Raw genomic sequence first — 144179 nt, 5'->3', positions numbered from 1 at the left:
TTATTGATTTTTTTCTTTGTTAATTAATCAGCAACATCAGCAATAACAAACCATAATGCCTCAGCCAATAGTATCTTTTTATCTATATTTCAGCATCTCATCTATATCGCCAACCTCACATTTAAAAGTATTTACTATGATTGGCTGGTTCCATGCGTGTGAAAAAACTTGTTCCTTGCGTTACTTTCTCCTTTTTCGTTTTCTTGTAACACAAGTCCAATATGCATCGCTAATTGTTTGAGCGGTTTTGTTGGTTTGGTTGCAGACGAGGACGAGCTCGCCGGTTCAGGTATCGCGTCATGCAGACACCTACGAGAGCACGTCACTTGGAAGGTTGTACCCGATTGGTGAAGGCGCAGGGTATGCCGGGGGGATCGTCAGCGCTGCCGTCGATGGTATGTACTGTGGGTTTGCAGTGGCCAAAACGCTTGGCTTGTATCGGGGCGACATAGAATCAGTGCTGGGTAGAGCTCAACAGAACACAGGGTTTGTCAAGTACTGAGTTCTTTTTTTTTGGTGTTGTGTGTGAAGCGGAATGTAAAATTACGATTTGCACTCGTAGGTCGGAGAGTCTCACCTTAGGTGACCGAGTTCTGGAGGCTTTGCCACTGGGCTTACTGGATATCAATGATGAGTTTATTCTGACTGGCACAAAGTTGGTTGAGCCCAGCCGCCTTATTCTCACTTTGGCTCGGATGTGACGATGTCTACGATTGCTCGGATGTGACGATGTCTACGATGGCTCGGATGTGACCTAACAAAAGGACATGAAGAGTCTAAAAATCTTCACCTTCGAGCCGCTACTAATCCGTCTAAACGAGATCGATCTAGGGTTTCCGAGCCACAGATTAAGCCGGACCGAACTAGCGACGAACAGACCCTAAAGCATTTCTGATAGGGATAATAATGGCGACATGATGTGTCATGACGTCGGCCTCACCTGGACGCCACTCTGTCCGAGGAGGAGGGCAATAATGCTGACTCGACATGCGCTAATGTCATTCGCTCTCAGACAACGACTTTATCATTATCTGACCCCGCGCGCTTGACCGAGGCAGAGAAGGACGACTACCGAAGCTCGTCCATACCCTGCGGCAGTTCGGTTCTCCACGCAACGTTAATGGCAATGTCAGACGCCATCAAAGGTACGATCCTACCTCCCGCAGGCAGGCACATCAGGTAACACTAAACTGCCCTATAAACATCCCCCGCATGGAGACCATCGTGACGAACTCCCCGCCACGACCTCCGAACGATACTAGCGAGTATTCAATGACCCGGGCTTGTTGTCGCCCGATGGCGCCCCAGCCGACTCAATGCCCGTGTCACCCGAGGCCTTTTAGGATCTCGCCCGTCTAGTCCGAGCTCTGATGGAAATGGTGTAAACCATTATCCCGCTCGTTTCTCATCCGGCGCACCCGCCCGCGATCGAACCACTACGATAACGCGAGGCGCCCATTCGGGCCCACGTGCCACTACCGGAGCCCCCCACTTCGCCTTGGGTCCGATCGGCCCCACTCGGGGATCCAGCGATGGCAAACCCGAGCGGTCGCCCAGAACCCGAGGCACTCCCTTCGGACTCTCTGCGGGCCCAGTTGCGCTTCGTTAGCCAATGACTCGACGAGGTCTAGAAAGAGGTTCGCAGGTCCAAGGGAGAGCTTTGGGAGGACCCACACCAAGGGTCTCCCTTCTCACCCGAGATACAGGATCTGACAGTCCCCCCGGACTTCCAGCTCCCCTCTCTAGATATGCTTACGATGGCTCCACCGACCCGACAGACCATGTAGCTGCCTTTCGCGCTCAGATGGCGCTATATGGGACTTCTGATGCCCTGATGTGCAGAGCGTTCCCTACCACTCTGAGAGGGCCAGCCCACGCGTGGTACGATGCCTTAAAGACCGGAATGGTCGCTTCCTTCAACCAGCTCGTCGAGGACTTTGAGCTCCACTTCGTGGCCTATGCACGGCCGAAGCCTTCCGCGGCACTGCTCCTCAGACTCAAACAAAGGGAGGATGAGCCCCTCTCCCATTTTGTGGAACGTTTTGCCACGCAAATCCGGGACCTGCCGGACACTCACCCCTCTCTGTTAGTGCAGACGTTTCTGATAGGCCTGTGACCTTCCAGATTCCTCTGGTCCCTCGTGGAGCAACCTCCCACCACGGTGCTAGAGATGCTCTAGCGCGCTAACCGATACATCGCCGTAGAGGCTTGGACGACCGTGAGGAGAAGGGACGGCCCCCGACCGCGGACTCCATAACAGAGGTGAAGCACCGGCGGTGACTACCCTATGTAGTCCTCATTAAAAGAAATCCGAGCCCTGCCTCAGCCTCTTTCGAGCCAAGGTTCAGTATCTACCTGACTACCTCCCGGCTCATGGTTAGCCCTGGCTTAAACCCTTCTGAATCTGCACAACTCGGCCGTAGACTGCCGAGTCCCCCACCTCAGAGCGGCCTGCCTGCCTGAGCGGGGTCCCTCGGCCGCAGCCTGCCTGCGCCGAGCTTCTCGGCCATACACCGCCGAGTTCACCTCAGAGCGGCCTACCCGCCTGAGAGGGGTCCCTTGGCCGTAGCCTGCCTGCGCCGAGCTTCTTGGCCATACACCGTCGAGTCCACCTCAGCGCGGCCTGCCCGCCTGAGCCGAGCTCCTCGGCCGCAGCTTGCCTGCGCTGAGCTCCTCGGCCATACACTGCCGAGTCCATCTCAGGGCGGCTTGCCCACCTGGGTCACGTCCCTTGACCGCAGCCTGCCTGCGTCGAGCACCTCAGCCGTACGTTGCCGAGTCCACCTGCGCGGCCAGCCCGCCTGCGTCGTGTTCCTCGGCTCCATGCTCCCTGAGACACACCTGCGCGTCCAGCTCGTCTGTGTCGTGCTCCTTGGCTCCATGTTCCCGAGACACACCTGTGCGGCCAGTCTGCCTGCGTCGTGCTTCTCGACCATCGCGACCACGCTTGCACGGTCTGTCCGCCTGCGTCGTGCTACTCGACCGCATGACCATCGCGACCACGCCTGCACGGTCTGTCCGCCTGCGTCGTGATCCTCGGCCGCATAATGCCCTGAGACCACACCTGCGCGGCCAGCCCACCTGCGTCGTGCTCCTTGGCCCCGTGTTCCCGAGACACACCTGCGCGGTCAGCCCGCCTGCGTCGTGCTCCTTGGCCCCATGTTCCTGAGACACACCTGCATGGCCAGCCCGCCTGCGTCGTGCTCCTTGGCTCCATGTTCCCGAGACACACCTGCACGGTCAGCCCGCCTGCGTCGTGCTTCTCGACCATCGCGACCACGCCTGCGCGGTCTGTCCGCCTGCGTCATGCTACTCGGCCGCATGACCATCGCGACCACTCCTGCGCGGTCTGTCCGCCTGTGTCGTGATCCTCGGCCGCATAATGCCCGAGACCACACCTGCGCGGCCAGCCCGCCTGCGTCGTGCTCCTTGGCCCCATGTTCCCGAGACACACCTGCGCGGCCAGCCCGCCTGCGTCATGCTCCTCGGCTCCATGTCCCCCGAGACCACCTCCCTTGCCGCAACTTGCCCGTCCAAAACGAGCTCGACCTCATGTCGCTTGAGACTACTACGGCACCAAAGGACAAAGCCATGCCTCGGACTCCCTCCAATGGCAATAACCGACGCATAGCTTCTTCCGGGGGGGGGAATATGATAGGGATAATAATGGAGACATAACGTGTCACGACGTCGGCCTCACCTGGGCGCCACTCTGTCCGAGGAGAAGGGCAATAATGCTGACTCGACATGCGCTGATGTAATCCGCTCTTAGACAACGACTTTATCGTTGTCTGACCCCGTGCGCTTGACCGAGGCAGAGAAAGACAACGACCGAAGCTCGCTCATACCCTACGGCAGTTCGGTTCTCCACGCAATGTAAATGGCAATGTCAGACGCCATCAGAGGCACGATCCTACCTCCCACAGGCAGGCACATCAAGTAACACTAAACTGCCCTATAAATACCCCCGAGTTCTAAACGGAGGGGGGGGACACTTCTTGACTAAGAAAAACTCCTTCCACATCATCTAACTTGATCGTCGGAGGGGTCGGGCCGAGCTTCCGACTCGACCTGTGTGCAGGAACAAGGGCGAGGTTGCACCTTCCCAGCGTCGCGGCGAGGCTTCACTCCCCCACGCTACATCCCACCCGGACCATCGGGACCAGCCACCACAACTGGCCCGAGGAACGTCGCGCAAGATCCCCGCGCATTCGGACCCGAACCAAGCCATGTCGGCCCCGAGGCCACGGCATACAGTTGTTTCCCGCAACAATTTCCATCCACTACAAGAACCAAAACGAAGCATCCACGAATCAAGAACTCGTCGTCGCCGTACAAAGAAGCGACCCCAAGAAGAAAAGAACCCTAAAGACGGATCGAATCGAAACCTGGAGGGGGAGGCGAGACGAGAAACGAAACCGGTCGGTTTCGCTCCCTCCCTCCCTCCCTCCGACAGGCGGCAACCCGACCGATCCACCGATGCTTCCGCGGTTCGCACGGCGCTTCGAAGACGAGGGTTAGCATGAGCGGCCGGTCTATTTATAGACGCGCGAACCAGATCCGGGTTTCGCACCCGCAATCGTTGGTTCGGATCGGGTTTGCATTACAAGGCATTCTGGATCCTTAAAGTAGAAGTGCGTCCGATCCAATAACATAAATGTCTACGTCAAAGTATCTTAATTTAAAATTTATAAAAAAATAAAAAAATTATTCACATTGATGAATTTAATGTAAATTTTAATGAGATAGATAGGGTTACAAAATAGAGTTGAAAGGAGGATTTTAGTGGTTAATAAGCAAAATGGGTCATTATTATTGACTTAAGCTTAAATATTTTAGATCAATTTATCAAGTTAGTGGAATAATATTCAGTCTTTGATGTAATTCAAGTTTTGTATACACGTCGATTCCATTGTCATTTTAATCTTTGCTCAAAAGACAACATTGAAATTTTCTCATTTTATTTATTCATGTTTTAATCTTAAATTAGTGTATTCATTTGAGATGGAACAAAGGATTAGTCTTATATTATCAATTAATTAATTTTTTTAATAAATTATCTTAGTGACGATCGATAATATAAAAACTAAGGATTAGTCTTATATTATCAATTAATAAAATAATAATAATAAAATATCTTAGAGATGATCGATAATATAAACCGATTAAGCTTTTGGATTATATTAATGATGAACTATGAGAGTGTTTTAACTATGTTATCGATTTTGATGACGGTTTAGTCTCAAGTGAGCTAAGACTACATAAAGCAAAGAAACGGAGCTAAATAGGGATAAATGAGCACAACAGTCCCAATCTTATATTTTTTGAAATAGGGATAGATAAAATACTCCATCTAAAAGCTTAAACCATTAGATGCAATATGATTTAATATCCTAAATAGTTAAGGATAATATCATAAGGGTAATTTGAAGAAAAAATTAGATGCATGTTAGGAATTTTCATGTGTTACTAAGGATTAGTTAAATATGTATAATAATTATAATTAGATTATGATACTCTGTCAAGTATGCATATACAATAATAATAAAATCATAATATCCCAATTATTTGGAATCTCTTGCAAACATCGAACAAGATTAATTCTTCCATGTGGGAAATAAAATCTCATATGATAGAGTGGTTGGTAGATCGAACAACTGAGCTATCCTTCTATGCAATAAAGTCCTGCATCTACCAGAGAGAGAGAGAGAGTGGAGCGGGTTTCATGGGTCCAACCCACAGGCTGGGACAATTTGGGTCAGGGCAGCAAATTAGAGAGAGGTGCGAGCGTGCACCGTAAACGCAGTGAACGTGTGCGGCGACGTAAGAGAAAACAACATTGAGAGAAAAGTAAGGTTTTTAAGATATCCGTTTGACGATCGATGGTCAAACGTTGTCAGTTTTGATCCAAATTTTATGTGAAGAATCCTTGCAGTAAGCTCTATAATCCTAATGATATTGATCTACATTTTACCCTTCATGAGATACTTTTTTGCTATACCCACTTTGTGATACCTAGAATTCTCTTTTGATGAGATCCATCTTTACGATGAAGATATACTATTCTTGAGCCAAGATCTATGATCTTGATGTTATTATGATCCTTTAGTTATTTTATAGAAGATTTATTGTAAATCTGTTATCATTACTATTGATAGTAGAAGTATGAGATGGACTACGGTCTCGTGGTTTTTTTCACATTGGGTTTTCCACGTTAAAAGATTTGGTCTTACTGTGTGATTGATTTTTTGCTCTATTGTTTATGCTGTGTTGGTTGATATTCTATTTAGACATCAAGTTGGTATTTTGATGAGGAACTCATTTTGATATACAAAGAGGGAAAAGAATATTCCGTTTTAACCGGTTTTTTTTCCCAACAAGTGGTATTAGAGCAACATATTGTTTGGTGATAGTTTTTCTTGTGTGATTGAAATGGAGCAGTCAGATGATATGATTAAATTGAACTCATCAAATTATTCCACTTGAAGACGTCTAATGGAAGATTTACTCTATTGCAAAGATTTGTATAAACCTCTCAATGTTAAAGATAAACCTTCTACTATGGACAATGAAGAATGAGAAGTTCAACATAGAAAAGCTATTGCCTATATTAAAAGATAGATGGATATAAACTTGCATGAGCATATTTCAGATGAAACCAGAGCTGATGTTGTTCGACAAATATTAGAAAATCTCTTTGCGAAAAAGACAGTAGGAAATAAAATTTCTCTCCTCAAAAGACTTATAAATTTGTAAGTATAAAGATGATGGTAATATTGTTGAGCACATAAGCCTATTTTAGAGTCTTGTAAACAAGTTGGTTGCTATGAAAATGAATATAGATGATGAGATGCAAGGATTATTACTTCTCAGCTCTTTACCAGAAAGTTGGGAAACGTATGTGGTGACTATTTGCAACTCCACGCCAGAGGGAACTCTAACTATAGATATGGTTAAAGACAGTTTACTAAATGAAGATGCCATAAGGAAAGAACAGGGTGAATCTTTTTCTAATACATTTGTTACTGAAAAATAAGAAAGACGTGAAAGAAGTCATAGCAGATATCCACATGGTTATAGAGGAAGATCCAAGTCTAGAAAAGATATCAAATGTTTTCACTGTAATAGGCCAGGTCACATGAAGAAAGAGTGTAGGTTTTGGAAACGATAACAGAATGAAATGAAGAAAAATGAGAAAGAGACCAATATAGTTACTGTTGAAAGTAATATCACTATTGTTTGTGATGACAGGTGTGTCAGTCTTATAGCTCAGGACGAGTAATTGACTCTGGTGCTTCATTTCATGTTACTTCTCATGGTGATTTTTTTAGATCTTACACTGTTGGTGATTTTGGTAATGTCAGAATGGGAAATAGTAGTATATCTAAGATTGTAGGTATTAGAGATATTTGCTTGGAGACCAATATTGGGAGCAAATTGATACTCAAAGATGTAAGGCATATTCCAGATATTCATCTTAACTTGATATCTACAGGTAAACTTGATGATGAGATCTTTGCACACTATTTTGGTGAAAGAAAATGGAAACTCACTAAAGGTTCTATGATTATAACAAGAGGAAAGAAACTTAACTCTTTTTATGTCATGGAAGTTAAGCTACACAAACGAGAGATTAATGCAATTCAAAAAGGTGAAAGTATAGATCTTTGGCATAAGAGGCTTGGACATATCAGCGAGAAGGGACTTCAAACTCTTGCTAAAAAGCAGTTCTTACTAGAGTTGCAAGATATATCTCTTAAATCTTGTGATCATTGTTTAGTTGGAAAAACACATAGAGTTACATTTCATACATATCCATCATTTAGAAGATCAGATGTTATTGATTTAGTTCATACTGATGTTTGCACTATGCAAACTAGAACTCTTAGAGGTGCTCTTTATTTTGTTACTTTTATTGATGACTATTCTAGAAAAGTGTGGGCTTTTGCTTTGAAATCTAAAGACCAAGTACTCGATGTTTTCAAGAAGTTTCATGTCAGTTTTGAAAGAGAAACTGGTAGAAAACTAAAGTGTATTCGATCAGATAATGGTGACGAGTACAGGGGTCCTTTTGAGAATTATTGTAGGTTTCATGGTATCATGCTTGAGAAAACAGTTCCTAAAACTCCTCAATAGAACAGTGTGGCAGAAAGGATGAACAGAACCATTGAAGAAAGGATTAGGTGTATACTTTTCCATGCTAAGTTACCAAAGTCATTTTGGGAGGAGGCTATGAGAACTACAATTGATCTGATAAATCTTTCTCCATCAGTTCCTTTGAAAGGTGATGTTCTAGAGAGAGTATGGAGAGGAAAAGATATATCTTATAATCACTTAAGAGTCTTTAGGTTTAAAGCATTTGTTCATATTCCCAAAGATGAGAGGTCCATGATAGTAAAGCAAAAGCATGTATCTTCTTGGGATATGGTTATGAAGAGTTTGGGTACAGATTATGGGATCTAGTGAACAAGAAGATTAATAGAAGCAGAGATGTTGTGTTTCTTGAAGACCAATTGTTTAATGATGGTGATAATATTGAGTAGCCAGAAACCTCTGTTTATATTCCTTGGAGTTTGAGTCCAGTTCCTTCACTTGTAGTTCATGATAATCATGGAGGAGATGAACAAGAAAATCATGGTGAGAATGTAAGTGATGATACTCCTATAGTTGATGATGCTGAACCAACTGAACAAGCACCTCCACCACGAGTTGAGATTCCATTGAGAAGATTCACTAGAGAGCGACAATCATCTACCAGATATTCTCCACATGAGTATGTTATACTTACTGACGGGGGAGAGCCAGAAACTTACCAAGAAGCTATTCTACATGAGAATAAAAATGAGTGAGTTAAAGCCATGTAAGAAGAGATGAGATCCCTGTTTGAGAACCACACCTATGACTTGGTAAAATTGCCTAAAGAGAAGAAAGCTCTCAAGAATAAGTGGGTTTATAAATTGAAAACTAAAAATAATAGCTCACAACAAAGATACAAGACACGACTAGTTATGAAAGGATTCAGCCAGAAGAAAGATATTGACTTTGAAGAAATATTTTCTCCAGTTATAAAAATGTCCTCTATCTGAGTTGTTCTTGGTTTGACTGCTCGCTTGAATTTAGAAGTTGAGCAACTTGATGTGAAAACAACATTTCTTCATGGTGACTTAGAAGAAAAAATTTACATGGAGCAATCAGAAGGTTTCAAAGTCCAAGGGAAAAGAAAATATGGTGTGTAAGCTTAGAAAAAGCTTATATGGACTCAAACAAGCACATAGACAGTGGTATAAGAAGTTTGATTCCTTTATGATGAGCCAAGGGTATAATAGAACCACATCTGAGCATTGTGTGTTTATGAAGAAATTTTCAGAAGATGATTTTATTATTTTATTGCTATATGTTGATGATATGCTGATTGTTGGTCATGATGTTGGAAAAATTGGAAAGCTTAAAAGAGAGCTAAGTAAGTCTTTTGCCATGAAAGACTTGGGATCGGTGAAACAAATACTTGGCATGAAGATTCTTCGTGATAGGAAGAAAAGGAGGATTTGACTATCTCAAGAGACTTACATTAAAAATGTTCTTGAAAGATTCAACATGAGTAAAGCCAAAGTAGTTTGTTCTCTACTTATAGGTCATTTCAAGCTTAGTTCGAAACAATGTCCGACAAGCGAGAAAAAAAAAGAAGAAATGTCCAGAGTGTCTTACTCATCTGCAGTAGGCAGTTTGATGTATGCTATGGTTTGTATTAGGCCAGATATAGCTCATGCAGTTGGAGTTGTCAGTCGATTTCTCTCTAATCCTGGAAAGGAACATTGGACAGTAGTGAAATAGATATTAAGATATCTAAGAGGTACTTCCAAGTTATGTTTATATTTTGGTAATGATGAACCTGTGTTAGAAGGGTACACAAATGCAGACATGGCAGGTGATACTGATTCCAAGAAGTCCACTTCGGGATTCTTGATGACATTTGCAGGAGGAGCAGTCTCTTGGTGGTCTAAGTTATAGAAGTGTATTGCTCTATCAACCACAGAAGCAGAATACATAGCAATTACTGAATCTTGCAATGAAGCTTTATGGATAAAAAAGTTTCTACAGGAATTAGGCTTGAAACAGGAAGGATATACTGTTTATTGTGACAGTCAATGTGTCATTCACCTCTCCAAAAATTCAATATATCATTCTAGATCCAAGCATAATAATGTGAGATATCACTGGATTCGTGATGTGCTTGAGATGAAAGAATTACAATTGAAAATATTGCATACTAATGAGAATGGATCATATATGTTGACAAAGTCTTTGCCTAAGGAGAAGCTTGAAGCATGTAGACAAAGAGCAGGCTTAGTATAACCCACCATATGAGCTGGAGGGGGAGAATTATTGGGTCCAGCCCATATGTGGGCTTTGATAATTTGGGCCATAAGCCCAAATCAATAATTAAGAGAGAAAGGGCAAAAGGTGAGGGCAGCAAATTAGAGAGAGGTGCGAGCGTGCACAGTAAACATGTCATCAAGAATCCTTGCAGTAAACGTGTGTGGCGACGTCGAGAGAGAGAAATTAAGGTTTTTGAGATTTCTGTTTGACGATCGGTGGTCAAACGTTGTCAGTTTTGATCCAAATTTTATGTGAAGAATCCTTGCAGTAAGCTCTATAATCTTAACGATGTTGATCTACATTTTACCCTTTCTGAGGTACTTTCCTACTATACCCATTTTGGGAAACCTAGAAGTCTCTTTTGATGAGATCCATCTATATGATGAAGATATACTATTCTTGAGCCAAAATCTATGATCTTGATGTTATTGTGATCCTCTAGTTATTCTAGAGAAGACTTATTGTAAACATGTTATCATTACTATTGATAGTGGAAGTTTGAGATGGACTATAGTCCCGTGGTTTTTCTCACATTGGGTTTTTCACTCTCATTATGTGATTGATTTTTTGCTTTATTATTTGTGTTGTGTTGGTTGATATTTTCATTTGGATATCAAGTTGGTATTTTAACGAGGAACCCATTTTAATACACAGAAAAGAATATTCGTTTTAACATATTTTTTTCCTAACATTTCATTGAGAGGTGGGAAGGATGCTGGTCTTTCAAAGCTTGAAGTTGACCCACCAAAGTCAACGTGACCAAAGTCTTCTACTTGTGAAGTTTCAGCATTGATGAAATGGATGATTAAAGAAAGCATCGTCTATTGATCATGAATAAAAAAACAATATATTGAGAGCTTTTTACAAGATCATGAAGAATCTTGACTTAGCAAGGAGAGAGAGAGAGAGAGAGAGAGAGAGAGAGAGAGAGGGTTCACCACAGTTGCAGGTAGGCGGAGTTAGAAGCGTGAGGAGTTGAGACACCATAGTCAAAATGACTGATAATGGCCTTCTACAGGTGCTGATTAGTTAGAAGGTTAGCATCCATTGCTTGTCATCATCAAAGAAATAAACCTTAATTTTCGGGTGGAAGGACAGATACAAAATTTCAAGTCAATTCCAGAAGAGTACGATGAAGTTTCCAGTGATTCAAGTCAAAGAATTGTTTCCTTGTCAATGAAGACATGTCCAAGTCAATGGTTTGACTGTTTCCACTGCTTTGTGGAAGGAAGAAAATGTAGGATAAAGATTCTCATGGCATCCAACTAGAATTTGCTGGGAAGACGCAAATAAAAAAAGATTGATCTCACATTCAGTGTTACATGTTGGATAATATGATATGGGAGTTGCTATCCACCAAACCTGGCGGCCTCATATTAATTATATGTAGTAAATGATACATGACATGTGAACTTTCCTTGCAACCCAAACCTTGACCTACTTGTTCTTGTCCTTGTCTTGTAGAATACCTACTGCTCAAAATGTTGACTGCTACTTGACTTGTGCTGTAGAATAACCATTCACCTAATGTCTTCAAAACCTCCATGCAATTGCCATGGAACAACCACAAGGAAGCAATCAACCACAACATCGCCCTATAAAACCCCTCCATCCTTTCCCCTCCCTTCTCACCTCGACCCTCTCTCTCTCTCTCTCTCTCTTCCATTACAGCGGCTGGTGTAGAGTGAGTGCATTGCTTTCCTTGGTTCTGATATGGTTGCGAAGGAGATGACACGCAAACGGGTGGTGGACGAGGTCTCCGGGTGGCTGCGGGTCTTTGACGATGGCACCGTCGACCGGACCTGGACCGGGCCGCCGGAGGCACTCTTCCTCATGAACCCGGTGCAGCCCTTCGACACCCCTCGCGACGGCGTCACCCTCCACGACATCCCCGGCTACCCCTCCCTCCGCCTTTACCTGCCGGAGTCCAGCAGTAAGCCCCTATCCATCCTCCTCCACTTCCACGGGGGCGGCTTCTGCATCAGCCACTTCTCGTGGTTCATGTACCACCAGTTCTACTCTCGCCTCGCCGCCGCCGTCCCCGCGGCCGTCGTCTCCGTGGACCTTCCCCTCGCCCCCGAGCACCGCATGCCCTCCGCAGCCGACGCTGGCTTTGCGGCCCTCCTCCGCCTGCGCAGGCTCGCCCGCGGCCGGGATGGCAGTGATCCTGCTGAGAGGCTGCTCCGCGCTGCTGCCGACTTCTCGCGCGTGTTCCTCATCGGCGACAGCTCCGGGGGGAACCTGGTGCACCTGGTGGCGGCGTGGGCCGGGGAGGAGGACTCGGAGTTCTGGTCGCCGCTCAGGGTGGCGGGCGGCATCCCGCTCCAACCGGGCTTCGTCCGCTCGACTCGAAGCCGCTCCGAGCTGGAGCTCCAGGCCGACTCGGTGTTCTTCACGCTCGACATGCTCGACAAGTTCCTGGCGTTGGGGCTGCCGCAGGGAGCCACCAAGGACCACCCATTCACGTGCCCGATGGGGGACGCGGCGCCGCCGCTGGAGCAGGTGAGGCTGCCGCCCCTCCTGGTGGCGGTGGCGGAGCGCGACCTGATACACGACACCAACCTGGAGTACTGCGAGGCGATGAAGGAGGCCGGGCAGGAGGTGGAGGTGCTGGTGAGCGGCGGCGTCAGCCACTCCTTCTACCTCAACAAGTTCGCGGTCGACAACGACCCCACCACCGCGACGAGGACGGAGGAGCTCATCGTGGCCATCAAGGACTTCGTCGGCCGCCACTGATCGACCACCGTCGCCGCGTCTGTGTGTGTACGTACACATGTCAAGTTGACGGGAAGCAAAATATTATTATGTCGTCGATATATCTCGTGTTTAAATTCGTGTAATAACTACGTGATTTAATAAAATTAAAAATTACATTAAAACAATTTTAGGTTGTTCTCATGTCACATTTCTTCATTCAATAGCATGTGTGGACTCATAATTGCCTGTTTATCCCGGCTTGGCCTGATGCATGAATTTTATATCTAAGCATTGGGTGGAGTGAACATGCCTTCGTTAAGACTCCTCTTATCTGACTTGGTGAAAATATTTAATGCGTGCGACTTATCAACATCTAAAGACTATTGAGATAACATCTTCGATCGAGCTTCCTTATTTCTTTGGGTCAGGTAGAGCATGATCCCCTTGTCATTTGTTCGGAAGGGAAGGCTGACTTCTGGGTCAGGTAGAGCATGATCCCCTTGTCATTTGTTCGGAAGGGAAGGCTGACTTCTGGGTCAGGTAGAGCATGATCCCCTTGTCATTTGTTCGGAAGGGAAGGCTGATGAAGTCAGATCATGCCGCCTATCATTAATGTGAAGCTAGATTTATTTTATCAATTGAGGGATCGACGAGGAGTGCTTCCTATAGACTTACTCCGAGAAGCTCGCCTTCTTCCTATAGACTTACTTCGAGAAGTCAGGATAGATGATATGAGCTTTTGTCGATGGTCGTAGGGAGTAAATGGCTTTAGGCCTTCGTTTAGATATTGATTATGTGACAGGAGAAGCTGAGGGGTGCTAGAATTCATAACTATCAACTACCATATCTTAATTATGACAGTGGGGCCAAAGAAGTCTCAGCAGCTACTTAGAGATTTGAGGATGCAAAGCATTCATATGCGATACCGAACGAAAGCCACATTCAATGATTGCTTGGATTTATTTATTGTTTAGAAAACTAAAAGCTACCAACCACTAATTGCTATTAACAATAGGAATTCCAGTCAGAAAGTAGTTAAATATTTAAAATGTCTTTAAAGTTTTCATAAACATAATAAAATTTTAAATTATACTATTATTCTTTAGAGTTTCAACTAACAGTCAAATGATAGTTAGCCGAATAAAAAAGATTTACTATTATTTAGTTTAAATTAAAAAAATACTTAAATATTTTTTATTCTTACAAAAAAAATGAGTTTTTTGAAGGGCACTAATATAATATATGATATGGTTATAGCTATCAGTGGAATGATAACTAACTGATTATATATATATATATATATATATATATATATATATATATACATATATATATGGTTTTGTTATTAATGAGGAAGAGAGATACCAATGATAATAAATTGTAGAGGAAATGAATGGCTAGATTTATAACTCATCCAGTCTAGTGTGTACACATTCATTTTGCATTTACAGAAATAAATTCCAATAGTGGTAGCATAAAAGATCACCAAATCCAAGAGGATAACATACAGCAATTTTTTATATTAACAGTTAAAACAGTAGTTATAATAACTTCCATGAGGTAGATATCTAACCTTTTCTCTTCTGATTTGGATTTCCCTTGTTACCTTCTGATTGCACCCGAAAAAGAAGATTAAATCCGAAAATAGGTCATGTGTGGTGGAACAGGACCACAGCATTCTAGACCAGATCACTGACAAGTACCTGCTTAGCTCACTGAGAAGCTACTCAGAATCATCAAAGAACAGAGCTGCAACCTCAAGAACAAACTCAAGGATGCTCTCATCCTGCGGTCGGGGAAATTCCCTTTCCATCAGCAGAAACAGATTTGGAGAAACATGGCAAAATACAAGACTCAGTAGAAAGAACAAAGAAAATCAATACCAACAAGAAATGGTCTCCATACCTGATGTTAAAGTCGATATATATCTTTTGCAAGTTTCCCAACTTCATGCTATCTCCTCTTGTCCAGACCTTGCAGGGAGTAATCTACTTGATGCTAGGCAGAAGTTAACAACAAGAACAACATGAAAGGAATTGCAATGGAATTCAAATGTTAGGGTGAGTTTGGTGAGGCCAGCATGTGGTCAACTCTGGTTCCATATTTGCCGGTCCCTTGCACATCTACAATTAAAGTAGAAAACAAAATAAGCTTAGAAAATGTGCCATCCGCGACTATCAAATTAGTCCTTCAAAGATTATATTAATCTTTAAGCACAGTTGCTGGACCAGTTTCTTTTAAATTAGATTGAAGTATCAGATCACGTTGTCCCTTGGCGACCACAACAACAGCTTCACATTCCCCTGCAAAGTTCTTGGCATCCAAGTACTGCTTCCCCTTCAGGTACTTCAATGTTGGCTTACCAATCTCTTCATGATACTGCATGACATTAATACCCGAGTTTGAGTTGAAGAGAAGGCTTTCTGCAGTGTAGTCTGCTTCATCAAGAGAGTTCAGGCCTCCAGCTAAGATATGAGGTCCATCACTTGAACACAGTATTGAGTTTATCTGTTTCAGCCTCCAGTTCTATCATCAAGGTGATCAAGATGTGTACAATGGAGGTTCAATTCTCCTGCTTTTGGGACATCGATCGTGGTTTTATGATACCGGCGTGATGTAGAATGGGGTAAAGTAGAATAAAACTCGAAAGAAAATAGTACAATTTTTTCGGATTGAAAATGTACGAACTCAATAAAATCGAAAAACAGCTCATCACTCAGTTTAAAATCACAAAGGGATACAAAAAAGTTCACTCAAGAAGGATACAGAACTGAAAATAAGGATACAGAACTGAAAATAAAAGACTCATCACTCAAGAAAGCAACCAAGAGATATAGAGTTTAAGCGAGAACTCCAAGAGAGCTTCTGTAAAATATCATCAGTTTCTAAAGTTCTTTCTAAGTCCTAAACACCAAAATAAATACTAGTGCATGAAACAACCCTTCGTGCATAGGAAATTTCGAAATTAAGTGTTTACAACTGCTAACCAACTCCTTTAATGTATTCCTTGGTAATGAAAAAATGTTCACAGTTACTAACCAGCTTCTTTAATACATTCCTTTGTCATGAAGAAAAGCGCCTAGAAACAGTTTTAACTTTGTGCAGGGAATATGTTGATAAGATGTCATATTTGAGTGGGCTGAGTTGAAGATTATGAGACATTATTGTTGACTGAAAAAAATATCGTATCATAATCAAGGTTCATATGATTAGATTGTAGTAAATTAGACACTCCCATGTCAATCTCCCCCGCTTGAAAAAGGCATCCTCAAGTCCTTGTTTGATTCATCAACATGATTATAAAAATGACTTAAATCAGCCACATTAAATGTTAGGGATATTCCGTAATCTTTAGGTAGCTCAATCTCATAATCATTTTTGTCAATTCTCTTAAGTACTTTGAATGGATCATCAGTCTTTGGTTTTAGTTTTTCAAATTTGCCCGATGGAAACCTCTCCTTCCTTAGATTAATCCAGACCAAATCACTTGCATTAAACTCCACATGTTTTTTATGTTTGTTGGCAGCATGCATGTATCTCTCATTTTGCTTCTCAATGGTTGCTTTCACACCCTCATGCAGCTTCTTTATCTGCTCAGCTTTTGCATCAGTATCTCCACTAAATTGCTTTGTTGTAGAATGAGGGATTAAGTCCAAAGGACTAGTAGGATTAGCACCATAAACAACCTCAAAAGGACTCTTACTGATACTATGATGGATAGAATGATTGTAGGAAAACTCAATTTGTGGAAGAATGAGATCCCACTGCTTAATATTCTTGCCAACATAGCTTCTAAGCAAATTTCCCAAGCTTTTGTTCGTTACCTCAGTTTGCCTATCGGTTTGTGGATGATGCGAGCTACTAAAATTCAAAGAAGTATCCAGCTTCTTCCAAAGAGTTCTCAAAAAATGACTAACAAATTTTGAATCTCAATCAGACACCATAGTTCTTGGAATACCATGCAATTTAACAATCTCCTTAAAATACAAATCAGCAATATGAGATGCATCATTCGATTTATTGCAAGAAACAAAGTGAGACATTTTTGAAAATCTGTCAACAACAACCATGATAGAATCCTTGTTCCTTTGAGTTTTTAGCAGTCCCAAAACGAAATCAAGACTCACTTCCTCCCATAGAGCATTTGGCACAAGCAATGGAGTGTATAATCCAAAATTTTGACTTCTTATTTTTGCCAAATGATAAACTCGACATTGTTTTACATGTCTTTCCACATCTCTAAATATCTTAGGTCAATAGAAGTTTGATTGAATAAGAGCTAAAGTATTATCTCTACCGAAATGTCCACTCAAAATACCACCATGAGCTTCAACTAGAATTACTTGTCTTAAAGAACAAGATGGAACACATAAAGCATTAGCTCGAAAAAAAAAACCATTAAGGATAGAAAATTATTGAAAGGAACCTGATTTGCAATTCTGCCATATTGAGCCGAAATCCACGTCATTCTAATAGAGATCTTTGAACGTCTCAAATCCAACAACTTTGACTTCCATTACTGATAATAAAGAATGTTTTCTACTCAATGCGTCAGTAACCACATTTTGAATACTAGATTTGTGCTTAATTGTAAAGTTATAAGATTGTAAAAACTCCATCCAAGCTGCATGCCTCTTGTTTAGCTTGTGTTGGTGATTTATGAACTTTAATGCTTCATGATCTGAATATAGCACAAATGGCTTGGCAAGAAGGTACTGACTCCAATGAGATAAAGCTCGTTATATGGCATAGAACTCCTTATTATAGGTAGAATATTTTCTTCTTGTATCATTCAGCTTCTCACTAAAAAATGCAATCGGCTATCTGTCTTGACTCAAAACAGCACCAATTCCCACATTAGATGCATCACATTCAATCTCAAACACATTGTCAAAATTTGGTAGAACTAAGATAGGAGCTTCGGTCACCTTTCTTTTTAAAAGCTCAAAAGCATCATTAGCCTTATTAGTCCATTTGAATTTATCACATTTCAGACATTCGATGATTGGAGCGACAATAGAGCTGAAACTCTTAATGAATCTTTTGTAAAAAGAAGTTAAGATGAATCTTTTGTAAAAAGAAGTTAAGCTATGGAAACTTCTCACATCTGTTAGAGCTAGCCCCAGGAAATTTACCAAAAGGTAATTTTGGCAACCCAACAAAGATAATAAAGTGGAAGAATAAAAGCGACAAGAACACCAGATTTACGTGGTTCGGTCAATTGACTTTGACCTACATCCACGGACGAAAGAGGAGCAAATCATTACTATAAAAGAGGGACTATTACAAATGCCTTAGGAAGATGTTCATAAGCCATAAAACACCCGAAAATACTAAACAAGAAAAACCTCAACTATAAGCCCAAACTATTTAACTGAGTATGGACTTAAACCCAAAGCAAACACTTAGGTTTTTCTTGTGGTGCCACTTGTGGTGCATCTGACTTCAAAGCCCATACCCTTATTTATAGTTCCAATAGGAGATAAAAAGTCTGATTTTTCCGATGTGGGACTATGGGACTTGCCAAACTAATAAATCTCCACCTTGGCATGTCCCAACAAAACTTGCTCCACCTTCTTCATAAAAGCCCCAATGGGAAATCACCAACAATGAACACCAACTAAGTCCAAGCATTGCTTGAACTTGTAAACCGGAAGAGGCTTTGTAAGCATATCAGTTGGATTGTCCTTCGTATGAATTTTCTGAACAAGGACCTTTCCCTTAGCAATGGTATCCCATTTGCATCCAACAATTTTCTTACCCGAATGCGACTTCACAAAATCCCAAGTTATATTCTGATGGAGAGATTCAATTTCTTTATTCATCGCAATCAACCACTTAGCGGAATTATCACAAGAAACTGCATCTGAGTAGGAAGTAGGCTCACCAACTTCACTTGTTTCTTCTGCAATAGACAAAGCATATGCAACCAAATGTGCATATCTTTGTGGTGATCGAATATCTCTCTGTGGTCTATCCTTAGCTATGAAATATTGCTCTTCTTCTGGATCATCTGCGTTAGTAGACTCGGGACCATCTACTAGCATTCTTTGAGTAGAAGAGTTCGATTGAAAAGAATCAGACCTACCAATCTCAAGCTCCACCTGCTTCTGCGCACTATTATTTATACAACTAGTAGATTCTTCTTTAGAAGATAACATAGACAATTCATCAAAAGTAACATCTCTACTGATTACAAACTTTGGGGATTTGGGATCAGGACACCATAATCTGTATCCTTTCACCCCAAAAGCATACCCAAGGAAAATGTACTTTTTAGCTCGAGGCTCTAATTTTCCTTCATTTACATGCATGTATGTTGGACACCCAAAAATTTTTAAATCAGAGTAATCAGCAGGAGTATCTGACCAAACTTCCTCCAGAGTTTTAAAGTTAAGTGCTGCAAAAGGAGCGCGGTTGACAACGTAACAGGCCATATTAATTGCCTCTGCTCAAAAGTCCTTTGTCAACCCTGCATTTGAGATTATACATCTTGCTCTCTCCAAGAGTGTTCTATTTATACGTTCGACCACACCATTTTGTTGAGGCGTCATCCTAACAGTGCGATGCCAAACGATTCCTTCATTTTTGTAAAATTCATTAAAGTCGCTTTCACAAAATTCCATATCATTATCTGTTCGAAGCCGCTTAATCTGTTTACCTGTTTGTTTCTCAATCAAAACCTTCCATTGTTTAAAGGTTAGAAAAACATCATTTTTATGCTTCAGAAAATAAACCTAAACTTTCCTGGAATAATCGTCAATGAAAGTCAACATATACCTAGTACCACTCTTAGACTGAACATGAGTTGGACCCCAAAGGTCTGAATGAATATAGTCAAGAGTACCTTTCGTTTTGTGAACTACCAGAGAATTGAAGCTGACTCTTTTCTGCTTTCCAAAAATTCATTGTTCACAAAAATCCAGTGGCCCAGTACTCTGTCCGCAAAGTAGACCTCTTTTGCTCAATATGCTCAAACATTTTTCACTCATATGACCCAAACGCATATGCCATAATTTGGTGATGTCATAATCAGACAATGATGATGACGAGACTGCAACTGAGCCTGTGACAATAGTTCCCTGTAAAATATACAAGCTACCAGACCTACAAGCTTTCATAACAACAAGAGCACTTCTAGAAACTTTCATAACTCCATATTCAGCTGTGTATTTACACCCAAGGGCCTCTAGGGTGCCTAAAGAGATGAGATTCATTTTTAAATCAGGAACATGTCTAACATTAGTGAGTATCCTCACAATACCATCATGCATTTTAATTCGGATTGTGCCTCTACCAACAACATCACATGCGGCATTATTGCCCATCAAAACAATTCCACCATTACAAGATTCATATGTGGAAAACAAATCCCTATTGGGACACATGTGATAAGAACAACCCAAATCTAAAATCCATTCATTTTTAGACATCGTCCTGTCATCAGTAGCAAAGAAAATATTTCCAATATTCTCATCAGTTGCTACACTAGCTTCAGCGGATTCAGTAGTTTTCTCAACAGATTTTTCCTTTTCCTTTAATTTATTTTTCAATTTAAAGCAATCAGCCTTAATGTACCTCATTTTATGACAGTATCTACATTCCAAATTTCTATGTCTGGATTTAGATCTAGATTTAGATCTACTACTATCAAATTCCCTTTTATCCATTCTATCCCTGATAACCAGACCTTCAGCCTGATTCTCTCTACTTTCCCTAGTGATATCCCTATCTATCTGCTCTTTAGATTTTAGTACAGATTTAATTTCTTGATATGAAATTGTTTCTTTTCCATAAATCATAGTATCACGGAAATGCTTAAAAGATTAGGGAAGAGAACACAAAAGTAACAGGGACTTATCCTCATAATCAATTTTTGCATCTATATTCTCCAAATCCATAACCAAGGAATCAAATTTATCAAGATGTGAGAGTATAGATGTACCTTCAATCATCCGAAGCATATACAAACTATGCTTTAAGTAGAGACGATTCTCTACTGTCATCTTCATATACAAGGCTTTAAGCTTATCCCACATGCTCTTAGCCGTAGTCTTCGTAGCTACCTCCCGTAAAACCTTGTCAGAGAGATTTAGAATCTTCTTATCCATACCCGCAAAATCTTCCTTTTATGTACCATCCCCCTTGTAGTGCCAAATCAACTCCGTCTTGAATCAGAATGGCCTCCATCTTAAGTTGTCACATGCTGAAGTTAACATTTCTGACGAAATTCTCGACAACAATCTTTGTTATTGTCATCGTTGCCAAAAGATCCCGAAACCAAGCTTTGATACCAGTTTGTTAGAGCTAGCCCTAGGAAATTTACCAAAGGGTAATTTTGGCAACCCAATAAAGACAATAAAGTGGAAGAATAAAAGCGACAAGAATACCATATTTACGTGGTTCGGTCAATTGACTTTGACCTACATCCACGGACGAAAGAGGAGCAAATCATTACTATAAAAGAGGGACTATTACAAATGTCTTAGGAAGATGTTCCTAGGCCATAAAACACCCGAAAATACTAAACAAGAAAAACCTCAACTATAAGCCCAAACTATTTAACTGAGTATGGACTTAAACCCAAAGCAAACACTTAGGTTTTTCTTGTGGTGTCACTTGTGATACATCTGACTTCAAAGCCTAGACCCTTATTTATAGTTCCAATAGGAGATAAAAAGCCTGATTTTCCCGATGTGGGACTATGGGACTTGCCAAACTAACAACATCATGCAATGAAGTAGGTGTTGGCCAATTGAGAATAACTTCTACCTTACTTTGATCCATCATGATTCCATCTTTTGAGATAACATACCCAAAAAACACAACACTAGAAGTAAAGAAATCATACTTATTTAGATTAGCATAAAGCTTTTGTTGCCTCAAAATAAGAAAGATCTCTTTCAGATGATTCATATGCTCTTCTTCGCTCTTACTATACACCAATATATCATCAAAGTAAACTACAACAAATATTCCAATGCATGGCTTAAGTATGTGATTCATAAATCTCATGAAAGTGCTAGGAGCATTAGATAGCCCAAATGACATAACCGACCATTCATATAAGCCTTCTCTAGTTTTAAATATTGTTTTTCACTCATCTCCAGGCCTCCTTATTATTTGGTGATAACTACTCCTCAAATTAATTTTAGAGAAAATAGAAGCACCACATAATTGATCAAGTAAATCATCTAACCTTGGAATGGGAAAATGATAATCCATTGTGATTTTGTTGATAGTATGACTATCCATACACATTATCCAAGAACCAACCTTCTTAGGCACCAACAAGGTTGGAACCGCATAAGGACTCATGCTCTCCTGAATTAACCCCTTTTTCACTAATTCATCAACTTGCCTTTGAAGTTCTTCATACTCATTGGGACGCATTCTGTACGTTACCTTATTAGGTAGAACTACCCCCAGAATAAAATCAATGTGATGTTGGATGTCTCTTAAAGTTGGAATGCCATGTGGAATCTCTTCCGATATAACATCTTGAAATTCCTCTAGGATTGGTTTCATTATTGTCGGTGTCTCCTTATGTTGTTCATTCTCCTCTACTACCATTAAGGCCAAAATATGACTACCCTTGTCTAATTCACATTTGCATTCACTATAAGACATAAAAGCACTAACTTCCTTTTTTGGTGCACTGATTTCGAAATGTTATAATGGAGCTAAGACAATCTTCTTTTCATTCACTTTAAAAGAATAAGTATGTTTATAGCCGTCATACAACACCCTTCTATCATAATGCTATGGTCTTCCCAACAGCAAATGACAAGCATGTTGGGAAATCTTGGGGGCGACATCACATGCGCAGCGGAAGAACAAGAAAACAAAATCCCCGATTCCCAAAGAGATGTTCATCGTCGTGCGAAGATTGGTGCGCAAAAATCCGCGAAACTTAAAACTGCGTATAAAGTAGATTGTGTTACCTAGGGAGATCGTATATCCCTATTTCCTTGCAGATCCTTAGGAGAGGGTGAAGGAGGTCAAGCGTCCTCCTCTTTAGCGGTGATCCACACAGTAGGGCTGCGACGACGCTCCTCAAAACTCCAGGCCTGCTCTGAGGTGGAGGAGAATAGAAGAGGCAAGCAAAGGCTCTAGCCTATGAGGGTCTGAATCCCTCCTATTTATAGAGGTCCCCTGTCAAACCCTAATGGGTCCTCCCCTAGTGGGTATTGGATCTGCATCCAATAAGACAAGGGCTCCGTCGGATATCCAATATTCGAACCTCTACTCATCGCAATGCCTACCATATGTATGTGACCCTCTATGCCCAATATCGAGCTGGTCGTGAGTCATACTTGTCAGAACTCATTCTAACTTAGTGAATTATTATCTCTGTAATAATTCACTTGACTCATCGACTACGGACGTACTAGGCCACTATGCCGTAGTCCCCAGACGATACAGGGGAATACAATCCATTAGACCTGTCTATCCTCAGTTACCGTGTATCTATAGTCCCTCATCCATCTAATATCCTAAAGACCGTATATCGAGCATGGTGCTGTCAGACCTATACGGTTTCTACTCGAGTCTCGCTCTAATCGGATTCTCCCAGAGAAACCTTTCTCTCTTAACCCGAATGACCCTGGCCAGGGATTTGTCTGAGCAAGAACACATGGGATATTCCTCTCATGACGCCGAGAGTGGACGATCCTCTATCGATACTCAATAGCCCTCGTAAGGTCGACTACCACTCCCAATGACCAGCTGTACTAGATCTGGGATAGCCAAACCTATAAGTCTGGTATCATAGAGTGGAGCACTCATACAGGACATCCTTGGTGTCTCAAGTCTAAGGACCAGATACACCACTATGACTACAGAATCGCTGTTTGACAATAAGACATCATCAACCATCCAGCATTCCGTAAGCGGATCAATCAGTGAACTCATTCTCCAATGAGCACCTGTACTATATCCCTAGTGTCCCTACACGAGCAGCTATGAGACCAGCTGCATCCATCATATAGACGGGTATACAGCACACCAGTCTGTCCGGTTATCACGATGTCCCTCTCGAGTAACCTATGATCGGGATTATTTAGGATATGTGTTTAAAGGTGAATCAATCTCATTATCGTGATCTCATCATGATCCGATTCCCATTGCACAAATCCAAGGACATCACAATATATATATGCATATATGCAATAGTTATAAAGTGATATATGCTAAAATATAATAAGCAAAAAGATTCTGTATTAAGTCACATGTGCCATCACTCACGTGATTGGCTTGCTGGGCACCTATGACTAGCAATCTCTCACTTGACCTAAAGACAATCACCTATGTGTCTGATCCCTATCAGACCCCTGTGACACTCAAAGACAATCTGAGACAATGACTTTGTCAGTGGATCTGCAATGTTATATTCGAATGGAACTCTTTCCACTACTACATCTCCTCGGGTTACGATCTCTTTGATAAGATGAAACCTCCTCAGAACACTTCTGATGAGACCTGGGTTCCCTTATTTGAGTAATCGCCCCATAGTTGTCGCAATATAAGGAAGTCGGCTCCTCGCTACTCGGCACGACTCCCAAATCTGTGATGAACTTCTTCACCCAGACTCCCTCCTTTGCTGCATTTGATGCAACAATGTACTTCGCCTCTGTGGTCGAGTCAGTAGTGGTATCTTGCTTGGAACTCTTCCAGCACACTGCTCCTCCATTCAAGGTGTACACATACCCTGAATTCGACTTGCTATCATCGACATCAGACTGAAAACTTGAGTCCGTGTAGCCTTCAACCTTAAGGCTATTACCTCCATATACTAGTAAAAGATCCTTAGTCCTTCTCAAGTACTTAAGGATACACTTTACTGCTTTCCAGTGCTCCAAGCCTGGATCCGCCTGATACCTGCTCGTGACACTCAGAGCATGCGCTATATCAGGCCTAGTACATAGCATGACATACATGATAGACCCTATTGCTGAGGCATAAGGTATCATATCCATGTTCGCCCTTTCTTTTGGAGTTTTTGGGGACATACTCGTAGAAAGCGATATCCCATGTCTCATCGGTATGAGATCTCTCTTGGAATTTTTCGTGCCAAACCTTTTGACAATGGTTTCTATGTACCTAGACTGGGACATGCCAAGCATCCTCTTGGATCTATCTCTATAGATTCCAATCCCTAAGATATAGGATGCTTCCCCTAAGTCCTTAATGGAGAAGTGTCTAGATAACCAAGCCTTTACTGTGGATAGCATTTCTATGTCATTCCCAATGATCAGGATGTCATCCACATATAACACCAAAAAGGTGATAGCGCTCCCACTTACCTTCCTTTACACACAAGGCTCGTCTTCATTCTTAACGAAGTCATAAGATCTGATTGCCTCATCAAATCTTATGTTCCAACTTTGGGAAACTTGCTTTAGTCCATAAATGGATCTAAGCAACCTACACACCTTATCTGGCCAATTCTTGGACACGAATCCCTCAGGTTGCATCATATACACCTCCTCCTCGAGGTTCCCATTGAGGAATGCGGTTTTCACATCCATCTGCCAGATCTCATAATCATAGTGTGTTGCAATAGCCAATAGAATTCTGATGGATTTTAGCATTGCTATGGGTGAGAAGGTTTCGTCGTAGTCAAGACCTTGCCTTTGACGATACCCCTTAGCCACTAGCCTTGCTTTATAGGTCTCTACCTTTCCATCTACTCCGATCTTTTTCTTAAAGATCCACTTGCAACCGATGGGTACAATACCTTCGGGCGCATCAACTAGGTTCCAAACCTTGTTGGAGTACATATAATCCATCTTAGAATTCATGGCTTCTTGCCACTTCCCGGAGTCTATACTCATAATAGCCTCCTCGTAGGTTTGAGGATCAATATCCTCAACATCCTCTCCTCTAATATGTCCCACATATCTCTCAGGAGAATGAGATACTCTATCAGACCTGCGTAAAGTTGAAACTTGTGTATTAGGTACCTGAACAGACTCGGGCTGTAGAGTGGTGCTTGAGCTTGGTTCTCCAACCTCGCTCAACTATATCATTCTCCCACTATCTCCGCCAAGAATATGTTCCTTCTCAAGGAACACTGCTCTCTTAGCTACAAAGATCTTTTGGTCCTCGAGATGATAAAAATAATACCCACAAGTTTCCTTGGGGTATCCCACAAATTTGCATCGCTCTGTCCTTGATTCTAACCTATCGGGGATGTGTCTTTTAACGTGGGCAGGGCAGCCCCAAATCTTAACAACCTTAAGATCAGGCTTCTTCCCTTTCCATATCTCATATGGTGTAGACACTACTGACTTAGTTGGAACTCTGTTCAGAAGGTAAGCTACAGTTTCTAGGGCATATCCCCAGAATGAGATGGGTAGGTCAGCGAAACTCATCATGGACCGTACCATGTCTAATAACGTACGATTTCTCCTTTCAGAGACACCATTGAGCTGAGGTGTATAAGGAGGTGTCCATTGGGATAATATCCCATGGTCCTTGAGGAACTGAGTAAACTCTGTACTTAAGTACTCACCTCCTCGATCTGATCGAAGAGTTTTGATACTCTTTCCAGTCTGGTTCTCCACCTCATTCTTATACTCTCTAAATTTCTCAAAGGCCTCGGACTTGTACTTCATTAAGTACACATATCCATACCTTGAGAAATCATCAGTAAATGTAATGAAGTAGGAGTAACCACCAATGGCATGAGTTGACATGGGTCCACATACATCACTATGTATGAGTTCCAACACCTTAGTGGCTCTCTCTCCAGTTCCACTAAATGGAGAGTTGGTTAGTTTTCTACGGATGCAAGGCTCACAAGTTGCATATGACACATAGTCGAATGGATCTAGATATCCATCATTTAGCAACTTTTGAATCATTCTTTCATAGATATGACCTAGCCTACAATGCCATAGGTATGCACTGTTCATCTCATCTCGTTTCCTTTTGGACACATTTACATTCATAATATGTGGAGTAGTGTCTAACATAAATAAACCATTATGCAATGTTCTTTTCGTGATGATCTTATCATATAATAATATCGAACAACCATTGTTCTCAAAAACTAATTTATATCTACTAACTGTTAAACATGAAATGGAGATAATGTTTTTGATAATAGAAGGAACAAAATAACATGCATCTAATGCAATAAAAGCTCCACTAGGCAGATGTAGGGCGACCTCGCCAATAGTTACTACAGCAACTTTTGCTCCATTACCCATCTTGAGGTCCATCTCGCCTCTCTCTAGTCTCCTAGGCCTTGCCAGAACCTGCAACGAATTACATATATGATAAGCACTACCAGTATTCAATACCCATGTGTTATCATAAGAGTGTGACAAATGGAGACTGATCATGAATGTACCTGAAGCTTCATCAAGCTTTTGTTTCGCCCTTTCTGCAAGGTACTATTTGCAGTTCCTCTTCCAATGCCCATCTTTGCCATAGTGGAAGCACTGACCTTTGTCCTTTGTTGGGTCTTTCTTAGCAACCTTTGCTTTACCTGGTCTGCCCTTGCCCTTTCCCTTCTTAAGGGACATTTCTGCTTTCCTTTTCTTTCTGGTCTCACCAGTATAGAGAACTGGCTTCTCTTTCTTAATAGTACTCTCTGCCTCCCTCAACAAATTGAGGAGCTCTGAGAGAGTCATCTCAAGCTTGTTCATATTAAAATTCATTATGAACTGTGAAAAGGAATCTGGTAGGGACTGAAGCACAATATCCACACACAAGTTATCCTCTATGACCATTCCTAGACCTGTGAGTTTCTCTATCCACTCAATCATCTTTAGGACATGGTTCTGAACCGGTGTCCCCTTAGTTATCCTAGCGCGGAAGAGGCTCTTGGATATCTCATATCGCTGAGTCCTTCCCTGTTCCTCAGACAATTTGCGGACATGTAGGAGAATGGATCTGGCATCCATCTTTTCATGTTGTCTCTGTAACTCAGGAGTCATAGAGCCCAACATATAGTACTGAGCAAGAGTGGAGTAATCAATGTACTTCACGTAGCGAGCGATCTCATCCTCGCTTGCCCCTTCTTCGGGCGTAGGCATCACTATATCAAGGACGTACATAATTTTCTCCGCTGTGAGAACAATTCTCAAGTTACGGAGCCAATCCATATAATTTGGACCAGTGAGGCGATTGACATCAAGTATGCCACGTAAGGGATTTGAAAGCGACATTTTCTAAAAATAAAGATGCAGTAGAAATGAATAACATGCATATTTTGCAAGAAATAAACTATCAAGATATGTACTTCTATTTTAATATGCTCCCACTATTTTACTAACGAGTCACGCGACACCCTCAGCACATGAAACGGAAGTCTCCGGCAGACTTCTAGTGGGGATCAGGATCCAATCAGCGTCTTAGTGTAACCTCGAGGGACTCGACCGATCACACTAAGCCTAAAAGGTAGGCAACTCTTACCAATCACAACTCCTTGTGATTCCTGTCCTGTTCGGCCTCCGAATCACCATGGTCTCGAGGGACTCGACCAACCATGATGCTCGGTTAAGTCAACACCTTCGTTACAAGATGAGTCTGATTTGATGATAAACCCTCGAGGGACTCGACCAAGCATACCATGCCCTCAGGTCACCGGTGACATCTCTATGTCGTAAGCAAGATAGTGAATCGCGATATAGGTGAGTCTCGAGGGACTCGACCAACTCAACCTACAACGGGAATCGGTTCCTACTTATAACGATGGAAGGCCACGTGGGTCAATCTAATTGCCTCACGTTTACCGACTTAATATTATCGAGAGAGATGTTTCTATGATTTGGTCTCATAATATGACATGTCACATATATACATATTTAATATATATCTACATCGCATGCAAATATATATACATATCTAGTATGTGTATAAGCAATCACACTAGATGATCATGGACCACAACCTAATGTGATTAGGCCCGAGCCAGTAGGCCTAATCACTCACATCAAGATCTATGTGTGCAACGGTGCATCTCCATGCCTTGTGATCGTCCATCTCATCCTTGCCGGTTCCGTCGACATCTTGATGCATCTTCATACATCACGATCGTCCGTCTCGTGGGTCCCGCTATCGTATCCACGCTCTCGCTGCGCCTCCTCATGTGATTACAACTTAATCATAGGCACGTAGGCCCGACAATAAACGAGAAATATAATGGAGACTCGCAGACCTCAATAATAATAATCACAAGTACACACATCACACGGTCCATGATAATCCGTCCACACATCATACATCACATGTATAAATAATCATCATCATGTAGGACTACTAGATAATGATAAAAAAATAATAATCAACTAAACCTTTTAATTAATTAATATTTTATGAAATTGGGGACATATAGGGAATTTCTGAATTCATAGGGGTATTTTCGTAATTTGGATAAAAGACAGAAACTGGAATTTCTCAAATTTTGAGGGGGCAAAACTATCTTTTGCCCAGAAAACCCTAATGCCCTACTCCCCTTTGCTGCAGCCGCCGCCGCCACCCTACTGGCGGCGACCTGTGCGGCGGGGCGAGGGCGCTGCCCTCGCCTTCAAGCGGCATGCCCGCTCGCGGCGCTACCGCTGCAGGTGGGGGCCCCCGCGGGCGGTTCTGCCTGGGGGGCAATGCCCGTAGGCGATGCTGCCCCTGCAGGTTGGCGCCCCTGGGGCGCCGCCTGTTGGGAAATCATTGGGGGCGACATCACATGCGCAGCGGAAGAACAAGAAAACAAAATCCCCGATTCCCAAAAAGATGTTCGTCGTCGTGCGAAGATTGGTGCGCAAAAATCCGCAAAACACAAAACTGCGTATAGAGATTGTGTTACCTAGGGAGATCGTATATCCCAGTTTCCTTGCAGATCCTTAGGAGAGGGTGAAGGAGGTCAAGCGTCCTCCTCTCTAGCGGTGATCCACACAGCAGAGTTGCGACGACGCTCCTCAAAACTCCAGGCCTACTCTGAGGTGGAGAGGGAGAGGAGAATAGGAAAGGCAAGCAAAGACTCTAGCCTATGAGGCTGTGAATCCCTCCTATTTATAGAGATCCCGTGTCAAACCCTAATGGGTCCTTCCCTAGTGGGTATTGGATCTGCATCCAATAAGACAAGGGCTCCGTCGGATATCTCATATCCGAACCTCAACTCATCGCAATGCCTACCATATGTGTGTGACCCTCTATGCCCAATATCGAGCTGGCCGTGAGTCATACCTGTCAGAACTCCTTCTAACTCAGTGAATTATTATCTCTGTAATAATTCACTCGACTCATCGACTACGGACGTACTAGGCCACTACGCCGTAGTCCCCAGACGATACAGGGGAATCCAATCCATTGGACCTGTCTGTCCTCAGTTACCATGTACCTATAGTCCCTCATCCATCTAATATCCCAAAGACCGTATATCGAGCATGGTGTTGTCAGACCCATACAGTTTCTACTCGAGTCTCGCTCTAATCGGATTCTCCCGGAGAACTCTTTCTCTCTCAACCCGAATGACCCTGGCCAGGGATTTGTCTGAGCAAGAACACATAGGATATTCCTCTCATGACGCCGAGAGCGGATGATCCTCTATTGACACTCAATAGCCCTCGTAAGGTCGACTACCACTCCCAATGACCAGCTGTACTAGATCTGGGAACAGCCAAACCTATAAGTCTGGTATCAAAGAGTGGAGCACTCATACAGGACATCCTTGGTATCTCAAGTCTAAGGACCAGATACACCACTAGGACTACGGAATCACTGTCTGACAATAAGGCATCATCAACCATCCAGCATTCCGTAAGCGGATCAATCAGTGAACTCATTCTCCAATGAGCACCTGTACTGTATCCCTAGTGTCCCTACACGAGCAGCTAAGAGACCAGTTGCATCCATCATATGGACGGGTATACAGCACACCAGTCTATCCGGTTATCTCGATGTCCTTCTCGAGTAACCTATGACCGGGATTATTTAGGATATGTGTTTAAAGGTGAATCGATCTCATTATCGTGATCTCATCACGATCCGATTCCCATTGCACAAATCCAAGGACATCACAATATATATATGCATTTATGCAATAGTTATAAAGTGATATACGCCAAAATATAATAAGCAAAAAGATTCTGTATCAAGTCACACGTGCCATCACTCACATGATTGGCTTGCTGGGCACCTATGACTAGCACCGCCGCCTCCGTGGGCGGTTCTGCCCGCGGGGCAACGCCCACAGGCGGTGCTGTCCCGCCGGGCGGCCGCCCCTGTGGGGGGGTTTCGCCCGCGGGAGCAGCGGCGGCAAGCGCCATAGGCGCCTCTGCCCGCGGGCTGCCAGCCCCGCCGGACGCAAGCCTGCTGCTGCAAACGCAGCCCCTGTCCTTCCCGCCTTCGGCTGCGCTGCATGCACGTAGATCGAGGGCAGCAACTATTGCTGCCCTTGTTTTTGCGTCAACGATTTTGACGTCAAATTTCTTCCTAAACACAACACACGTAGTTCAAAACCAATCATTCGCACGAACAACCTGGCTCTGATACCACTGTTGGGAAATCTTGAGGGCGACATCACATGAGCAGCGGAAGAACAAGAAAACAAAATCCCCGATTCCCAAAGAGATGTTCGTCGTTGTGCGAAGATTGGTGCGCCAAAATCCGCAAAACTTAAAACTACGTATAAAGTAGATTGTGTTACCTAGGGAGATCGTATATCCCTGTTTCCTTGTAGATCCTTAGGAGAGGGTGAGGAGGTCAAGCGTCCTCCTCTCTAGCGGTGATCCACACAATAGGGCTGCGACGACGCTCCTCAAAACTCCAAGCCTGCTCTGAGGTGGAGGAGAATAGGAGAGGCAAGCAAATGCTCTAACCTATGAGGCTCTGAATCCCTCCTATTTATAGAGGTCCCCTGTTAAACCCTAATGGGTCCTCCCCTTGTGGGTATTTGATCTGCATCCAATAAGACAAGGGCTCCGTCGGATATCTCATATTCGAACCTCTACTCATCGCAATGCCTACCATATGTGTGTAACCCTCTAGGCCCAATATCGAGCTAGCCGTGAGTCATGCCTGTCAAAACTCCTTCTAACTTAGTGAATTATTATCTCTGTAATAATTCACTTGACTCATCGACTACGGACGTACTAGGCCACTATGCCGTAGTCCCTAGACGATACAGGGGAATCCAATCCATTGGACCTGTCTATCCTCAGTTATCGTGTACCTATAGTCCCTCATCCATCTAATATCCTAGAGACCGTATATCGAGCATGGTGCTGTCAGACCATACGGTTTCTACTCGAGTCTCGCTCTAATCGGATTCTCCCGGAGAAACCTTTCTCTCTTAACCCGAATGACCCTGGCCAGGGATTTGTCTGAGCAAGAACACATAGGATATTCCTCTCATGACGCCGAGAGTGGACGATCCTCTATCGACACTCAATAGCCCTCGTAAGGTCGACTACCACTCCCAATGACCAGTTGTACTAGATATGGGACAGCCAAACCTATAAGTCTGGTATCAAAGAGTGGAGCACTCATACAGGACATCCTTAGTATCTCAAGTCTAAGGACCAGATACACCACTATGACTACGGAATCGCTGTCTGACAATAAGGCATCATCAACCATCCAGCATTCCGTAAGCGGATCAATCAGTGAACTCATTCTCCAATGAGCACCTGTACTATATCCCTAGTGTCCCTACATGAGCAGCTATGAGACCAGCTGCATCCATCATATGGACGAGTATACAGCACACCAGTCTGTCCAGTTATCACGATGTCCCTCTCGAGTAACCTATGACCGGGATTATTTAGGATATGTGTTTAAAGGTGAATCGATCTAATTATCGTGATCTCATCACGATCCAATTCCCATTGCACAAATCCAAGGACATCACAATATATATATGCATATATGCAATGGTTATAAAGTGATATACGCCAAAATATAATAAGAAAAAGATTATGTATTAAGTCACATGTGCCATCACTTATGTGATTGGCTTGCTGGGCACCTATGACTAGCAAAGCATCCATAGGAGCAATATCGCACCATACTTCGTCTTTATAATATTTGCCAATAGAAAACGAAACTAAACATCTTTTAGTTACATTGATGTCATTTCCTTTTTGCAACCAATATAATTGATATGGATGTGGATGAGGGATTGTATCCAACTTTAGCTTCTGCACAATCTCCAAAGATACCACATTCTCAAAACTACCACTGTCGATGATCACCAAGCACACCTTGCCAAGATAAATGCATTTAGTGTGAAACACGTTTTTTCTCACCCAGCTTTCATCCTTGGCTACATAAGACACTTGTAAGCTACGTTGCAATTCAATAGATAAACCATGATATACATAAGTAATCTCTTCCTCATCATCATCGTATTTCGGTTTGTCGTCAGCTTCATCTTCTCCTCCATCACTATGATCTTCAACCGAAGTTACAATCATCCTATTTGGACAATCTGAAGTAATATGCCCAAAACCATGATATTTGAAGTATTTTTGGCTAGTTGGGGTAGAAGAATTAGATGTTTTTTTGCTGTTAGCAGATTCTTCACCCTTTTCTTGCACCTTCGATATCACCTTGCTTTGGATAGTAGGCTTGGAACTTCCTCTTTTTGTATAGCCTTCTTTTGAGTCGTACCGAGAACTTTTTTCAAACTTCTATTGCTTTTCAACTTTTAATGCCAGCTTGCTCACATCATTTAAAGACCAATATGGCTGCAGTTGAACAACTTGAGCAATCTCATACTTCAAACCTCCTAAGAATCTTGCAATAGTTTGCTCTTCTGGTTCCACAAGCTCTCCTTTTAACATTAGGTTATCAAATTCTGCAATATACTCTTCCACACTAAGATCTTTTTGTTTAAAATCATGGATTTTGAGAAAGATCTCTTATCGATAATTGTCAGGTAAATATTTTCTCTTCAGCTTCCTTTTCATTTTTTCCCATGTCACGATCTTACTCTTCCCCTTACGTTCTCTTTGTTTCTTCAGATTTCCCTACCAAAAAGATGCATTTCGTCTAAGTTTTAGTGCTACAAGTTTGACTTTCTTTTGTTCTGGTGCTTCATGAAAATCGAAAATTCTTTCTACTGTATTAAGCCAATCGATAAAGTCATCAACATTTATTTTACCTTTAAACTTTGGAATCTCCAATCTGGGGTTATATTTATTATGTCACTCGTCTTGGACTATTCTCGAATCCCTTGGGAGAGAAGGTGTATCTTCATCGGAAGTATATTCATGGATATCATTTTTATGTTGGTTTTGTCTACTTTGAAGTTTTCGATTATTTCATTCTTTTCTTGTAGACTATGTAGCAATCTTCGTAGCTGCAGCCTCAACAACTCGGCATCATCTTCATGGTCGCTACCTTCACCAACTATATCTTTTCCATTCTGCCTTGCCATAATCTCTAGCCTTTAGCTCTGATACCAAATTGATATCGGCGTGATGCAGAATGGGGGTAAAGTAGAATAGAACTCGAAAGAAAATCGATAATACAGTTTTTTCGAATGGAAAATGTACGAACTCAATAAAATCGAAAAATAGCTCACCACCCAGTTCAAAATCACAAAGGGATGCAGAAAGTTCACCACCCTAAGGAAATTAAACAAGGATACAAAACTGAAAATAAAAGACTCACTACTCAAGGAAGCATCCAAGAGATATAGAGTTTAAGTGAAAACTCCAAGAGAGCTTCTGCAAAATATCATCAGTTTCTAAAATTCTTTCTAAGTCCTAAACACCAAAATAAATACTAGTGCATGAAACAACCCTTCATGGGGAATTTCAAAATTAAGTATTTACAACTGCTAACCAACTCCTTTAATGCATTCCTTGGTCATAAAGAAATATTCATAGTTGCTAACCAACTTCTTTAATGTATTCCTTTGTCATAAAGAAAAGCACCTAGAAATAGCTTTAACTTTGTGTAGGGAATATGCTGATAAGCTGTCATATTTGAGTGGACTGAGTTGAAGATTATGAGACATCATTGTTGACTAAAAAAAATACCATATCATAATTGATAGGGCGTATTTTGGCCCTATGTGAACCACCGACAAACGCTGCAGACCGACGCAACACCATACGCCTCCAGAACTGCGGGGTGCATGTCACGTTAAGCTCCAACGGTGCGACTGTGTGGCCTGACCACCCCAAGAGCTGGGGGCGGTGCTGTCTGCTGCTAGGGCAGTGCCGTCTGACGCCCCTCGAGCACCCCCGAAGACACCATCTCGTCAGAGAGGTTGATCCGCCCCTAGAGTCAATGACCATGCCGGACCAATTCCTGCACACAGGTATAAATACCCCCGACCTGATCCAGGAAAGGGGAGAAAAAAAAGGAGAAAAGGGGGAGAGATTTAGAACGAATCTAACTTGCTCGTCAGATGGGCCAAAGTCGGGACTTACCCGACGAGGGCCTTTTTGCAGGGAGGCAATCGTCGCCGAGCCGCAAATGTCTTCTTCACACAGACGGTGCCCGGTACGCAGAGGAGAGTGGCCCAATGAGTCGGACTTGACAAGTGTCAGCCCGCATCTCCCATCTCCAAGAGGCTTCCACACCACAAGGAGGATCCCCAACCATCCGAGGGGATGAGAGGACGCATCTTCCCACAAACAACGCTCATATTGGCCAGCTCCGGAATGTCGGCTCGTAGCAAGGCTCGGGCCGACCTTGCCACCTCAACCGATGCTCGACGCCTTTGAGGGGCGCAACCACTCCATCAATTCAATAATTCCGCCAGAGGTTCCTGACATCGGTAGGTGGGCCTAGCCATGCTGACACATCAGTCGCGGCACGTTTTATTCATTAACAATAATCAAGATTTATATGATCAAATTATAGTAAATTAGACACTCCGTGTCATTTTTAGCATATTCCTGCTCATGAGTTCATCAGTTAACGAATTCAAAGATCCACGGTTTTCTTACCTAGAACTGCATTGTTTTGCAGAATAATTGTGTGAAGAAAAAGATATAATGACACAACAGCTTAACTTTCTATTTCTGAATGAACTACTTCATGTGATTTCCATTTACTAAAATTTTTGTCACCAACATCCTCTTGGACAGCGATAACAACACGTGCTTCAACCGTTCGACACGAGTAATGCATTATAACAGCACAAGAAACATGCTAAATTCCATTTTGTGCATCGGTTTTCTTGTCAATCTTACACTAATGTTAACCGGACGCCCATCTTATGTCAACAAAGTGTCCCTAATCATCTCTAATTTTTCTTTTAAGTAGCTCGGGAGAAATATTTTATCACTCAATCATCAAGCTATTTGAATTCTGAACTAAACAGAAACAAAAACAACTCGGTAAAAACACCTGTTAGTTTGGCACGGCTCGAAGTTAGGGCCGACGAGTCGCAAGTCGGAGATCGAGCTGGAATGACTCGATTAGAGATTTGACGAGTCGCAAGTCAAAGATCATACTGGAGCAACTTAGTTAGAGATTTGACGAGTCGCAAGTCGAAGATCGAGCTAGAGCGACTTGGTTAGAGGTTTGACGAGTCGCAAGTCGAGGATCGAGCTAGGGCGACTCGGGCAATGGACTAGGCCGGCGAGGTGTGGCTCGAGTGTTGGGCTAGCCGAGATGCGAGCGGGAGGCGTGGCTCGGGCATTGTATTGGCCGAGATGCGACTGGCCGCGAGGCGTGGCTCGGGTGTTGGATCGGCCGAGATGCGACTCAGACATTAGACTGGGTACGAGGCATGGCTCGGGCATTGTATTGGTCGAGATGCAACTCGGGCATTAGACTGGGTGCGAGGCATGGCTCGAGCGTTGTATTGGCTGAGATGTGACTCGGGTGCAGGTTTTGGTGTCGGCGGGTCGCAAGTCGGGAGCGATCTGGAGTGACCCGGGTAGGAGCTGGAACTGTGAGCTGAGTGACTATATTCGGGCTCAAGTTTTGATACCGGTGGGTCACAAGTCGGGAGCGATCTGGAGCGACCCGGGCAAGAGCTGGACCATTAAGCTGAGTGACTATACTCGGGCTCAGGTTTTGGTGCCGGTGGGTCGCAAGTTGGGAGCGATCTAGAGCAACCCGAGCAGGAGCTGGACCTGTGAGCCGAGTGACTATACTCGGGCTCAAGTCTTGGTGCCGGCGGGTTGCAAGTCGGGAGCGATCTGGAGCGACCCGGGCAAGAGTTGGACCTGTGAGCCGAGTGACTATGCTCGGGCTCAGGTCTTGGTGCCGGCGGGTCACAAGTCGGGAGCGATCTAGAGCGACCCGAGCAGAGCTAGACCTGTGAGCCGAGTGACTATACTCGGGCTCAGGTCTTGGTGTCGGCGGGTTGTAAGCCAGGAGCGATTTGGAGCGACCCGGGCAGGAGCTGGGCCCGCGAGTCGCAAGTCAGGAACGGATCTGGAGCGACTCGGGCAAGAGCTGGGCCGGCGAGCCGCAAGTCAGGAACTGATTTAGAGTAGCTCAGGCAAGAGCTGGGCCGACGAGGCGCAAGTCGGAGGTCCAATATGGAGCGACTCGGACGAAGACTGGGCCGACATGGCGACCAATCCTCGAGGGGCAGCATCATGGCAAGATGATAATGGCCGGTCGCTGGTCAGGGGACCGAGCTATGCGACTCGAGAGGAGACTGGTCCCTTTGGTCGAGTAGCTGATCTCGGGCTTAGGTCTGTCGGCGGGAGACCCTTTGTCACGAGCAATGCCATCGCGCCACGTGGTGTGCTGATTAGGGCGATGCAGGTTCTGACTCGGGCCGATCGGTCCTCTTGCGAGCTTGCGATGGGGGCGCCGGAGCCACTCCTTGGACTTGCTCCATCCTCGGCCTCTTGTTAACCTCGCACCTCCCTGCCATTAGGGCTTCAGCGGTGATGCACTGATTGGCACGCTGGAGCATCTCGAGGATGGTCGCGGGTGGCTTCTCGATGAGTGACCAAAAGAACCTCGAGGGCCTCAAGCCCATCAGGAATGCCTACATGGTTGCAGAAGGGTGAGCGTCCGGGAATCCCCGGATTTCTGTGGCAAAGCACGCCACGAATTGGGAGAGCGATTCGCCCTCGTGTTGAGATAACGCCAGCAGGGTGGCGATGGAAGGCTTGGGTCGCACGCTGGCGAGGAAGTTTTGCTCGAACTCCCTTGCGAGCTAGTTGAAGGATGAGACTTGAGAACGGGCGTAGCCGGTTGAACCATGTTCGTACTGATCCTCTAAAGGTGGTCGGGAACGCCCGACACATCAGGGCATCAGAGGTGCCGTAGAGGACCATCTGAGCCCAAAATGTCGCGACATGCTCCACGGGGTCAGAGCCGCTGTCGTACGTCAACAATGTCGGCAGCCTGAAGTTAAGGGGTACAGGCTTGTCCTATATTTCTTGAGTAAAAGGGGAAACCGCCCGAGCCACTTTCGTTCGACTCGCTCCGCGACTTCTGGAACTCGCGTTGGAACTCGTCCAGGCGTTGGTTGACCCGGGACAGCTGGATCCTGAACAAGTCGTCCACCAAGTCGGACGATATGGTGTCAGGCTCGGAGCGGGGCGGTGTGATTCGGCAGGGCGTGGGTATGCTCTGCTCGGGTGGACCTCTCGGGTCTGTCGTTTGGTCTCGAGCTTCTCTCGTCCCGACCTACTCCCTGCTCGGTCTTTGTCGGGTCGGGCCAAGGGACCGAGCTGCTAGCCGCACGATCTGAGGAATGAGCAGGATGAGCATCTGCATCATCCCCGCCATCGCTTGTATTTGCTTGGTCAGGTTGAGGAACGCCTTGGGCAACATGGCCGAGGGTCCCGTGGTAAGTCCGGGGGGTGATAACCCCGGGTCGTTGAACGGGTGCCAGTAGCAATCTGGCGTCGAGGTCGAGATCCCCCCATCTCGAAGGACAGGGAAGGGCTGATCTTCGGGCCTGACAGAAGGGTGATCGGCCGGTGGTTCTCTCTCGGGGAGAGCTCCCGCAGGATGCTCCTACGACATGGCCCTTCCTCTAGCGCCAAAAATATTGGTGAACAAATGTATCATGGCTAATGAGTCAGCACGGCTTGGTCCACGGGTCGATGTCGGGAGTCTTCTGTTGGCTGAGCTAGATGCCGAGGTCGACTGGGCCCTCGCGACGGGGTGATGATTAGCGTCTCTCGGTTCGGGCGTCGTTTGCGTTGAGCAACGTCTCTCCGTTCCCGGGCTGGTTGGCTGCTCGCCTTCGTTTGCTGGATGGCAATTCCCAGGTCGAGGCGCTCGTGGCTCGGGGGTAGCTGCTTACCTGCAAAAACGACCTTCGTCGAGTGATTCCCGACTTTGGCTCCTCCAACGAGCAAGTCATTGTTTTGCCCCCCTTGGGCCGGATGCCAGCCATAGGTCTTTATACTACTGTACGAGGGTCGGTCGTATGTGGGTTAGCGTGGTGGACGTGCCAAATAGTGTCTTGGTATGGATTCTGACTTGGCATGTCTTGGGGGCGACGCCATCTCGGTATTCCTGAGACGTGCCGAGCAACGCGCCAAACAGTGCCTTGAGGGCCGGATGCCAGCCATAGGTCTTTATACTACTGTACGAGGGTCGGTCGTATGTGGGTTAGCGTGGTGGACGTGCCAAACAGTGTCTTGGTACGGATTCTGACTTTGCGTGTCTTGGGGGCGATGCCGTCTCGGGATTCCCGGGACGAGACGTGCCGAGCAGCGCGTTGATACGGTCTGAGTCATGTTTGTGGACCCAAAATATACCTTATCACCAAATACTCAAATGCAAGAAATTAAAGAAGGAGACATGACTAAGCATCATCAAGCTTGAAACTTTCAAGAATTTAACTGCAACAAATCACTGAATGAAACGAGTTCTTCGACTGTTCTGCAGAAAAAGAACCTGCCTGAAGTCAGTATCATCGAAGATTTTCTGAGATTTCCACTGCTTGATGAGCCACTTCTTCCACAGTATCGCATTCCCAAACACGAAATCCGTGCCCAGCCCCTCCGCCAAGTCCGACAGTGGCTTCATCCCCTTCTCCGCCTCGGCCTTCACATTCATTCTGCAGCCCAATTATATAAGCTCCCACCTCTCGAAGATTTCGTTATCAGGGAGGTTTACGGACACGCTTAGATTAGCCCTTCTTGCCACGCTCCGCTGCTTCAATATGCCCTTAGGTCTGCAATCGGCCGATCCGCACCGCACGCCCAGCGCCATCGAGAACATCGAGGCGTCGAAAGCCGCGACCCGAACCAACCGCGCCGGCCCAGTCGCGGACCGGCCGCGGGTGGCTGATTCGGCCGAGTCTGCGGATCACCACGGCGGGATTTGGATTGAGGGCGATCGCGGTGAGGGCAAGAGATAGTAAATGTTTGAACGTAAATGTATGAAGCCTCATCAATTCACGTTTATCTCTGCCCATCAAAGATAGGAATGTTTCATCCAACGTAAAAGGTCATTAGATGGTGCAACTTTCAGGTGATGAAGTTTCTTGCGGACCAAAGGTTGCAACAATTGTGAGTTCACCAGCACCAATACACCACATCAAAGAGACAAGTATACTGACCAAGTTCACAGCACATCAGGCCATATTTGTGGAACATTAATTTCCATGCTTTTTTATTTTCTCCAACAAGTGCTTCTTGAACTACAACAGAGGGGATAAAGGCAGTTCTCACCACTGCCATGCATCACTGCTTCCTAGATGACACCACAACACTACCTGGATACTGCTTTTAAGCTGCTTGCTCCCATCAGTAACTAGATTCTTGATATGGAAGCAATTAGTACTGAGCAATGCAGTACACATTCAGCATTTGGATTACATGTCCAGATGTTCAGGTTCCTTGTGCATATCTTGAACCCTGTCATACTGCCACCTGAGCTGCTGCAAGCCTTGCAATTGGGACCCTGCATGGAGAATCACAAGATGAACTGAACTGTACAGTGAGAACCGGATGCACCAGACATCCAACTAGAAAGCTATATCGGTTGAAAGAATCCGGATGATGCAAAAACCTATATTATGTGACTACAGGATCTTAAAGCACAAAATATTATGATGTATATGCTGTAGGTTTTTTGTTGAAACTAAGTTTAGACACTGTCAATTGTGAAACTAATAATGTTGCAGAACCTGAATGGAGAACATGAGACGTAGTCCAGTCCAGTCTGCGCAAAGAAAGCAACGGAAGATGGCTCTCCACCATGTTCACCACATATTCCTAACTGTTGACAGAATCAAACAGAACTTCCTTGTAAGAGTTCTCCCCCTCAGAAAAATTGCTACTGCAGCATTATCATACACCTTCATAGCTAGCAAACCATACGACAAGCACACTTGATGCTTCTCACCTTTAAATCAGGCCTAGCTCTACGGCCTCTCTCTACAGCAACCTTAATGAGCTGCCCTACCCCTTTCTGATCCAGAACCTGATTCCACACATGAAAATTTTAGCCTCCCATAAACAGAAATTTCCATGAATTTATAACAATCAAGATAAGTAACCAGCATATTCTTGAAAAAGAAAAAGTCATCTGATTGTCAAAAATATTTTGGAACCAAGACTATCAAAGAATTGGAGATATACAGTTGAAGTCAAGAAGTGCATTCACTAGGCGTATGAGAACATCGAGAATGCTTTGAAATTTCCTAGTTATCTTGCTAAGTGACGTTTTGGTTTTTTCACTATGGTAAAGAACTATCACATGGGAGGACTATTTAAAGATTTATCTTACCACTTGACTGCATTTCTTTTATCCTGCTCAAGGTTCAGAGTAAAAGTGGCACTTCTTTGCTTTAGCTTAAGGTATCAAAACATTTTACAATCTTGTGGAAAACAATAATATTTTTAGCTGTGTTTAGACAAAAACCTTGTATTGAGACTCTTGCAAAAAATTTTACCTCAAATGGATCACTTTGGAGGATGCCCTTGGATAAGTAGATTGGCAGAAACTTGCCAACATCATCCCTACTATAACCAAATGTCATTTGTGTAAGATCATTTGTTCCAAAAGAGAAGAACTCTGCCTGTTCAGCAATCTGCCAACATGAAATTTAATACAGTCAGACTAAGCAATCATAACTAGATTTGGAGGTGCTCATGTTATCTTTAGAGGTAACTTGAAAAAGCAACCCCTGAAAGCTAGGATTATGACAAACAGCTTGCTTATCAGTGTTCTCGTCTATCTGTTGCAGACTTAACTCTACTAACAAAATGTCTCACCAGGGGCATGACATATTCATTGGAAAACCTGTGAACTAATCATGGTAGTGTAGTTGCAAACTTATAAAAACTGATTAACCTCATCAGGAAGACAGCTTCGAGTGCACTTTTACCTCGTCTGCAATAAGGGCAGCCCTGGGAACCTCAATCATGGTTCCAACCTTGTAGGTTATGGAGGCTCCCATCTCGGAGAAGACTTGCTCAGCTATCTTCCGTATTAGACTCACTTGATGCTCTAATTCCTGACACTCAAAAGCCAATGGTCAGGAGATGCAGAATTTACTGTATTTTTTTTCTTTGCAAATCTCACCATAATAACAAAATTTTCGCATACTCTACAAATTTAAATATGGTGCAAAAATTGTATGACGTGGCCTTCTTTCACAAAAAGAAAGTTCTCTAGCAACTTTGTAAGATCAAAGACTTTTTCTACAGTGGGCATCATGATACAGAGAATAACTCAAAATTTATTCAGCAGTTTCTTAAGATCTTTAAACAATGGTGGCAAAAGAAAAAGAACAAACAGAAACTTTGAAAAGATTGAATAGCATTAATTTCTTAAGCACTCTTTGGCAAGTTGATATTAAGGTATATTCTTCAAAAAGTAATCAGTTATATAGCAAATTGAAAACAGAATTTATTCTCCTTATCTTTCTTCATTGTTTTCTACTGACAATTACCCATGGCAGCTTACAAATGAGTTTGACAATGACCAAATTGGACATGCAGAATGCTTTCTTCTTAGCTGGAATAATGAGAATGGCAATAATATATCGAAAGGTTCATACCTGAGGTGTCCCTATAAGAGGTACCATTACCTCTGGAAAAACACTGACACCCTGTTTGCTCATAGAAATAGCAGCTTCAAATATAGCACGAGTTTGCATCTCAGTCAACTCTGGATATGATATGCCAAGCCTAATGCAAATTTTTTGTTAGTTCACCATTAGAGTTATTTATATGAATAATCAACATCATTACTAAAAAAGTATCCTTCTCTTCATAACAAAAGATTTGTTTTAAAATTCTTTATCACTGAACATGAAAGAAAGCAAATTTTAGTTAAGCATTCTATCATTAAATAACACAGGTATTACCAACAAAATTCAACCAGAACTACATCACAAGCTTGCATTATTTCAATTCCACCATAATCAATGCAAGTACTGAATCCAACCTGCAACCACGGAAACCGAGCATCGGATTTACTTCAGAAAGCTTTTCCACCCTTGAAAAGATTTCTTCTTCTTTTGCACCGGTTTCCGAAGCCAGTTCACTAACAATATCCTCAAGATTACCCTCTGGCAGAAACTCATGGAGTGGAGGGTCCAGTAGCCGAATAGTCACTGGAAACCCTGAAAATCAATAGCAGCAATGAAAGATTACATAAAGGCTCCAACTAGATGTACTGTAACAGTAACTGGTAAGTCATCAAATGGTTGTAGAACCTACACCATGCAGAACAAATCAAACACCAAACCTTTCAAGAGGGCTTAAACAACTGTTAGTATTTCTAAAAGATGAGATCATTGCATATTCTAGTACTTCTCCTCACATTCAATGGCATCTTTTGATAAGACAACTCAAAACTAGGATTAAAAGTGAAAGTGATATACACTAAATCCAGGAAAAGCCATAATCTTACAATATGTTGTTCCAAGTCTCTCACAGAACTAAGTACGTAACTAAAGAGGGCAAGAAAAAAAAGAAGAAAACAAAAGAGGGCAAGACGGATGTTATATAGGATGTGCAATTAACATCTATTAGATATTATTTGGTCCTTCAATGTCAAAGAGGCTTGCTTGATAAGAAAATCCTACCATCCATGGCATGAAAGATTCCTTCAAAGTCTGATCTCTGATAGGGCAAGAGGAGGTTTAATGCTCGTTGTCTCTGTTCAAGATTTGCTGCCATTATCATTTGTCTGACAGCCTTTATCCTTTCATCTGAAGCAAAGAACTGACCAACATTTGGATGTCAAATACAAAAAAGAAGGAAAAACGTATACTCTTAAGTTTTACACTGTCAAGATTCAGTAATGCTTCCAACTTTATAGTTACTGTATTAATCACTCAAGTCTGTTCTTGGATTTATTCTGTTCACCTCCAAGTCAGAACAAGAATGATGTAATTTCAAGTGGAACATCAAACCACATAAATAACAGCCTAAAATATCCATGTGATCAATAAGGTAATTGCAGATCTCATTTAGCTTTAACATTTTCATCATGTCTGGGATGAATTGTCTATGACATCTCAAAAAAAAAAAAAGAAGAAGAAGTGGATTGAGTAAACTAACCATGTGCTCTGTCCTACAGAGTCCAATCCCTTGTGCACCATTATTTCTTGCTGTCAGAGCATCATCAGGCGTATCTGCATTTGCCATGACCTAGAATGGTCATTAGATAACATTATTAGACTCTCGAGTGAAATAATCATTTGCAATATAATGAAATCATGAAGCAGATGTTGCCACAATTTGACTCAATAATTATTTCTATTCTCATCATGGACGGAGCCTGTCAGTTTTGAACATGAACGCCATGTACAAGCAAGTTGACTCAAAAGGAATGATCAGGCAAAGTGAAAGGTCAATCTTGAAAGAAAAAGGCTTCTGACCAATAGAACAATCTTAAATTGTTTTTCAAACATTCAGTTGAGTGTCAATAATATTAGTTTGTCTTGACATTGAGTGATACCTTAAGTTGCCGTATCTCATCAACCCATGACATGAAGGTTCCCAAGTCACCACTCAGAGCCGGTGGAGAAAGTGGTTGCTTCCCTGTAATTACCTCTCCAGTTGATCCATTGAGGGATAGCCAGTCACCTTCATGTATCACTTTGTCTCCAATAACCACCACCTAGAAGTCATAAAATCGACAACAAAAAGCTATTTAACAATAATGATGATCCACATTTTCTTCTTTTCACAATATTAGATCTTATTATGAAAATGAGAAATTGTCCACTGTGGCTGGTAGTGAAGCTTAATCCTGGAAGCCACCAAGGAACTAATGATGGTTGATTTGAGTCAAATTGTTACTTGGTGGCTGCAAAAACTTCCAGGTTTTGGAACTTTAATCATGACCAAGAACTGTTTTGTGTATATGGCATACACCTTACATACCACTGTTGAGGACTAACTCACCTTATCTGCATCATTTACACGAATATCAGAGCAGCCAGAAACACAGGATTTTCCCCACCCACGTGCTACAACAGCTGCATGGGAAGTCATACCACCTCTAGCTGTCAGAATTCCTTCAGCGGCATGCATGCCACCAATATCCTCTGGGCTAGTCTCTGTCCTCACCTTCACTCACAGAAAAAGTAATGGCATGTCAAAGAAACTAGAGAATGACAAGGTTAAAATAATCTGCACTCTGTAGCCATCATCAATATCTAATGGAATAAGAATGAATGGATGATCATGTAAAAGTAGTAATTTATTGATCTTTCAAAAGAGTAGGCAATCTACTGATGAAAGGAAGGATATAGCAATAATGATATAGAGGTAAAGGTTCAAATGACTTGACATATGTGACAAAGATAATAAACTTACATGAATTGAGCATGATCTTTATAAATCAATAGATTAAAAACATTTGAACAATTGGTTTAGTAAAATGTGACATAATGTGCATATTACTCAATCAAGTACAAGCCTCCATTTACAAAATAACTTGAGCCTGGAACATGTTATTGCAATTTCATACATAGAAAGTGAGAGAGATTACAAAGCTCTAGTACCTGTATCACCATTAAAAGTGGCTAATAACGGTTAATGACTTTGCTAAGTAGATACTAGAAGAGAAACATGATTTTTCTGAGAAAGGCCGCAATCTGCTTAGGAAGCTAGATGTAGCAAATATAAACAAATAACTGTATCATCATTGATCATAACACTATTGAATAATGGCTTGGATTCATTGTCGTCTACAGGTCAGGACTGAAGACAATATGATCTTTAAAAGCATAAAACATATTTCATAAGCTAAAAGGCAAATGGTGGAGATCAAATAAGACACAAACATAGTTGAGATTGAATCTATGTAAAAGCCAAGAATTTCAGAAGGCGGTCCATGATCAACAACCTAGTAAGTAGTAACCATAAGGTGCCTCTGCTTAACAGTTCAATTGGATCATCCATAAACTCAAAGAAGCTTCAGTATGTCTTTCCTACAAATGTCAAGAAATAAAAGCTGTCTTAAGAAGATTATGCAACAAGAAAAAGAAGTTACCAGAATAACAGCCTTGCCCTGAGCATGCCATGCTTCAGCATCATCAGCAGTGAAGACAACTTGACCAACTGCGGCTCCTGGTGATGCAGGCAAGCCTGTCGCAATCACTTTGTCCTTGTATGCAGATGGATTTTCAAACTAGTCCAAACAAGAAATTAAAATAAAATTCAGCCGAAGAAATCTTGACTTCGATAGCACATATATAAAGTTAGAGGCCAGCAGGAAGAAGACATCCTTATATCCTTCCACATGTTTGACCACACAGAGTCACAGAGTACACATTTTTGGTTGGTTTCTAGTATCCTAATGAAAAGCCAGGTAAAAAGTGAAAATGATAAGGAAATATATCCATAAACGTTTATGCTTCAATAAAATCACTTTTGTAAAAACTCCACATTGCAACTAGTTAAAAAAATTAATCAAATCCATATTTCTTAAAATATTGATACACATGCATAAGTAAGAATTTACCTACAAGTTTTGGTGCTTATTTTACATGTTTTTGAATATCCAAATTACAACATGTCATACAGTTGCATATACCTATGTATACTATTATCTTTGTGAACATGCATATCTTTACACATGCAGCAGCACACAAATGTATATTACTAGAGTTTTTAAGCACTATATAGTCATACATGTGTTAGTTACCATGCACAACAACTTTTCCGTGCTCAGCAATGATACAATGATCTAGGTACCATCCTTATGTTGGTATTTTGGCATTGTAAAGGCTTGTCTGATGAACACCGAAATGAAGTTCTCAACCCTCTTGAGTATGTTAATTGTTTAACCAACCAGAATTAATCAGTTTTAACCTTGGAGCAATTGGTATACCTGTGGATGAAGAAGTTGGTCCACATGACCTGGCTCCACCATCTTAATAGCAGAATGAATATCAACAAGACCTTCTTTGACCATCTCAACTGCAATCTTCACTGCACCATTTCCAGTGCGCTTTCCTGCTCGGCACTGCAGCATCCAAAGCCTATTTTCCTGAACAGTAAACTCTATATCCTGCAACAGTGTAGTAAAAGCAACACAGATAATCAGCAGTACAACAAATTGATCGTGAGGAAGCATTCTTTCTCTAAGATAATTCATTTATCTCCTACCAGACCATGATCATGAGACTTGTGAAGCTTAAAAACATCTTAAAAGTGACATATATTGTCTACATTCTTATTTGAATGTCTATATCATGTTTAAGGGGAAACATCATGCTAATTTAAAAGTGACCGTGAACAAAGAATCTAACCATCATGTCTTTGTAATGCCGCTCTAGAATTTCACAATTCTCCACAAGCTCATCATAAGCGTCTGGCACACATTGCTTCATAGTGTCCAGATCCTGTGGAGTTCTGATTCCGGCAACAACATCCTCACCCTGAAAAGAAAATGGCATGAGCTGTCACTATTCTAAGTGATTTGTCAAGAAGTACGAAAAACTCAATTAACTGCAACATTTCCACACATATATCAATTAACTTTGCACACTATATAAATGCTTCAGGCAACACTCTGGCTCGTTTTCTCTATTAAGATGATATCAAGTTCAAGAATCGCCTCAGACCCCATGTTAGACTGATTAACGACTAACTTCACTACTTGCCATTATACTTGAAATTTCCAGAACTTCGCTTAAATTGTATAGCAGATGATACGGCATCGCTTTAAATTGTTCATGAATACTTGTCTATCCATGACTCGGATTTATTTAGTTAATTAAACTCACCAAATTTTTTGTTCTAATCCTTAAAAATCATATATGTGCTTTTGTAGTAGTAGGCCATGCACATGAAGAATAACAAGTGATACATGTAATAAACAACACAATGGTCAGCACCTGAGCATTGACGAGGAACTCCCCGTAGAGCTTCTTCTCGCCCGTGCTGGGGTTCCGCGTGAAGAGCACCCCAGTCCCCGAGGTGTTCCCCATGTTCCCAAACACCATGCACTGCACATTCACCGCCGTCCCCTTGAGCCCCGTGATCTGGTTGATGCTCCGGTACTTCTTCGCCCTCGAGCTGTCCCACGAATCGAAGACGGCGATCACCGCCAGGTACAACTGCCTCTTTGGATCTGCAAACGGCGCAATCTCTCAAGATGGCACGCACCAAGGTGTTCGAAACCGAGACCCGCGCGGCAAACCGAAGTATAAGAAGAAGATCGGAGGTGGGAGCTTGGTTCTACCTGTAGGGAACCGCTCGCCTTTCGCCTCGACGTACACGTTCTTGTACTGGGCCACCAGTTCCCGGAGGTCCGCGGCGCTGAGGTCGGTGTCCTGCTTCGCACCTTTTGCCTTCTTCAGGGCTTCCAGCTTTTCTTCAAACAGCGAGTGTGCTATCCCCATTACCTACAAAAACCAAATCATATATCGGTCTCAATTTGGGACGAGCTTGATCGAACCCAATCCTAAATTATTGCTTAGATTGCGCTCGAGTCAATCTTAATTGGCCGTTTGCGAAACGGATATGGACGAGCCACTTCCGTCTACATCCGTCCACATCGCAGTTACCGTTTCCGCTTCAAACACGGCACCAAACGCGTGCATGTCATGCGTGCAAAAAGGGTTCGGATCCAAATCATGTTTACATGAGTCCGATATATATCTTTAAATTATTCGATGATAGATACATAGAATGGTCCAATTCAGGATAAACGGGTTCGGGTCGAAACCGAGTGATGAGATCCGATAATGTGCGACATGGGGAGGATGGACCGTATCAACGTAAGGAGGAACGGTCGTGACGTGGTGTTTGACCTCAAGTGGATGATGACGACGTGTAGCTTCAAGTACACGTTGGCTTCGAGCGTCATCATTCTTATCCATATCTTTCTTCCTCACAAATCCAAACTGAGTGAATCATCAGATAAACATAACATTTTTACCATAATATTTACGTTTTGATGGACAACATAAGAAATATATTCTAAGCTTTCTAAACACTAAAAAAGCTAAGCAATAAACAGTGTGATCCATAGAGAGAGAGAGAGAGAGAGAGAGAGATACCACATTCCCAAACATGTCCAAGAAGCGGCGGTAAGAGTCGTAGGCGAACCGGTCGCCGCTCTTGATCGCTAGCCCCGCCACCACCTCGTCGTTGAGGCCCAGGTTGAGGACCGTGTCCATCATCCCAGGCATCGACACCTGCACCCAACGCATTGCCACCGTCAACCACCGCCACCCTCTACGCTACATACGACACCAGTTCATGCGATGGCTTCGTGATTACCGCGGCGCCGGAGCGAACGGAGACGAGGAGCGGCCGCGCTGGATCGCCGAGACGAGCCCCCATGTCCGCCTCCACTGCAGCCAGGGCGTCCAGTATCTCCTCCCAGAGGCCGGCCGGCAGCTTGTGGCCGCACTCCTGGTACTCCTGGCACGCCTCCGTCGACACCGTCAGCCCCGGTGGCACCGACAGCCCGATGCTCGCCATCTCGGCCAGGTTCGCTCCTTTCCCGCCCAACTGCACTACCCACCCATCATCGCATGCGTCACGCAGATACAAACCTAACACACAGATACTCACCAAAGCCTTCATGTTCTTGTTGCCTTCACTCTTCCCCTTGCCGAAGGTGAACACCCTCTGATTACGCAGATTAGCAGGAGCCATCGGTAGCAGCTCACCAGAGCTTAGGAACAGAACAAGATGAGTGTCTCCCCGGGGAGGGATCCCTGTTTATAGAGATGGTGAGTGGAGGAGATACGAACTCCCGGGGGAGGGAACCCTATTTATAGAGACAGTGAGTGGAGGGGATACGACCTCCCCGGGGAAATGGACTGTGTGAGAGTTAAGAGGAGACGGCATTCGTCGTCACCCCCCATGGCTCTCCGGCTCCCCGCCGTTCCAAATGAGTCCAAACCCTTTTGTCTCACCTCCTTACGTGTAGGGATAGACTCATACGACTCCCCCTCCATGCACGTAGACAAGTGCACGCCGGTCGAGGTTGCTTATCCACGTGCATCCGGACCTATCGCCGTCGGGTCCCGCAGTGGGACCCATGGGAAAAACTGCGGGCGAAGCTGGTAATCCGCCTGGCTAAGGCCACATTTAATCCCTCGTGTGGCCACGTAACCTGTCGCCATTGGACGACATGTGGATTCTGCACTTATCTACATTCAATGACGCCGACATGTCGGGCGTTTGTCTCGTGGCTTTTGTTTCGTGCACTTCGGAATTGGCCTATTTCGCAGTGTCACCTGTCACGGGTCATTGGTCACCATCGATGGATCCTGCATCCTCTCACATGCTTGATCATGGGAGCGCGATGGGGTACACCATAGATTTCGAGAGAGGACTAATTTGAGCCTCAATTTGAGACCTCATTGACTCTAACGAGAATAGAGGGTAAGAGATGACATACATGATTGATCAAGCGCATCCTCATAGTACGCTTGCTTGTACCTTAATTTATGTTTTGTCTCAGGAATAAGAGGTTTGGTCAGCACAGGAATCGATTCTCGGGAGATTCCTTTCACACACATGCATACTGCTCACTTGACATAGTACACATCACGCATTACTCAAAATATTAAATCGATATTATACATATCACTGTACAAGAAACATTCTTCCTTCCAAGTTTTCTGACATAAGCAAAAGCAGCTGCAGAAGTACTAAATCTAAATGTCGACATGCTTATACTAGCAAGTATTATTATTACCAGGAGAGCTTTATCAAATCAATTTATATAAGTAAATAGCTATTTGTTTTTTTTATATATTCCGAGAATATTATCAAATAATTGTGAAGAAGAAGAACGATGACTTAAACACCATCAGCCCCCTCTGGGGAAGTGAGTGTGGAAGATGAAAGAAGTGGGACGAAACCGCGCCCACCAAAAACAGGTCTCATATGCCTGTCATCAAACCTTCTCCATAAGTAGTGAATGGTCGAGGTGGGATGCATTATCAGCATGCCAAGGCTGCTCCTGGGATTTGCATGGCTGGTGTCATTGCCGCTGGTTCTGCAATTATCAGGAAATAGGATGTTAATATCTTCCAGGCTCGACAAGTGAGCGTCTTCGCCGTTTGTTGAAGTCCAGTTATGGCACAGCGCAGCTTTGATTAAAGGCTTTGTCACTGATCCAAAAACCTATTCAGATGGTCAGCTTCAAATTGATAGCAAAGTCGAAACAAAGTGCTATTAGGTTATCTCTACATATTATTGTCTAGTGTGACTATGAACTCATGAAGTCAAGAACAGAAAAGCATCAAACAATCAATATAGCACCTAGAAGATATAAGAAGTGGTTGGCAAGTAAAAAAAAGTCAAACATTTCTATATTGAAGAAGATGATTTTTTTTTTTGTTTAGATATTGAATATGATGCTTAGAGAAAATAATTTCTCAGAACTTTCAACTACCACATCTACGCATCTAGATCCACATATATGTATAAGAAAAACTTGTTCATACTTCTTACAAGCTGCTCCAGTGGCCACATTCGATCCAAGTACAAGCCGACGTCTATCTTTGTAAACAGATGTGCTTGAAACAATGCTTAATTATATATTCTACTATTAAGAGAAATTGATTCTTTCACAAAAAGTTGTTTGCTTATTAGCTGTTCAATTACATAGCTGCTCATACTAAGCATTTCGGAAGAAGAGCCACAGGAAATTTAAAAAGAAGATATGCCACTATGGAATACAAGGAGTTTAAGCGTGCATGTTGAACAAAAAATTTCATCAAAATATTGGACTGTAAGAGTTTATTCACATTAGAGCTTTATATGTTCAATTTTAATCCATTTGTGTTTCCATGTCAAGACATGAGATAATATGGATTTTTATTGGATATTGAAGAAGATTATACCTGCCAAAAATTAGGTTCGATAATATTTTTATAGCTATGAGAAGAATCACAGCAACAGAATTGTTCTCGATTGGACCTGCAGTACTTCCAAAGTCAAAGAAGACATCATGGACAAGGTTCTCCCTTGCTAACGAGAGAGAACACTCCGTATGTACTCTTCCCGATGTAGGTTTATTCATTTTCTCCTTGATTTGTTCTTCTGTTTGCACCTATTTTCTTCTTTTTATACTTTATTTATCTCCCCCTTAGAAAGCCACTTATGTAGTTCATGTTATTTTCCCAATGAAAAAGAATTAGCAGGCTTGTTCAATTTCTCTATTAAAAGAAAGTAACATAAGATTTATAATCAAATTTGTCAAGGAAACCTATCATATTTTCTCGTATATATACAAAATATAAAAATTAGCTTCAATTGGTAAATCTAGCATTAATCATTTGATCAACTGGTGTTTAGAGAATGATGTCATTTGTTGACTAAATAGACAAATCAGAGACTAATGGTTACACCTTATCATAGTTCATTGCCTCCACTATGTAAGAAAGAAGGAACAAAGAATCAATGGAGATGCAAGCAGTCTTTTGTTTCGAGTATGAATCTCTATTCAATTGACAGTGATCAGTAGTTCTATAGCCATTTTGATATGTCAAATCTCTTCAACACAAGGCCTAAATTGATTTCATCATCTGAACTCCGAAGAGTTAGTCAATGTTTCAGGAGTGAGAAGAACTATCATGTATTATTTCCTCTTCTTTGGTCCTTTATTTCCCAAAGTAGAACACCTTGCAGTCCTCCCACAACTGCTTTGATATTATTCAATATTCATGCTTAAATTTGTCCCATTTAGACAACAAAAGACGGGAAAAAATAATAATTTAGGTAACTTTACAATAACTATGACAGTATAAGCATGATAGACTAATCTAAGCAGAGGATTACTTCTTTTGTTGAACTAAGACCAAAATTAAAAATAGATAAAACTGATCAGACATCAAATTAGAAACTCTCATAAATGAATCATGGAAATTATATGGCAGGGTGATGTTGCAGGCATACCACAGTACTGAAGAGCACTACAACGATTGAATTAGTTATCATGAATGCTCCCTCTTTGGATGAACTTGTCGAAAACTACAACCAAAAAAGCAGGGTATGACTCAAGGAACCATCACCAAGTGAATGTAGAAAGTATAGTGATCAAGGCAAAACCTGGTTGTATGATAAAGCAATGGTGACAGAACCTCTCATTAAGCCAGCCCACCATATTACAAACTGAATGAAAGTTAACATTAGAAAGCATTTGAACAGTATCATATTCATGTTAAGTGATCAAATTAACGCATGGTAGATACCTGCTGCCGAAGGTCAATCTTAGCATCAGATGCATGTCTAAAAAAATTTGCAAAATTTGCTAATGAGAAGACAAATATAGCTCTTCCAACCATAACCAAAGCAAACAACGTTCCACTAGCAGCAACTGTTGTTCCTACACTGAGCAAATAAGTGTGACAAATATGAGATTTTCCCAGAACATTTATATGGACGTCACTGAATTTTATACGACATAATGCATAAATGGTCACGAAGATGTTCCAAAAACAGGCTATGCAGCCACATATGCCACCGCATTAGTGCATGTGGTCATAAGCCTCCATCTTGGTTCGGTGCTGATATTTGGTCAACCAGGACCAGGGAGAAAGGAGAGGAGAGGAGGGGAGGAGGAAGAGGCAGAGGAGTAAACTATTGGTAGCAGAAGGAAATGGTGACCTGGACGGGAGGAGATAGTAAACTACTGAGGCAAGGCGGTGGTGGCGGGATACGGTGGGGAGGAGTAGATGGTGGAAGAGGGAAGGGAAAGAGGGCACATGAAAGGAAGAGAAAAAGAAAGAGATGACATAGCTTCTTAATGTTTATATCCAAAAAATTTGAAACAAAATGTATTATTCAAACATTAGATATATTTTATTATGAGAAGCAGTATAAACTAGTACTATTGGAACACATTTCAGTAATTTCCCTACCTAGCATCACTTCTTTTCCACTTGTCAATGTCCAAAGCATCCATACCAACATAGAGAAATATGAAAGTTTCTGAAATGAATGACATTGCTGCAAATGCATGCCTGTGTCAGCATAACAAAAACAGAACTTAGGTTTCATGTATTTGCAGCACAAAAAAAGCTTATAAATGGATATGATGCAGAAATAATTATATTTCTAATGACCTTTTCATGGGAGATGCATGTGCAAAATAAATATGCAGAAGGCAAAGAAAATGCATTTCATTCTACAAGTATAAATAAAGATGGTACAAAGAGTTGCACGGTCTCAGGATAAACAGATTATTGATAAGTATGTTTGAAATATACAGGTTTAGTAAATTAGTTTAACCTTAGTGTTTTATGCATTAAATAAGAACTTTATGTTAAATACAAGGTTCGCAATACCGTACCGTACCGGTATTTCGACCTGGGCTCGGTACCGGTACGGTACGGTGTACCGAGCGGTACACTCAGGTGTATCGAGCACTGTAGCACTGATACAGTGCATTGCTACAGTGCACTGCTGCAGTGCGGACCGGTACTAGGCGGTCCGCGTACCGCTGGCCTGTCGGATCGGTACGTACCGCCCATACCGGGCGATACGATTCGGTATGACAGACCTTGGTTAAATAAGTAATTTAGGTGAACAATTAATTATTTTGTCTCAGGGGTGGGCCTGGTAAGATTGTTCCTTTGAGACCTAGATAATCAAAGTTGAGTTGTGGAAACAACCTCTTTATATAAGATAAAGCTGCAAATATTTACTCTCCCATACCCAGCGTTGAGAGAAACCTAGTGTACTGGATTCATCCTTTAGTTGATGTTTTTCTTATTCTAAAGACATCTCAGATCTTTATAATTACTTCTAGTTACAAGAACTGTACATCATGCATGAAGGGCAATTACCCAAGGCAATTCTTCAGCCATGAAGATGTTGTAAAGAAATGTGGGAAGTTGCTTATTTACCTCAAGCTAATACCAAATGATAGGATATGACCCTCCTATTGTGGAATCCTTCAATTTGAGGTGAATAGACCCCTCAAGGAAGAACAAGAGAAAACACAATATTTTTATAGTGCTATTAATGTCCCAAACTCCTAATCATGTTACCAATAGAAACATGTTCATGAATCTCTATTAGTTAATAAAATAATATGCTTAGATAATAATGTAAGAATAATTCTCAATTAACCATGCTGTTATCTTCTTATTTGGAGGTTTTCCTTTAACCATAACCAAAGGCAGAGCCAACAAACGTATCTATGCAGACTGTACAAATGTCCATGTGGGTACATTTTGTCTAGACTGCAAGTTTTAAAGCAGAACTGTTTGATCCCTTTTCCCTTCTTGATTAGGACAGATTTTATCTGTAAGTATTTCCATGCAACACTCCTGTCTAGTTCCACATTGAAAGTAAAAGGAGATTTTTGGCTATATAGTTGCAGACCTATTAAGTTAATGAGTCAACTATCTTATTAAGATGGATCTGGTCATGACAAATATAACAGAGTAGATATAGTATTAGGCATAGTGATAGCAAGGTTCGCTATACTGCCCGGTATGATTTGATCCAGGGTAGCACAAGTTTGGGTTCCGAATCTGAAATTAAGATCACTATGAGATGCAAATAGGTAAGGCGTATCATGGATAAAAGGCTAGAGATACATCATAATATGGAACTGCCACTGAGCAAGAGCCTCATGTATAGTATACTAAGGCTTAGTTATGGGCTAAGTTTAAGAACCTTTAGTAAGAGAGATTGTAACACCTCAGTTTGGTTTTATATTTGAAGTGGAAGGAGAATCGAGTTGATTTATAAGACTAGATACGCTTAATACTATTGATTTAAGTCCAAGCATTTTGGATCAAATGATTCAGTCCTATCAAGTTAATGGATTAGTAATCAATGCGATTGGATTGTGACCTCCCACACCAATCATCTAAAGAGCTGTAAACACATATCTTGAAATTAAGAAGTCCTCACAGCTTCTATCTTTTGAGGCTGGTTAGCTTGATTGACTTGAGAGGGATTCCGATTGGATCCAATCTATCCTGTAACATCTGACAAGCCACATAAGAATAAGATCTAATAAGTGACAATATCCTCTAATCGTGCGCTTTTAATATACTCTGGATCACTTCTTATCCATCGAAAACCATATTTGTCAAATGTACAGCCTTTGTGCAGCTTACTGCAAATATGTGTTCTACTTCTACATATTGGTAGTCCTTGTGGACCTTCGCTTTGTCTTGTGAAATCAGATAGATACCTCTTGAAACTTCCAAAGCTTTGTCATATTGAACCTGTAGCTTTTGACCAATGTCTTTTGATCTAAGTGTCATGGAGATTTTATGCTTCACTTTTAACAGTATGTTTCATCATCCAAATATTCTTTCATTTGAACAAATAAATCTTTTCATTGCCCTATTTTAGAGAACCATCAAGACCAGAAAAAATAGGTTTAACACCTTGCATAGAAGATTGAAGTTTTAATTATGGTGCTTCAAATGATGATTCAGTTGAAATCTTAATGTACATCCCATGTGTTGCATATAATTTAATTCTGAGTTAGATTTCTAAACTGCAAGCATTATTTTACAGTCTTATCACATTCAACAAAGAATTCTATAAAATAAGTTTGATCAACTAATAAAGCAGTACTAAATAACAACTTATTCTCTCTTGCTTATATTGATCAGACATATACTACATACCAAGGATTTAAATCAACGTCCAATATCATTTAGGTGGATGACCGGTATGGTACCAATATAACAGGTGGAAGACAACCTACACTACCCGGTAGCAATCCAAAAATTGATAAAAAAGTTACCTACCGATACTGAACCTTTGTTGGATCATAAATACCAGTCAGTAAGCATCATACTCATCGCTATTTGAAACTATGCTATATACTATCTCATTTGTAAGTAATCACTAGTTTTCTCATGCCAAATCTGGATTAAGGGAACATGTAACCAATTTAGCATAATGAAGACTATGTTCAAATTGAGAACATCCTTTACCTAGTTGTTATTCTTGACCGTTCAGTAACATTATGCCATGTGTAGTGTGACATGATGATTCCACAGAAGAAGATGGTCAATATTCCACTGAGAGAAAGGAGCTGCCACATAAAAGAATACATCAGTTATGTTCTGGAAGAAACCAATAAATTGACCTGGGACAAAATATATCTAGGCAACATTAGGGTATATTACTTTAAAACTTTAAAGAATTAAAAAGGTAGAAATGTGAAGTGATTGAGTATGCTTTAGGTATATTATCTACATGAGCTGTACACCATCGTTACTATCTCTAGATCTAGTGCAGAAAAAAGCTTTTGCCAATGGCACAAATCATGATGCATATTGAGATCATAACACAAAAATAATGAAATAGATGATGAAAGCAAAAAAGAGATTACACAGATAGGATAGTCACTGGATGACTGCTAGGAATAATGATTCTCCCTGGACTGACTAATGGAAGTTTCTAGAGTATATACAAGACTAGTGATTTCTCAAAACTTCTCTCATTACTTTCTTCTATATTCACCAGCAGCTCTCATAATCCAGCAACACCTCCATTTATCTATCCTCTTCACCCAAGCATCCAAGATAGCGACCTTAAGGGTAATACTTTTTGTCCAAATCATATAAATTCACCTCGAGACTTTCTTAGCAAAAGATGTTTCAATGGTATGTGGCTGGTCAGTCATAAGGATCATTAGAGAATCCATAAGATCAATTTTCCATCTCTTTTTCCCTGAAATCTGCCATGAGGGGATTCTATTATCAAGAATTCAACTATATTATACTACATTGGATTGAAAAGCTTTAGAATAAGAATAAAGGCTTCCGATGAAAAATTGGAGTTTGAGAAGGAAGCAACAGAGGACTATTCTGAAGTATCCCATCTCCAAACAATTCTTTCAGTCGTTCAAGATGTTAAATAGTTCCTAAAATTGCTGAAAATTGAGGTAAATTTATAACAGATGGACTGCAAAGACGAGTGCATGACTTGATTCAAAATTTTTCTGATATCAGTAATTTCAAAAATTCAGAGGCAACTCCTACATACTCTGATTATAAAGGCCTATATCCTTGCTGCAAACAATCCAAAATCTGATTCATTCACCATTTCCGTAACAAATTCAGTGCCACACTTGAAGTCTGAAACTTACAGCTAATTATGCCTGTCCAATGAGAAATGAGATTCTCTATTTTCATTGTACAAATACGCAACGTTACACTTAGCTTGGGTCATTTTAAAACCCTCCACAACACTTCTTCCAGATTGATAAGCATCCATCATTATTTCCCTGGAAAGCTGTATTTAACTCTTCTAAGTCAAAAAAACCATAATTCTCTCTGATATTCATTCTTGCACCTTCTTGTACCTCCTGATTTCCACTTTTCCTTCCATGAAAAGATCTGAGTTCAACTGTCTTTAGAAGCCAATCAATTAGAACCAATTGAATGGAATGAAAACAATCATAAAATGAAGTAGTATGCTCAAAAGCACTGAATTAAGAAAAAAACAACTTTCATGCAGATAAAAGAGCCAAAATTTCCGCCATCAACCTAGTCTTGGAGTTATAAATTTATTGGCAACCAATTTGACATTTATCTGGTTTTAAGAGAAGGTCCAAATAGATAATTGAAAAATTAACAAGACAATAGCCTAGGATAATAATTACAACCTTATTCTATCTCATGAAAGTTAATAGACCACAGATACAACTTCAAAGTGGAATAAGAAATGTCTCACTTATTAAAATGTCCCTTGAGTTGAACAAAAAAGCATGTAATATCTTTAAATTGAAGGAATCCAAATTCAAGCATGTTTCTAGCTGCCCTATTACTCTAATCACATTAGTTGCTCTACCCATGAGTAAAATTCTAGACTGTAGCAATACATGAAAATTGGGGAGAAACATCAAGGTATACAGTTTCGAATGATATCTCCCAGTACGGGTTTATTGTCGGGCCGGTACGTACCGGTTTATTGTTGGACCGGTATGTACCGGTTTATATATATATATATAAAGGCAACATCGCCTCGTTTTTCTAGGGTGACGTCGCACATTTTTTAAATATATATATATATATATATATATATATATATATATATATAGAGAGAGAGAGAGAGAGAGAGAGAGAGAGAGAGGCGACGTCGCCGAAGCAACATCATCGAATTTTTTTTTTACTTATATATATGTATATGTATATGTATATATATATATATATATATATATATATATATACCGAACTGTATACCGCTCAGTATCCAGTACCATACCATACTGAGAGAATGTCGAAACTTCGATACGATACAATATTTCAATCCTTGAGAAACACTATAACCATTCCTCAGCACTCTAGTCACCTTCCATGTGAAGCATTCACCAGGTCAACCAACTTAAGGTGAGAAATGTTATCTATTTAGCTGATCCACATGGCTCCAAACCTTTGTGTTTTAAGGACAAGAATGACACCCATTTGTTCATATTGAAGCTTTTTCAAGTCCACCTTATGAGCCAAATTTTATACTGCATTCTTAATACAAGATTATATGCCATTATAGAAAATAAATAAAAAGAAACAAAACTACTCAAAACAGTAGAGAAGCCTTTTTTAATTGTTGATGTAGCTACTTTCAGCAATGCAAAGTAGAGTGTGTCATCTACTAAGGAACACCCTTCCATATACACAGACTGTATATGCCTCCCATAACCATCAAGTGTCAAATAAAGACTTGAGAGTAAAGTAGATATTTCTAAGATTAATTGGAAACAGTAAATTATAAACCATGTATACCTCGGCAATCATATAAGAAAGATACGCCAATAGCAGCATAATTGCAACTTCCCTGTTTGTAGAATGCCTACATAAAATCAAATACACCTCATTAACAAGTGAACCAACAGTGACTTCCATGCAAGCGAAGAATGCGATATTTATAATACAATATTTTATTTCTTAAAAAATATCTGCACACAAACATGAAGAGTTTGGAGAAATAACTATGGATCTTGACACCCTTTTAAACTATCATGAGATGAGATCAGTCGAAAATTTAGGTTGAAAGTTGAAACAAGTTTCTTATTGTAACTAATACCTATAGTTGGATGACTAAAAAGTACGGAGTCAAAAATAAACAAAACTCTTAAAATAAGTAACATGATAGAATACGTAGAAACAACTTCCACCCAAGCATGAAATATCTAAACAAAAAGTGAAAAGGGTATGATCATGTGTGCATTTCCTTTTAATGAGACTAAAGGAATTTAACTAGCATTACTTTTGAACTTAAAAAATATAGTTTAGAGCAAATAAAGCAGTTATTATATATGGCTTAATGGATAATCCTCATTACCAGCAATAGATAAATCGGTATCATTGTGGATAATTTCAATGGTTTTTTTCTGATAAGATCTAAAATACTAAAATCTAAAATTTATTCCTTTCATGGATTAAATGCTTGTTCCTAATTCTCATTAATACTGACTGGTACAACTACAGATATAGTATGAGAATTTGTCATATATCCAAGAAATAGCCATAGTCCTTGCCGGATAGTTTTCAGTGGTTTTATCATTTAACATGCATATAATTATTCATAGGTTTTCATCTTTATATATTTCATTTTTGTCAAAGTGGAAGCAAGCAACCAGCACAGTGCAAAAGTGTTTGTCTACATCATCCATGCTAGCTAGCATATATCCATGGAGCTATGAATAATTCCATGATATGCAACCTAGGTATAATACTATGATGACATAACTCTACAAGCCTTTTCATCAGTAAAGAAGTGTTTCATCACAATAAATGACCTTTCCATATGTTCAGAAAGGGCTGCTAATATCCATCACCAATTTTTTACACTTTCAAATCCAAACAATTGGGACACCAAGTTCAAAACAGATGCAACCCAAATGTAATGTAGCTAAATTCAGCTATTACTTTGTCTCTTCAATACACAATTTTACACATTTATGAACTGTAATGTGCTCTAAAAGCAGATAGATATCACCATGTCACATTACAGACCTTTTTTCAGCTAACATATGAAAGAGGACACTTCAAAATTCATGTTGTGCCATATATGACATGGTACCGGATAGAAATATTCACTAGATGTTTAAATAACAAGAGTTAATGATACATTTTGAATATTTTATCAATATATCATCACACAATAACTTGACCACTGTCTTTTGCTAACCATCAATCTACACAAAACCAATTAAGATGTACAATCATAGAGCTAGCCAAAAGTGCCATCTATAAAGTTATTGCCTAAACAAGAAACTAGCTTATCAACATAATCTGTTCACGACAATCTCCCTAAGCAGAACTCAGTTACCTAGTTTAGAAGTTCGTTTTGGTAATATGTATGCAACAATTATGCAAAACATGATAAAAGCGAGAAAAGAAAAAAACTTCGAATAAATTATATGAAATTATAAAAAATAATCAAAAACAGTTGTGCAAACACACTTCGTACAAGAAGAATCTAAAAAGAGAAGTTGCTAAACTAACCTTCCAAAGTACAATTTCTTTATGATATATGCACTCAGGAGTCCAATCTAAAAGGTACAAAGCACAAGTAATCTTAATAAGAATGACTGGTACTGGGAAGGGGAACTATCACAAAGCATGATCTCAAATAACTGATTGAAGAAACTACATTCCTCATGACTTGATAATATACATTCTATTTGAAATGTTAAGAAACTTCATTCTAAGAGTCAAGTCAGTTGCTATTTCTACATTATACAAAGATTAACACTGAGATAAATCATGCAATAACCTGGCGAGGACAAAACTGAAATAGTTGCCAACACTTCTCAATGCCACATACATGAATTAACATATTAGTAATTTCATTTTGTAATTAAAACTTACCATTACTCCAAGCGCAGTGCTTGTAAAGAAGAGATAAAGAAAGGTTCCAAATAGCTTTATTGCAGTCATGGCTTTAACATGGCTGAGATTCAGTGATTGGACTGCATTGAAAAGTACAATTGAAGTAGCATCATTAGCAACTCCCTCTCCAAACACAAGACTGTAAAGTAGGGGTGTTTCATCTTGGTTGAGAACCTTTTATATTAAAAGGGAAAAGAAGAATTAGCTAGCAGAGGTAAAAGAAAGTTGTTGATTCATATATAGTAGTTGTACCTGTAATGTGCACACTGAGTCAGTGGCTGAGAATATAGCCCCAGTAGCTACAAGTGATTTAACTTCAAATGTTACAATGGAAAAGCAAACTAAATACAAAATGCAAATATAATGCAATAAGAAAATTACTTGAGACATACCTAGGTACTGTTGTATCTTCAAGGATGTAATGCCTATTTGCTTAAATAGAAAGTATGAACCTGTTAATTAAAATAAAATTATTATAATTTACATGAAAGAGTTTAGTAAGTCAGTTGCATTGCATAACAGTACTTGACGGTAAGGTGAGACAATCAAGAATGTAATTTTCACCATGCCTCTCGCCAATAACTTGTCATCAAGATGATGCTTGCTAGCCAGCCTAACACGGCATGTGGTTCATGCCAACTGTCACAAGCAAATGATGCATCTCATGTAGCCATAATATGGCACAACCAATATGATTGAAACTCACACCATTCTTGCAATTCAAAGCTAAAATTCTGTCTACATGAAATGCCATAAAACAAATACAAGTCATCTACTACTACAAATGGATATGAAACCCATGGTTAAATGTTAGTATAAACTAACTCAATTTCTGCAGAAGCAATTGCTACCAATAAAACAAGGAAGGTAATTCACAGGAAAAAAAAGGAAAAAAATCTTAATTTGCATAAATACCATATCGAGTTCTGTGGAGATTGTTCAGAACTTGACACTATGATAGACCAATCTATTGAATACTCTACCCTAGATGACACAACTGAAAGAACTGATGATCGATGACAAAAGCATTATAATTTATAGCTGTTTCCAGAATGAAGTTCAATTGCAGAGATTACAATAACATGCTTGTATACACTGTTTTAGACATGAAGAAACAATTTAGTGCATGCACATGCCATATATCACTCTGTGGGTGCCTGAAACAGAGGGTTATAGATATTTTTAATACATAACTAAGAGTATTTCTACTGTATATAGCATCGCATCAATGTTCATTTCAGTAGTAAACCATTATACATATGGACAAAAATGCCCATAATAATTTCTCTACTTTTTCTAAGTTGTCCATGCCTCCTGTTTAGAATATTTCTGTCTCCTCTTCTTGTCATCCAATGCTCACTAGGAACAGGCCAAAAAACCAATTTCCTACTCCCAAATTCATCTTCATTATACAACAGACTGGAAAATTAGTTGATGGGCACAAAAAAGGATAGAAACAATTATACTAACAGGTACTTGGCCTAAAGGCAAAGGAGTCAGTTGATGTTTTGAATGAGGTTTATTTGTAGGTTGGGTTATATTCCACCATTTTTTCCAATGAAGGCAAATAACAGAAGTGAAATGTGAATCATTAGGATATGTTGGTTTCTTCTTGATAATAGTGGAAATGCTATGGATGAGATGTAAACAAGCCATAATAATGGGATTTTTAGATAACACATCCATTGATTTAAAGTATGTTCTCTAACATAAAACTACACTAATATATGGAGAAAAATTGTCTCCACTGATTGTTGGGTCTATGGCCTTTTGTGTCATACCTTTTCAAGATTTGTTCCATTGGAGATGTCTTACTAGAATTCCAAGATCGTGTCCATGTTTGATAGCTCATAGGTAATGCCAAAGAAATAATAAAAGTAAAGTATAATATAGGTTGTATTAGACAAAGAAGGTAATGTTAATATCAAATAGAAACAATAAAAAGGATGTACCCAGTGCACGAGGGGATGTACATTAAATAGAAACAATATGCAAATAAATTGTAGGTTCACAATGTTCCTTCATCTCTTCACATATAAATCAAAAAATGAAAATTGAGAGAGGGGATGTGCATTAATCATAAAATAACTGAGTTCCAGATTTAAGTTTGTTGACATTCTAAGAAACAACACTTCTTACCTGTGGAGATGATGCAAAAGGATATTAGTGTTCCTAGTACACCAAACAGTAGAATTGTTGAGAAATTTCGAAAAAATTGTTTTTTCTTGACCTGAAAACTGCACATAAATTGGGCTCAGATAAGGGAAGAAATTTGTCTAGAAAGAAAACTACCATGACACTGAAATTGGTATTTGCTTAATAACGCTTATGCAAGTAGCACACCTGAAAATTAAGTTATTTAACTTGTAAGATTAAGTAAACGATCTCAATCTCACCAATTCTGCATGTAGATAAAACTGTGCCTGTGTGAATAGTCACTTAAGAATCCCTCGAGTGCATGTAAATATAGTTCAGGACATGTCATATTGCACAAATAGAATTCAAATTCAAGCATGAATAAGTATATGTGTGACGGTACACCCTGATTAAGTCTTTGCTCTTAACTAAGTCATATCACTTTGAAGAATCTTTTCTCTAGTTCATTGCTATCTTTTTTTGAAGCATTCACCACATCATTTTTCAGCCAAGTTTTTATGAAATTTAACTTTGACTCCACGATAAGGTTGCATACCAAGTTTTTATGACTTGGGTGTCAAAGAGTAGGGTATTCACATATATTGCTAAGTATAATCTTGAGAAAAAATCCATTATTTTTAGTCTCATGCTCTTCTGCAGATACATGCTCTTAAACAGTGTTTTCCTTGGCATGTACACACCATTACGTGATCAGCTGCTGGCATGATGCATGTCATAACTCCGTGCCGTGCCATCAGTATGAATCTTGTCATCACTGTGCTGATAACAGCAAGTAGTGGCTTTTGAGAAAATTCCATTGCTTTTAGTCTCATGCTCTTCCATGAATACATGATTTAACCAACTGTTTTTACTTGCCATGCACTCACCATTGTGCCGATCAGCTGCTGACATGATGCATGCACCAAGTATATGTAATGCTATGAATCCTGTCATCACTGTGCTGACACCAGCATATAGTGGCTTTTTAGAAAAATCAATTGCTTTTTAGTCTCATGCTCTTTCACGAACATATGCTCTTAACCAAATGTTTTACTTGCCATGCACACACCATTGTGCCAATTAGCTGCTGGCATGACACATGCCACAAGTATATGCAATGCCATCAGTATGAGTCCTGTCTCTGTGCTGACACCAGTATGAAGTGGTATTGAGAAGGGTGGATTAGAAAGAAAAGATAATTATTGAAGTATTATGTCATACGAGGGTGTACCACTGCTGACAGTGTATCAGCAGAGAATGTGCTGTCCCAAATTAAAAATTGTGCTCTTGGTTCTTCAGTTTCTTTCGGACTATGTTTTCACCATGAAGAAATTTACATCAATAGATAAAAATATACCTGTGCCTGATAATCATGAGTTTATATATATATATATATATATATATATATATATATATATAGCAGAAAGGAATGAGAAAATTGAGTAATTTCAGTAGAAATGATCATCTTTGGTTTTCTTTTATGCTCGTATTGTCCTAATCTACCAATTAGAAGAATCAAATACTAAAGTAAGGGGAAATACCCGGCGTTGAAGATGATGGGAGGCAACAGATATATGAAGAACAGTTCCTCATCAAACGTGAGGATGCGGGACCTCTTCCATTTGGTAACCAACAGCATCACAAGACCAGCACACAAACCCTAAAAGAAAGAATGAGCTCATGAGCGTAAATAAAGCAGACCCCAAGCTACAAAGCCTCAGCTCTAAAACCAGGAGAGGAGAAGGGGACGGGAAGCCAAACCAGGAGGAGGGAGGCGATGGACTCGTTGGCCCAGCGACTGCCCTCGAGGAGGTGACCGATGACGAGACAGGCGCAGAGGAGGGCGACGAAGACGGTGATGGAGACCACGACCGAGGCGGTGGCCGCGGTCGTCGGGACGTCGGAGGCGGGGAGGGAGAGCAGGGTCGAGGTGGCCATGGCGGTGGCTCTGCGATAGGCGTGATGCGAGGAGAATCGTGGTCTGTGGCCATGGGTTTGGCTTTTGCAGAGATGGATGAGAAGGACACGGCAAAGAGAGAAGGAATGGCAGGTCGAGAGTGCGATATATACTTACCTTTCGTCTCGTTTGAACGACCGTTCGTAGTCATGGCTTACGGCCCTCTCCATCAAAAATAAAAACATAGATGATAGAAACATCGGGTAATGGATGAGAGGGTAGAGATTACTAGAGATAGAGACAGAGACAAAGACAATAAAGGATGAACAATAAATGGGTAAGATTATCTTTCACAAAAAAAACAAAATCCTCTTATCAAAATTTTTGAAAACGAGAGCATCAATTTCTCAAAAAGTAGAATTTTTATTTCCAAAATTTATCCATTGCAGATTACAATTCATCAATATCATCTGTTATTACGGGAATCTTAAAGTATCTCGTCGCTCTCCTCTACCAACTTTAGCTTAATTTGTCAATCCCATTATATCCATATTTCAGAAATTTTAAATTAAATGTTACAGGTGGATCCCATTGCACTCATTCCTAACTTTGTACACTCAATCATCACCTTAGCACTCATTTCAAACGATGAGGTGCTTTAAGGTTCGTGCGGCACATCATGATATTCCCCCGTACGTACGTGATCTGTTGATTCCTTTTATCCAAACAAACAGCCAACAAACACATTCGTCCGTTTGTTATGTATACGCTTACGTATGTATATAAAAGAATCTCCGAGAACAGAAATGCGAGTGGAGAGCCAGCGAAACCGCCGCTTTTATTGGAAGTCCTTTTTGATTCTAATATAGGCTTTAGCTTTGAGCTTTGGCGAGAAAGAGAGAGAGAGAGAGGGGGATTGTGGCCTTCGCCTTCCTCGTAGAGGGGCGGAGTCCGGCCAAAGTGGTCGTCGGGGGAGGGGGAGGGGAGGGGCGGGTTGTCGATGGCCGTCTCCTGGTCCTCCGCCATCAGGATCTCCCTCCTCGTCCTCCTCGTCGCCGCCGTCGTCGCCGCTTTCTTCACCCTCCCTGTCCAAAAGGTGACCCACATTTCGTCTTGCTCTTGTATAAACCGGTCTATCTGCTGCATCCGTGATCTTCTTCATCAGACACAGCATTTTCATAGTAATCGCAGTTTGACAAAGCAATCGTGGATTACAATTTATCAATTAGTCTCCTGTGACAATTTTTTCAAGAGATTATCGAGGATCTCTTATAATATGTCTTTTGTGAACTTCTCGATACAAGGAGTAATGTCACTTTTCGTTGTCAAGTTAGACTGTGTAAACAACGCCAACAATTTACTAACTGATATTATTAAGTAAATGGACAAATAGGAAACATGTTTGACTCTCCCTGACAATTTTCGGGTAAACTAAACTAGACTATGTTTAGCCTCAACTAGGCTTTGGTTGCGTTGGTAGGAAGAATGTCTATGCTTATTGAATCAAGCTGTGTATCAAAACGGGAGGGGTTGAAAAATACCGCTGCTTGTTAGGTTGGACAGACATGGAAGTTACATAAATTTACAGATTTTAAGGCCATCCTCATTTACTTTGCTGTGCTGGAGAAAATTTCCCAACAGATGTGGTTCAATCAAGTTCAAACATTGAATTGGAAATGTGATGAATGAAATTGATTCAAATTGTCTAGAATGTGGGGAAAAATAAAATTACTTTGAATCCCTTGGGTTTGCATTAAGAGCAAGGACCATCATTTAATGCGTAGACCTAGGCTAGAAATTTATTATCATATGCTAACAGCTGCATCATCGGTAAGCATGACACATGCCATTACCTTTTTAGCATGGTATTATCCCATGCTGACATCTGCTGATCAAAACATCAATCCTTGATCAATAGAACTTACAATTATTTGAGGCAGTGAAACTTCAGAGATGCTATTTCTCCCTACTGACATATATTACATGCCGGCATCCTTATGCGTTCAAGATCTTGATACAATAGAAAACATCATACAGCAAATTATAGAGTATCCTATGGTGGTCTTTTTAGTTGACTAATAGTTGTAACTAACTTGGATTTCTTACAGATTTTGAATGACTTTTTGGTGTGGATAAAGCAGAATGTTGGTCCGTGGGGTCCTGTTGTGCTGTAAGTCCCATCTTAATTGCTAGGCTTGACAATTTTTATAGATGGTTGTTGCAAATCATTGGTTTGCTTTACCTCATGTTTGCTTATAATGCTTTCTTTTATGGGTCCATTTTACCATTTTTCCATGGTTATTGATTTTATCATTGTGAAACATTCTAACTATACCTAATATGTGCTTTGGCATGCAATTGCTGTGACTCACCAAGATACAGCATGGCAGAGCAAATCAACTATAGAATGTGTTTATCATTGTATTTATTATGTTGTTGCTTATATGCACTTGGAGTCTAGCTCGACAAATCCCTGTTTATAGAAGGTATTAAGTTCAAAGACCAATATGATATGGTTATCAAATTATTTTAATTTTATTTAAAAATAATATCATCTTCTGCTAGAAGTGTGAGTTATGATTTTTTTTCTCTTTTCTTTCCTTTGGTTCAATAAACATGAGTTGTAAATCATATTTTAACTTATATTTTTTCGCAACCCTGACTGTTAACAAATTATGGACAATCATGATAGACTTCGAGACTATGTGATCTAAATTTTGGCATGTCAGATTGCCATTAGACAATGTACTATTACTGAATTCAATAGGAAATGTTTCCAATATATCTTTTATATTTTATACTTATTCTCATATTTATATAACATCTGAAAACATATGCACAAGAAACCTAACAGTAGAGTACACTAAGATCCTCCATATATTCATCTTAAGGATGAAAACATTGAAAATTGAATTTCTTACTGCCAAACACCCCACATAATGTAAGTATAAAAACATTTATTTTAGAACTTATATATTACATAATGTAAATTCGAAGCCATACGTTTACCATAGGTAGTCAACTTTTAGTAATTAGATGGTTTGTGATATACATAACAAGGTATGCAGTTTCGAATAATACCGCATGTACTGGGTGGTACGTACCGGTCCGTCAGCTGACCGGTACACGGACCGCTCGTCACCGGACAGTATATATATATATATATATATATATATATATATATATATATATAAGATATGCAATACCGTATCGTATCGTACCGGTATTTCGAGGTTAGCTCGATATGGTATGGTACCGGTGTACTGAGTGGTACACCAGGGCATACCGAGCGGTACACCCTAGTGTACCGAATAATTTTTATATATTTTCTTCATACTGTAGCACTGTAGCACTGCTATAGTATAATACTGTAGCATTGTACAGTGTAATACTGTAGTACTGTAGCGGTATCGGGCGGTCCGCATACCAGTATGTCGTCGGACCGGTATGTACTGCCCATACCGGATGGTACCATTCGGTATTGCATACCATGTATATATATATGTATATATATATACATATATATATATATATACATATATATATTTATATATATTAAAAGGCAACGTCGCCCGGAGAAGGAAAAAAAATAAAAAATATATATATATATATATGAGGTGACGTCGCATTTTATAAAAATATTATATATAAAAAAATCTTTTATATATATATATATATATATATACATATACATATACCGAGCGGTATACTGAACGATATACCGCTCGGTATACTGTATCGTACCGTACTGAGCGGTATTCTTGACAATCCTGTTCATTCTTTGACATCATGATGTGCTTTCAGAATGTTGACTAAGTAGAGTAGATGTTCTTTGGGGCAGGAAGAACATAGTTGATGAGATCGTGCACTGGTCAAAGGTACAGTTGCAAGGCATGAACATTTTTACCAGAGAGGATATCTTCAGTATGAATCTTTTCCTATGAGGGCTAGGCACATGAAGAATAGATCATAATCTTGCTACTGTTAGATTGTTTACTATAAGTGAGGAGCATTGTAATATGTTTCTTATGATTAATGGGTTTGTTGGTGGGAACTAAGAAATTTTCATGAGTCTCCAGCCTCAATAGGACACTTGTCTCTATAGGATCTGTATTCAAAGTGTGAAGCAGCTTTATATACAAGCAAGGTGTAGCTTGGGTTGGCCTTCTATTATTTGTTTCACAGGTCATAGTTGATGCAGTTAGAAGTATGTGAGCAACACCTAGTAGCTAAGTTACTATTGCAGCTAATGTTTGTTGGGAAATCATTGGGGGGCGACATCATATGCGCAGCGGAAGAACAAGAAAACAAAAATCCCCGATTCCCAAAAGGATGTTCGTCGTCGTGCGAAGATTGGTGCGCAAAAAATCCGCAAAACACAAAACTGCGTATAGAGATTGTGTTACCTAGGGAGATCGTATATCCCTGTTTCCTTGCAGATCCTTAGGAGAGGGTGAAGGAGGTCAAGCGTCCTCCTCTCTAGCGGTGATCCACACAGCAGGGTTGCGACGACGCTCCTCAAAACTCCAGGCCTACTCTGAGGTGGAGAGGGAGAGGAGAATAGGAAAGGCAAGCAAAGACTCTAGTCTATGAGGCTGTGAATCCCTCCTATTTATAAAGATCCCGTGTCAAACCCTAATGGGTCCTTCCCTAGTGGGTATTGGATCTGCATCCAATAAGACAAGGGCTCCGTCGGATATCTCATATCCGAACCTCTACTCATCGCAATGCCTACCATATGTGTGTGACCCTCTAGGCCTAATATCGAGCTGGCCGTGAGTCATACCTGTCAGAACTCCTTCTAACTCAGTGAATTATTATCTCTGTAATAATTCACTCGACTCATCAACTACGGACGTACTAGGCCACTACGCCATAGTCCCCAGACGATACAGGGGAATCCAATCCATTGGACCTGTCTGTCCTCAGTTACCATGTACCTATAGTCCCTCATCCATCTAATATCCCAGAGACCGTATATCGAGCATGATGCTGTCAGACCCATACGGTTTCTACTCGAGTCTCGCTCTAATCGGATTCTCCCGGAGAACTCTTTCTCTCTCAACCCGAATGACCCTGGCCAGGGATTTGTCTGAGCAAGAACACATAGGATATTCCTCTCATGACGCCGAGAGTGGATGATCCTCTATTGACACTCAATAGCCCTCGTAAGGTCGACTACCACTCCCAATGACCAGCTGTACTAGATCTGGGGACAGCCAAACCTATAAGTCTGGTATCAAAGAGTGGAGCACTCATACAGGACATCCTTGGTGTCTCAAGTCTAAGGACCAGATACACCACTAGGACTACGGAATCACTGTCTGACAATAAGGCATCATCAACCATCCAGCATTCCGTAAGCGGATCAATCAGTGAACTCATTCTCCAATGAGCACCTGTACTGTATCCCTAGTGTCCCTATACGAGCAGCTATGAGACCAGCTGCATCCATCATATGGACGGGTATACAGCACACCAGTCTATCCGGTTATCACGATGTCCCTCTCGAGTAACCTATGACCGGGATTATTTAGGATATGTGTTTAAAGGTGAATCGATCTCATTATCGTGATCTCATCACGATCCGATTCCCATTGCACAAATCCAAGGACATCACAATATATATATGCATTTATGCAATAGTTATAAAGTGATATACGCCAAAACATAATAAGCAAAAAGATTCTGTATCAAGTCACACGTGCCATCACTCACGTGATTGGCTTGCTGGGCACCTATGACTAGCAATGTTAAGTGCAACTATGACTTGCCAGATTTTGTTTTTTGTTTTTTGCAGTTTTTATGTTTATCATAAAGCTCTTTCTTTGAAATTTCTGTTGGCACTTATGTCTTGTTTCGGTTATTTCTATTGGTTAAAGACTATTGGAATTCCTTTACAAGTTTTGGTCATCGTTTTGTAAAACCATCTTATGAAAGCTTTCATGTCATGTACCATATCATCATATGTACCTTTTTCTTAGTGTTTGATGCCAAAATTTTACAGCTACTTATCAAAGAAAATTAACCTTCTCAATTTGTTCTTTATAATCAGGGCTGTTGCATATATTCCTTTGACAATTCTAGCTGTTCCGGCATCAATACTTAGTGTAAGCACAAATTTCTCTTAATATTATTAAAGTTTACTTATTTGGACAATTACACTTCTTATTGATATGTAGTATATCTCAATTAATGAAATTTTCCATCTTGTATTTTGCTTGTTCTTGGGATGAGATTTTGTGTATATGAAGTTTTGAAGTTTGTTTCCCTGTTGATGTAGACACATATTTTATGCATGTATTGTACTAAGCAAGTACAGTATGGTCCATGAGAAATTATGACCCTTCCAGCACTGTGTTCTTATGATAAGAACTCTTGAGAATACCGTATGAATGTAAGGATCTCTATTTCCAAATATTTTGTAACTGTTTCGATTTATCTCATTATTAAAGAACAATCTCTAGTCAATATGGTTATTAGGGAACAAAATGCATCCGAAGGAAATTAAATTGATTATGCATAATTTTGGATCTTTACGTTGCAGCAGATCACAATTATGCTAAGTGCCAAGCTCTGATAAGCAAATCTATGATCACATTACAACTTTTGTTCACCATCACCATTCCATGACTTCTTTCTTTCAACCCTCCCTACCCCACCCAAAAGGGGAAAAAAAGAAAATATCAAATGAAAACTATAATGGAAAAAAATACCAATGTATGTATGTATGTATGTATGTATGTATGTATGTATGTATGTAAACTTGATGTCGTGAACTGGGAGTGGTGCGAAATCATCTGGGTGGGTCTTCTCAAGGGAGGGACGAAGTGGCTGAGACTGAGTGGGGGCTGGCGAGGGCGATTCCAAGGTTATCTCGTGGTGGAGTTGGAGTAGATTTGATCTTCGTTGGAACCTTGCACAATAGGTTGATGTCGGGAGGGATTCTCGACCCGACCCCTCCGATGCTTAAGTTAACTGATGGGGAATTGGTTCTTTATCTAGTGAGGATATTTAGGATCAGTCCTCTCTTTAGGCATCAGGGACCGATTTTTACACCTGTGGAGTCGGCGGGAAGGAATTATGGCTGCAAGGACCTCCCATACCTCCTGCAGCGCATTCATGCAGGTGATTGACCCGTACAACCCCCTGCGATGTGGATCGGCTTGTTCAGGCTCCTGTGGCATGACATCGATCTGTATCGTCCCATGTGGCACGAGGCTGATAGAAGATGGCCCAGAGAGTGTCGATCGCCAGCCCAGCCCTCTCCCACATCAGACAGATGCCGTGCTGTCCTTCACGTCAGCTCGCTAGCGGCTACCTGCGCTTGGTGCTGGAATACTCCCTATATATATATATATGTATATATATATGTGTGTGTGTATATATATATATATATATATATATATACATACACATATATATATATATACATATATATATATGTGTGTGTGTGTGTGTATATGTATGTATATATATATGTATGATATATATGTGTGTGTGTGTGTGTATATATGTATGTATGTATATATGTATACATACATATATATATATATATATACATACATATATCTATATATATATCGGTGAGATTGAATCCCTGTGGGATATGAACTTATGACAGTTTTCCAACTTTTGATGTTCCTCTATGTTTCGGACTTGATAAACAATTATATGTTATTTATGGCTGTCCTTGCATTGCTTATGTAACAATTAATATATCCAATATTATTGTGCTTTCCTTTTGTTTCTATATCAGCAAATCAGATACGAGAGCCATTTATGGTATTTTTGTTCTTGTTTAGCTTATGATGAATTCTTGTAGGCCAATGGTGATAAAGGTTAAAGATGCACATATCCTTTTGTTTCTGACTTTCAAATTCTAATATATGATTTTCATTTGCCAGCTTGGTGGTGGATATCTGTTTGGATTGCTGATAGGCTTTTTTGCTGATTCAATTGGATCAACACTTGGTTCTGTAGCTGCATTTTTACTTGGTAGAACGGTAATAAAAATTTTGAATCTGTGATGGCCTGTAATTAACAAATTAGATTCCCTCTTTACTCTAGTCTACTTTTGTCATCTGAAGCAATAGTTTTTCTCATATTTATTGTTTCTTTGGGATTGAAATTTTGGAGGTTGTTGATAACCATGGCAAAAGACGAAAGAACTAAAATTATTGGATCCTTATGTTGATTTGGGATCAGATCTAAGTCATTGAGAATCCAATAACCTAAGCTGTCCAACTTTCTTGAACCACATGAATTTGACTCAATTTTAAGTTGGATAAGATGTGCAAACCTGATAATTTACAGGTATTAACTATAATATAGAACTATCTCGTATGGTGTAATAGTGATAAGTCAAATGCTAAGATCTAGCTGACAAACTTATTAGAAAAACAAGTATATATTTTTTCCTTTTGTTTTTAGGTGAAATTGGAGCTTTGTATTCCAATGTTTTGAGATGATGCTGTTTATTTCACTTAGGAGTTTTACCTTGCATCTATTGTTAGCTGTTTATATTACACTTCATTATGATTTTCAATAAAGGTGCATGCTTCTATAGCAATAGTATACTGGATTGTGCCATAACTTAGAAGTTAAACATACGTGGGCAAGAATACTGCTTGATAAAGGCATACTTGGAAGTCCTCATGTTTCAAAATCCATCATGGTGTATCCCTAAATTGCAACTGAAGGCTAGATTCTGTGCTTTTTATGGTGCTCATATGGACTGTGAGTTAAGGTGCTCTTTTAAAGATGTGAAGAAGAGGGACCTAACAGGGGTTATTGCAAGTGAAACCAAAGCAGTGTCAATGGCTGGTCCATATGGGCGAAGTCACTTTCTAACCTAATGCAAACTGTGTCTACGGTCTCCTACCTTTGCAATGGATGTATCTGCTTTATTTTCTGCTAACAATAAAGAAAATTATGGAATTACATGGCCATGTTCTTTATTTTGTATTCATTACTCGTATCCTCTACCTCTGCTCAGTGATAGGTTTATCATCAGCGCTTGTCCTAACGAGATTTTTTATTTACTCATCCAGTATTCCTATGTGAACTGCATCCACCAAACAATACTGATTAGTTTATGGAATATTTGATGTTTCTCACATGACTCAATCACTAGCATCTTTCTGTGATTCTTTTACAGTTAGGAAGGCCTTATGTTGTCTCCAAGTTGAATGATTATCCAGAGTTTCAGGCTGTTGCTGCTGCAATTCAGAGATCTGGATTTAAGGTTTTGTTGAAGCTCTTGGAGAACTCCTTGCATCTTGCCTACTTTACATAGGGCTTATGATAAAACAACTTTTCAAAAAGAGCACAAAATGAATTTGAGTATTTAAAATTGTTCCTAATTCTCATGATTTTTTTTCAAACAATACCAATTGCATTTTAACAAGAGTATATCTCTCTGGTTAAATCATGTTAATATACTCACGACTTTTCAGGATAAGTTTGTTTTATCAGTTCACAGAATTCCAGAGTAAAATAGGCTGATTTTTCTTAATCTGATATAGTTCTTATGAATTTGCTCCAGTATGTCTGGTATATAAATTTTTTTAGTAGGATTCACATGATAAACACCCTTATACATGGTCAAAAATCTGTTTTAGAACTTGTATTATTTAATTGCAGACTAGATATTTTTTCAGCATCTTTAGCTCATGCTTGAATTGTTTATTATAGTTAGAGTTTGCATAATCCATCCATCTAAGAAGTTTTGATATTTGTGAAGGTTAAAAAGAGATTTTGAATGTTTGCTAAAAAAAGCATCAGCTATACTTTTTTTCAGTTGCTATTCTGACATGCATTGCATGGTTTTGCTTAAATAGCCTTTTTCCATAAATTATATGACAAAATATACTGGCGTGAGTCGATATTTGACTAATTGGATTTTCTTATTGTTTCATACAATTAATCCCGTGAAATGGTACCATAGTGTGTTTGAAAATAATTTAACTATGCTGACACTCAGTTTCACTTTTCTCTTCCTGCAGATTGTATTGCTGCTTAGGCTTGCACCTTTACTTCCATTTAGCATGTTGAACTACTTCCTAGCTGTGATGCCTATTGGCATCGGGGAATACACGATGGCGTCCTGGCTTGGAATGATGGTATCCTTATTTAATCTTTTCCATGCAATGATTGAAGATGCTAATTGATAATGTTATCCAAAGTTGTTTTTGCCTTTTTTGGAGTTTGTTACACACTCATTCCCATTTGCTTGCTTGACTATCTTATTAAATCATATATGATGAAATATATGTCATTTCTTGGTGAATAAAAAACATTCATTCCTTTATATTGGAAGCTTCTCATATTGTTTAAGATATTCAAAGGTTCAAATAGTTAATTCTGTTACAAATTGAATTTTCTTTTGTGAGAATCATAATAAGTTAACTAATGTTTTGTTTCACTAATATGCTTTAGAAATATTTTACCTACTATTTTTGTACTAGACATAATTTAAGACAATAATCGACCACAAACAGTTAAGATTTATGACTTTGTTGTTGTTGTATATAATTTAAGGCAGTTGTACTGGTATACACGATGTCAGTACTTCAAATCCTCACGGGCCCCATCATGCCTTCTAGGTTTGTTATGAGTGTCCAACTGGCTGTCAACAAACCTGACCTCGATTTACTAGTCACTGATCACACAAGATTTGATTAAAGAATTAGATTTATGTTATGTATAAAATGTTTAAAGAAATTGTTTCTTTCCTTTTTTCCCTCATCTTTACTCTCGTTTCTAATTTTCCTTTTCCTTTTTATTTTATGGTTTATGTACTATCAACACGAATGTTGAGATTTACAGTTTTATTGTTGTTGTTGTACTCTCAGCACAAACAATAGAAATAAGACATACATTTAATGGTAAATGGAAAAAAACTAGTTCTTCAACTTACTGATGAAAACAAAACAAAACTGGTGTCTTGTATTGTTTGACCTAGATCTTCCTTATATTATGGAAGCAATTTAGCAAACTCATTGATTCATGTCCTCTCATCTAACCCTTAGAAATACATGTCAAGTGGTAAAAACTCTTTAACATTGTATTTTTTAGATCTAAATTGTCACATACTGTTTTTTTTTAACACAACAAAATATGTGAGCATCATTCAAAAGATATTCACCTGGAGCAATTCTAGAATAATTCAATTAATTTAAAAGATAATATTTCATTAGTCTTATTAAAGATAGGAAAATTGTCTTAAAAATAACTAAGAAGCTTTAGTAGCTCAAGCTAGGAATCACAAAGAGCGAGAACTTCTAGTGACGTTAATAAGTGATATAAAAATATCTATTTTACCAAAGTCTTATGATCTGGATCGTTTAAAACAAGAATTACAATTTCGAATAATATCGCTCGTACCGGGCGGTACATATCGGTCCGTCAACAAACCGGTACACGGATTGCGACGACGTCGTGTCGTCGAAAAAGGCGACGCGACGTCACCTCGGCAACGTTGTCGAAAAATTCTTTTTTTTATATATAAATATATATAAGATTTTTTTTACTTATATATATATATATATATATTACGCGGCATCACCAAGGCGACGTCACCAAATTATATATATATATTATATATATAATACCGCTCGGTATACAGTACCGTATCGAGCGAATGTTAAAACTCCGGTACGGTACGATATTTCAATCCTTGGTTTAAAATTTGAATAGTAAATATAAAATAAAATATTTCAGTAATCATGCTGAGTATGAATCTTTTAAAATCATAAATCCATAAAATTAAATTTATTTAAAATAATAAGTGACCTCAAGATAATATAAATACAATTATGCATAAATCAATAGGTAATATCATTTTGTATATACTAAGTCTATTGTCACATTAGTATTAGTCGAACAATTGAAGGTGCACCAAGGACTTACTCTGATTCTTTATTCTTCCAATATTTATTCTTTTAATATTGAATGTAGAGAACCCATATTATACTTATTTAGAATAAACGGAGTGATGTTCCTCACTCATCAAAGTGGCAGCACATTCCTTTTCCACTTAAGGATTATATTTGACACCCTACTCAAGGTTGGCCTTATCGGTTCGTATTAGTGTGTCGACTAGCTATCAGTACGGTACATACTAAGTTGTACTGAGCCATACCAAGTGTACCGACACATGATACATGGGAATATACCAATGTATTGCCTGTATTAGTCCCCTATTGGATTGGTACGTATTGCTCGTATCGAGGGGGGAAGCTGTTAAGAAACCGCAGAGAGCATCATATACGTAACGAAAAAATAAAACAAAAACAAGATTCCCAAAATAGGTTCATCGAATTGTTGTGCGACGATCGGGAGTGTAAAACTGGTAAAACAGAAAACTACGTAAGGTGTGTAAGACGATCTCACCTAAGGGAACTTGTATATTCCCAAACAATACAGATCCAAGTCCGCGGATGAAGGAGATCTCGCGTTCTCCTCTCTAGCGGTGATCCATATGGCTGATGAAGCAGTGACACACCTCCTTTTGAAGCATGTGCTTTTCCTTGCTTTTGCGCACAACAAGGCAGTAGCAATTTAAGAAGGGGCTAATCCTTCTTGTTGTCCTCACACTCCAAATAGGGTTGATGGCAATGGAGGAAAGGACCAAAGGAGTCTAGCCTATAAGCCTTTGGTCCCTCTCCAATTTATAGAAAGGCCTCTCAAGTTAACCCCGATGGATCCTTCCTTTTGAGTTTTGGATCTTCATCCAATAACCCCTCTACTTAATGGATATTGGATCTCCATCTAATAACCACTCTACGCCCTATTGGGTCTCACCCAAAAGATTTAGTAAAACAAGGGCTTATTAGACATCATATGTCTAATCCTCTATTCGTCGCGTCACCTATCATATGTGTGTGACCCTCTAGGTCCAATACCGAGTTGGTCGTGAGTTGCACCTGCCAGAACTCTTTCTGACTCAGTAATTTATTATCCTCATAATAATTTATTTAATTTATCTTCTATGGACATACTAGGCCACTATGTCATAGTCCCCAAACGGTACAGGAGGATCTAATCCATTGGACATGTTTGCCCTTAGTTACCGTGTATCTATGGTCCCTCATCCATCTAATATCCCAAAGATCGTATACTGGGCATGGCGTTGTCATGCCCATACGAAATCGATTCGAGTCTCATTCTAATCAGATTCTCTCGGAGAACTCTTTTTCTCTCAATCCGAATCTTACACTTATCGAATTCATCATGATCCGATCAACTCTTGCTAAGGATTTGCCTGAGTGAGAACACATAAGATATTCTTCTCATGAAATTGAGAGTGGATGATCCTTTATTAACACTCAATTGCCTTCGTAAAGTTGGCTATCACTCCCGATTACCGACTGTGCTAGATTTAAAACTTTCAAACCTATAAGTCCGTTGTCAAAGAGTGCAATACTCATACAGAGCATCCTTTGTATCTCAAGTCTAAGGACCAAACACGTAATTGAAATTATGGAATTGTTGTACGACGATAAGATATCATTAAGTTGATCATTTAATAAACTCATTCTCCAATGAGCACCTGTACTATATCTCTAGTGTTCTCACATAAGTAGCTATGAGATCAAATGCCTCATCATATGTGCGGGTGTATAGCACACTGGTTTTCTAGTGTTCCCACGTAAGCAGCTATGAGATCAACTGCCTCATCATATGGGCGGATGTATAGCACACTGGTTTGTCCGGTTATCTCGATATCCCTCTCAAGTAACCTATGATCAGGATATTTAGGGTCTGTGTTTATAGACGAATTAGTCTTATTATCATGATCTCATTATGATCTCATTCCCAGCACAGATCTAGGGACGTCACAATATATATTCATCATTAATATAAAGTGATAAAATTTCATAATAATAATAATAAAAAAGATTGTGCAGTGTTACACGTGTCATCACTCATGTGATTGGTTTGTAATGCACTTGTAATTAGCAAAGGCAAGGGTTTAAAAACCCTTTTTAATGGTTTAAACGATTAATTTGACCATTTGAAATAGGACGATCTTAGCCCTTGATTGGTAATGATCGAAATTTGATCATTATCGCTAGATACAGACCTCATATCACTCGATACGGGATCAGATTATGGTACCGCCCGATAGAAGGCAGTCCACGTATCGATCTCCTATTGGACCGATATTTACTGCCTATACAGAGGGGTACATATTGCTCGTTTTGTATCGGTCCATGCAAAATGGAAGTTTATGCTATATATAGCTAAAATTGGATTGAGATTATTTAAATTTGATTGGATCATGGTTCAGAAATACTTTAAATCAGCCTGATTTTGGTTCCTATCGAATTAGGCCAACAGGTTTGCATATGCTTGCCTACTCAAATTACATCGAGTTATGGGTCCTTAGCCATGCCTGATCGTAAGCCATTGGTCACAACAACTGAGTTGCAAGATACTACAGCATCGCATTGAGCTGTGTGGTTGATGGCTCAATGCTAGGCCTTTGCGTTCACGGTGTGTGGCAAGTTGGACCTCAATTGAATCCAATCCATACTAGATCAAAATCCAAATTGAGCTAGGATCTACTCAAACTAGACTAAATAATCACCCCACACCATTAAATTTGATTTTTTTTCAATTAATCTATAATATGAATACATTAATACTATTAAATATGGTTTAAAGACATCAAAAATTTTAAATAGGATGTATAAAATTTTAGAATAATACTAACAACAATAATAATCTAATTAGAAAATATAAAGACATGAATATCATAAAAATATCAAATAAAGTTTATAAATTTTTAGATCTTGATTCAATCAATTAAATTACTATTAATTTATAATCTAAATTAATATGTGAAGACATGAACATCATGAAATTTCTTAAAATGGCTTTATTAGCTTTTATGCAATGATACAAGACTTAGAAAATCAATTGAATCTAAAATATGCTTTAATTTTTCTTTGCATTAAAATCTAAAATTTATCAATATCAGGAATTCATGGAATATTAAATAATTAGAATATCAATCAAATATATTTTAAGATTTATATTAAGAAAAAAAGTTTGAGATGGTATTGTTTTCCTAGGGCAATGACTTCTATTAAAACCTTCTCACAATCAATCCCCAACCTAACCAAGATAGATGAAAATGGAGGAGTTCACCTAAGAAAGGATACTAATAAGCTATGAAATTTATTTTTATTTTTATTTTAATTAAAATAATTAAGTTCTTCCTTATTCAAGTGTTCAAGGTAAATATATATATTAATTGTTGTATTAAAATTTTGTTACAAGGGCATGTAGATTAGGAAGTAGATGATAATATTTTGATTAAGAATGAAAATAAAGATGATTATATTTTTCTTCCTGGAAGAATTTGGTCTCCAAATTTGATTTACCTTAAAGAGAAAGATGTTGATAGTTTTGTTCATCATCCTCTTTATTTTTCTAAATGGAATCTTTATATATATATGGTGTTTGTTAACAAATTTTCACAAAATGTATCATCCTATTTCTTAGAACATCCTCTTTTGTTTTTAGAATTTAGATCGGATGCTCTTAGAGGACAACATCATTCAACTATGAGGGTCAATATAAGAAGATATAAAGATAAATCCACAATATGCCTTTCGAATATTGACATATAAAACATATCATGTGTTGTGTTAATGTTTTGAAAGTGTATTTTGGATCCATCCCATGTCTTTTCATGCTAACCTCTATACCTCCTATTTGGAGCAATCAGTCTAGATTTTAGAAAGGAAGGAGTATTTTCTAAGAAAAAAATGATACCTTTAGTAAAATTCTGTTGGCAACACCACAAAGACAAACAAACCACTTGAAAAGTAAAGATGATGTTAAAGAAATGATCTATATGTTATTTATTTAGGGTAAATCAAATTTAGGGATCAAATTCCTTGAGGATGAGAAAAATAATTCTTAATAAAATATGCCTATATACTTTTTAATTTGCATGCGCTTGTCAAAAAATTTATTTCAACAATTAAACATTCAAACAAGGAATAATTTGATTATTTTTACATATGATAAAAATGAAAATAAGATGTAAGTTTTTATAGTTTATATGTTATTAGAGATCCTCCTCATTCTTTTTATAAGCAAGGTAAACTTCTTCCTTTTCATCCATCTTGACTAGGAGGGAATTCACTTGAGGGAGGTCATCAACCTAAGTAAATGGTGGGTTTTCCCCTTTTTTCCCTTCATTTAATTTTTAAATTATATTTTATTGATATTTTAATTATTTAATATTCCATATATCCTGATATTAATCCATTTTACATTTTTAATGTAAAAAATCCTGATATTAATCCTTTTCATCCATAAATCCTATTTAAAGATTTTTGTCTGTTCAAACCTTTTTAAATAATGTCAATATCTTCATGTTATGGATTAATTGAAAAACCTCATATTTAATTGTGGCTGTTGGGTTCCATCTGGGTTGACCTTGGCTCAATTTGGTTTTGGCTAGGATTTGATCTGACTTGGGTCAGACCAATTTGGGGCAGACCAGACCCAACTTGGGTTAGGTCAAACCGGCTTTCAGTGGGGGCCGATGCTCCGCATTGCCCAAAGACCCAGTTCGACCTACTGGCTCACAACCAGCATGACCCATCTTGTGTAGACCTATCGATCTAGTGCGATTGAACTTGAACCGGGCCCTTCTAGTTGGTTTAGGTCAGTCTTGGGTAATTCTAATATATCGATTTTGGCCAGTTCAAGTTGATTCAGATTGTTTTGAGACCAATTCAATCTGGTTCTATCAGGATCTAGATAATTTCAGTTCAGTTCAAAGTTCAAGCCAGATTTGAGTGTTTTCTAGATCGGTTCAAGCTGGATTTGGATGATTCCAGAATGATTCAAACTGGTTCAGTTCAAATTTAAATTGGTTCAGTTGGGGCATCATGCCAATCATTGGGCTAGTGGGATGAGGAAGCTAAGAGATGAGTATGGATGAGGAAGGCAATTAGAGCAAAGATATTGGTTCTAGGTTTTAATTAGTATGATATGATCAACAGGTTCTACTCGGACAGGCTAGTTTTAAAGCTGTTGTTACCTGGTTTAACTCTTACCCACACAAATTACGGGACTGGAGTGATGTGAGTCTGGTTCCCAGTTCTTCTAGTTGGACTGGACAGTCTGATCAGGTTCTAAAAATTATTTGTTTTATCTATTAACACTATTGGCCTTTCTTAACATGCTTATTTTATGCATGATAAAACTGTGAAAGCTATGTAAGTTTAATTATTTGTAAATTCAACATTGAATGTCATGATAAATAGAATAACTACTCACTCTAGGGCACCATAATATGTCATTGCTAAATTCACTGTCACAGGTTAAGCTAGTGCAAAAGATCTGCTATGGATACACTATTTATTATCATATTATATTTGCCCTTTTTTTATTTTCACCACTAATAATGTGTTTAGTTTATTTGACTGGTCCCTCAGTAGCAAATGCGGTGCAGTTTTGTACATGATTCTGTCGTTGACTCGGATGATTGTAAAACTTTGTGGACCTTTTTTCAGAAGGATTGATCCTCATCATTTTGTTCACAGTACTAAAAGTTTTGAGTACTATGTCATGGGATACTGCTGTATGTTAATGTGGGTGGCGGCTGCAACTAATGATAGCTGCAATGAAGTCTCCTGTTGAGGATACTAAACTTTGTGCTGCTTTAGTGAACAGATTAGTCTTCCAAGAATCTCTTGCATGCATTTGAATGCAACTATTTGGTGCATGCGGCAATAGTTGATTTTCGACTTATATGCTTGTTTTCTTTTCTCGTATCTTTCATGCATAGCTTTTCCATATTTTTGTCTTTATACATGACTTAGCACTAGGTTTACTACTCTAAAAATGACATGGTAGCTAAAGCATCATCAGTTAGACTGTTAGACAAGAAGGGAAAATATGCTTGCTTTTTGGCCTATATTAATGTCATATCTGTGCTTTTCAATGTGCATTATATCAAGGCTCAAAAGAATTTGATGAGTAATGATTGATTGTGTTCATAATAATTAAATTTGTGATCTAACATTTTGACTTTATCTGAAGCCGATTACTCTTGCGCTAGTGTATGTTGGTACTACTTTCAAGGATCTAGCTGATGTGACACATAGATGGAATGAGGTTTCATCTACTCATTGGGTAAGCCTTTGCTACTTTTGATCACCCATATATCTTCTTTTAAATGATCATGAATCAAGTCTTCTTATGGTAACTGGAATGTGTTCATCACTAGGTCTCAGCTTCCAAAATGTAATTCCTATTTTGGCTTTCTTTTTAATCTGACTTCCTGAATTCTGAAGTTTTACATGCCAGTATTTGATGTATATCTATGCATATGGAGATTGGTACATAACAAGATCCCTAGATGATATTAGATGTATGTATTTCATGCAAGCAAGACACATACCATGTATCCCCAATCCTGAGTGGCAAGAGTTTTGTTCTTGGTTTACTCTTTACAGATTTCTTTTTCTGGCCAATAGTTGGATGAAGTACAAGCTTTTATAAATTATATACAATGCAAGTATGTTTTTACTAAGCTCTAATTCAGCTGCTGCCTACTAGGAGATACGGCTTTCTCTTCTTTTTCCCCTTACTTTTTAGGCTTCTTTTCTTTTCTTCTCTTCTCTTCATCTCTAGATTACCATAGTCAATTTAAAATTGACCTTTGTTTAGAATATCCAAAATCTATTATTCCTTTCACTGTTTTCATAATTTTCTTTGGTCTTCTCCCTCTCTAGAAACCTCTAACTTGAATTGTTGTATTTGTGGAACTTATCATACAAAATGTGAGTGACACAAGCCATACAGTGATTATTTTGCTGTGTCCAACTGAAGTTATAAGACAAGGAAATTTGTAATGTACATTTTGGCTACTAATGTTGACAATAACTGAAAGACTTCTATGCCTTGTAAAGAAACAACCAAGAATGTGATTATAGTAATAATAACTGACCGGTGTAGTCTCTAGATTTCTTGTTGCTTGTCTTGGTAAATATATAAACTTATTACTCTCTCATCATGTCCTATGATTGTTTCCTAACATCCAAGCCTAGGGCCAGTGCTAATCATCATAAAATATGGCTGTACTTGACCAGGAGCAAGATGATTGTCAGATCTTTGCACTGGCATGTGAATGTTAGAATTAACATTCTTTTAGCTGCTACTGAGTGTACAAAACCACGAAGCCACAAGGCCATAACAACAGAAAGAGAAGATCATTTATACCCATATCCATTTTTATTCATTTGTGTTCTGACATCTTAAAATGGATGCAGGTACTTATGGTAACTGGGCTGGCAATATCTGGTAAGAAGCCTCTTATGCACACAGACTCTCTTGGCATTTATATCTCACTTTGTTATGGAACTAGCAAAATCTGCCTATCAAAGGAAAGGTGAAAGTAACAATAAGTTAAAGAGTTGTAGGTAGTAAGTACATCACACAAATCCACATTTATACAAGAATTTCCTCTGTTCTCATATGAAATACATAAAGCTTAACCACCCAATCTCTTTGAAATCCCTATTTAGGTCAGTACTATAGAGACTCAATTTTGAGAATTCCCACCATTAATCAATTATGTCCTGTATGCTCATGTAGTTACGATGATTTGATCTTCATTTGTTGGCATATTGTCATTTTGGTTTCCGTGCAGAATGGTGATTGTTTCCATCAGTTACTTGTTCCTACAACCATTTGAATCCTTTTGTGATCCTTGTCATACACGACTATGTTATAGTCGATAAAAGAAACAACTATAACATAGCTTGTCATTTGACTAGTTATGTATTTCCTCGATTTTTTTCCTTGTTCTTTTGCAGCTATCCTTATGGTATGTGTCACGAGAGAAGCACATGTATATTTGGATAAGGCATTGGTTGAAAATCCAGTGGTAGAGAACATCCTAATCATCACGACGCCACCATCGTCACCTCCACCACCACCACCGGTGTCACCCGAGTCACCCTTGCACCTACAGCAACCTCTTATGATCAAGATGGACACTTCAAATGTCGATCGCGTGAAATAATTTTTTTCTTTTTCTTTTTGTTTTTCTTAGTGTAAATTATTCCCCCATCATTTTCTTGGGGCCCTCGTAGAAGCTAGCCTTGGTTTTCAAGGAACCACCATAGCTCTAAAGCAGCAGCAGATACATGCTGCTATTTCTTTGTTAGATAACATAGGTTCTTATCTAATGTAACTCTTAACTTGGCCACATGTATTAATGTTTTACCGACACTATTAATGCAATTAACATCTCCTCCACGGCTTCCTCCAATATTTTTTTTGGGCCACTTGATATGGATATCTTTGTAACATACAGCTGTTGTAACAGCAACAGATGCATGTATATATTGGGTTGTGGTCAGACGTTTCCGCTTGTGTAATGTGGTGCTCCACAGAATTCAAGAGAATGCAGGCAGATTATTCGAAGATGAAATAATTCATAATTTTCATTCCTTAGAACGATACATATCACTTGCAGACTTGGGATCGACCTGCATAATTTTATCACACATTTATATATAATAGGAAACACGTAGAAATAAAGATAAAAATAAAAAGGAAAATATATCGCTCCTTTGCAATAATGTATAGTTATGCCAATTCAATAAAACCAATATACTTCTTTGATGCATAGAAGTTGGGATTAATCTTCAACAAATACAAAATGTTTATCCATACAAAGTTTTCAAGTCGGCACGAACATTAGAGGAAGAGACCCAAAACAAGAACTACACGAGTCTTAAGCATCTCTTCAAAAGAATCATGAGAAAAAAAGAAAGGAGGAACAAGGTTTAAAAACAAAAAGGCATCACATATTGGCACAATCTGTACTTCCAACAGAGAATAGGATGATGCTGTAACAATTACAACTGAAAAGGGTTAAAACACAAGACTAAAGAAACTACAGGGAGGGGAGTTTGAAGAAACTAGAGGAAGAAGATGTCTGATCATGGTATATGAATTTCCACCTTCCCAGCCAGTAGGTAGCCTTACGAACAATCCGTCTCTAGCAAGAACTCATAAGAGCTGAAGTGCTTGACCTTGAACTTCCACTCTCCCTTGACGGGATCAAAGGACAGGAACTCAGCCCCCTGCTCCTCACCTTTCAGTGTCAGCATCTCCTTGTACTTATCGACGTTGGGCCCCTCTGTGTACTGCTGCCCTGTCTTCTTGTTCATACACTTGATGTTGAGAAGTGTAACCTCGGCAGGCTTGTTGAGACCCTGCCCAATTGGGGGCTTCTTGCTATCATCGCTGTAAACAATCACTTCGCGGTGGTTGAACTGGACGATCGACTCTAGGTCAAGCCCCCTCACATCAGTTTCTCCGTAAAACTTGATGCTGCCATAGCCATGCCTACCAACCACAAAATCCTTGACATGGCGGCAGAAGCCTGGCTCAGCGCGCTCTTTTGCAGCGAGTTCCTGGATACGTGGTTCGGTATAGTAATCATCTTGGCGGAGCTTCGGCATTAGCGCCTCGATGTCTGCACCATGCTCGTACACGATTGCAGCCTTGCCAGCCCTGTGTCCCGATATTTTCACATAAGAAGAATCGGTTACCTTCTGCATCTGATCATCACCATTACCGTTTTCCTTCTGCAAAGACTTGGAGGCTGAGACGGTCGTGCCAGTATGCTCCCTTGTATGGCCATTCCCAGTAGCATACTCTGCATCATTTCCAGAACAGTAACATAAATGATGGGAAGAATGTTCTACTGGTTGAAGAAATCTTACTAATAAATGGCTGTGATCTGTTCAATCTGCTAGCCTGATAACTTTACAGAACAATTACTTGGGCTCTTACAACTGAAAGTATGCCCAATAGGTCCTGAATATTCACCCAAACTAACATCTCTGAGATTAATTAGCTTCCCAACAGACCAAGGAGTTAAGAGGGACAATGCAAGACAAGACAAATCAAATCATACATGAACCTTCCATGTTTTATTCTCCTAAGAGTCTAACAAAAATGTTTGTACTACATCTAGAACGATAATGTTTAGCACTAAATTTTCACCCTTTTAACAAATCCACATCGAACATCTGAAAACTGATTTTAAACTAGTAACAAAAAGTGCATTCTCTGCTTGTAAAGAAAGAATTTCAAAAGAAAAACTGGTGAAATAAACTTACCATCATTATCACCTGCATACATCTCCTTGAAAGCCGGAGCAGATGGCTCTCCTGATACTTTACCTGGAGAGTATCACAGTAAAAGAAAAAGGTCGGAGAACAAATAGAGTACGCTAACAACCAAACTGACATAAGAATCTAAGCTAAATCATCATAAGTGAGCATGCATTCAGCAAGGTAATATTAATGAACACTTTTAATGTGCAAGACTATCTATCTAAAGAATAACTTGACAGAGATAAGAAAGATCCATGATAAGAAATAATTGGTTTTCAATGAGACAAATTTTCATAGTACACCTCTAAATATGACATCATATTGAGACTAGGAAGTTCCAAGAGAAAGTAGATTAAATATCTCTGTATCATTGTCTTCCTAAGATATCCAACAGAATAAAAGTAGATTAAATGGCAAAGTAGATGACATTATCCAACACAATAAACAACAAGAAATCCAAAATAAGATCCGTTCCTCGGATCAGCATTAGCATGTCATGATTACCATGGTTCAACAACAAGAAATCCAAAATAAGATCTGTTCCTCATATTAGCATTAGCATGTCATGATTACATGGTTCTCGCATGCCCCTTCAAACAGCAGTATGGTATCGTAAATGTGTTTCCAGTATTCATCAATCATGATGTCACCGTTAGCATTTTGCCACTAAGTGAAGTATCCCATATCAAAATACTATGAAGTTCTAAACACTAAAAAGCTACATCTTATATGGTGTCCCATTCTTGTTAAGAAGGAAAGTTGCCATTGAATATAATTTTGGAATAATGCTGAAGTATGAAATGTTACCGTATCATGTAAATGCTACAATAGCTTAAAAAGGTCTATAAGTCAAATCAACCTTTTTCTTGTGTGAAAAAAAATAAATCATTGCTAGATTAACTTGTAAACCAACAAATTCTGGAACAAAATCATATACTTAAGAAAATATATTCAAACAGCTAAAATAGAGGAAATAAGAGCTTTTGCATGGATACACAGTGTATAAGATGAAAAAAGAGATAATTATCTTCATCAGTGGACAGCCCCACAGTATTTGGGTAATCAGCCTATGGTTCTCAAGATCACAAGAACCGATCAAGACTATCTAGGATTAACTGCGACTGCCAGGAGTCAACCAGGATTGACCAACAACCAAATTACAAACATGTGCAACCAGGTCAAGGTCAGTTCTTGGCCAATTCCAATATATTGATGGATCTCCAGATTCAATGGGTTCTCAATGATGGACCTACGGGACCTGCACCGATTGTTTACTTAGAAACCTTGAAATAAGTGTCATATAATATTGGGTGTATAATTTGGAATATAATAGCAATGCTGCCTTCTGTTGGAAGGACAACAATTTTACCTCTCCACCACAGGAAAAAAAAAAAATCTTGGCGTATACCTATAGTCAGCATCTTGCACAAAATAATGCCCCACCACATTAACATCATGATTCTGCATTGTAAAGGCCAATATTACCAATAAAACAAGGAAAAGTTCAGATCCAATTAATTCCACCTACATCTCATAGCAGAAGTAACACAAGCTACTCCAATTGTTTGAGGTGGCACATTTCTGGCTCTTGTGCCATCCCAAAATTTCGCAATCTTTGGAAACATTTCAAGTGGATAGAACTGACAAAAGCAGATTCATCTGATGCTAAGACAATGTAATTGCTATGGTTTTGCTCTGCAAAAGCATGCTGGCTTCTTGGTCAAAAACTGCCAAATTCGAAATTTTGCTATATTTGCACCTGTTATGATTGCAGAGTTCGTAGGACAAATGAATCATAGATTGATTAACAAATGTGGCCCTTGCTTTTCTTGTTTCTTCTGCTCTAGACTTCCACTTTTCATCCTATAACTTGCTTATGTATGATCTTTTGATTCCGAGCCAAAATTTATCTGAAAAAACCTATAATCACTTTCAAATTTCTTTCTACTTTCCAGATTTAACTCCATTACCAAGGTCTTTTTCTGTAGATCAGTCCCTTTCAAGCATATATGTAAACCACCTTCTTTCTAATGTCTAGCCATAAACATAGGACATCTTGCTGAGTGGTGACCCAGCAATAAGCATAAGGTTTTTAAGGAAATCTCAAAGAACAGAGACCTTACACCAATCAAGGTTGTAACAGGCACCCCAAGCACCAAGGATGCCATAGATTGATATTGTTCATTTGGTGACCTGTTGGCTTGTATAAAAAGGATTCTTAAATGTGAACACCTAATCTTAGATTCTTTTACACTCAAATTTGTTGATTAGTTGGCTTCATTTCTAAATTATTCTTCCCATTTCATTGATCATCTTTTAAGTTATAAAAGCAAAATAGGTTAAATCTAAGCATACATACAATGATAAACAGGTTTATGCTTTTGCGTAATTTACAAGTGATAAGACAAATGGCAGCAAATTTACAACATTCAGCTCTTCTATACTAAAAATAGCTATTTGTCATTAGGAAGCAGCCCAAGCGGTCACTTCGTCTTGGCATTTCGACAATGCCATACTGAAGCTCACCCTCTGTTTTTTGTCCCTCTATAAAGGGTTATATAACAACTTAACTGCAACAAATGGAACTTGCTGCATCATGCAATCTCCTTTCATGATAAGATAGAGCATATAGACAAGCTACGCATTCAAACAAGACTCTTCAACAATATTTAACAAGAACTCAAATGTTCAAATCATTTTAAGTGGGACAGGAACATTACCATTTTCGGCAGCTGGGATCGATCCATTTTTCATGATATTTTCCTTTTCCATATTACTTCGTGGAGGCCATTGCTCAATTGGACGAATGATCAGTGCCCTAGGATTTTCTCTGGGGACAAAATATGCATCTGCCTTTGGTGTTGATTGTGTTTCATCATCAGCAAAAAAAGCCACCTGAAAGTAGAAAGATGTTGATCCTCAGAAAAAAAAAATGATTTATTAAAAGAAGGAATATCTGCAGCTTGCATCTAATAAACTTGTAATCAAATTATTATAGCTGTACGCTCTCCCAACAATGATTTCTCACCCTTGGGCCATCATTTTTTGCGGAATATTTCCTTGGAGGTAGTTTGATCCTTCTCTGAGATAAATGTCTTGGAACTAGCATTGAGGAAGCCCTTAATAAAGTAGGCTTGTCAGCAACCTGTTCCCAGCAAAGGTCACAAATTTGATTCACAAAGCATGATAGTTGATAATAGTACAATTAAATGGGAAAATCACATCTAGGTTGAATGACAAGAAAGATCCACACACTCCTTACATATATTTGTTGTGTAGAAAAAAGCTAGACTTACAGGCATGCTAGAAATTCCATACTGAATTGAAGGGGCAGAGCCCGTCCGACCAATTGACATCTGAGGCATTGCTGGAAGTGTTCCAAAAGGATTTGTCACAGGAGCTGGTTGCATGACCATATTGGATTGACTAGCAGCACTGTTTCATGGACATATAGGAGAGGACAATTAAAAAAAAAAAAAAATGAAGAAATGAGTCAGGATAAGAAAAGTATTCTTGTAAAGCATTACAAGCTAGCCTTCTTAAAATTAAAAACTAAAACAATTTCCATATAGATTGTCGGTCTGCCCTACTTACAAACAACTAAAGACCCTGTGCTATTGCAACAAGACAAGGATGGGCTACAAAGTATCCAAGGCTTTCTCGATTGAAATAATATATAAAATGTTCTAAATCAGCTAATAGTATCTTTTTACTAGAGTATGTTACCTGCTATATTACTTAAATTTAACAATCTACTATCAAATAAAGAACCAAGATGCTCATAACTACACTGTACAAAAAGAAAAACAAAATGCACAAGGAATAAAGAAAAAGCACAATAACATACTTCTGTGTGAAGGTGCCTTGACTGAAGATGTTTGAAATGCTACCAAAGCCACCAGAAGAGGCTGAAGAGTTGAAGAACAAAAAAGTTGTAAAAACAGAACAAGAACAACTAGCAAGCAAAAAGACAAGGCAGATCCCTTAAATGTACCTGGTTGTGCCTGGCCTACATTTGGAAAAGAAAATGTACTTGATGTCTGGGCTACTGGTGCCAGTTGAAAGGGTGTCTGCACTGAAGGCTGCAAAAGACAAGCAAGAACTTAACTCCAAAATAATGCAAGCCAGCCAGATGTCACAAACTATCATATGAATGGTGTAAATATCCCAATATTTATTCTTATGAGTATACTTACAGCTGTTTGCCCAAATCCGACTGGAGTGCTTGAAGGAAAGACTGATGGCGTTGAACTACTGAACAGACTTCCCCCAAAACCAGTGGACTGACTGGCAAATTGATTTGATACGAAAGTAGGCATAGCTTGTTGAAATCCAGTATTTGGCTGCCCAAACAAGGATGACGCCTGCCCAAAGGGTGCAGCAGAGGACTGGAATAACCCAGAAGATTGAGTGTTGCCAAAGCCCAAACCAGTCCCAAAAGTTGAAGTTGGCCCCGCCATTGAAGAACCAAATATTGAAGGCGTAGAACCGAAAGCAGATGATGATGTTGTCCCACCAAAAGCCATGGATGACAAACTTGAACCAAATGTCGAACCAGTAGGAGCACCAAACATTGGACTGGTAGAGGAAGTTGAACCAAAGGGGCTCGATGAGGATGTGGTGAATGGTGAGCTGAAAATTGAACTAGAGGTAGAACCAAATCCAGATGAACCAAAACTGGGAGGTTTAAGTGCAAAAGGATTTGAAGGCGTGGTGGAGGAGAAAGGGTTTGTGGAAGATTGACCAAATGTGCCTGCAGAACCAAAGGGGCTGGTTTGAGATGAAGCCGAAAAATTGATAGCACCTGCAGGCTGCCCCGAAGGATTTGGACCACCTAGAAATCACATTAACCAGGTCATTATTAGGTGAAGAAGATATAGGACGAAAAATATACTAAAAATTGGCATAAAATATATCATTTGAGGATTATAAAAAATAAGAACACATCTAGTGTGAAGCATGCTTTAGAACATACAACCAGCAATCAGAAATATACTAATACATGAAGCCAAAATCTCTCGCGCAAGAAAAGCCAAGGGAAGACTAAACAATTGTTGCCTCACAAAATAAGAAGGGGATTTATCTACATGCCATAATGAAGATGCCTTGTTATATGCCCTGAAAAAGTGTATATACCCCGAGAAAAGCCCCACAACAGTACTTAAAGGTTTGTTCTTACCTTTATCACCACGTTGATAATCCTCCCATCTTAGTTCCTCATGACTCCTATCTTTATATGCAGGCATGGCAGATATTGACTCCATCTTGCCAGCAGGCTGACTACCAGTGCCACCATCAACCTCAGGCGTTGGGCTAAATGCTGCTGCTCTTGTCCCTCCAGGTTGACCCCCAAAAGTTGATTGTCCAAATCCCGGGCTACCAAATGTTGGTGTTGTTGCTTGAGCACCTGCAAAACATCAATATACATGTAGGTGAACAAAAAGCCCAGAGAATAATGATAAGAGCATAAATAAAAGGGTAATATAGGGGAAAACAAGAAAAAAAGGACATGAAAAATGAGCATTCTTTCGTTCAACAACCAAAGATAGCCAACTAAAAAGCAAGTTTACATATGTGAATTTCAAAACGACAATACAAACAATGCTTTTCAGGTTTCCCGCTCTCAAGGAACAGAGGGCTTCTGGGTAAATGGAAAAAAAGTAACTTACCAAATGGGGAACTCTGAGCACCAAAAGGAGATGGTGATGCTCCAAAAGGTGTGCTACCAAATGCAGATGCTGACTGTCCAAAGGAAGGGGTGGAGCCAAAACCAAATGAAGGAGTACTTGATGCACCAAAACCAGAAACTGTTGGAGAGCCAAATGTGGGAGCAGTAGATGCCCCAAATGCAGGAGTGCTTGAGGACCCAAATGTAGGGGCAGTCGGAGCCCCAAAAGATGGTGTCACTGTTGAACCAAATGCTGGAGAACTTGAGACCCCAAAGGAACCTCCCGTAGTACCAAACGGTGATGTCGATGTTGACCCAAATGCTGGGGTTGCAGTAGAACCAAATGCGGGTGTGCTTGTGGCACCAAAAGTTGGGGTAGTTGTAGCACCAAAAGAAGGGGTGCTAGCAGATCCAAAAGTGGGGGTCGTAGTGGCACCAAATGCAGGTTGACTGGATGCACCAAATGGTGATGTGGAACCAAAAAGGCTGTTACCAAATGCTGGCTGTGTTTGCTGAAATGTACTACCAAAAGGACTTGATTGGCTAGGAGATGAACCAAAGTTTCCAAAGGCCGGCTTCTGACCAAACAAGGAAGAACCTACAAACAACATAATCATTTCAGCATAAGGTGGCATTTCCAACAACAAAATGACAATAGAAAACAATATAATACAAATAACTACCATAGAGAAGCCAGAAATTAAACTATAATGTTTTTTAGGGTTCAACTCATAGCAGTGATATCTCTCATAAATATTTGACAATATTGATAAAACAATATTATAGCCTGGTAAGAAAGTATAAGAATCCAGTTTAAGAGTAAAAATTTGCCAAGACTTAAAAATTTAACCCCCTACTACAAGCTATGTATTTACAAACAAGCATCATTACCAAAGCAAATATCCAGTATAGAATACAAATTTAACAGAACCTGCAACATGAAGTCCAAACCAACTATAACATACATATAAGCTCGTCATTACCAAAGCAGATACATGAAGAGATCTAGAGTCCTACCAGATGTTGCCATCGAAGAGTCTTCCACAAAAGAAGGCTCCACTACATGATAAAACTCCAAACCAACAAAAGTTCTCATTTTTATATAGTGACGAATTTTCATGAGATGTTACAACACCAGGTGTCTCCAAGCAGTGTATTGATTGCTTCCAAAGAATTAAGAGGAACAGGTCCTCATACGATGGGCAGCACACTAATTGCTAACAATAAGCTATATCATAGCTAAGAAGCATGGACACACAAACACGACATGACACGGACACGACGACATGCTATTTTTAGAAAAATTAGGACACAGACACATCGAGGACACATGTATCTTTTAATATATATAATATTCGATTAACATGGATTTTATAATATTTGTACATAACTTTTATAAACTCAGCAATGTGAACAAATAAAATCTTAATGTTTGCAACTATTTGAAATTTTAGATCCAGACGTCTCCTGTCAGGGTTTAAAGATGCAGTTGATATTTTTGTTGCAATTTGGATCCGTATTTGGAGATTTCTTAGAACCCCACAGTTAAAAATTTCCCATGCTAACTTTAGGTAATGCTCATTTTAAGATGTAAAAACATATTTGGTAGTAATCTGTTAGCTTGGATATATGATTAATTTTACATGAATTGCCTACTGCTATATGTTAGTTCTTGATAAACCTCTAGACATTACATTTCTGCTTGAAATTAATCATAGGTATAATAAAAACTTATTATGCAGTTAATAAGAAGTAAAGGAAGTGTAATTGTATAATTAGCTTTAGATAACATATTTTTTTTCTATTAATAACAACTACTGTAGTATGATTCTATAATCAATTAAGAGAAATTATTAATTAAAACATATTAATACGGGTTCCTTCAGTTAAAAGTTTAGTTCAAAAATAAATCAAGAAATTATTAACTAATTAAGATCTTAGTTTAGAATTGATCAATAATTTAGTTTTTTTTCTAGAGTATCCTAATTATTTAACTGCATTACAAAGTGAGGGGAAACGTGCCACCATGCATCCCACCATGGTTTGGGTCAGCATTAACTTGTGGTGCAAGAGAAATCTGACCTACAGAAATGCGAAATCTGGGAAAGTAGAAGGCGGGTGAACTGTGAAGGATGGGTCATGGTCAGCATCGCACCATGCGAAGCTGTTCGCCGATGAGGAAGTGTGGGTCGAGCACTAGAAGGTGAGGTAGAAGGCTTCACGGATGAGGAAGAAGGCTTCGTGGGTGAAACGAGAGGTTGTCGAGGCCCTAAGGGCGAGCAACGATGGCTTCAACTAGACGCAGGTGGGCTTGGGACACTAGGCAGAGCCACAACAACATCGTCAATGTGCCTCCCCGAAGCTAATGGCCCTCGTATGAGGACCACGCGAGTGCCACGCTCATGTGGCACATGAGGAAGGCCACTGGAGAGGTAAGGAAGGGCACAGGGGCGGTGCTTGTGTCCAAAAATAAAAATAAAGACGTGTCCAACCGTGTTGGTGACGAATCCATGTCTGACACGTGCGACATGGATACACCCACCAAATTGACGTGTCTATAATTCTTAGGATCCTAGGAACAATCTCAAATGGAAACAGCTACAAGGATTGTAATGACATCATATAGATTACAGCTTACTCACATAAACCTATTTTGTTTAATGAGTCAAAGGCTAACAGGATTCCTTACAATTAGCAACTTAGCATATGGGGTGCATTATCATATACAGATCAAATCATCATATCAATGACATATTAGCTATGCAATGAAAACACATATTTCAATGGTAATAGGTGTAGCTCGAGGCAGGGAAACTCCAAAACAATCAATGTAATCTAAGATTAGCAAACGTAACACACCAATTTCAAATTAGTGGAGTTCAACTTATTTCTACTTTCCCTTTTTCTTAAACAAAAAGAGCAGTTGTTTCAAATACTGGTAAAAGCATATAATGACTAGATCAGGTCCACAGACATACTAAAAAATGCCCTGTTTTGGACACAATTTATTGCATTCCTTCCTCACTAAGCCATCTGTCACAATGGTGCACTCCCAATTACATCAATTGGTGTTGTATTAGAACCTTGCATACATCCTGATTTTCTAGGGTACAATTAGAGTTAAGATTTTGTAATTTCTGATTAGCCAACCCCATGACACTACACAAAATTGTGCAAAAAAATCGTTGTACTTTATGCCATTTTATAAGAAGTAAAAAAGAGGATAGATGGTTCTCTTGTTAAAATTAATGTGAAGTAAACTGATGGTTTATTTGTTTCCTATGATGTGTCTGCAGGTACATGCCAAAAGACTGTCTTAAGGAAGATGAATGAAGATATTGTTTGCAGCCCTTGTAAAGCCAGTTGCTCTTGTATGTCCGAAGGTCATGCAATTCTGGAGGAATTGAGAAAGTTGAGGAGCTCAACCATTCTATAATTTGGCTAAAGTAGGATGCACAGAAGTCTTAAATTTTGTCAAGGGGAACACCTGCGTTCCCTGGTCTCTTAGATCTATCATCAAAAGACATTAGATATTAACAGGATAGATTGACTGTTGTAGGATTTTGTTATTTGCCTAACCATGTTGGTCATTGCAAATGTTGGCAAATCTCAGTCTCCTCCTTTATCTGCAAAGGTTGCCTTGAATAGTTAAGAAGTAACAAAAGTTTATTTTGAAAAAAAAATATATGTATAAAAGAGTAAGAAATGAAGTAGCATGTCTTGTCCTTCCAAGGAAGCTATTTATTTACAGAAAGACTACTAACAGCTGGTATATGAATCTTGGTTGCACAAGCACTGGGAGATATAATTCCAACAGCCCTGTTCATTAAGGGCTAAGCGTCTGAATAAGCATTTATTTCGTAATGACTTCCAGAGGAGACTTCTTTCTGAGATTCAGTAATGAGAATAAGCTATCCAGTCAAGAGCTAAATGAACTGGACAAACTCTACCAAAACTCCCAAAAGACAAAACTTACTTACTCCTTGCTAAGGAGACAAGAAATCATAGTATGTTGTTGTTATTCCTCATAAAAACTGTCAAATATCAAGGAGCATAAACTATTCATTTAATATTATTCTCAGGATAATTTACTTTATACTTTGGATACTCAAAACCAAATAGACACTAAATTACCATATCAGAAAAAGACTCACTTGCTGAAGTTGTATGTAAGATTAATTCAATTAACAAGAAACATAGAATTTAGCAGGGAGCCGTTGCATCATACAGTTAATAATCAATGTGAAAGACTTGGCTGCGATTTACTAACTATTTTAGTCCCAGATATACTCACCACCGAAGGAAGAGGAAGAGCCGCCAAAAGCAGGAGTTGATGATGCCCCAAAGGCAGGCATGGAACTCCCAAAAGCTGGAGCTGATGAAGCACCAAAGGCAGGTGTAGAAGGCTGCCCAAAGACACCAGTAGATGTGCTGCCAAAGACCGAACCCCCTGTCTGAGAACCAAAAGGATTTGAACTTCCAAATGGTTTTGGGGCAAATGGATTATTGCCACTAGAGCTTGTTTGCCCAAACACTGACTGGGAACCAAAAGAACTACTTGAAGACTGACCGAAAGCTGCACATCCAATTAACCACACTCAGAAGAAGAAAAGAAATAATCATATATACAAAAACAGAAGATAAACAGCCTCATAGTAGAAAGAATAAAAATTGTAACTGAGATAACAAAACTCAAGGACAAGCAACAAAAAATATGCTTCTCATCGGCGCAAAAAAATAAATAAATAAAAATACAAGCCGAAAACTATAAGATATAACCATAAAAGCGATATTACGCCTGCCATCAGAATGATTTTGAGAATAAGAAGGGCTGGCAAAGGCAGCGTTTTGAGTTACGGCCTAGAACATCAACTTACTAGTACATGCAAAAGCAAGTTTATAATACCTAATGAATATACCATTCAAAGAAAAAGAACGGCAAACCCAGGAAAACAAAAGAACATTAAGAAATCGAGAGCAAGATATCACGGATTTTGCACGACAAACCCGGTGAACCCCACTGCATCTTAAACACCAACAAGTTACCACCAAGTCAAACGACACCGATCCTAGAACGAGCTTCCACAACCAAATCGACGGAATGAAGTAACCTTGACAACGTAACAGCATATGCCACTCACCAAGAGATCAAAAAATATTCACAAAGCTCGGGATTAAACAAAAAGGTGGAATCTTTAAGAACCCGATCAAAATGCTGCTACAACAATCCAAGCAAAGGAGAATATGCGAAACGAATCGATGCACCAGGGAAAATAAGCAGCTTACGATTGGTGGGGCCGAACATGGCTGCGGATCCGATCGAAGACAAATTAGAGTTCAGCAACAGAGAGATGGATGGAAGCAAGTGAACGCAGTCAGCTTATATGCTGCGGATCCTGCCTCCCGATCGAAGACCAATTAGGGTTCTGAAACAGAGCGATGTATGGAAGCAAGTGAACGCAGTCAGCTTATATAATGGTCGAAAGATTGCTTCTCCTATCAACGTAGCTTGATACCAACGCAGTTCGAAGTAAAAAAAATGCACAATCAAATCCAACACCGACGTCAATCGAATGCGTGATCCGCGTCCCTCCCCCGCGTTCGACGACGCGCCGGTACCAGCCAAAATCCAACGCAAGATCAATGAGGAGGAGGACGAGGAGGAGGGGAAGGGGGGGGGAATCGGAGAAAGATTTATTAGGGCATTCGAAGGGTGCGATGGTGGGGTGGAGCAATGGAAGGGCAAGAATTAGGTTTCGGGCAGGCGGTTTGGAAAGGGTTTACCGAAGAAGGTGGGGAAGAGAGCGGGTGTGACGGGGACAAATCACGGGACAGGGTTTTATTTCCCATAAGCATGCATGAACGTGGTCCGGCCCCACAAAGTAGGACGCGTGGATGGCTTATGGGGGTTTACCTATAACTACTGTGTTGGGGGAATCAAAGCGAATCTAAAGTTCTCAGGGACGGTTCGTGGGCCGTGATATCTGACCCAGCCCAACACGTTATATCACGTGAGAGAGCGGACGAGGGGAAGAATCCACGGGACAGGGATGTGTTCACAAAAGACCTTTATGACGGTGATCGGGCCCACGGAAAGGAACACGTGGATGTCTTCGGGAGGTCGACTACAGAGCTGTGGTGTTTTAGAGATCAAAGCGGCTTCGAAGTCTTGGGGAAGGACCCCATGGGCCGTAATCCCTCGATCAGCCCAACGCTTGGAACCGCAGAGTGGTGAGGGAGAGGACGAGAAGAATAATTCACACGACAGGGATTGGTTCCCCACACACTGGTTAGTCCCCGCGCATAAGACACGTGGATTCATACAGGACGTCTATATTGAAGTATGGTGTTTTAAAGATGAAAGCGAATCAGGTTGGAACCGCCCATGGGCTGTGATACCCCATACTCTTTCGTTTGAATCATACACTGTTTTGGGATGTAACATGTCATTGTTCGACAAAACATGGGTGATTTTCTTGAAAAACTTTACATTTTCTTTTTTTTTTTAAGAAAGCATCTTATGTTTTTTTTTTTCATATAATGTTCCTATTTGTTATAATTCTATAAATGCTATTTCTTTCCTATCTTCATCGTCTACTTATTTACTCGTAACCTTCAACTCATGTTCGAAGTCTTCGTACGTCTTTCCCACTAATCACATCGATCATTTTCGTCTCTTACTTCCATCACGAGGTATTACATTTTTCTCTGTCTATTATGCTTATTATCTTCACATCACGAAGTAGAGGATATGTGCTTTCCTTTGTTTTTTCTCGGAACAAAGGTAACTAATGTGATTGACACAATAAGCGAGGAAGGGATAAAGGTGATGAGTATAACGATCAGACTAAAAGCCAAAGGCGATGAGCAGGCGAGCGATGTTGGTAGAGCGAAAGAGACAAGCAGGAAAGGAAAATACTTATATATAATTAGACAACATATAAGAAAAATAAAAATATCGGATGCTTTCCAGAGAAAAAGAAAAAAAAAATATTTTTTTAAAGAAACCACCCATAAAATAAAGCAAGAAGAAACCTTTTTACAGTGGAATACAGAATATAACGATCTTTCAAGCTATCCATATATTGAGAGCAAACGTAAGAATTAACATATTTTTATTCAGTAATTAATAATATCTTTTAAATGTTAAATTATCTATTAGAACAGATATAAATATCAAAAGATAAGATCTAAAACACAAAATTAGAACATTTTAAAACATAAGCTAGTTGGACTGCATGGAGCTGTTTGGCCAATGAGTTGAGCGAGGCAATTGAGTCTCAGGTTCTGGTCCACGTCAATTTAATATTTTAGAAATATTAAAATGTTTAAACATAGAAATTCAAGTCATGCAATTGCAAACATAGGTTATAGAAATTCTAAACAATAATTAAATATTTTTAAATATAAATGACATGAATGTCATGAAATTTATATCAAAAAATATGTGCTAGCAACCAAAAAAAAAAGAAATCATGGATAAGTAACAAAAATTTAATACTATAAATTGTACACCATATTATCAAATTCATGAGCAGACAAAATCATAAATTAAATATTTCAAAAACAATAATTAAAATATTAAGGAGAGATGGAAAATCCACATCAATACAATATGAAGAGAGCTTGAAGTCTCTTGATTAGAGAGAGAGAGAGAGAGAGAGAGAGAGAGAGAGAGAGAGAGAGTGTGTATGTATGCTATACTCCCTTTAAAGAAAGGTAATAACTTTTGATAATTTGAATTATTAATTAATTAAAAAAATTTATTATTTGATTCCTAACTCTCTCGTAGGTATTGATTTCAGGTTACTCATGCAAGGAAATATATTAACTTGTAGAAAATTTCAATTTAGAAAAATAGGGAATAAAATCTGGTTATTACAGTAGTAAGTCAAAAACAGGAGATGAACACTTACAGTGGTGAATGGACATCAGCTTTACGAAGCTAATTTATGATGACAGTCTCCTTTACTCCAACAACGCGTCTCGAAGACATGAGCGCCACTGTGAGAGACCGAAGCCATGGCTGGTCTCAGGTGTTGAATCTCCTCGCAGACATCAATATTACAGGTGTGAGATTGTGTTAGAAAATCTAATAATGGAGTTCACATGCCTTTGTTTGCGTCAAACAAACAAGAAGACCAGCTCAAGAAGACCAGCTTATGATGTGCTCCATACTTTGTTCGAAGGTATTGCAACCCACCACAGATGTACTCTTTCTTATTGAGTTAAATGATTGGTTCGTTCATGTTATAGTCCATGATTTTGTCTCTGGTTAATTATACTCACTCATCTTCTATTTTAAAAATATATATTTTTAATTACTTCTCGATTATAAAAGGGTCCATAGTCTCTGTCTCAAGTGTTGTGGACATCCAAGGTATAATGTGATGAACCTTTTTGACAATGATCTGTCATGAAGGCTAAAATTTCTATCAATTTTCATGTTCCTTGAAAGCTCATTCTTTTGAAAGCTCAAATCATCTTTACAATCGATCATTAAGTTACATCATTTAAGATATTATATAATTATGTGTGATAAGGTTGATGCCAAAATGTCTTCATCCACCATCTATGAACTCTTTCATGGCAAGCATCAGCATGTGGTGGCATCTTGTTTCATAGGAGGAAAACAAAGCCAAGGACAAGAACTTGGAAGTGAGAAGGAGATACTTCTCAACAAGAAGGCTCCATTCACCATCTATTTGGTCATGAATTCTCTTATTTTATGCAAGCAATGATCAGCATGTTCATTATGAGTCTTCATGCACAAACTTCAGTCGATTCCATTGCAGCAATTAACTTAGTTCCATAGCTTCAGAATCTGATCAAAGTTGCTTGTACTGCAAACTGAAGCTGAGGTGATTTGAGTAGTTATCATGTGATCGAACAAGAACAGTGATGTGCAGTTGTCTTTGCAGATTTGAATGTTGACTGCCAAAAAGCTAATATTTTTGTCTCTCAGGATTTTATGATATCATCAGCAAAAAGAAATCTGAGGGGGACTTCAGATCGCTACAGAATTCTTTATTCTTTACACGATAGAATGACAATTGAATTGATGCGAGAAAACAGATTAACTCTGGCGAATTGTTCACAGACAACACAGCTAGCGACTGTATCATGAGTTCCTGTATACATGAGAAGAAGCTAAGTATTGGAAGAACACTTCTTCCTCCGAATCCAGAACTCAGTTTTCTTCTCTTTTGGCTTTGAATTCACTGCATCACAGGCTCCATGAGGAAGCTTTTCCCGTCGAGTTTTCGATCTTGACAAGTGTTCAAAGGCTGTAGTCATCGTTTACTGGATCTGAAAGTTCTTGCCATGCATCAGAGAAGGATGCAGCAGCTGCTGATCCTGGTGCCAGGGATCCAACTCCTCTCCTCCTTTGCCGACTCCATACGAGCACCGGATCTCCGCCGATGTAATGGCGGCGCCGTTGAGGTACTCGGACCATTTCAGATCCCCTGGCTCTTCTTCAAGATTGTGTGGCAACAGCTCTGGCCATGGCAAGGTGCTGCTCTGCAACTCGACCCCGATGCTGCCGTTGACGCTGCTCGCACTGCTGTTGCTCGGGTTGCCAGCCTCCAAGAACTGCGAAGGTGTCAGCAAAGTGTCGTGTGGCAGATGGAGCATGGGCTTCAGCTGCAATGAGCTCAGTTCGGGGATCACATTGAGCAGCCTACAGTTCTGCTCGAACCAGAGAGGCCCATCCGACGCTTTCTCCTCGCCACCACAGTTGGAGCTGTAAGGGGAATGCCGGAAGGAGCCAGTGTGGCTGCCGTCGGAGATGAAGAGCTTCGACTCGCTCGATCCCGAGGCCTTGTCGGCCTGGTCGAGCGGCATGTGGGTGCTGGGATCGACGCCGCTCTGCTGCAGCTTTTTCTTCAGGGAGGAGTTCCAGAAGTTCTTGATCTCGTTGTCCGTCCTCCCCGGCAACTGCGACGCGATCTGCGACCACCTGAAGGCAAGAGAGGTCACAGCGTATTAGCTCCTGAGGACAGGACACAGAGATCAGCAGAACCGCCACGGAGGGCCGGTACCTGTTGCCCAAGACAGCATGGAGGTCGACGATGAGGTCCTCCTCCTGCTGCGAGAAGGTGCCCCTCTTGAGATCGGGCCGCAGGTAGTTTATCCACCTCAACCTGCAGCTCTTGCCGCACCTTTGCAGACCTGCAACTGGTTGCTTCATCTTCCTGTCGAGGAGCCATTAATTCTGAAGCAACAGGGAATGACTAGTTACCTGCTAACTTAGGCACGGAGCTCCAGCATCCATGGCCGAATCTGGTGATATGATTCAGCAGCTTCTCATCCTCCTCCGGAGACCACAAGCCCTTGCGCAGCTTCGGCTTGTAGCAGGAAGAGTGCCTCCCCATGTCAGCCTGAAGCCTCAATGCGGAAGCGAGTGGGAAGAGGAATGATGCAGCGAGGGGTGTTCTTAAAGGAAGGGGAGGTCACAGTCAAACAGCTGCTTCCATGGGCAGATGAGATCTGCATGACTTCAGAGCTGGGCCAGTAAAAGTGAAAGCAGGCATTGGCCGAAGAAGAAGATGTAGTCGGAGTGGATCAAAGTAGTCTCGTCAGAGCTTTGCCTCCTGTCTTCCATCATCATATCCTGACACAGAAAACAACCACAAACCTTGACATGCTGTAGCTAAACGAGGAGTCCATGGTTGCTCATCCCTTTCATGGAAGACCCATGCAAAGAACCTCACTGTTAAAACTCACATACGTACTTACGTTTAGAGAGAGAGAGAGAGATTGTTCTGTCATTACATCTCTGTGATTATCTCAATCTTCTACTGCTTGATTTGTCATACAATGGAGTCTTACAACGACTCACAAAGTTTAGGATAAATGAGTTCTGATGATAACTTTTTGTTTGTGTTAGATATGGCAAATGTTATATTCTAATGGACTACAGTATCTTCCGAATCAGCCAACTCATCTGCCACCTTAGCATCAAATTTTAATGGAAATATATCAATAATCAAAAAGTAAATCTTTCATAAATAAATATATATATGCTCAAAGTCGGTCTGAATCTAATTTGAGCATCAGAGGAGCATGATTAATTTTATAGGGACTCCACATCATCCTCGGGTTGTCTATATCGAAAAAAAAACTCATATCGAAAATATTTTTACATTCGATGATAACGAAAATAAGCTACATCAAATCAGATTGGACGTATCGGCCTAATGATCGAATTTGACACTACATAGCAATGGAAACATTTTGCTTGTCTTGAGATGGATAATTTGCAGGTATCTTGTGCAGCTTTTCAAGTTCATAGATAATTTGATTTGAATGTTCAACAAATCCTAGTAAATAAAGCAAATTCTTTGGTGAGTTCGTTGATATAAATCAATATGCTTGGAAGTTCAACTAAAACAATTAATGATAAATGGAGGTCAAATTCAATTAAAGATCAATGGGAGTGGTAGAGAGGATGGTTGATTCATCTTGTCATCAATGATTAAGATGTGTTTGGTGGCATGATTGGGTTCATGTGATGGTTGGTAATTGGGGATTAAACAAAGAATGTGGAAGATCATATTTATCTTGTTCACAGATTCTGACCATCTCTTGTATTGATTTGGGACCCCTCCATTAGAGGAGCAGCTTCTTCTTTAATCATTCAGCATTCATGTCCTTGCTGTGTCCAGCTTACCTTAGGTAGGGGGGGGGTGGGCCTTCATCTGTCTTTGACCATGCAAACCTTACAATAAATTTGTTGACGTACAAAATTTTCAAGCAACTGATACATGATGATCAAAATCATCTGTTGATTTATGAGGTTTTTTAATTAGCTGTCATGAACCACACAAAATCCATACTGTATTCTAGTAAAAGTTCCTGTGCAAAGATGATGTAATGATATTTCGAGACTGGTTGTAAGGTGCCATGCATTGCTTGAATTGACGATGTGTTCTCATCTTAAACAGTTTCTCAGCAGTTGATGAATGATCACAGACATCTCATCCAATTTTCACTGCTAATGAATAGAGGCCAAACAAAACACCATTGTTTCAATGTTGCAGTTGATGATCCATCAGAGGCACAACAGATGAAAAATACAGTTCCAATGATATGCCCGAGGATTCGTGTTCTTCATCGAACAAGGAGGCACATTTGACGCAGAGTCCATTGACAGCAACAGTACATGATGCTTCTTCTACCACTCAAGTTTAGTGAATCACCAACATCAACTGTAGTATAATAGTTGTTAGTCACAGATCTTTGAAGAGAAGTACACAAGCAAATATAAAGTAATTCCTGGGCACAATAGTTCAATATAGATTTGGTTTGCTTGTTTAGTCAAGTCAAGGTTGGCTTTGCCAATAACAAAGATGAGATCAATGTTTTGACAAAAGAGAAAAATATGTGGTAGCTTTGACTAGCACTAAAATAATGTCAATCTGTGAACCCCTATAGCAGCAAATATTCCATACATTGTATCCATCATTAAGCATCAAACTAAGAGTATCTTCATTTTATACTTGCACTTGTTTGCAGCAAATATTCCATACTTGTGATCCAATGAAGCTGACCTTGCCTTTGCCGATGTTTCCTGGTGAGTGCAAGTGTATCAAGAGAATAAGAAAACATTTCCTAAATAGAAAACATTGTGAATCACAGACCTTATCACTACAGCCATCCATGGAATATCTGTGAAACATCAATTTAATCGTGCAAGGGGTGATGATGGTGGTAGTCTATGAGGATACTAGTGAAACATCAATTTGGTTACAGCTAAGGGACAGTGAAGTAGCATATCGGCATGTCCTGCTTGGGTATCAAGGAAGACCAATGTAGCGAAGATAATGTTGTCCTACTATGATCACTACACAAGGCTGTGAGCCCCAGACCTTATCTCTTTGTCTTGAAGGGTGAATAAGCCAACATTAGAAGGTGGTCCACATTGTTTCTACAAGTAGTCCATCAATTAGTAGGGAGTACTGCCAAAAGGAGCTTTTACTCTCAATGGATGAGTCCTAAGATCATGAAATGAGGTCACCAAAGTGTTTCTCTGAAAATATGAAAGCAACTGGGATAGCAACTGATGCATGATTAAGAATACCAGCTTCCAAAGACTGGAAGATTTGCAGGAAAAGAAGAAGAGCAATGTGGTGTAGAATCTTTGTACCTTTTTCACTTTTCAATATAGCAGAACTAAACAATTTCTTTCTCTTCTCCCTCTTTTGGTTACTAGCAAAATTATGGTCGAAGAATTATCATCTGCATATACGACCTTTATTCTTGACACAGTTTCCCTACAAGAAATTGAGCATGTGCACGCTCATATCTGTACATCAGCAATTTAGTTTTGGGAGTGCCTTAGTCCTCAAGAGCTGTCATGTCCATCGGCATTAATAGAAAAGGAAAGATGATACCTAATTCCCCAATTTCTTGGATTTTGTCTCCTTCCGTACCAAAGCACATTGTCCTAATAATACGCAAGTGCTCAAGAATGACAGACATGCCTCAAAGTTTACTTTGGATCATTCTCATTGAAATGGCCCCATCTTTACCCCTGTCGCCCCCTTCTTCCTATCAAGCAGGAATAACATTCTTATGAGTTGGATTTTCTTACCTTTGTTTCATACTAGTAATCCACAGGCTATCCTACTGTTGGTTCTTCAAATGGCATGGAGACCGGAGTGCTGTAGGATTTCCTTCATGAATGATGGGATGTGCAAGGGTCCCAACATATGATGGCAATTGACCTTGGTAAGAAAAAGGAAGATGAAAAGATTGTAAAAGTCTTATCGCTGCTCTTATACGAAATGATAAGACTTTAAAGTCTTATTGTCGCCTTGATACCAATTGATAAGACCTTAAAGTCTTATCGTGACTCTGATAATAAGACCCTAACGTCTTATCGTATAAGAAAGAGGAGAAAAGGGATGATCATTTCGAGGGGGATCGGCCTCCTTGATCGCTTCGAGGGGATCAGCCCTCCTTGATCGCTTCGAGGGGTCGACGCTTTGAGGGGATCAGCCTCCTAGGGTTTGTCAAAAGACAGAATAATATTTTTCATAGATTATCGAAAAGAAACAGTTACATCCCTATTTATAGAGTTCCACCCAGAGTTCATCAGGACTTAGAACTCTAATAATAAATAAATATTAAATAAATATCTACTTGATTCTAATTGAATCAAACCGACTCAATAAACATTATTCAAAAATTTAGAAAAAGGATCACAAGAAAACATAGGGGATTTGCATTGAATAGTTTTACTAATTATATATAACACTTGTTGTTGGATTGACAGTGCCACTTTTGTGCCCCCACAAACCATCTAAGAGATCCAAGTTTCACTCAGTTTTTTAAATGAAAATGGTGTCTGTCATAGATGCATGCATCATTCAAGTGCTACTTTCTTTAGAAAGAACAATGGCCACAATTCAACAATTAAGATGAGGAGCAGTGTGTGATAGAAATCAAATTGAGGTATAATCCTGCAAAATGCTGGTGAATGAAGTTGCTACAGAGACAAAGAAATCAACAAAGTGACATGATGATCATCACCTTATTTCAAACTGGCCAGTGTTTTTAGGGTGTGATTCTGCTCATTTAGTAAAACTAAAAGTCCAGAATTATCCATTGACATATTATTAAGTTCTCAAACTTTTAATCTATGCATGGACCTAATCTGATTGCCACCAAATAGGTGTGGTGAAGCCTAAGCATCACTTTTTATTGCTAAATCGTCCAGTATTATTGGTGCTTGTAGGCCCTAAGATATGTCAGTGGCATCACCTGTCACGACTAAGACAACCTAGAAGTCAAATTGACAAATCACAAACCTTTATGGCAGACGTCCAAGCACTTAAAAGATCCACAAAGAAAGAGCTGGTCAAACAAAAACACAGATTAAATCATGTCTCTAAGGAACCAAATAAAATGTTGTCTCCATCATTTTAAATAGTAAGGGAATTGTCAGAGTATGGCATTTCATATATAGGACCAACCAATCATAATGAGTAGAATTGATGGCTTCAAACAGCTCAAAATAATGATCATGCGCAATGAGGCAATAAAGACTAACACATGGATGAAGACTGTTCATATGATTGAAGAGGAGTGCTCACCAACAGCTAATATAGGAATTGAAACCACAAGCTTATGTTGTCTTCACACCAGCGGCATCGAAAGCTTAAATTATTACCTGTCTTGAAGATGATGGCATTAACCATGTAAATTAACTATACTATCAAAAACTGTGGCTACCCTTCTTGACTTGATTTAAAGACTGAAACAAACTGAAAGCAATAGACAAAGATGAATGTTTTAGTGTAATATTTACTTCAGAATTTTTTAGGCTATTCATGTTCCTGAAACAAAGGATGACATACTTGTGTCAACCAACCTTTTAATGTCAATGAAAAGACACCCAATGTATATAGTCTGTCAAGCATCCAACATCACAAGAACAGTATTATGAACTAATGACAAGACAGATCCTTCATAACATGAGATGAATGTAAGGAATCGGCTTTCCATGCTTCAGAGGTTAACATCAATTAAAAATGCAGCAAAACACATAGGAAGCATAAAAAGTCAGAGAGCCAAACTTAATGATAGTAACATCTGATTATTGTGGTTATCATAGATGACAGAGCTAAGAGCTTGGTGACTATGCCAATCTGTGACTTAGTAGACAAAAGTGGTGAGATCATCTACCATGTCTTTTACTGTAAATCCTGAGAAAAAGATAATGTGAGGCTAGATCAGTATAATAATTAACCAATTTGCTTCTAGCATTTAACCTGTATATATATGGTTTACAAGAACTGACTATGCACAAAGTGGCTACTTTAAGGCAAATCATAGGTTTCAGAATCCACAATACAAAATCCTGTAGTGATCTCAGAATAAACTGCACAATATATGCCATCAATAAACCAACCTAAATACAATAGCAGGATAATCAGAGAATAATTATAAAAGTTCCTGTTGTTGAAGTGACTGAAATTATGAGCTTAAAAAGCATGATGCAGACAGGCAAGTTTTATTCTTAGGAACTATTTGTTGTCAAAAACTATTTAGCAGAATAAAAGAGGTCACTGATGCAATGCATAAAACCAAGAGATTAACAGCGCATGATTTTATGGTAATTTGTTTGCTTAGTTGCAGTCAGACAATTGATTTGAGCATCAAAGTAACTACGATTTACATGGCGTTATTCACCTACCAAAATACAGCAATCATCAATAAAAAACCTGTTAAAATGATTACAGAAGATAAATTAAAATTCAGACTATGTAAACAAATAGAAATTGTTGCAAACAAAACCCTTGAAGTATCTAGATACGAGCATCATGTAAGACCAAATAATGGAATGCCATGAATTCTGAGACATCTGGTTACCATATAGGACACAGTAATTGCTTTCTATGATTCCAGTCCTTAAGATTGAGATGCAGAGCACCTAAGAAATTAGTGAGAAAAAAAAGATTATAAATGCATGAGTGGAAATGCAATATATGCCTCATAGAAATATTACAAACAAGAAAAGAAACAATCATAAGACTATCTACAACATATCAAAAATATTCATTTATAATAAAAAAAATCTGAAAAACAAAACCTTCAAAATTTGCGATGCAGGATGAGGAAATTCTTTTCTGATAAAAGCATATTAAGTTGGCATCTCAGGGTTGCCTCTGAAGTCCTGACACCTTAGTATAGGGATGGTTGAATGAAACTTGCCAGCTACAAGAATCTTACATCAATCTATTAATAATTGGTGCTTGTTCCCTGAGAGTATGAAGTCAGATATATCAGGGGCCTGCCACGGACCATCAAGTATGGGGGCAAGTATATATACTCTTGATATTTTCATAACCATCACATGCCATAACAATAGGACAAGCGACATGATTCATATGTTGCATGTTCGCCCTTGCCATATTATGCATCATCTTGTACAAAAAGACAATTACCCTGGACTGCATACACACTTATTTTTCAGGTTCATGTATCCTCTCTCTCTCTCTCTCTCTCTCTCTCTCTCTCTCTCTCAACTTATCCTCTTCTCTCTCCCCTTTGCTGTAGCAGCCAGGATCAGCCCATACCAAGTGTCGGTATATTGACCTGTATTGGTACCATACTAAGCCAGCCACTGATTGGTATCAGCACCGAATTGAAATATGAAACCTTACTTCGAATTATTTTATTATGTTTTCGATAAAGAAAATGTATGATTCTTCTTGGATACATATCAGAATACCTTTTTGTAAGCTTCATAATTTAATACCGTACTAACATACTGAAGCATAAAGATGATACGTCAGGATGTATCAAGCAATAAGGATTTAAATTTCGAATAATATCATCCGTACAAGTCTACCAGCAGATTGGTATGCAGATCGCCCGCTACCAAGAGGCATCAGCCTGGCTGTGACGAGAGAAGAAAAAGCGTCCTAGGAGAAAGGGCGAAGGCGCTCGAAGAAGAGGGAGAATCGGGAGAACCTCGACTCTTTCTAATCCGGCGCTATCCTTCCTCGACGATCCCGATCCAGAAGGTAATGGAGAGGCGGTGGTTCGACTTCTTCTTCACTATATTCTTCGCCGAAGGCTGGAGACACTTACGGCCTTCGTCGCGTTCTTCACCAAAGGTTGGAGGCGTCTATGGCCTTTAATACCTTCGTCGAACATTGTAGATGAGGAGAAGACCGATTTTCTCCTCGTTTGACACAACGAAGAGAAGAAAAGGAAGTAACGTCGCCGAGGCAACATACACCTCTTTATATATATATATATGTATATGTATACATACATATATATACATATATATATATATATGTAAATATATGTATACATACATATATATATATATGTATACATATATATATATGTATGTATACATATACATATATATATATATATATATATTTATATATATATATATACATACATATATATATATATATACATATACATACATATATATATATATACATATACATACATATATATATATATATACATATACATACATATATATATATATATATATATACATACATATATATATATATATATATATATATATATATATATACATACATATATATATATATATATATATATATATACATATATATATATATATATATATGTATATATATATACATATATATATATATATGTATATATATATACATATATATATATATATATATATGTATATATATATATATATATATATATATATATATATATATATGTATGTATATATATATATATATATATATATATATATATATATATATATATATATATATATATATATATATATATATATATATATATATATATATATGTATATGTATATATATTGAGCGGTACACCCTAACGTACCGCTCAGTATGCCTATACTATACCATACCGAGCAAAGCTTAAAATACCGGTACAATACGAAATTATGAACCTTTCCGAGCAATACGCCTAAAATAGACATAAAACACTTCAAAAATACCTGAAAAATAGAAGAAAAAAAATTAGGATAAGGTTTTTAAGTTAGAAATAAATATACGTTTAGTATAATTTTAACAAAACTAATGTAAATTAGGTTAGGGTAGTGCCACATATCTTTTTCGGGTTTTGACGAGTAGCCTTGTACAAGGTTCCCAATTTCGATCTGTTTCGGATCGTTCTTTGTTAATATTGAATTATCTTAAAAAAAATTATTTGAATTCTTAAATTATTTTATATATAGCTTAAACTTTAAGATTCAAATGAATTAAGTAATCACATGTATAGATATAATTGAATTTACCATCAAAACGAACGACGGGACTCCATGGGTGGTGGATCAGGGTTTTCGATACTATGTATGTGTATATTAATATAATATATTTGTTGAACCTAATCCTAAAATTGATTATACGATATAGTATATTAATATACCATATGTCAGTGGTGCATCAATGTGATGATGGTCGTAGGTTGATCGTTGTGAATCATATGTGTCCAAGGCGGCTCCTGAGGCATGTGTTGGTGAATATCAGAACTTCTACTTTCACTACTAATCTGCTACTTTATAACATACTGTTGCTTGAAGAAGTATGATCAACTATCACCATATTGTTGTTAACCATAGGATTCTTCATAATACGACAACTGTGAATACAATGAGCTTCGTTTTATGTTTACGTCATGTAGGCTTTATCGCATCTGCTGAAAATCATTCACTGGCTCCCCCTTTCTCTTCCGTGCATAAACTTGACTAGTACCTCGTTGAGCTCCATGATCTGAATCTTGAGTGGCATGTGTAAAATACTAATCCTCGGTCCATGCACTACCCCTAAATTATGTAGAAGGGACCAACGACTCTGTAGTGTCGCCGCCATCATTGGTCGAGGCACTGCTATCTACATCTCTGTCATCTCTCTGGACTAAGCGAGTTACTAAATGTGATCGTGAAGGTGTCTTATCACCCAACTCGATTCTTTCTAATAATGTAGCTGATGCTACTGCTTTTCCTTCTGCCTTTGCCTTTGTACGCTGGGTGGACAACTGTAACGATTAGATGTCTATAGTTCCTAAAGTAATTTGACTCGTTGTTGTCTGGCTCCTTTCACCATGTTTTGACTGAGGGGGATTTTCCTCCTACTACGGATGTGCTTCCGCTTCTTCTATTACCTCAGTAATAAAATAAGAAGGATGTTGAGAATCTCCCGCCTCATCAAGTAGAGAATCCTCTTGGTTCTCTGTAGCTTCGACTCACTCTAACATCGGCACTGAATCTTGTTGTAGAATTGGAGGTCGATGGGATCAATTACTGAATCATCTCGCTCCTTGTCCAACTCTATCACACCTCCTGAATTATCATATTCAAGAGGTGTGACCCTGTCTTAAATCGATAATATTAAATTTTCATCAACAATCCAATCGAGGATCCAAACTAATATTCGAGAATACTAAAAACATTCAAACATCTAACAATCCATAAAACCTATGCAGTTTATAATCATACACCACATATGATTCATAAAATCCGAAGCCAACTCACAAAAATAATAACCACATTATAAATTCTCAAGTGTGAGAATCTATATAATTACAAAACCAACATTCACCATAAATTCATATCATTATACAAATCAAACTTAACATTCTAAAATCCTAAACATGAGAGGTCTTTTAAACTTTTACAAAACCCATAAGTTCAGATTTACCCTCAACATTACATTAAATGCAAAGTGTACTTATACAACAAAAACATATCAACTCATAAAAATTTGCCAAAAATCTTCTAGCTTTCCACTGCCTCGGCCCAATTCAAACATCACACTGAGTGACTAGCTAACCTGAAAAATTTATATAGCAACGGAGTGAGTATGTAAAGCTTAGTAAGCGACTAACATATCCATGATAAAAGAGGACAGTTTCAAACTAACAAGGTATCAAAATGTAAGATAGGGATACAAGAGTTCATAGATATCCACTCATCAAATACAGAATTGCAATGTCATTTCATTTCGAAGCATGTTTTTTCATAACAAGGGAGAAAAGAGTAATTGGAGTATATTAATGGCATAAAAAGCATTTCGAATCATATCAAAAGAACAAATAAAAAATAGAAGCTCAAATATCATATTTAACGTTGATTCATTTTCATTCTTATCTAAAGCACACATAGAAACACATAACCAAAGCTCTAGATATTATATCAAACATATAGAAGGTGAAGTAAGATCCCAATCATAAGCTTCCACATATGGGAGCATCATCCATCCACGTTTGGATGAAGCCAAAGGGGGCCGACAAAGCATCGCGGGCTCTAAATGTTGAATCTCGGATTTTGATGATGAAATTAATTAATGAAGTTATGAACTAATATACATTTAAGGTAAGTGACACAGGAAAAACTTTGATCGTGGACTTGAATCATGGAAGCAAAATCTAACGTTGAGCTGGAGAGCATCATGTCGGATGATTGGTCGATATGCTGGAGGATAGACTTTGCGTCATGAGTTCGAGCATTGGGCCAAAAGAATCGGGCATTGCGCCAAGATGATCGTGTGTTGCGGAAAGTCAATATGTCGATTAGGCAATACGCTGAATGAGAGAACGATGTGCCGAAGGATCGAACGAAGTGCCGGATATACCAGTGACATGCTGGACAACGTAGGCTTCATGATTGTAATTAAGTCTTAGTTAAAATTTAGAATCTAATTGAGTCAGTTTTGGAGTGTAACCATGTCAACTCAATTAGGGACCCATTGGGCTTGAGTTTGGACTGTTTTGGGCCAAGTGGAAGACCCATTCAATGACCCAAGATTAGATAGAACTACCTATGAGCTAGAAAAGACAAGAGCACACTTTTCCAAGCTGTCAAGCGGTGGTACTATCAGACTGGGCAGTGGTACCACCCAGTGTCAGACTGGCAGGCGATGGTACCGCCCAATGTAGGTGGTGGTACCGCCCGTACTTTGAAGACTTAGAAATTTAAATTTTTGGCTCTATTTTTGAAACCATTTAGGGCTTATAAATACCCCACTTAGGAAGCAAGAAACATTGAGTTCCCTCTTTTGTAAGCTTAGAAATAGATAAAAGGGAGGTGTATGAGGGTTACCTTGCAAAAAAGGGGTGTAAAGTTTCTCTCTTGAGCTTGTCAAAAAGAGAAAGAGTTATAAGGATAGTTGATCTTCGCCTATTGGAAAGAAGATCGATAGTGAAAGCTGGTGACCTCGAGTGAAAAGGAATCAAGAGTGGATATAGGTCACAATGACCGAACCACTATAAATCTGGTGTGCTCTTTTTCTTTACTGCTTACTTTTATTACTTACTTCGTTGCTCACTTCACTTTACATTTATTCTAAGTCAAGCTTAAATACTTTCTAATATGAGCTTTATCGAAATGGTTTTTCTACATTTAATGAGTTTTCAAATCGACATAATTTTTATGTAAGCACTAATTCACACCCCCTTTTAGTACTGATTTTGGTCCTAACATTAAACATACACCCTTTATCATTTCTGGCAAAGGTCCGGATAATCCCTTTACCATTTCTGGCAAAGATCCAAATACTATTACAAATACCAGAGTACAAAAAGGGTATTGTGAATAATAAGATTAGTATATATCAGAAGCATATACGAAAACAACAAAACATACATGTGCCTATACGAAACAAGGCGATGCAATTAGAAACTTTACATAATAGATCCAGGAATGTAAATAATTTAAAGATGAGTACTACAAGAATTCAAAGCAATAATATAAAGCTCAATTAAAGAAAGAATTTTAGTTGAAATCAATTTTCAAAGGGATGAAACATGAATAGACAAAATCGACAAAACTCAATTCTGACAGAACTTGAGAGGCATATTTCATGAATTATTTAAATAATTAATTATGCTCTAATTTGTTTAAAATTGGTGGCATTTGAAAGATATAAGATAAATTAAGATTTATATAAATTGAAGTTTCCAACAGGGAGTTATAAATAATTTAGTGATGAAAGGTAAAAAAAAATCATCTTTATTTTATCGAATTCATAAGGTCGATTAAAATAGATGTTTCAGTTGGTATTTATACTCCAAATCTTTCAAATCAGGTATAACAAAAAGATTTATAAGTCTAATTTCTAATAAATTATGTTTTGCATAAATCAGAGTTCCCAATAAAAAGTTATAAGCAATTTAGTATTAAAAGGTTAGAAATTATGTTCCCTATTTTATAGAATCTGTAGGGTTAATTGAAACAGAAATTTAGGCAGGCATTTAAACTCCAAAATTTTCAATCGAGGCATAAAAGAAAAAGATCTATGAGTCTATTTTCAAATGAATTAGGTTTTGTCTAAATCAGAGTTCGATGCTAAAAGTTAAGTCTGAAATAATGTATATAGGTCAGATTACTGAAAAATTTTAGATTCATGATTTTATATCTAAACAAGAGAAATATATGGTGCTAAGTTAAAATATTTTAAATTATTCATAACTAAAATAAAAATAGAGATTAAGATTACTATAGGATAGGGTTAGAATACTTGCCTTTCAAATATTTTGATCCCAAATGAGAAGATTTGAGCAAAAAAACCTAAAGCCCTAAATTTCTCATTTTCTTCTTTTCTTCTTCTTCTTCTTTCTCTCTTCCTCTCTTCTCCAATGCAATCTGCCTTCTTAGGTTCCTTAGAAATGAAGGCAGAGAGGCTTAGGCGGTGGAATTTATTATTTTATATATTTTATAGTTTAATCCTTATATTATTTATATTTATGATTAGGTCCTCAAAGTTTATAAATAGTTTATCAATTTTTTTTACAAACAGGTCCTCAAATTTTATAAATAGGTTCTCAGATTTATATTTAGGATCTTCTATAAAAACTCAAAATAGATACTTCCATTACAATTAAAAACTTATACGACAATTTAGAAATGAGAGATGTTACACTCTCCCTCCTTTAAAAAAATTTTTTAGTCCTCTAAATTTATCATACCTCAATCGATGAAAAGATAAGGATAAGCTTTCTTCATTTCCTCCTCTAGCTCCCAAGTCATTTCCTCCCCAGAATGATGCCTCCAAATCATCTTAACTAGAGTGATGACCCGATTCTTTAGGATTTTTTCCTTCTTATTAATAATATGAGTGGGCTCTTTCACATAAGATAAGTTTTTATCGATCATAATCGGCTCATACTTAATAATACGAGAGGGACCAGGTATATACTTTCTGATAATTGAAATATGAAATATATCATAGTTATGACACAACGATGGTGGCAAGGCAATCTTATAAGCAACAGAGCCAATCCTCGCAAGGACCTCAAAAGGTTCAATAAATCATGGGTTTAACTTTTCTTTCTTCCCAAATCTTATAACGCCTTTGGAAGGGGAGACCTTTAGGAATACAAAATCCTCGACTTAAAACTTAATATCTCGTATTCTGTTGTTAGCATAACTCTTTTGACGACTCTGAGTAGTCTTTAACATTTTCCTTATAACTTCAATTTTCTCGATAGTCTCTTGTTCTTTGTTTGGTGCTAACAACTTTCTGTTGCCAACTTCTTCCCAATATATAAGTATTTTACACTTTTGCCCATATAAAGCTTTATAATGAGCCCTCTGAATACTTGAATGATAACTATTATTATAAGTGAACTCAATAAGAGAAATATCTTTATCTTATTCACCTTTTTAATCTATAATATATGCTCTAAGTAAATCCTCAAGTGTTTGAATTGTTCTTTCTAACTGACCATCAGTTTGGGGGTGATAAGTAGTACTAAACTTGACTTTAGTGCCCATAGATTCCTATAATCTTCTTCATAATCTAAATAGAAATCTAGAGTCTCTACCAGAGATAATCTCCTTTGGAATATCATGAAGTCTTACTATTTTATTGATATATAAATCTGTAAGCTTATCAATAGAATAAGTCATATTGATCAATAGAAAATGTACAGATTTGGTTAACTTATCAATGATAACCCAAATACTATCATGCTTTCTAGAGGTTCTGGGTAGTCCTGAAACAAAGTCTATGGTAACACGTTCCTATTTCCATTCAGGAATATCTAAAGATTATAACAAACCTCCAGGTCTCTAGTGTTCTGCTTTGATTTGCTGACAAGTTAAACACTTTAAAACATACATTGCAATATCCTTCTTCATGTTTTCCCACTAATAATGACTTTGGAGATCTCTATATATCTTAGTGCTACCAAGATACATAGTATACTTTGAATTATAATCGTCCTTCAGGATTTTGGTTCTTGATATCTGGGTTATTTGGAACACATATTCTATCCCCAAATCTCAATATGTCATCCTTTGAAACTTGAAATTTCGGCTTCGATCCCTTTTCTACTTCATTCCTCAAATAAATTAAACGTGGATCTCGTAGTTGTCTTTCTTTAATTTGTTGAATGAGATCAAATTGCACCTGGATGGAAGCCATCAATATCATTGAGTCTTACTCAATATCATTGAGTCTTGCCCTTTCCTTATAACATTCAAATCATAATTTTCTCTTCTTATAACTTTCATTGCTTCACAACTAGATTAGCCATAAAACTTATAGATTTTCTACTAAGTGCATCAGCTATAATATTGGCTTTACCTAGGTGATAATGAATGGTACAATCATAATCCTTTAAAAGTTCTATCCATCTCCGCTGCCTCATGTTTAACTCTTTCTGAGTAAAAATATACTTTAAACTCTTATGATCAGTAAAGATTTCAAATGTCTGCTTATACAAGTATTGTCTCTAAATATTTAAAGCAAAAATAATTGCTACAAATTTCAAATCATGAGTTGGATAATTCAATTCATAACTCTTATTTGTCTAGAAGCATAATCAATCACTTTCATTTCTTGCATCAAAACATATCCAAGGCCCTTTCTTGAAGCATCGGTATAAACTACAAATCTCTTGTTACCATTGGGAATAGTGAGAATCGAGGCACTAGTCAATCTTCCTTTTTAACTCTTGATAACTTCGCTCAAAATCATTACCCCATTCAAATTTCACATTTTTTTGAGTTAGTTTGGTGAGAGGTTGAGCAATTCAAGAGAATCTCTCCACAAATCTCTTGTAATAACTTGTCATGCCCAAGAAACTTCTAACTTCTGTCACATTTGTTAGTACTTCCTACCTAACTACAGCTTCCATTTTCTTTGGATCAATAGATATGCCCTTCTCTAAAATCACATGGCTTAAGAAAGTAACTTCATTCAACCAAAATTCACATTTGCTGAAATTTGCATACAACTTCTTTTCTCTTAGTATGGACAATACATTCCTCAAGTGTTCCTCATGCTCCTGATTACTCCTTGAATATACTAATACATCATCAATGAATACAATTATATAGCTATCCAAGAGTGACAGAAATATCATATTCATCAGTTCTATAAAAGCTGCAAGGGCATTAGTCAAAAGACATTACTAAGAATTCATAGTGATCATATCGAGTTCTAAAAGCTATTTTTGGGATATCCTCCTTCTTGATCTTTAACTGATAATAACCTGAACTCAGATCAATCTTAGAGAATACTTGTGCATATACAATTGATCAAACAAATCATCAATTCTAGGCAGGGGATACTTATTTTTTATGATCACCTAGTTCAACTGTCTATAATCAATATAAAACCTCAATGTTCCATCATTCTTCTTAATTAATAGCACCGAAGCACCACACAGTGAAACATTAGGTCGAATGAAACCCTTATCTAATAGTTTTTGTAGTTGCTTCTTCAATTCCTCTAGCTCGATAGTGTCATTCTGTAGGGAGGCTTAGATATTGGGGTTATCATGAGGACCAAATCAATAGCAAATTCACTCTCTCTATTTGGAGGTATTCCAAGTAAGTCATCTGGAAATATATCTGAGAACTCTTTGATAATCGAAGTCTTATTTAGGTAAGTTTTTTGATCTGAATGCTCCTTTACACACACAATATAACAAAAATAACCCTTCTATATAAGACGATGAGCTTGAAGTGCCGATATCAAGCAATGAGGCAAATCATGCCTAACACCCTCAAAGTAAAATATAGGTTGATCTGGTATGTAGAAAGTAATTATTTTTATATAGCAATCAATACTAGCATGATGGAAGATAGTCAATCCATATCAAGTATAATATCAAAACCCTAGATCTTTAGGAGAATCAAATCAGCAAGGAGTTTGTGTTCTCCGATAGAAATCAAACAAGATAGATAAACCAAGTTTGTAGTCAAAGAATCCCCAACAATAATAGTTACATTAACATATAATCCAGTAGTCTAGGTTGAATGCCCAAGTAACAAGCAAAATATTGTGAAACAAAAGATAGGTAGGAACCAGGATAAAATAAAACTTTTACATTTCTATTAGAAACATGAAGAATACCTTCAACCACTGATATAGAAGCTCTAGAATCTTGTTTAGTGATAGCATAAACTCTAACATGGGCTGATGGTCTAGGAGACAATGACTCTTTCTTCTTTTTCGAAGGGCAATCTTTTATTTTATGATTCAACTTTCCATAAGCAAAATAAGCTTCAGTCACCCAAAAACATTGACTTGTTTCATGATTTAACCCGCATCTTGCACATGATTAAGTCATCTACGGTGGCTTTCTTTTTTCAAATCTAGATATCTTTACCCTCTTGTTGTTACTTTCTGATTTATTTCCTATCTTACTTTTGCTAGTAAACTTGTTTTTGCTATTCTTGCCCCCGATTTCTTGTATCTCCTCTAAATCTTTTTTTATTATTAAAACTATTTCTACTACATCAGCATATGCTTTGAGTTTTAAGACTAATATCTGACTTCTTATTGCTACCTTTCAAACCTATTTGCTTTTCTAGATTCATCATCAATTATATGTGTGGCAAATCTGGAGAGCTCAATGAATTTGGATTCATATTTTGTTGTCGTCAAGTTTTCTTGGATGAGATTTAAGAAGTCTAATTCTTTTTGCTCTCTAATACAATATAAAAAATATTTATTGTTGAACTTTTCTACGAATACTTTCAAAATAATTGGCTCATGTCTGACTTCAGAAATCCTCTTCATTATTCTCCACTAGTGTTCAACCTCTCCTTCTAACATAAAGGTGGCAAGAGAAACCTTCTGATCAACAAGGGAATTTAAGACGTCAAATATTTTCTCTATTCACATCATCCATTATTTTGCTACCATTGGGTCAGGCTCACCACTAAAGCTGGGAGGACTAAGCTTCGTAAACTATTTAATTCTCAACCCAGTTTGATTTGATGTCCCTACTCCATCACTTTTTTCTTGTCGAACTTGTTGTTACATCACTTGTGTCATAATTTTCACAATTCTCAAAATCTCATTCAACTGATCAGAAGTAGATGCAACAGGAGAACCAGATGATCTCACATCCTTGCTTCCTAGAAACAACAAAAGAGAAATTTTGATCAATCTCTACATAAAAGTCACTGAACCTCAAAATATATTACACATCTAGCATATCTAAAGAAAATCTTAATGATCCTCATTTCATTCTTTGATACCACCTTTGTCACACCCCCCGAATTATCATATTCAAGAGGTGTGACCTTGTCTTAAATCGATAATATTAAAATTTCATCAACAATCCAATCTAGAATCTAAACTAATATTTGAGGATACTAAAAACATTCAAACCTCTAGCAATCCATAAAACCTGCATAATTTAATGTTATTTCATTTTGAAACATGTTTTATATATAACAAGGGAGTAAAGAGTAATTGGAGTGTATCATTGAAATAAAAAGCATTTTGGATCATATCAAAAGAACAAATAGGAAACAAAAGCTCAAATGTCATATTTAACGTTGATTCATTTCATTCTTATCCAAAGTGCATATAGAAACACATAACTAAAGCTCTGGATATCGTATCAAACATATAGAAGGTGAAGTGGGATCCTAAATATAATTGCTTATATTTGAGAGCGTCATCTATCCACATCTGGATGAAGCCAATGGGGGCTGACAAAGCATCGTAGGCTCTAAGCATACACTCTTTATCATTTCTGGCAAAGGTCCAAATAATCCTGTTACTATTTCTAATAGAGGTCCAAATACTCCCACAAACACCAGAGTACAAAAAGGGTATTGTAAACAATAAGACTAGCACATATCAAAAGCATATGCGAAAATAATTAAACGTACATGTGCCTATATGAAATAAGGCGATTCAACCATAAACTTTACATAATAGATTCAGGAATATAAATAATTTTAGGATGAGCATTATAAGAATTCAAAACAATAATATAAAGCATAATTGAAGAAATAATTTTAGCTGAAATTAATTTCCAAATGGATGAAACATGAATAGACAAAATCGACAAAACTCAATTCTAGTAGAATTTGAGGCGTATTTCATGAATTATTTGAATAACCAATTATACTCCAATTTACTCATAATTGGTGTCATTTGAAAGATATATTAATCTAGTTTCAAATAAAGCAAGTTTTTATGAATTAAAATTTCCAACAAGGAGTTACAAATAATTTAATAACAAAATATCATAAAATATCATCTCTATTTTATCGAATCTATAGGGTCTATTAAAATAGATGTTTTAGTTGGCATTTGTGCTCCAAATCTTTCAAATTGGCATGCACAAAATGATTTATAAGTCTAGTTTCTAATAAATCATATTTTGTATAAATCATTATTCCCAACATAAAGTTATATTTAATTAGTATAAAAAAATCAGAAATTATGGTCCCTATTTTACAGAATTAGTAGGGTTAATTAAAACAGAAGTTTAGGTAGGCATTTAAACTCTAAAATTTTCAATTCAAGCATCAAAAGAAAGAGTATGAGTCTTCTTTCAAAAAAATCAGGTTTTACCTAAATTAGTGTTCCGTGCTAAAAGTTATGACTGAAACAATGCATAGAGATCAGATTACCAAAAAATTTCATATTTATGGTTTTGTATCTAAATGAGAGAAATATATAGTGCTAAGCCAAAATATTTCGAATTATTCATATTTAAAATGAAAATACAGATTAAGATTAATATAGGATGGGGTTAGAATAGTTGTCTTTCAAAGATTTTGATCCAAAATGAGAAGGTTTGAGCAAAAAGACCCAAAGCCCCAAATTTCTCCTCTTCTTTTTTCTTCTTTTTCTTTCTCTCTTTTCCAATGCAAGCTGCCATCTCAGGTTCCTTAGGAACGAAGGTAGAGAGGCTTAAGTAATGAAATTTATTATTTTATATATTTTATAGTTTAGTCCGTGTATTATTTATATTTATGATTAGGTCCTCAAAGTTTACAAATCGGTCCTCATATTTTTTACAAATAGATCCTTAGATTTTATAAATAGGTTCTCAAATTTATATTTAGGATCTTCTATAGAATTCAAAATGGATACTTATATTATAATTAGAAATTTATACGAAAATTTAGAAACGAGGGATATTACAAACTCGACACATCGCGACCTTGGTCGTATGTTATAGTGGACATATACTTGTTTCTCCAACCATCTATATGATAATTCATTGCGAACCTTCATGCGAATCAATATAAACGTGGACCAATTATGTTTACAACCACTAGATGTCATCATTTATAAAAGTACAAGACCAATAACCTTCCTTAAATTTGGTGTGTCCCCTCCAAATTGTAGCCACCACTCGACTGCAAAATGATATAAATATGACTTTATTTGCATAATAGAATTATTAATAATTAATATCAAATATAGTTAATAATCAATATGTGTGTAACTTTTCCTCACTAGGATTCATAGTATAACGACACAATATAGCTACAATGTCGAAGAATAAACCAATTGTTTCTCGGAATAATCAATCCTCTATAATAGCATTGGCTTCATCGATAGTGTTTGACAAGAGTCGATATATAACATTTCTTAGTGCTGATAATAAATCATTTTGTGTTTCAAGAGACTATCGAAATTGAATTATCGTGTTTAGATAATGCGGTATAAGTCATAATTTTGTTAACAAGAATTTTTCATACAATAAAAAATTATGAATTAAATTACACTGAATATGAATTTACCTACATTATGGATATCTTACTCCATATAAACTTCAGTCCTACGATCAATGATATGTAAGTATTAGTGGGCCTTAAAATTATCTTTGAAAACTTTCTTAACCTTCGCTCATGCTATAATCAGTATATGTTTAAGATAAGACATCTATGAATGCTTGTCCAGATCGACCTTATGGAGGATAACATAAAGCAGTTCCACACCTTTTATGATTTCAATCACGATCTCCTAAAATCTAGAAAAAAGAATGATCTTTTCCATCTTTTTTTCATCGCTCAATGTCGAATACTATGAATCAAACCATTCTGGTAATGTGACCATTGCCTTGAGGTCTTACCTTTTTTGTTGTAACGACTTTAATACAATGAAATTAGTAGCAAACCAAGTGACTTGAGGTTTGAGTATCTCACCTTTTATATACTTTTACATTAAAGAGTGGACCTGGTGATGATTATGTATAAACTTTATAATTGATTGTGCTTGAGCTATACATTGACTGATGGTAGTTTGCTAATATCCTTCAACATTAAATCCATGTAATGAGCTGCACATAAAGTCTAAAATAATATATTTATTTTTTATCAACGGTAAACTAGCCCTCTTGAAATTTGCTCCATTGTCAATAACTATTTGGATAATGTACAATGGTCCGATCTTCTTTACTACGGTATCTATTAAGTTTTCAATATACTTTACATCTTGAATCTTGTCAAAAGCATTAACTGACTTATGAAACACCACTCAATTACTGTAATAAATAAGAAAATTAATAATACTCATTTTGGTTAGCCCTGTCCAATTGTCACACATCAGAATCACCTCATATTTATCCTATTACCTCTTGAAGGATTTGATTCAATCCTTCAGTTCTATCATCTCCTTATCTAAATACTCATCATGAATCTCTGTTGATGTTGAAGGTTGGATTCTCGTGCCAGACTTTTGAATAGAGGAGACCATACTCTGATAATATGGACCTTTGGCTATGTTTGCTGGAATCCTATGAAAGTTGAACCATTTTGAAATTGCCTTCCCAATATCCTACTTCTTTTCATTTGTATATACTTTGTCAATCTATGTCTATTTCGTTGTTTGTGAAGGATAGACTTATGGACCAATATCAATAATATCTAGCGCGAACCTCTTGCCAAAATATCTTATAAAATCACAGAGTCCACCATGTCTTATGCTACTAGTTCTCTTAACTAAGGAGGGGCAGTTGGTTACCTCATATTAGCCAACCTCTGGATTCCTTGTGACACAGATCCACTACTACTGCTATGCTCCCATTGAGTTAGGTCATTGATACCTTATTGCTTCGTCGTACATATACTGATGCTTCAGTGATGCATGAATACCAATTGTGAGATCCGGGTCGATTTTATCATTACGACTCTCATAGTCGTCATAAACTAGTTCCTGTATAGCCTTATAGTATTCTTCCTCAACTCTTGCCTTTCTTTTTATTGTATTTTCTCTTGTTTGTTTTAACTTATTTTGAAATGATTTATGAACTTCTATCAGAACCTTCTTGCATTTTGGAACATTGAGATACCCGCCGACCAAATACATCTTCACTCAAGTGATTCCTCCACCCTTGCTAATATAGTTACAATAAATATATTGCCAACAATGGCGGTTCACATCCATCTTTCAAACATGAGCCTAAGCGTCATCATATCGTTATTCCTTTGGTATCGTATTCATACCAAATTTAAATTAAATAAGTTATAAACATGTCAAACACCCTAATAGGTATTAAAGACATTGAATTGACCCAATATCAATCAAATTTTAATTAAATCATCATTAAAACTACTAATTATAATATTAAAAAAATTAATTAAAACCTAATTAACTTTATTTTACCACCATAAATATGTTAAACATATAAAAGAAGAATTAAATACGTAATTTTAATAAAATATAAGTTAAATTACGATGAAATAGATATATTAATCACACTATTAACACAATTAATTCCTATTAATTATTTCTCTTTCAACACTATAAACATGTCAAACACCCTAATAGATATTAATGACATTGATTTGACCCTATATTAATCAAATTTTAATTAAATTATCATTAAAACCACTAATTATAATATTAAAATTTTATTAAAACCTAATTAACTTTATTTTATCATGATAAATATGTTAAACACATAAGAGAAGTATTAACTATGTAATTCTGATCAAATATAAGTCAAATTACGATGAAATCATCATTAGATACACTAATCATAATTATTTATCTTTCAACACTATAAACATGCTAAACACCCTAATATATATTAAAGACATTGAATTGACTCAATATCAATAAAATTTTGATTAAATCATTATTAAAATCACTAATCATAACATTAAAAAATTTTATTAAAACCCAATTAAACCTATTATACTATCACAAACATATGATCTAATATGCATGAAATATAAACATTTGACTATTAAGTATCTAATTTGGAATAAATTAATATTAAAAATACTAATCATAATATTAAAAACCTTAATTACTCTAATTAATACTATTTTACCATCAAAAGCATATCAAATAATATAATCAACATTAAGTCATACATCACATAGAATAAGCTTAATCATCTCATAAATCAATAGAAATCTAAAAAGAGAATACATACATCTTGATTAAAAAGTTCTTCCTCTTAATCCTCCTAAATTTGATTCAATCCATAAATTATTGCTTTGTTAAATTTATGAGAGTGAAAATGTAAGAATAAAAGAGAGATTATGAGTAAAAATGAGTTCGAGAGAGTATGAGAGATAAATGAAATAAAAGAAGGGCGAGAAAAGGGTTTAAAAACCCTTTAAGATGCCTCTAATGATCAAATTGATAGTTTAAAAATTAATATAAATCGATAATTATCGATTTCAACTGTTACCATTTAGTACAGATCAATAATGATCGAAATTTTGATTGTTACTGTTTATCAAAAATTTAGTACCGTATGGTAGCGAGCGGTCCGTGTGTCGATAGGTTGACGAACCAATATGTACCGCCTGTAATAAGCGATATGATACGAAATTCAGATCCTTGCTTTGTATATATATATATATATATTTTAAATAATTAAAAAAGATTAATATTCTAAGAAAATTAAGATAGAAGATACACTTTATAAGGATGTTTCATGGGAGAAATTTTTTTTTTCCCTTTTTTTGTTGTCAAGATTCATATGATAAGGTAAATCAATTACATGAGCCTATTATAGTATTAGTACACATTTAAAAGAATGATCTTTATTAGTATATCGTAAGTTCTTGCTATCTTCTCTATTTTCTTAAAATACTAAATAACTAAAAGTAACTTTTTATAAAGACCATGGTAGAAAGAAGTCAAGGTGGCCGGTTCTCCCAACTTATGGCCCACTATATAATGTGTTATTAATATTGAACTAATGTCTTTTAAAGCACAAGACGTCAAAGTCCTAAAACGTCCGAGACCTAGGTGCCCATTCGAGCAAAACAAGATACTTTAAAATATTAAAATATAAAAAAATTATATTATGATTGATAAATATGATCATAAAAATAAAAATATCATATCAAATTAAAATCAACTTGAGATATTTACACTCATTTTTGCTTTCGAAAAGAAGAGAGAGACGGAAATGGAGATCAACAAGAGGGCTACAATAAAGTAAATATTAGGTTTTTAGTCGTCTTGAAATGACTAATACCCTTAAGAGGAGAAGCGATAATTGGTTTACCTAAACGCATCGATTCCATGTCAATGTACTTATAGTCATGTCCTAATTCGACCATTTGAATCTTTCATATAACATTAAATCTAAGCAAATCCAGATATGAGTTGAGCACCAATAGTATTTGCACATTTATATTCAATTATATATATATATATATATATATATATATATATATATATATATATATATATATATATATATATATATATATATATATATATAACGATATGATTCTTTGATTGCTATACTTGAGTTGTCTCATAATTTAAGCTCGGCTCCATTTCATAGAATGATAATTGACCCACATCTAGAAATGGGTGAGTCAATTAGCGTCTTGACACAGTAGAATTGGAACCAAGTGCGCTACTTATATATATATTGGCAAACTTTCGAAACCCAAATCCTCTCATTGCAATTTAATACTTCCTGACATTAGTCCATCATGCATCGCAACATGGGGGTGGCAAAAGGTAGATCATGAGAGAGAGAGAGAGAGAGAGAGAGAGAGAGAGAGAGAGAGAGCATCATCAATCGCAACAAGGGCGTGACAAAAGGTAGATCATAAAAGAGAAAGAGAGAGAGAGAGAGGGGGAGAGAGAGTAAAAGGGTTCTGTCCCTACTCTTTTTGCTGATAAGACATATTTTGGGTCCAAGACACATCACAGCCAATATCACACGTCAGGTCAGAATCCGTATCAAGGCATCGCTCGGCACGTCTCGTCTCGGGAATCCCGGGATGACACCGCTCCCAAGACACGATAAGTCAAAATCCGTACCAAGGCACTGTTTGGCATGTCCACCACGCCAACCCATGTACGACCGACCCTCGGACAGTAGTATAAAGACCTCTGGCCGGCGTTCGGCCCAAGGAGGGAGAGAAAAACAATTCCACCCACAACTGACTTACTCATCGGAGAGGCCAAAGTCGGGAATCACCCGACGAAGGCCTTTTTTAAGGGAAGCGGTCACCCCCGAGCCACGGGCGCCTTAACTCGAAAATCGTCATCCAGTGAACGAGGGCGAGCTGTCACCTATCCTATGAACGGAGAGATGTAGCTCGACGCAGACAGTGCTCGGACCAAGAAACGTTGACCAACACCCTGTTGCGAAGGCCCGACCTGCCTCGGCGTCCAGCTCAGCCGACAGAGAATTCCAGACATCGACCCGTGGACCTAGCCGTGCTGACTCATCAGCGACGGCACATCTGTTCACCAACACCTTCAAAACTCAAACTCTTCGTCCTTTGATGATCGATCAAGTCTTCTGCCCTCCCATTCGTCGTCGAGCACAAATTGATTCCATTGTATTCGCCTTCAGGTCAATGCCTTCCTTTTCGCCAAGGCACTTTTTTGTTCCAATCTCTTGATATGCTTTTGCTATGTCTCTTCTCGGTCTTTTCTAGATTCCGATTGCTCTTAGGTGATTTTCTTTAATTAGTTCAGTTAAACCAACTTATATGTTCAATTGAACTATATATAAACACAAGCTACTTTCACTTAGGTGATTGCCCGAGATACCCGGTGGCTAGGCTCAAGCGAGCGTCCAAGCATCGCTTCAATGAATCGCATCAATCGGAGGCTATGCAAGGCACTTAGGCCTCACCTCACCTCGCCTAAGCGCTTAGGTGAGAGACGAAGGCGCTTATTAAAATCGCTGTGTAAAACTATTTATTATAATATCATAAATTAATTACATATAATGAAATAATGACTAAAGTGACAAGTTTTGTAAATGATTAGGGCAGACGAAAAAGTTTAGGTGGACATGGATTATCCCAAAATATGACCTGCTGCAATGTAAGTTACGAATCATGATGTATGACTCTTACCGTAATGCTATAAGATAATTATATATAGTATTACATATTCAAAATCTACTTTTTGTTGCATGCATGATGTATTGTTTTCTAATATTTTCAGGATTACACATTGTAGTACCTGTACCATGTCATGTTAGTTTCCCACTATGGACCCACTATGGCCCTCCTAACTCATAATTGTAGAGAAATTCATGGGTGACATGTATAACGGAAGAAAAATAAAATAAAATCATCAAATTTCTTATAAATAATGTTTATCATTATACAAAGAATTATGCGTAAAATTCGTAAAACTGAAAATTACGTATATGAAAGATTATATTAATAGGGAGATCATATATCCTTGAATCACTACAGATCTATAAGAGAGGGTGAAGGAGGTCAAGCGTCCTCCTCTCTAGCGGTGATCCACACAGCAAGCTGTGACGACACTCCTCAAATCTTCAGACCTGCTATCTGAGGAGGAGAAGGGGAGAGAAGAATAGGAGATGACAACCAAGAGAAGCTCTAGTTTATGAACCTTTGGTTCTCTCCTATTTATAGAGACTCCCTGTCAACTTAACCCTAATGGATCCTGCCCTATTGGGTATTAGATCTCCATCCAACTATCCAAGCCTTTTAAATTAGTGGATCTCTATCAAATAATCTCTTATTGGCTCTTATTGGATCATATCTACAAGATCCAACAATTCAAGAGCTTATTTGATATCCAATAAGATATAGGCTCCGAAGAATATCTCATATCCGAACATTTACTCGTTGCAATGCTTACCATATGTGTGTGATCCTCTAGGCCCAATATCGAGTTGGTCGTGAGTCATATTTGTTAGAACTCTTTCTGGCTCAATGAATTATTATCTTCATAATAATTCACTCGACTCATCGACTACGGACATACTAGGCCACTACGTTGGTTGTTAGGATCAACAACACTAAGAGGGGGGGGGGGGGGGGGGGGTTGAATTAGTGCAGCAGAAAACTGTTGACAATTTGAAACGACGTTCGTACGTTAAAATCTGATTCCGGCGTAAAAGTCGTTTCATGCAGATAATAACTTTGAAAGCTTACGGAAACGTATTTGAAGTAAAGTAAGGAATGCAGTTTGTAGTTAAGATAAATAGCATAAAGGAAATGCAAACCAGATTTTAGAGTGGTTCGGTCAAACGCGACCTATATCCATTTTCGGCTTCCTCCCCCGACGAGGTCACCAGCGTCTACTAGAGGCCTTCCTTCAATAGGCGAAGGTCAATCACTCTTTTACAGTTTCACTCCTTTTGACGGGCTTAGGAGACAATCCTTACAGAATTTTCACTCCTCTCTTGAATGATCAAAACTTGGAAGAAAAGAGGGAGGAGAACTTTTAGCCTTTACAACACTTTTGAGCTCTAAAATCACATAGTAAGATCAAGCTTTCGGTGCCCTTTCATGCAGGAAAGGGTGGGGTTTATATAGGCCCCAATTGGTTTGAATTTGAAGCTCAAATGTGTCATCTCCCAGATTTCCGGAGTCCTAACGGTACTACCGCCATAACTGGGTGGTACTACCACTTGACATCGCTCGGAGACCGAGCTCAAGCGGTACCACCACCTGACAGGGGCGGTACTACCACCCAAAATTTCTGGGAGACCAAGTCTCCTAGGCGGTGCCACCGCCTGACAAGAATTCTAGGTCCGAATGGGCTGATCTATTCGGCCCAATTTGGATCTATCAAGGGCCCAATTACCCCTAGATTAAGTTAATGGGATCACCTCTCATTCCTAACTTAATCTACATGCTAACTACGATATTTAAGACATTAATACTGTAACTTGCTCTAGTGCGTCAATCGCTTCTTTTGGCGAGCTTTCGGTGAACTTCCGGCGAACATCTAACGAACCCTTGCGATGCTCTGGTGGACTTCCGGCAAACTCTTGGTCTTACAAACTAATCATGTGAGTGATGTCACGATCTCTCTAATCTGGTGAAACCTCCTTAAAACGTGATTAGACTTCTGATGAGACTTGGGTTCCTTCGTTTGAACAATCGTCTCATTATTGTTGCAATATAAGGGAATCGACTCCTCGCTGCCCGACATGACTCCCAAATCTATGATGAACTTCTTCATCCAGACTCCCTCCTTTGTTGCCTCTACTACAGCAATACACTCCGCCTCTATGGTTGAGTCAACAATAGTATCTTGCTTGGAACTCTTCCAACATACTACTCCTCAATTCAGGGTGTACACATACCTTGAATTCGACTTGCTATCATCAATATCAGATTAGAAACTTGAGTCTGTGTAGCCTTCAACCCTAAGGCTGCTACCTTCATATATCAGTAAAATATCTTTAGTCCTTCGCAAGTACTTAAGGATACACTTTACTGCTTTGTAGTGCTCCAAACCTGGATCTATCTGATACTTGCTCGTAACACTCAAAGCATGTGCTATATCAGGCCTGGTACATAGCATGACATACATAATAGACCCTATCGCTAAGACATTGGGTATTATATCTATGTTCGTCCTTTCTTCAGGAGTCTTTGGAAACATATTCCTAGGAAGTGATATCTCATGTCTCATCGACATGAGACCTCTCTTGAAATTTTTTATGTCAAATCTTTTGGCAATGGTGTTTACGTACTTGGATTGGGACAAGCCAAGCATCCTCTTAGATATATCTCTGTAGATCCGAATCTCCAAGATATAGGATGATTCCTCTAAGTCCTTCATGGAGAAATGTCTAGATAATCAAGTTTTTACTGTGGATAGCATTTCTATATTATTCTCAATGATTAGGATGTCATCCACATACAACATCAAGAAGGTGATAACGCTCTCACTTACCTTCATGTACATACAAGGCTCATCTTCGTTCTTAACGAAGTCATAAGATTTGATCGTCTCATCAAATCTTATGTTCCAACTTCGCCTCATCAAATCATAAATGAACCTAAGCAACCTACACACCCTATCTGGGCAGTCCTTGGACATGATTCCTTAAGTTGTATCATATACATCTCCTCCTTGAGGTTGCCATTGAACAACGCAGTTTTTACATTCATCTGTCATATCTCATAATCATAGTATACTGCAATAGCCAATAGAATTTGGATGGATTTTAGCATGGCCACGGGTGAGAAAGTTTTGTTATAGTCAACACCTTGCCTTTGATGATGCCCCTTAGCCACTAGCCTTGCTTTATAGGTGTCTACCTTTTCATCTACTCCGATCTTCTTCTTGAAGATCCACTTACAACCGATAGGTAAATACCCTCGGGTGCATCAACTATATTTCAAACCTTGTAAGAGTATATGAAATCCATCTCAGAATTCATGGCTTTTGTCACTTCCCAGAGTCTATACTCGTAAAAACCTCCTCGTAGGTCTGAAGATCGATATCATCAACATTCTCTCCTCTAACATATCCCGCATATCTCTCAAGATGATGAGATACTCTATTGGACCTACGTAAAGTTGGAACTTATGTGTTAGGTACCTGAACAGACTCGGGCTGTGGAGTGGTGCTTGAGTTAAGTTCTCCAATCTCGCTCAACTCTATCACGCTATCACTGTCTCCGCCAAGAATGTATTTCTTCTCAAGGAACACCGCTCTTTTAGCTATAAAGACATTTTGGTCCTCGGGATGATAGAAATAATATCCACAAATTTCCTTAGGGTATCCTACGAACTTGCACCGCTTCATCCTAGATTCCAACTTATCGGGGTTGTATCTTTTAACGTGGGCAGGACAGCCTCACATCTTAACAAACTTAAGATTGGACTTCTTTCCTTTCCATATATCACATGGTGTAGACGCTACCAACTTAGTTGGAACTTTGTTTAGAATGTAAGCTACAGTCTCTATGGTGTATCCCTAGTATGAGATGGGTTGGTCGGCGAAGCTCATAATGGATTGTATAATGTCTAACGGTGTACGATTCCTCTTTTCAGATACACCATTGAGCTAAGGCGTATATAAGGATGTATCCATTGGGATAGAATCCCATGGTCCTTGAGGAACTGGATGAACTTTGTACTCACCTTCTCGATCTGATCAAAGAGTCTTGATACTCTTTCCAGTCTGGTTCTACACTTCATTCTTATACTTTCTGAATTTCTCAAAGGACTCGAACTTGTACTTTATTAAATACACATGTCCATACCTTGAGAAATCATCAGTAAAAGTAATAAAGTATGAGTAACCACCTATAACATGAATTGACATGTGTCTATATACATCACTATATATAAGTTTCAATAGCTCAATGGCTCTCTCTCCAATTCCACTAAAAGAAGAGTTGGTAAGTTTTCCATGAAGGCAAGGCTTGCATATTGTATATGACTCATAGTCGAATGAATTTATATATCCATCATTTAATAATTTTTAAATCATTCCCTCATTGATGTGACCTAATCTACAATGACACAGGTGTACACTGTTCACCTAATCTTATTTCCTCTTAGACATACTTACATTCATGATATATGGAGCAGTGTCTAACATAAACAAGTCATTATGTAATGTTCATTTCGTAATGATCTCATCATCTAATAATATCGAACAATTATTATTCTAAAAACTAATTTATATCCACTAATTGTCAAATATAAAATGAAATTAATATTTTTGATAATATAAGGAACAAAATAACATACATCAAATATAATAATAGTTTCACCAAGCACGTGTAGAGTGATCTCGCCAACAGTTACTGTAGTAACTTTTGCTCTATTGTCCATATTGAGGTCAATCTCGCCTCTCGCCAATCTCTTAGGTCTTGCTAGAACCTGCAACGAATTACAAATGTGATAAACACTATCGGTATCCAATACCCATGTGTTATCATAAAAGTTTGACAAATAGAGATTGATCATGAATGTACCTAAAGCTTCTCTAAACTTCTATTTCGCCTTCTTTGTAAGGTACTCTTTGTAGTTCCTCTTCCAGGGCTTATCTTTGTCGTAATGGAAGCACTGACCTTTGTCCTTTATCGGGTCTTTCTTAGCAACCTTTGCTTTATCCAATCTGCCCTTACCCTTGCCCTTCTTAAGGACTTTTCTGCCTTTCTTTTCTTTCAAGTCTCACCAAAATCGTTGTCTGATAATAAGGTATCACTAACTATCCAGCATTCTATGAGTAGATTAATCAGTGAACTCATTCTCCAATAAGCACCTGCACTATAGCCCTAGTGTCCCCACACAAGCAGCTATGAGACCAACCGTCTCCATCATTTATACAGGTATATAGTACACCAGTCTATCTGGTTATCTCGATGTCCCTCTCGAGTAACCTATGACCGGAATTATTTAGGATATGTGTTTAGAGACGAATTAGTCTTATTATTGTGATCTCATCACGATCTGATTTTCATTGCATAAATCTATGAGCATTACAATATATGCAACAAACAATATAAAGTAATAAAATGTCAAATAATATAATGAGAAAAAAAAATACGTATCATGCATGTCATCACTCACGTGATTTGTTTACAGAGTACCTATGACTAATAATAATTTTGTATATCAACAATGATGATCATGATATAAATAGTTATAAATGAGATTAGATCCAAAACAACAGTAATCGATAAAATAATATAAAGCTCAATTAAAGAAAGAATTTTAGCTGAAATCAATTTTCAAAGGGATGAAACATGAATAGGCAAAATCGACAAAATTCAATTCTAGCAGAATTTGAGAGACATATTTCATGAATTATTTGAATAACTAATTATACTCTAATTTATTCAAAATTAGTGTCATTTGAAAGATATAAGATAAATTAAGCTTTATATAAATTGAAGTTTCTAACAAGGAGTTATAAATAATTTAGCGATGAAAGGACAAAAAACATCATCACTATTTTACCAAATTCATAGGATCGATTAAAATAGATGTTTCAGTTTGTATTTGTATTCTAAATCTTTCAAATCAAGTATAACAGAAATATTTATAAGTCTAGTTTCTAATAAATTATGTTTTACATAAATCAGAGTTCCCAACAAAAAGTCATAAGCAATTTAGTATTAAAAGGTTAGAAATTATGTTTCTTATTTTGTAGAATCTGTAGGGTTAATTGAAACAGAAATTCAGGCAGGCATTTAAACTCCAAAATTTTCAATCAAGGTATTAAAAAAAAGATCTATGAGTCTATTTTCAAATGAATTAGGTTTTACTTAAATCAGAGTTGGATACTAAAAGTTAAATATGAAACAATGCATAGAGGTTAGATTACTGAAAAATTTTAGATTCATGGTTTTATATCTAAAAGAGAGAAATATATGGTGCTAAGTCAAAATATTTCAAATTATTCATAATTAAAATAAAAATAGAGATTAAGATTATTGTAGAATAGGGTTAGAACACTTGCCTTTCAAATATTTTGATTACTGTAGAATAAGGTTAGAACACTTGCCTTTCAAATATTTTGATCCCAAATGAGAAGATTTGAGCAAAAAGACCCAAAGCCCTAAATTTCTCCTCTTCTTCTTTCTCTCTTCCTCTCTTCTCCAATGCAAGCTGCCTTCTTAGGTTCCTTAGGAATAAAGGCAGAGAGGCTTAGGTGGTGAAATTTGTTATTTTATATAATTTATAGTTTATCCTTATATTATTTATATTCATGATTAGGTTCTCAGAGTTTACAAATAGTTTATCAAATTTTTTACAAATAGATCCTCATATTTTATAAATAGGTTCTCAAATTTATATTTAAGATCTTCTATAAAAACTCAAAATGGATACTTCCATTACAATTAGAAACTTATACGATAATTTAGAAATGAGAGATGTTACACTCTCCCTCCTTTTAAAAAAAAATTAGTCCTCTAAATTTATCATACCTCAATCGATGAGAGATGTTACACTCTCCCTCCTTTTAAAAAAAAATTAGTCCTCTAAATTTATCATACCTCAATCGATGAAAAGATAAAGATAAGCTTTCTTCATTTCCTCCTTTAGCTCCTAGGTTATTTTCTCCCCAGAATGATACCTCCAAATCATCTTAACTAGAGTGATGACCCAATTCTTTAGGATTTTTTCCTTCTTATTAATAATCTGAGTGGGCTCTTCCATATAAGACAAGTCTTTATCGATCACAATCGGCTCATACTTAATAATACGAGAGGGATCAGGTATATACTTTCTGATCATTGAAACATCAAATATATCATGGTTATGACACAACGATGGTGGCAAGGCAATCCTGTAAGCGACAGAGCCAACCCTCTCAAAGACCTCAAAAGGTTCAATAAATTATGGGCTTAACTTTCCTTTCTTCCCAAATCTTACAACACCTTCGGAAGGGGAGACCTTCAGGAATACTAAATCCCGGACTTGAAACTCAATATCTCGTCTTCTGTTGTTAGCATAACTCTTTTGATGACTCTGAGCAGTCTTTAACATTTTCCTTATAACTTGAATTTTCTTGATAGTCTCTTGTATTTTGTCTAGTGCTAACAAATTTTTGTTGCCAACTTCTTCCCAATATATAGGCATTTTACACTTTTGCCTATATAAAGCTTCATAATGAGTCTTCTGAATACTTAAATGATAACTATTATTATAAGTGAACTCAATAAGAGAAATATCTTTATCTTATTCACCTTTCCAATCCATAACATAAGCTCTAAGTAAATCCTCAAGTGTTTGAATTGTTCTTTCTGACTGACCATCAGTTTGGGGGTGATAAGTAGTCTTAAACTTTTCTTTAGTGCCCATAGATTCCTATAATCTTCTCCATAATCTAAATAGAAATCTGGAGTCTCTACGAGAGATGATCTCCTTTGGAATACCATGAAGTCTTACTATTTTATTGATATATAAATCTCTAAACCTATCAATAGAATAAGTCATATTGATAAATAGAAAATGCACAGATTTGGTTAACCTATCAATGATAACCCAAATACTATCATGCTTTCTAGAGGTTCTGGGTAGTCCTGAAACAAAGTCCATGGTAACATATTCCTATTTCCATTCAAGAATATCTAAAGGTTGCAACAAACCTCTAGGTCTCTAGTGTTCTGCTTTGATTTGTTAACAAGTCAAACACTTTAAAACATACGTTGCAATATCCTTCTTCATGTCTTCCCACCAATAATAACTTTGGAGATCTCTATATATCTTAGTACTACCAAGATGCATGGTGTACTTTGAATTATGATCATCCTTCAGGATTTTGGTTCTTGATATCTGGGTCATTTGGAACATATATTCTATCCTCAAATCTCAATAGGCCATCATTTAAAACTTGAAATTTCGGCTTCAATCCCTCTTCTACTTCATTCCTCAAATAGATTAAACATGGATCTCGTAGTTATCTTTCTTTAATTTGTTGAATGAGATCAGATTGCACCTAGATGGAAGCCATTAATATCATTGAGTCTTGTCGTTTCCTTATAATATTCAAATCATAATTTTCTTCTAATAACTTTCATTACTTCATAACCAGATTAGCCATAAAACTTGTAGATTTTCTACTAAGTGCATCAGCTACAATATTGGCTTTACCTGGGTGATAATGGATGGTACAATCATAATCCTTTAAAAGTTCTATCCATCTCTGTTGCCTTATGTTTAACTCTTTTTGAGTAAAAATATACTTTAAACTTTTATAATTAGTAAAGATTTTAAATATCCACCTATACAAATACTATCTCCAAATATTTAAAGCAAAAATAATTGCTACCAATTCCAAATCATGAGTTGGATAATTCAATTCATAACTCTTTAGTTGTCTTGAAGCATAAGCAATCACTTTCCCTTCTTGCATCAAAACATATCCAATGCCCTTTCTTGAAGCATGGGTATAAATTACAAATCCCTTATTACCACTAGAAATAGTGAGAATCGGGGCACTAGTCAATCTTCCTTTTAACTCTTGATAACTTCGCTCAAAATTATTACCCTATTCAAATTTCATATTCTTTTGAGTTAGTTTGGTGAGAGATTGAGCACTTCAAGAGAATCTCTCCATAAATCTCCTGTAATAATTTGTCATACCCAAGAATCTTCTAACTTCTGTCACATTTGTTAGTACTTCCTACCTAACTATAGCTTCCACTTTCTTTGGATCAATAGATATGCCCTTCTTTGAAATCACAAGGCTTAAGAAAGCAACTTTATTCAACTAAAATTCACATTTGCTGAACTTTACATACAACTTTTTTTCTCTTAGTATGGACAATACATTCCTCAAGTGTTCCTCATGCTCCTGATTACTCCTTGAATATACTAATACGTCATCAATGAATACAATTATATAGCCATCAAAATAGTGACTAAAATATCATATTCATCTTATAAAAGTTGCAAGGGCATTAGTCAAAAGGCATTACTAAGAATTCATAGTGACCATATCGAGTTCTAAAAGCTATTTTTGGGATATCCTAACCTCAAATCAATCTTAGAGAATATCTGTGCATATGCAATTGATTAAATAAATTATCAATTCTAGGTAGGGGATACTTGTTTTTTATGGTCACCTAGTTCAACTATTTATAATCAATATAAAACCTCAATGTTCCATCATTTTTCTTAATTAATAGCACCAAAGCACCCCATGGTAAAATGTTGGGTCGAATGAAACCCTTATCTAATAGTTTTTGTAATTGTTTATTCAATTCCCCTAGCTCGAGTGGTGTCATTCTATAGGGAGGCTTACATATTAGGGTTGTCATGGGGACCAAATTAAGAGCAAATTCACCCTCTCTGTTTGGAGGTAATCCAAGTAAGTCATCTGGAAATATATATGGGAACTCTTTGACCACCAAAGTTTCATTTAAGTAAGTTTTTTGATCTGAATGCTCCTTTATACACACAATATAATAAAAACAACCCTTCTATATAAGACGATGAGCTTGAAGTACCGATTGTTAGGATCGGAGCGGCACTAAGAGGGGGGGGGTGAATTAGTGCAGCGGATTAAAACTTCGATTTTAATCAAAATCTTTCGTACGTTAAGAATGAAACTTGAGAAATTTAACTTGAAGGCGTATTCTTAAAGTTGCGCAGCAAGAGTAATAAGGAACTAAAGCAGTAAGAAGATTTGCAGTAATGTAAATGACAATAATAAAAAACAAACCAGAGATTACGCCGATTTTTAGAGTGGTTCGGTCAAATGACCTACTCCACTTGCGAGGCCCCTCTTCGATGAGGCTCCCACCTTCCACTAGCAAGTCTCTTGAAATGGAAGGGTAAACACCCCTCTTACAACCTTTTACAAGCAGCTCAACCTCTTACAAATTTTCAATAAGAAAGAAGGAGGAGAACTCTCTAGCAAATTGAAAACAAGACTTGCTAAGACTTTCTAAGACTTTTCTCTCAATCAAAATGCTTCTCAAAAGTTGTAACCTCAGCTGAGATTTGAGGGGTATTTATAGGCCTCAAGAGGATTCAAATTTTGGGCTCCAAAATTTGAATTCTCTTAGGGTTCCCGGTGCTGGCGGTTCCACCGCCCAGCCAGGCGGTGCCACCGCCCAGCGCTCGGGTGCTGGACGGTGCAACCGCCCAGCCAAGGAGGTGTCACCGCCCAGCACTCGGGTGCTGGGCGGTTTCACCGCCCAGCCAGGCGGTTCCACCGCTTGGCTTTCCGATTCATTGGTTTGGCTTATTTTTCGCCCAAACCAAATTTGACTTTGGGCCCAGTTGGCCCCTAACCAGGATATAGGATTATCTCTTAATCCTAATCCTAATTACAGGTGAACTACATAAAAAAAAACATCCTAAGCAAGTTTTTTAACCGCGAACGTCGAGTCTTGTTCCGGCGAGCTTTCCGACGAACTTCTTCCGACGGACTCCCTGCAAGCTCCCAATCTTTGTGATGACTTTAACGAGTAGCCGAGCCTTCTTGGTGATCTCCGCGAGCCTCCGACGATTTCTTCGGCGAACTTCCGACACGTTCCCGATTTCTTCTCGGACGGTTCCGGCAGCATCTCCGATGATTCTTCGGTCTCTTAAACGTCCATCGAGCTCGACTCCGGTATCCTTGCTTTATGTTTTCTGATTATCGTAGTTAATCCTGCACACTTAACTCAATAATATGGATTAGATCAATTAACCCACCAATTGATTATATCATCAAAAACCGAGATTCAACAATCTCCCCCTTTTTGATGATGACAATCAATTGATGACGGAGTTAAACATAACTCCCCCTATCTATATGCCATATTATGAGAAAAAGAAAAAACACTTGAATTCCATCCCATTGGATTCAATCATAACCCGATAAGTTCTAATCGTGGAACTTTATCGTTATCCTCATTAAACAATAGTGAGTACGAAACTTCGATGAAAATCATAAGTTAAATGATACGGGACGAGTTTTGCTACGATAGAAGATAAAGATTTTCAATATAAATTTCATGATATCAATCTTGTGATATTTTCAGGGATTTGCAAGTCATATAAGACATTCATATCACAAATTCATATTAGCCATGCTATCGTTCTGGTGTAAGTCATCACTTCTCCCCCTTTGTCATCAACAAAAAGAGACAAGCCAGCTAATTGATGATTATAGAAAAAGGTTTAGCATTTATCAAAGTTCTTCATTCAAATTTTCCAGAAATAGTTTGTCCAAAAGACATCATCATCTATGCAGATTAAGACAGTAGTTATCTAAAGGAAAGATCAGTTATCGTACAATCGATGACAAACATGAACTTGTTTTTTAACAGCAAACAGGACAGAATAAAAAGATACATCAATTTAATCCTTAGGAGGTAATCCACAGTGCTGATACATGATATCTATTTTTTCATTCATCTGTCGTAGTGTCTTCAAAATTTCAACTTGTTGATTCTGAATTTGTTTTTGCTGTGATTTGATGTGAGATAGCTCCGCCATAATGATATCTTCAGAGGAGGAAACAGGAGCTGAAGGTGCTGCTCCAAAGGGACTAGGAGGAGGAGATTCATTTCCCATAAGAATTGGTGTTTCGGGTTGTTCTATTGGTATAGGAATTGGATCCGTCCTTCTAGGCTGCCTAACCCATATGCCATTGCTAAAAGTGCACCTAAGTTTTTTTAGCAGGTTTTTATTTATTATGTTATATCGATCATTTTGAATAGATTCTTCATCGGGTGGAATGCAAATGTCATAGGTATGAAGAATTCTAGTGATTAACCTCCCATACGGCAATATAGTATCCTTAGTCATAATTTCCTGCATGTGTTGGCGAATCAAGTACCCGAAACAATTATGCTGACCTGTCATAATCCAATACATGGTTCCTATCTCTAATTGACTTACTTCGTCAAGATGAAATTGTTTGGGGAATATGATGCTCGTGATAATGTGATGAAGAATTTTAGAGTTGAAAGGCATTAAGTGTTCACAGCTCTTGGGTAGGAAGTCAAGGTTTGGATTTGCAAAAATTGTTTTCACGGCTTCGGAATAGGTTGCTCCTATTTTTTTGACGTCCCATTTACCTTTAAAATAGCATCCCCTATCTTTTTCAGTTATGCCAATTAGCTCACAAATGGTGCTGTCAAAAATTCTAATGGGTGTTCCTAGAATGTAAGTGCTTAGGCTATCATTGTCTTCATATAGGTTGGTATAGAACAATCTCACTAACCGTGGATAGATTGGTTCATCTATTTGTAGTAGAGGTAGAGCTTCTAGTTGAGCAAACCATTTAATTGGATCTAAGTCTTCTAGTTCATCCAAATCAATGTATTTTCCCTTATGGACACATCGTGTTTCAAATTTTGGAAAGCTAAGGGCTACCTCTTTTGATCTAAAAAGGTCATGGTTATATGAATCTCCTTGAATCCTTATTCCTTTTGATCTCTTTGGAGCCATTTTCTAGACAGGATGATGATACCAATTGTTAAAAATAAGCAAGAGAAAGAGAAAAGAAAGGAGGGATTTCAAGAGTTACCTTGTGGAGATTATGTTGAGAGATGGAAGGCTTGGACCACCAAGAATCCTTCTCCAATGTTTCTAAGAGTTAGAATGAGGGTTAGAGGAAATGGGAGTGGGTTTTGAGAACTCTCTCTTCGGGTTGGGGGCGGTGTCACCGCCGGCCCTAACCCCTTGGGTTAATAAGGGTCGCTCGGTCGGTGCCACCGCCAAACCGAGCGGTGTCACCGCCTGGCGCCCGAGCGCTCAGGCGGTGCAACCGCCAAATCTGGCGGTGCCACCGCTGGCATCCCGTGGAGGAAAAAATTTTCTTCCTCACCCTCCCTTTTTTTTTTGTTTGCTTCCCTCAAGATAATAAGTTATACTTTAATGGATCATTTTGAATTGAAGAAGAAATCAAATCCATAAAAGAAAGGAAAAGAACGAGTCATTTTTCGTGAAGCTCATTTTAGGGACAATTTAACATGCCTAATTCCCTTCTAATGAATTCAAATTGATCTTCGTTCAGAGCTTTTGTGAATATATCTGCTAATTGATGCTTTGTGTCAATGAATTCTAGAACAACATTATTGTTAAGGACATGATCGCGTATGAAATGATGCCTAACGTCGATGTGCTTAGTTCTAGAATGCTGAATTGGATTTTTAGTAAGACATATGGCACTAGTATTATCACATTTTATGGGAATATTTTTAAAGTGAATTCCATAGTCTTCTAATGTATTTTTCATCCAAATGACTTGTGCACAACATGCACTTGCAGCTATGTATTCGGCTTCTGCCGTAGATAGTGCAACTGAATTTTGTTTCTTGGAAGTCCAAGAAACAAGTGCATGTCCTAAAAATTGGCATGTTTCGGATGTACTTTTTCTATCTATTCTGCATCCGCCAAAATCGGCATCCGCATAGGCTATTAAATCAAAATTTTCAGATTTTGGATACCACAATCCTAAATTTGAAGTTCCTTTAAGATACCTAAATATTCTTTTAACACTCTTAAGATGAGATAATTTAGGATTAGATTGAAACCTAGCGCAAAGTCCTACACTAAACATAATATCCGGTCTAGTCGCAGTGAGGTAGAGTAGACTACCTATCATTCCCCTATATGTTTTTTGATCGAAACTTTCACCATTTTCATCCATATCTAACTTAGTCGCAGTACTCATAGGGGTG

At 38.5% G+C, this 144179-nt stretch overlaps 7 protein-coding genes and 1 long non-coding RNA gene across 11 annotated transcripts in view; 3 read left to right on the top strand and 5 right to left on the bottom strand.

Moving 5' to 3' along the window:
- LOC135605282 (uncharacterized) overlaps window positions 1-716 on the top strand; it is a 12790-nt gene extending 12074 nt beyond the window's left edge. For 2 of the 3 annotated variants that reach the window (XM_065095185.1, XM_065095183.1), the window contains exons 13-14: window positions 266-486; window positions 563-716. In XM_065095185.1, the coding sequence (XP_064951257.1) occupies window positions 266-486; window positions 563-701 (360 nt within the window). In that variant the 3' untranslated portion in view covers window positions 702-716. Of the gene's footprint in view, window positions 1-265 lie in introns of all 3 variants that reach the window. The other variant, XM_065095184.1, reaches the window with a different exon arrangement.
- An 11277-nt stretch (window positions 717-11993) lies between these two features.
- On the top strand, window positions 11994-13259 carry LOC103969498 (probable carboxylesterase 17). The gene has a single exon (XM_009383042.3). The coding sequence runs from the start codon at window positions 12091-12093 to the stop codon at window positions 13111-13113; it is 1023 nt and encodes a 340-aa protein (XP_009381317.2). The 5' UTR covers window positions 11994-12090; the 3' UTR covers window positions 13114-13259.
- A 27300-nt stretch (window positions 13260-40559) lies between these two features.
- LOC135605281 (pyruvate, phosphate dikinase, chloroplastic-like) lies at window positions 40560-50259 on the bottom strand. Its single transcript, XM_065095180.1, has 19 exons — window positions 49971-50259; window positions 49674-49907; window positions 49451-49588; window positions 48631-48793; window positions 48284-48519; window positions 47696-47824; window positions 47275-47454; window positions 46435-46572; window positions 45342-45506; window positions 44893-45054; window positions 44493-44582; window positions 44015-44153; window positions 43372-43549; window positions 42983-43112; window positions 42308-42436; window positions 41873-42010; window positions 41323-41400; window positions 41105-41196; window positions 40560-40878 (listed from the first exon to the last, which is right to left on the bottom strand). Exons 1-19 carry the CDS (start codon window positions 50052-50054, stop codon window positions 40836-40838), a joined length of 2646 nt encoding a protein of 881 aa, XP_064951252.1. The 5' UTR covers window positions 50055-50259; the 3' UTR covers window positions 40560-40835.
- An 868-nt stretch (window positions 50260-51127) lies between these two features.
- On the bottom strand, window positions 51128-66537 carry LOC103969468 (sodium/hydrogen exchanger 3). 2 transcript variants are annotated; one of them, XM_065095181.1, is made up of 14 exons: window positions 66131-66527; window positions 65911-66029; window positions 64373-64470; window positions 62626-62685; window positions 62486-62532; window positions 62213-62407; window positions 61847-61893; window positions 60122-60188; window positions 57326-57426; window positions 54278-54379; window positions 53609-53747; window positions 53466-53528; window positions 53313-53387; window positions 51128-51536 (listed from the first exon to the last, which is right to left on the bottom strand). In XM_065095181.1, exons 1-14 carry the CDS (start codon window positions 66305-66307, stop codon window positions 51210-51212), a joined length of 1617 nt encoding a protein of 538 aa, XP_064951253.1. In that variant the 5' UTR covers window positions 66308-66527; the 3' UTR covers window positions 51128-51209. The 2 variants fall into 2 exon arrangements, with proteins under 2 accessions (XP_064951253.1, XP_064951254.1); XM_065095182.1 differs by having other exon boundaries at window positions 51384-51523; window positions 66131-66537.
- Window positions 66538-67103: 566 nt separating this feature from the next.
- LOC135605280 (uncharacterized) lies at window positions 67104-86564 on the top strand. Its single transcript, XM_065095179.1, has 9 exons — window positions 67104-67362; window positions 68375-68436; window positions 72322-72376; window positions 74174-74272; window positions 75427-75513; window positions 76274-76390; window positions 84342-84434; window positions 85574-85604; window positions 86120-86564. The coding sequence occupies exons 1-9, from the start codon at window positions 67267-67269 to the stop codon at window positions 86326-86328; spliced, it is 849 nt and encodes a 282-aa protein (XP_064951251.1). The 5' UTR covers window positions 67104-67266; the 3' UTR covers window positions 86329-86564.
- A 532-nt stretch (window positions 86565-87096) lies between these two features.
- LOC103969449 (nuclear pore complex protein NUP98A) lies at window positions 87097-99863 on the bottom strand. The gene is made up of 13 exons (XM_009382984.3): window positions 99671-99863; window positions 99393-99532; window positions 98401-98682; window positions 94108-94704; window positions 93618-93845; window positions 92635-93272; window positions 92433-92520; window positions 92286-92346; window positions 91735-91873; window positions 91467-91583; window positions 91159-91333; window positions 88442-88504; window positions 87097-87975 (listed from the first exon to the last, which is right to left on the bottom strand). The coding sequence occupies exons 2-13, from the start codon at window positions 99409-99411 to the stop codon at window positions 87296-87298; spliced, it is 3087 nt and encodes a 1028-aa protein (XP_009381259.2). The 5' UTR covers window positions 99412-99532; window positions 99671-99863; the 3' UTR covers window positions 87097-87295.
- Window positions 99864-103164: 3301 nt separating this feature from the next.
- On the bottom strand, window positions 103165-104704 carry LOC135605279 (transcription factor MYB61-like). The gene is made up of 3 exons (XM_065095178.1): window positions 104350-104704; window positions 104150-104279; window positions 103165-104067 (listed from the first exon to the last, which is right to left on the bottom strand). Exons 1-3 carry the CDS (start codon window positions 104480-104482, stop codon window positions 103407-103409), a joined length of 924 nt encoding a protein of 307 aa, XP_064951250.1. The 5' UTR covers window positions 104483-104704; the 3' UTR covers window positions 103165-103406.
- A 1312-nt stretch (window positions 104705-106016) lies between these two features.
- On the bottom strand, window positions 106017-110888 carry LOC135604921 (uncharacterized). The gene is made up of 3 exons (XR_010484268.1): window positions 110707-110888; window positions 109208-109819; window positions 106017-106318 (listed from the first exon to the last, which is right to left on the bottom strand). It is a non-coding gene; the product is annotated as an uncharacterized LOC135604921 (long non-coding RNA).
- Between the last annotated feature and the right edge of the window lie 33291 nt (window positions 110889-144179).

Source organism: Musa acuminata, chromosome BXJ2-2, assembly GCF_036884655.1.
Source record: "Musa acuminata AAA Group cultivar baxijiao chromosome BXJ2-2, Cavendish_Baxijiao_AAA, whole genome shotgun sequence".
Taxonomy (NCBI): Eukaryota; Viridiplantae; Streptophyta; class Magnoliopsida; order Zingiberales; family Musaceae; genus Musa; species Musa acuminata.
The sequence above is the reverse complement of the archived record's forward strand: the minus strand, read 5'-3'. Positions and strand labels throughout refer to the sequence as shown.

Bases quoted from the DNA above. Each gene is read 5' to 3' on its own strand.
- LOC103969498 (XM_009383042.3), top strand. From the start codon at position 12,091: ATGGTTGCGAAGGAGATGACACGCAAACGGGTGGTGGACGAGGTCTCC.
- LOC135605281 (XM_065095180.1), bottom strand. From the start codon at position 50,054: ATGGCTCCTGCTAATCTGCGTAATCAGAGGGTGTTCACCTTCGGCAAG. The intron at 45,055-45,341 runs GTGAGTTAGTCC...TATGACTTCTAG, and splicing joins GTGTAAATGATGCAGATAAG to GTGGTGGTTATTGGAGACAA. The intron at 40,879-41,104 runs GTTCTGCAACAT...TTCTCCATGCAG, and splicing joins GTCTCATGTTCTCCATTCAG to GGTCCCAATTGCAAGGCTTG.
- LOC103969468 (XM_065095181.1), bottom strand. From the start codon at position 66,307: ATGGCCACCTCGACCCTGCTCTCCCTCCCCGCCTCCGACGTCCCGACG. The intron at 61,894-62,212 runs GTAAGTTTTAAT...TGTACCTTTTAG, and splicing joins GCACTGCGCTTGGAGTAATG to ATTGGACTCCTGAGTGCATA. The intron at 54,380-57,325 runs GTAAAGGATGTT...ATGCTGACACAG, and splicing joins CGGTCAAGAATAACAACTAG to GCATGCATTTGCAGCAATGT.
- LOC135605280 (XM_065095179.1), top strand. From the start codon at position 67,267: ATGGCCGTCTCCTGGTCCTCCGCCATCAGGATCTCCCTCCTCGTCCTC. The intron at 74,273-75,426 runs GTAATAAAAATT...ATTCTTTTACAG, and splicing joins CATTTTTACTTGGTAGAACG to TTAGGAAGGCCTTATGTTGT. The intron at 85,605-86,119 runs GTAAGAAGCCTC...GTTCTTTTGCAG, and splicing joins AACTGGGCTGGCAATATCTG to CTATCCTTATGGTATGTGTC.
- LOC103969449 (XM_009382984.3), bottom strand. The intron at 94,705-98,400 runs GTGAGTATATCT...TGTTGTTTGTAG, and splicing joins CTCTTCCTCTTCCTTCGGTG to GTTCTTCCTTGTTTGGTCAG. The intron at 91,874-92,285 runs GTATGTTATTGT...TCCATGAAACAG, and splicing joins CAAGGCACCTTCACACAGAA to TGCTGCTAGTCAATCCAATA.
- LOC135605279 (XM_065095178.1), bottom strand. From the start codon at position 104,482: ATGGGGAGGCACTCTTCCTGCTACAAGCCGAAGCTGCGCAAGGGCTTG. The intron at 104,280-104,349 runs GTAACTAGTCAT...AACCAGTTGCAG, and splicing joins CTCCGTGCCTAAGTTAGCAG to GTCTGCAAAGGTGCGGCAAG. The intron at 104,068-104,149 runs GTACCGGCCCTC...TCTTGCCTTCAG, and splicing joins CATGCTGTCTTGGGCAACAG to GTGGTCGCAGATCGCGTCGC.